The sequence below is a fragment of the Drosophila ficusphila genome, unplaced genomic scaffold, assembly GCF_018152265.1.
Source record: "Drosophila ficusphila isolate 14025-0441.05 unplaced genomic scaffold, ASM1815226v1 contig_220, whole genome shotgun sequence".
Taxonomy (NCBI): Eukaryota; Metazoa; Arthropoda; class Insecta; order Diptera; family Drosophilidae; genus Drosophila; species Drosophila ficusphila.
In genome coordinates, this window is record NW_025064118.1 from 872,720 (window position 1) to 987,864 (window position 115,145).

Sequence of the window (115,145 nt, forward strand, 5' to 3'; positions counted from 1 at the left end):
ATTCCCCTGCAGTCATCAAAAATGTCGAACAAAGCACACAAAGGCACAACCACATCGAAGCTCTTATTGATTTTTATATTAATTTTCCATATTTTGAACAAATGCTGATGACAGCAATGTGAAATAGTTGTCCGATTTTTATGAAATTTAATTCGAAATTTAAGAGTCATTAGAACACTCAATATTCCAAAAGTCATGCATGTCTGATGAAAAACCACTATGGTATTATTATGCCCTTGCAGAAGGTATTATAATTTCAGACAAAAGTTTGCAACGCAGTGAAGAAGACACCTCAGACCCCATAAAGTATATATATTCTTGATCAGCATCGCGTCTGTACGTCTGTCCGTTTCTACGCAAACTAGTCTCTCAGTTTTAAAGCCATCTTGCTGAAACTTTTCCAATAGTGGTGTAGTTATTGCACGCAGTATATAAGTCGGAACAGGCCGGATCGGACGACTATATCGGATAGAAATAAATAGAAAATTATCACTCCTTTGTTTTAAATCATATCGATTCCTTCCAGATGTGTTTTTTACCTACTATCCCATTTCGAATTCAATTTTATCAAAATCTGATAACTATTTCATAAAGCTGCCATAGAAAAGATCGATAAATATATATATATAAATAATGAAAAAAAGTATAACGTCGTTGTTTTTTATCCCACGACCATAATAATAATAATTTTAAATACCCTCGAATCGAGAAAAACATTTCATAAAAGTCGGACAACTATATCATATAGTTGTCATGGGAAAAATCGAAAAATCTATATAGATCTAAAGGAAATTAACGAAAAAAATGATAACATTGTTGCTTTTCATCAGACAAGCATAAGTTTTATAAATATCGAACGATTATGTCATATAGCTGTCATATGAGCAATCGTCGATAATATAGAAACTTCATAGAAAAATCGGCAGAGCTTACATGTATATGAGCTTCGGCTTGCCTTCCTTTGTTTGGATATAAAGTTTTCTAACGACTCTTGAATATCAAAGGTTAATTTAGAAAAATTTATGAATGGAACAATCGGCAAAGCTTCGATGTTGTTGGGAATTCACGCAGTTTGCTCGACACTTAGCAATTCGTTATAATATTAGATATTTAAAGTTATTTCTATTAATCTGTGGCTTATTTAATTACAGAAATAACCTTTTTATCCCAACAAATTTCTAAATGTGTATAGATCTCTAGATCTAGTCAGATCGTGGTGATGATAAGGAAAATATTGGGTCGGTGGGTTCTTCTCAGTGAAGACTGACATAATATCCTCTGCAAGGGAATAAAATCCGTTTGGTTTACCCACTACTTATTCGAGTGGAGTTGGAAGTTTGTCTCGAAGGTTCGGTTCCTAACCTGGAGTGGATGCAAATGTGGAATATGTAAATGATCAACGTCCAAGGGATGCTCAGCGATGGGCAAATCAGTGTCCGAACATCAACCCTTTAACACTTTCTGGTTTTCGATTTCGATTTCCTGACCCATCTACCTACATATGTCAGAGTGATTACCTTTCCTTTTGTCCTCGGCGGTCTGTCTGACCCTTTTGCAGCTTTGTCCGCTTTATGCATAAATTAGTGAGCAGCAACTCTAGGGTCGCTGCAAACGGGACACCACTGACACTGATCGGTGATACCGGTACCCGGTACCGTCACCGGTACCGTTACGCACTGGAGCCGCGTTTGCACCGGCGCCGCAGCGGTGCCATCTGGTCGGTCCTCTCCCTTCTAAATTTGAACAAGTCGTCCGTCGTCCGTCGAATTTTGCGTTGCGCAGTAACGGATTGGAGGGGACTGGACCTGGACCTGGACCGGGTTGGGGCTGGGTGACCTAACCCTTCAGGGGTTGCTGCTGCTGTAGCCTATTGCCTGCGCGTGCGCCTGCGTGGCCCTGAACATATATATGTTTACTTGTGCGTTCGTACACAGTGAAAAATCCAGATTACTTTAGGGAGTCAGCTGTGATTTTGGGTTCCAGATTCCAGTTCGGTGGAACTTTTCCCCCCTGATCACAGATAAATAAATATTTTCCCACTAAAAAGAGACGCCTTGTTTTCGCCCAGTGCATGCATTGCTATTATTTGCGGTGCTTTCCGGCTTACATCTGGCGCTCTCCTGTCAGGGCTCGGTTAGCGGTAAATTATAACAGCGAATTAAATATACATACAAACATTCTACAATCAGTGTAGAGTAGTATCAGTGTATCAGTAACTTAGCGTTTTAGTTCAGTTGTAAAGAACGCGGCTGAGTACTACTGATTCGATCAATAAAGACAATATATATATATATATATATATATATATATATATACATATATTTATATGCAAAACAAACGGAACATATTTTGTTAAGAAGCATAACTCTAATTTCTTTTCATATTTTACTTGCATACTTTTTTTTCAGAGTGAGTCGCGAAAGCAGATGTGTACAAGCACACACGCATATTTAACAGGTTACTCTGCCCCTAGTAAAATTATGTTTTACGCTTATTTTTTACCTTTCGGTGGATCAGCATTGCACCATCTGCTTCTGACCGCAAATCGAGATCGCGATCCCAAGCTGCCAGGCCGCCACTTAGTTTATTTGTATTTATGCATGAATATGTTTAAACCAATACGCTGAACGCATTCCCAATCGCAGAACGATAAAAACTATTAATTTGCCCTGGGGATGGTTTCATCTATATTCTATACATATTTAATTCATTTATTTGTATTTGGTATTTGTAATTGTTAACACCAGAAAGAGGCCTGTCAGTTAGTATCTACAAATAAGTACAATGTATGTAAATACATATTTACCTGATATGTATACTTTTAAAGTGTTCTATTCATTTATTATTAAAGTACATACACACATACTACTTGTAAATTAGCATAACAAATACATTAACATATGTACACTTGTTTCTATTTAAGAAAACTATTCGTAAACAATTTAAACTCATCAAGCCACGCATTTTTTATATAAATACATTTGTATATATTAACATGAATGTGTAATTATTACCTTAGCCATTTGCCTAAATTATATACACAAGGCATGGAGAAATATAAACACATAAATAAATGTGTACATGCGTTCATACATATATGTACATATACGAACATTACAGCTTTCCAATAATAAGTATATATACATACATAAAACAAAGTTTTTGATAGACCATTTTGTGTTTTACTTTAAACATTTTTGATAAAGTCATAATTAATATGTAGATTTTTTTTTTTGACAACGCAGCAGAGGAGACATCTAAGATACAGTACAGTATATACCATACAGTCTACATGTATGTATGTATGTATATAAGTCGGACCCTGCCGGAGCGGACTGAGGTACACGTCTAGTCCGATTCAGATCGTGATGCTGATCAAGAATATATATACATACATGACTGAAAATATAACACCCTCTGCAAGGGAATAATGAGAAAATTAATGAAAAATTCGACATAATTTAGGCATTAGTATTCTGTACATCGTATTACTGACGTCGTAGGATAAACAAAATGAAAAACTGAGGTTCATATCAGCACACAAGCTTCGGCTCGTTGGAGTTTTGTCTTAGAAATTACATATTATATTAAAACATACCATACCAATACTTATTGCTTGGGATTACTTCAAATTTAATCCATGGATAATGTACATTTGTTTAATATGTTTAACTAGTTTGGGTGTTTGAACACCTCCATTAAATGCAGGTTTATATATATGTACATGTGTATTTACAAATAAAACTACATAGTACATAGGCGAGCGAGATAGGAGAAAGATGCGCGCATTGTGTTTATTAATTTATAAGTATTAATTCGTGCAGGCTCGCCGCAAAGCACCGTTATGACATACAAACACCGCACCATCCGAGCTACATAACGGTTATTTTCACATATGAACTTATGTGGACGCATACAACTGCTTTGGGTCTGGGTCTTTGACAATTTGGGGGTTTGTCCTTTTCTATAAAATTAGAGTTGAAAGTAAGTTCAAATCTGGTTCCGTTTTTTTTAAGCTATGTTAGTCATTTTCTTAAAATGAGATGAAATTTACTTGTTTAAGAAAATTTTTTTGTTTTAAGGTGAATTGTTTTTGTATGGGATTCACTTTGTGAATGAACTCTGGCGATCGTTAGTTTACAAAATTGAATCTTTGAAAAACAAAAGAAACATGGAAACTTCCTTACGGAAGTCCTGGGAGCGACCTCTTTGCCTGAGATGCTATTAATCAGTACATGGTTACCTTCTAGACTACATTTCTACATTTTTCGATCGAATTTCTAGGCCTAAGATAACGCTAATACTTTAATACTGATTTAAAATAGTAACTTTGGAATTATCCTACGTATTACTTTAGATATCCACTTCCATCGTAATTATTCGTAGAAATGTATCTTAAGATCTAAGGAACTAAATGAGCTATAGTACTCCCATTAATTATGTAGACTCGTGTTATTCGTACGCAGCGCAGGTTTATTAAATTGTTGGCCACGCCCGCAAGAATGGTGACGCCCAAATACGGTATTTTTTTTTTTTGTTTGGTTTCATGAAGTCAAAGGCGCATGCCACACACCTTGGCGAAGAACAAATTTGGTGAGCAGCTTTTTTGTCGAAATTTCCCTGTGAGTTCGCCGCCAAGGTCATCCGATTTAACGCCTCTTATTTATTTCTTGTGGGGTAATATAAGGTCAGTAAATAGTATATGTGAAAAAGCCGAATTTCACTTTACAGGATAACATATGCTTAAAAAATTGACGAAAAATTGTAAACTTCGAATGGTCCATTTGAAACCGGGGACAAAATTTACGTATTTTACACGTTAATGTCAAATATGATGTTAACAAAAAAACTACGCTTAAAAAATCGTTCCTTGGTATCTTAACACATGAGCTTCGCTTCAGGCTTGGGAATAATATTTAAGAAAATCGATAGAAGTCGATATGCTTTGGTCAAAGCACTTGCTAAAATCGATTAAACAGCAGCGGTTTCAACTTACTTTATAAACAAGTATGTGTGTGTATGTATGTATGTGTTTTAAACATGCTGCAAATACATAAAGGCCCGCCTATGTACATACAAACTTACATTCATTTAAATCTGTTATGTTTTGACAGTGTGTTTGCCGGCTGTTTATGTGCTTTGGGAGTTGCTTACGTGTATGTGTTTGTATATAGGAAATGCACATAAGCATTAAAATGCACACTGCTGCACCGTGACGACGACCAGAATGCAGCCAGATTGCAAGCTCACAGTGGCCAGTGCAGCCCATAGCAGAAGCTAGACAGAAACAGTCTGGAAAAGTGTGGGGGAGCACACTCGGGCGGGTGCGAGGGAGATAGCAGGATGGCAGGACAGGGGTGCCAAAGAGGAGGCCTTGAAGCAGACATTAAATCATGCACGAATTTGCATACCACCGACCAGGTCCCGTCCCGGCTCTGGTGCGGTTGCAGCAGACAGCAACAACAACAACAACAGCGAGCAGCGAGTAGGGTGGTTGCAGTGGTCATCACGGCTGCATCGCCACCTAGCTGCACATGTATATGTATAAGGGATGTTACTATGGAAAGTGCAACGATGACCGGGCCCACAGCGGACGAACTGCGCCGAGTGCAACCAAAATAGCACTGGCCGCCCCTTCGCGTATACGTGTGAGCGTAATCAGTTGGCGGGGGTGGCGTAAGGGATGATGATGCAACGAAAACGCATCTGAGCTGCGGCATGGGTCAGACATACATGTTTGGCTCACACACACACACACACACGCACACGCACACTCACATTTTAACCATGAACGAATCGTCTGTGGGCAACGACAGCATGCAGTCCCATGCACTTGAAAAAACTACAGTCGAGTCCCGATAATTCGTACTCCGCTAAATCGAAAATCGCGATAATTCGTAAAAAAAATTCTGTTCCCTTGAAAAAAAAAAATCCCTTGAAAAAAATCTCGATAAATCGAATTCCCGTCTAATTCGTAAAAAAAGTGATCCCCTTGCCATTTCGAATTATCGGGATTAGACTATGGCTGCTAATGCGAATACTTATTCTAATTCTCCGTATTGTCAAATGATTCGATTAAATTTGAGGCTACCCCTATTGACCCAACCAGGGTCACCAACTACTTCGATCCTTGCAACCACAGCGATAAAGTTTACCATATAGGTTTCTCTGGTTTCGTCGAATTTTCCATTAATGTGCTCCTTTCTATAGCAGCCATTTGATATCGTTGTTCGATCCTCAAATAAATAACTTGTTAATATCTATTGTCGGAACGAATTGCTTAATGTAAAGTACTTTTCTAGGTATGACATTTTGTAAATCTTCCGAATTTACTGAAGTTTAATTAGTATTTCAAGAGCCGTTGTGGGATACAATTATATTTTAAGGTTTTATTTGCTAATGTTCGGCTCGGTGTACATATACAGGTTTCTTACTAGGACACGTAAAACTTTTCAAAACGTATTTATTGCCCAGAAGTCCCTTCAGTTATGGGAAAAAATAGTACACACTTGAATTCGAAATTCAAATTCAAAAACGCTTTCTCGGACGATCGCTTTTTATACCCGTTACTCTTAAATTAAAACGATAAACTATATTTCTCAAAAAGTATGGTACAGTTCTTAGAATCAGAATCGCATTATCAAAAACAGATTTGTATTTGTTGTTGTAATTTGTATTTGATTTGCCAAGCCCATTTTTACGCCCATCAGCCTTACCCGACACCGGCATCTAAGTCAGCGTTCTCCCTTGTTTAATTTAAGATAGGGAGAATAGGCCATAGGCACCTTGTCCTATTAGGCACCATAGGCACCTTAGCACTATTCATTTGTAAAACGGGATAGAAAATAATGTTTGAGGATAATTGTCAGTGTGTCTTAAATGTTTGACTAAAAAGTTTTAAAACATAATCCAAATTATTAAAGATGTGTGATCTATTTTTGGATTTTTTTAAATCTCTATAACTAAGCCATATAAAACAGCAAAGTTTTTCCGAATTGTCCAGCCTTTAAAAGAAGGTAGTAATAGTAGTGAGGATATGTTTGAGTACATCACGAGCATCTCTCGAATTATTTTTGAATGTAATAGGAATTTTATTTCAGTGTGAAACTGCAACTGCAGTTGCCGAGAGCGCCGGCGCTGGCTTCCTGTCCGAGTGCAAGGACCTGAATCTACATCCGCTGCATTCGCTGCTGCCGCTTCTGTCACTTTTTGTTTAACACACACAATTTTTATCTTATAATAAGCATACCGCTGACTCCCAGTCATTCCCCTTCGGCACTCCGATTGTCCCTTCTCCAGATACAGCTCTCCAAACCACGTATTACCGGGGCAATGATTTTTATTCTCAATTATTTTGGATGCGGCACTCTCAAACGCAATATTCCATGGAGTAGAACAGCCGACTGCGGATCGACTTGACCTCGCGGAGCATTTTTATTTTGTCAAATGTGCATTAAAAGTTATTTTAAAAAACTGTGGATTGTGATCAAATTGAAAAGAAAAAGAAAAATAAAAAATTTGTTATGATAGATAAAAAAAAGCATCGCACAATTGAACTGCTCAGAAAATGATATAAGAAATTATTGGGCAAATTAATATGTGTGCTTGCTTCAACCATATTTGAAATCTGACAAACCCTTTTTCCTTTATATAATTTCAGATCATCATAATTTTAACAAAAACAATAGACCAAAAAACGTTTTTTGTAAAGAAAACTTCAATAAAAAACTCCGTAACAAGCGATACATCATACATCTTTACCCAACTAATCCATCATTCAGTTTTAAACGCAATAGAACAGACGCAATTAATTCCCTAATTTCTCTAAACACATTATTGAAACGGAACAACAACAACAACTTAAACCTTATCACAAAACCAAGAAAATTAAAACAACTAAATATATATAACCCAACATTTAAGTCGACCAACGAGAAAAAGCCACTAAAAATCAAATTTGAAACGAGAAAATAATCTACAACAACCGAATGTGTTGCTAAATTGAAATCAAAAGTACAAATTCGCATAAATTACAAATACAAACTCCAACTCAAATCGAAATCACAAACAATTTTACGCAGAAAATACCAATTTTTAAATGATTTAAGTAAGGGATTGCGTGTAGTTTTAAATAAAATTGAAGCAGGCCACGAACCAACAAACTATTAATATCTTTGTGTGTATATATTTGAATAGATTTTTTATTGTATAGCTAGCTAACATTGTATACTAAGAAATTTGTGCTTTTAGTCTAACATAAGGTTACCATTAAGGATAATCTTCCACAGCTACAAAATACGTTCCCCGAATGCTTACCCAATAAACACTGACACCGGAACATACAGTTTTCAATACCACATACCATACAGCTAGCATTTGAAAAAAAAAACAGGATATACATACGAAGTTCTGAAATCTTGGACAGATATAAAACTAATATAGAGAGCAATACGTACAGTCAAATTTATCTCGTATTCACTTAATGCTACAAAATAAGCCATAAGCCACTACAATATCATATTTCAGTAAAATAAACTAGACTTTGAAGTTGTATTGTACAAAATTATATATTTTTATAAGCCATAAGCTTGATAATTAATATTATTCGGCAATATAAATAAGAGAGGTATTGGGTAACAAATTGTGATGTTTAAATCTACAAAAATGTAATGCTTATAACGAACGAAATGCGAATAAAATCGAAACCTATTTAACTCCATGTTTGGAGAGACGCTAATGGAAATTTGAGAGTTACACCGAAAATAGGAAATATTAATGAACTTTTATAACCAATATACCGCGACACCGTAACGTGTGCCTTAGTCCGGCCTTATGTTTAAATATGTTTCAACAAGACGTCAAAAATAATTGATATTAAAACTAACCATAAACCATAAACCATATTAACCATAAGAAAAATAAAGCAGAATTAAGATATTCGATGCACTGTTCTCGTTCGGTCAACTTTCATCGATTGCATGGCACAGACACCACACAATGATCACAAGAGGAGCATTACAAATTTAAAGGTAATTCTTTTTCTCAAAAATGTATTTCCCAAATAAGAGTTAAGCCTCAAAGAGGAAATCTAAGCAATTACAGTCGAATCCCGATAATTCGAAATGGCAAGGGGATCACTTTTTTTACGAATTAGACGGGAATTCGATTTATCGAGATTTTTTTCAAGGGAACAGAATTTTTTACGAATTATCGCGATTTTCGATTTAGCGGGGAACGAATTATCGGGATTCGACTGTACAAACTTGGCGATCAATCGAAGCTCCTAAACCTCATGTAACGGTATAGGCATTTACCGTTTGACCCTTGGTCGTTTTGTCCGAGTTGCTAAATAAGAGCAGATGAAAAGAGAGCTTTGAAATCCGTGCAAAACAGGCGCTGCTGAGCAAAGATGCCGTTAGATGGTGTTAGTGGACACGAAGACGACACGAAGACGTTTTGCCGAAGCTCTTTCAGCTGAGTCCAGAAACGAAGATGTTTGGCTTACTTTGCGCCGCCAACGAGGACGCTGGCGATGACTCGACTTCAAGCCGACTCCACTTTTGTGTGTGCAAGTTCTATTTCTAAACGAGACGTGTCTGAACCCCAGCAACAGTCATATTTATACTTGGACGAGGCGAGGGCCAAATTAGTTTTTCTATGACTCGCGCGCCGCCAGGTTATCGGTTATCTGTATTTGTTTACTGCAAGAAAATTCCAAGTCTCAGCTCTCACCGTCACCGTTACCGTAATACCGTAATCGCGGCCGTGAATAAAACGTTACCGTTATTTTATTCGCCCACTCATATAGCCTCTTGAAGAGGTAAAAGCGGACGAGAAACGAATTAGTTGAAAAACTTAAGAGAACTCACTTATTTATTTATATACACATTAAGCATTTAGCAGCAAATATGTGCATTTTTTGTTGCTTTTAATTTGTTGCTCGCTAGTTCGCTAGTTTTTTAACAAAAGCCACACACCTTCAAAATTTGTACCGAGTTAAAATAAGGGGCTTTCTTGGCATATTAATGTTCTATAACTCTATTGAAACGGACTCGATGCTTCCCCTTCTATTTACAGTCTGCGTCGTGGTTGTAACTATTTCATTGGTGGTACGTAGCGAAAAGTACATATCAATAAAGAAAATATCCTTATGCAGACTTAAAAAAAGTTGAACATTTAAAAAATGTTAAAAGTTAAAGGATAACCCATTACACAGTTTACCGCTCGGGTATTCAATTTGACGATCATGAATAACTGTTTTAATGACAGAACTTTCAAATGCAGTGGCTTCACATTTTCTCAAACTTGTTCAACAATTTGTTTGCCTTTCGCAAAATAAACATCTATAAACATTTGTAAACATAATAATAAAGGTTGCAATTAAAAGGATACCCTTGCAATTAAAACTTTTGTGTGTAAAACGACTAAATTCATCACAAATTTATCATAACAAGATTCTTCGTACTCTTAGTTCGATCCTTAACAAGTCAGAGATAAAGAAGTACTATAATTTAATTTGGTTTATTTCTATGACCGCCATATGAAATTCTAGTCAGATCTCTATTAAAATAACTTTATAACGACGATATTATAATATTGTTCATTAGTTTTGAAGAGTTTGGATCATTGATTCAGTCATATGGATTTTTATTAAATTTATAATGAGTTTTAAAAGTGTACAAAAACAATATCTGTCAAAAATAATGACCGTATGATGGAAATCAACGGCGTTACAATTTGTGCCCTTTATTTTTTTGCCCTTGAAGAGCAAAGGGTATTATTTTTTTACCTTTTTGGAAGCTTTATGATATAGTCATCTGATCCGGGCCGTTTCGACTTTTATACTTCCTGCTATGTTTGGGTAAAACTTCAGCGAGGTAACTTCAATACTAAGAGACATTAAAACAGACAGATAGAATGACGAACTTGCTAGATCAATTAAATTGAAGAATATACAAATACTCGATTACCTTATTGGATGTGAAGAGTCTCCTCAGGATTAGGTGCGGATTAGCTGTCCGATTTTTGAAATCAGAAATACAGTAAATAAATTTCTTCTATATATGTTGTCTCTGCAAGACGTTTGATCCCGGTTGGCTTAATATAGAATAAATGCTTTCTGAAATAGCAACAAGTTTCTTAGTGAAGTTTTGGTGAGATCGCTTTGAAGCCGAGATCCTAGTCTCATAGAAACAGACTGGCAGAAAAAAACGAAGAGACCGACATGACGATATTGATTTGTATGGACAAGCTGATTAGAATATATTATATATTTGTATACACAATATGGTCGGACATGATACAGTAATAAGCTCTGCAAAGTTTTAAAAATATGAACTAAATTTTCAAAATCACGTTCCACTAAATGATGTCACCAGGATGGATTGGTATACGTATTTTTAAATTTTATTTTTTTTAGTTAGGCAATAGCCAAAACGTTATTTCTTATATACATACCCTTGCAGAGGATGATATAATTTCAGTCAGAACGCAGCAACGCAGAGAAGAGAAAACACCCCAGACCCCATAAAGAATATTCTTGATCAGCATCACCAACTTTTCCAATAGGTGTGTAGTTATTACACGCAGCTAGTAAGTCGGAACGGCCGGATAGGTCCAATAGGAAGGATATAAAAAAAGGAAAAAAAAAGCCGCAGACACGCAAATTCTCGTGATGAACACGCAGCATACTAACTTTTATGAAAAGTGCCACGCTCATAAATATAGTTTTGCCGGTACACCATTGTGGCCTAATCCGCAGCAATGGGGCTTTTTAAATTTGCCACACCTTCTCTTACGCATACCAGTTTATGCCCTTATAGACGTCGAGATCTTCAAAAGTTGTCACGCCTTTCGAAAATGTTTACCGTTAAATTAGACTCTAACAGTTAAGTTGTCTCTTTTTTATTTTATTTAGCTTTGCGGTATATACGCCGATATTTTTGGGATTAAATTTGCAGATGATTATAGTGATGAACATCCAGCGTTTTTGAAAACACTGAAACTTTATATAATTTTCAGTTATGGTTTCTAAATGAATTTTAAATCCAAAATCGAATATCAAATTACTAAAAATAAAGTTAGTTTCTTCTGATTTACGATATGGCAATTTTATTCGATTTTAGTTACCAAAAATTATTTTGTTAAGATCGGGCTGCTACTTCATATAAGTAGCTGCCATAGAAAAAAAAACAAAGATATGATTCTTTTTGTTACTTAACAACTAATGAAATAATATTTTTTAATAGTCCTTAACCCTTACAATAAAGTCGTTCTTAACGGTATAATTATATATATTTTTGGTTTTATTACGCTTTTTAAACCTTTATCCAACTTGATCAAGTTGTTATGTATGTATATTCTTTACTTATCTTTTTGTGTTACAGGAAGTGACATGATATGAAAGCAAGATGCTTTAGCCAAGCCCAAACCACTCACAATTGGCTTCCCACGTCCAAGTTAGGGGTCGAAAGAAAAATCCTTGTCGTTCGGGGCGATTGGCCACATCCAGTAATCTGGGATCACATTGGTCTCCTCCCGGCTTACTTGCTCCTAATAATTCAGATGGACGCCGCCGACTTCTGGCAGCAGGCACGAGGCCCGTTCGGCCTGCAAACGGCGCTTCATCAATACAATTCGGCGCCGAATCAACAGCAAACTGCCAACCACACACACTCCCTCCACCAGCAGGCCATTCCCCAGGAGCACGAGCTGGTGTCCGAAGTGCACATAGACGGCCCACCCTCCTCCGGGGGGGTCCAAGTGAACAGCAGCCCCCATCCGCCTGCCAGCACCAAGGTCGAGCCCAGCCATGTCCTGCATTCGCAGCAGCACTCGGAGCAGCAGGCCTACGGGGGGAGCGACTCCTTCCGGGGTTCGCGGTCGCCGCAGCTTAGCACCCATCACCTGCTGTTCAACGCGGCTGCAGCCGCCGCTGCGGCAGCCCACCTCAAGTCCACGGCCCTGCAGAACAACCTCCCGTCGATGGGGGACCAGGCACAGTCCGCCCTCCGGACCTACGGCAACAGCTCGCTGAACGCCTTGTGTGGGATCAAGCCCAAGCCGGAGACGGACGCCAAGCTGCCGCCGAGCCAGTCCCTCGAGGAGTGCCACCAGCCGCTGATCCCCGCGCAGGCACAGCTCTCCTTCGCCGGCGACTTCTACGACGTGGGCGAGGCGACGGCCAGGGAAGCCGCCGAGGCGGAAAGGAAGGTACTGACGATGGGATCCATCGACGAGTCGCACTCCAACCAGAATCAGCAGAATCAGCACTCAGTCCTGCACACTCCGCAATGCAAGCTGACGTCCCCAGAAACGGGAGGCGGCTCGAATTCTGGAACAGGACCCAGACCCGGGGCAACCATGATCGACAAGAGCTTGTCGCAGGGCCAGCAATCTCCACAACCCTCCAGCACACCATCCGGCGGCAGCACGACCCCCGACATTAAATATAGCAACGATAAAATGGCCAGTGAAATCCAGGTAATGTATATATAATAATGTATTTATAATAAAACAAGAAAGGAAGCTACATGAAGGCTAAATAACATCATAGCTATGTCGATTTTGCTACCACATTTCTATTTATTTTTATTTATTTATTTATTAAAGATGATGGTAAAGTTTACAAAACTAAAACTAACATAAGGGGTTGTAGTGCATCGACTACGTGTTTTTAATAGGTGAACTTAATTTAACAATATTTTCAATTTTGATTTTACTACATTTCTATATTTTAAACGGTTGTTCTATTTTAATGAAATATAATTAAATAAAAACGATAAACTTAGTGGCGAAAAACAACGATGTTATCATTTTCTTCCCGTTAATTTCCGTTAACTCTATATAGATCTTTCGATCTTTCCTATGGCCGCTATATGATATAGTTGTCCGATTTTTATGAAATTTATGATTTTTATTTTGCATTTTTTCCATTTAAGGGTACTTAAAAAACCTTGTGTTCTAAAAATCATACACGTGGGATAAAAAACAACGACGGTGTCATTTTTTTGCCATTATTTATATACTCTATGCATATATTTTTCGATCTTTCCTATGGCAGCTATATGATAAGTATATTTATATTATTTAATAATTTTTCGGACTTATGAAATTCAACATTTGCAGTGTCGAAATAGATATTGTCGTCTGATCCTAATAAATTTATTGTTGTGAACTATATTGAAATCTTTTTTTTTTAATTGTTCTACAAATTTTTTTCATATTTTTTTTTTAGATTTTTTATTTTTATATATTGATCTAAAGGAACTGTTAAAGCACAGGGAAATATGCATACGAACACATAAAACAAGCGTAAAGATAACATTTAGAACGCTTTTGCGGTTGGGTGGCTTAGTTGTTTAGAACTCGTTTAACAAGTAAGATTGATTTTTATACTCTTGCAAAGGATTCCTGGGAGGTATATATATTCTTGATCAGCATCACCCATATATTTTCTAATATAGTAAATAATAAAGCTGCCATAGGATAAAATGTAAGAAATATATAAATTAAAATTCAGGCTTTTGCCTTGATATATGTATATCCATTTGCATTGGACTTGGGGTACTAAAAAATCTTGGATTAGAATTTGGTCAAGTCCAGTTTATAAGCTAAGCTATCGTTGAAGCTATCTTAATTTCTCGTTTTATACATTATTACAATAAACAAATGTACAAGACTTATTCAACCTTAAAGAAACAATTGATGAACTTTAAGTTTGTTCTTGGAAACAGGACGATCAGTGAGAAATTTTAAATTGATAGGTTTACTCGAGCATGGAAACGGAATAAAAACAGCCGGAGTATCTATATCTATAGAGTACATTTATATTTCTTTTCTAAATAAAATAAAATTTTTTGGACTAGGTATACCATTTATGTGACCTGTATAGGGCATGCTTATTGCCAACGGCCTTGAAAGTTTTAGTGTTCCCACTTTTACATGAAAGTTTTAAAGTGTGCCCCTTTCAAGCACTGATATTTTTTCATTTTAGAGTTGGCCTTTTCAGTGAGTTTTTCTAATTTGTACTCTCTTTGCATTATATTTTCAGAAATTCTCTCTTAATCTCTCAGTTTTTAAGAGCAGTCCTAAACAACCCCTTTCACTCGAGGGAAATTTAAAAAGCTTGCTTCGTTCCAGCCCAAAAGGGGTTATATACTTCCATTAGATGGTTGGTCAAGTATCAAGTATCGACTTTGGAATTTTATAATTCTGGTTTTCTCTACCAATCTACCAATCTGGCCGCTTAATGAGCTTACGCGAAAGAAGTCCCTCTTAGTAAAATTGGGTTCTTCGTGCACCTAACATTTTTGCACCTTGACAAACCGCTTGAGGTGGGGAAACCGTTGGAAATTCGTAAGGGGTAAATGAAATATGGGGGAGGATTCGTTGAATTACTATACTAAGGCAATGAGAGCGCAGAAGGATGGAAAGAGGAAAGAGAAAAATGTGGTCTTATCCTTGCTTAGATTTTGCTATACTTTTTCTTGAAGTAACCACCATTGGGAGCGAGGCCACGTGTGTGAGAATCTTCGGCTCGGTTTCATTTTATAATAAGTGGCGGGTACGGGGCAGCAAATGGGGTTGCAAGTTCAGGTTCAGTTTTATTGCACACATAAAAATATAAAAGTCAGTTTACCGTTCAGTTCACTGTTCACTGTTCCTAGTAAGCTCTAAAACTGCCATAATTTTTGGTTTCCTTGTACTTCTTCTTCTTCGTCTTCGCTTCTCCTTCTCTTTTCCTTCTAGCGAAAGAGCAAAGAGAACGCAAGATGTCATTCCTTTGAGAGCTTTTCCTTTCCTTTGTTGAGTTGTACAACTTATTCGGTCTTGTTTCCTCAAGAAAACAATAATAACGCATAGAGAAAGAGACGCCGCATTTGAAGCTCAAGTGCGACAGAGGCATAGACGACGTCAGCGATGACGACGACGACGCAAAAACAGGATAGTTTAAGAAATACCCCCTGGCACTCACGCAGTGTCCCGTTTGCTGATATTAATTCGCCGAGCCGGCAGAAGTTCAAAGGACATCAGACCGTAAGGTTGTGTGCTCCGGTCTGCCTCGCGTAACTATATATCCTGCGAAACTAAAATCAGTTCGTTCGTGTGCCAGCTATTTGCTATTTGTTTTCGCGAGCCAAAGTCATTTCGGTGCACAATTACACCAATGAACAATCGCGAAATGTCTGCCCATCTTTAAATTAAAACAACTCAGATGAAAAGCTGTTTTTAGTGCTGATGTAAATATTCGGTCTGCGGCGTTTTGAGCAACATGAGCCACCAATGAAGCAGTGCAGCATAGCTCGCGATTCGATTGATCGGAAGAATGAACCGTTATAACTCCCAAAGCAAAGAAAATTTATAAAAAATACCGCAAGGGAACTGTACTGTATTTGTTCCCTTCCGTTTCGTTTCGTTTCACGATCGGCTATCTCAAGATCATAACGCATACAATGACACTTGACTGTGAAAAGGAGCACGATGTAATTTTTCATTTTCTTCCCATTCACCACTTTTAAGTTGTACTCATATAACTCTATTGGAAAGGCTTTTGAATGTGATAATTTTCGTTTAATTACAGTCAGGGAAAAGAACCGAAATTGTTTTTAAGTTACACCATGTTTACCTAAATCGTTTTGAATTAAACACATACATAGACGGGTTTTTTCAAATTGTATATAACGAAAAACACAAATTTTTCTTTATAATGTGATCATCGTGGGAAAGGCTGTTGGAAACAGGGTTCATATGTACATATATGGATATATAATGACCAGTTTCCCGCCATCCAGTAGAGAATATAAGTTTGAAAAGAAAAAGTTTTTATGCCCAGCAAATATGGCATGAAAAACAAACGGTACATAATAGAACAGAATAGAACAGCTTAAAAACACACAAATGTATAATACATAAGAGTGTCTTGTGTAAAAAAATGGATTTTACTTCGTTAAAAACTTCTGAGCAAAGTGGAATGACAGTGCGTTAGACAAAGAAATAAAATGAGTTGCGGATTGAAACGATTTTCTTATTTTTTAAACACAGTGTTTTAATATTTAATTATACTCTAATGAGCTTTTGAGAAATAGGAGAACTTGTAAGCTAGCTCTTTGAATAAATGCTAGCTCGCCTTGTTATAGTTTTCCCCCATAATCGCAGAATAAGTGACACTAATAATGTACTCCTATTTCTTTCAGCTTCAGCTTTCCCGGTCGAGCAGCGCAGCCGCGATCAGTGAACGCACCCTTGAAGAATGTTGGTCAACCCTGCAACGAGTGAGTTGGCATCTGTTCCGTTGTGTATAGTACTCTTCCTCGTCAAAGACACATGTACACGGCTGTAGCACAGCACAGCACACCACATCACCGAACACGAACAAAAACAGTCAATTTTCGAAGATACCCACAAGTCCGAAGAAGCGCGTTCTGCGGTCAAATATGTTAATGGGAGGAAGCACTTTGTTTCTAGGGAAGAGTCTTTAAGTTGAAGTTTGATTTTAGTTTAGTTTAAACTCTAACACAATAATTAAATAAAAATTTACTCATAATCAAATAGTTCTAAATATTATTAAAGGTATTTCCATTTAATGAGTAGTAAGTCACATTTACTATTTAAAACCTTTTCAAAGGAAAGTCAGGCGTCAGCATTCTTTTTATTCTTCCTGGTAATTTTTATTTCTAAAATTACGTTTACAATATAGAATTAAAGTACGTTTTCACATGAAGGAAATTTTTCTGTTTTTATTTTTGAACCAATAAAATACTTTATAAATTAATTATATATGAAAGCAAAATTATGCACTCCCTTATTTTATTTATTCTTTCATTGTAAGTCTAATTTAGATATTACTATTAAATCTTAACATTATGCATTTTGTTCTTTGCGTGAGTAGCATGTTTTTAGCTATAAGTACGTCTTCTTCTTCTTCTTATGAAAAAAGGTTTCGGGAACTGTAAATATGCTTTCTAATAAGAACTTCATACATATGTATGTGTGTAAGAAAGCTGTCCATTTCTTATTCGGCTTCGCATATATTATACAAAGCAGACGTATTTAAATGTTTTAAGTGAAACGTATGACAGTCAAGTTTGTATAACGCTTGACAAAAAAAAAAAAAAAAAAAAAAAAAAACGTCTATTAAATAAATGATATTGTGAGTTAAAAAAAACACTATTTTGTTCTTTTTATTTTATTTCATAATTAATAAATTATTATTTCATTCTCTTAAATTTTCACACACTTAAGATAAAACTAAGATCATCCGAATCTGCAACAAAGAGACTATGGAAGAAGCTTAAATATTATTTTTAGCGTTGAATGGAAGCGAATCTTTAGGGATTTTCGATCTATATGAAATCATAACTTTTTTGGTAAAATGTAACACCTAGGTATGTTATGCTGCTAATTACGAGCAGTCAAATATAATCTTTTTTATGGTCATTATTATAGGGTACGATAATGGAAAAAAAATTATATAATTAATTCCAAGAGCATGATTTTCAAAACATGGAGTTTTTTAATAACCCTTGATTTGAGAAAAAAATTTCATTAAAATCCGACAACGTTATTATATAGCTGCCATAGGAGCGATCGAAAAATCTATATAGAAATACGGGAAATAAAATTATAACATCGTTGTTTTTCATCAGACAAGCATGATTTTTGGAATATAGAGTTCTATATTCAATCTTGAATTACATATTAAATTTCATCAAAATGGCACAAATATATCATATAGCTGCCATACGAACAATGGTCGAAAATATGGAAAATGAATAGAAAAATAGTAATAGTTTCGGCTTGCCGAAGCTAGCTTCCTTTCTTGTTTTTAACTTCTAGTAAACTCTTTTAAACCTTTAGGGAACCTTAATATATTTAAAAAAAAAGAGCTTAAAAAACTGTACAGCACGCAACAGAGCCAAGAAAAAAAGAATGTTCCATATAATAAGCGCAACGTTCGACCTTCCCCCGATTTTTGTCCTTTACTACTAAGGCGCAGATATAAGCACGCTCGTTGTCTTTGCTTACGTGTCTGTGTGTGTGTGTGTGTGTGTGTGTGTGTCGGTACGAAATCGCACTCAGCCGTACAAAATCATTTGTCCACCCCTCACGTTTTTTGCAACCATTTTTATTTCACTCATCACGACCGCACGCCGAGCGAAACGAAAAGAAGCAGAAGCGATGGTTACCGCCTCCTGCTACCCCTAAGATAGAGCGAAAGGAGCGAAAGGTCCGGTGGACCTATGTAAGTCCATCCCTCTTTCGGTTTGAGTTCCTCCTAGCACTAGGGTCGAACGGTGGCAGTGGCGGTGGCGGTGGGAAAAGAATGCGAGGCGAAAGAAAACAAAAACAGAAATAAAAACGAAAACGAATGAAGAGGGTAGGTGGGTTTTTAAAGGGGAACTAGTACATACATACACACATACATAAGTATTCAAAATGCATGTATGGGTGCTTGGCGGGGCTTCCTAAATGCTCTCTCTAGTCTGCCTTTCCCTCTTTCTTTGATGCTTCTTCTTACTTGAAGTTTTTTATTAAATTGAATTTGTGTTGTCTTCTATATTATTTATGTATTTTTGTTTCAAGAAAGTGTATTTGTAATCTTTAATATTACATAATAAATATGCATATTTTTATATTTACAAATGTTGAATGGGCCGGACAACTACATACATATATGTACTATGTATATATGTATATAGCTAGCAAAGGAAACTTACAAAAAACATACATATGTACATATGTATGTGTGTTTAAATTTAAGAAAAAATATTTGGGCGTAGTTGTTTTTTTTTAGCATGTGGTAGATTTTAAATTTTTACATGAAATTTATTTAATTTGCTAATTTTTAATACACAATAAAATTTAAAAAATTAACTTTGAGATAAAAAACAACGATGTTATAATTTTGATTAGTTATATTTTTATGAAATTTGTTTCTCCATTTCATAGTACATAGTTAGAAAACTAAATATTCCAAAAATAATTTCATTTTTTTATATATTTTTTTTTGTACTTCTTCTTCTTTTTGTAGTTCCATGAAATATAATTCGAAATTAAAGAGACCTAAGAAAATACCAATTGGAACAAGAAAGGAAGCTTATAACCCTTACATCGTGCAACTATATGATACATCTGCCATAGGAGAGATCAAAAAATATATAAAAATAATGGAAATAAATTGATAACGTCGTTATATATCAACTTTTTTAACTAGCCTTGAATTGTGAAAAAAATATCATAAAAATCTGACTACTATTATCATATGGCTGTGGTCAAAATTCTCTTTAGAATTAATGGCAAAAATAATAAAATCGTTGTTTTTCATCAGACAAGCATAATTTATTCCAATAGTTTCCTAATGTCTCTCGAATTTCGAATTTCGGCTGACCGAAGCTAGCTTTCTTTCCTGTCTCTGCAGTAAATTTCCACCACTCCTCCAGAATCACATCTTTGAGCATTTTTCCCCTCAAGAAGATCTCACAAATGCTCAATTGGGTTAAGATCAGGACTCTGGGGAGGTGTTCGCAGCTAATTTTTAACATTGTACAGCTGCCAAAGCTTGGCGTTCTATGCCGAGTGCTTCGGGTCGTTGACTCGCTAAAACCAACTAGTTTTTCAACAATTTCTTTTAAGGTGTTTTTACGATGTCGATATAGATTTTTTAATCCATGATTGACTCGATAAATGTTAATTTTCTAACGCCTCCTGCTGCCGTACACCCCCATACCATTATTCCGCTTCATCTGTGTTTTACCGTGTCAACTAAGTTTTTTTTTATTGAAGACTTCTCCACTTTTTCTCCATACCAAAATCTTCCCTTCATTCAAAGTACGCGAAATTTAGTTTAATGTTTGAAAATTCACTCGTTAGCCATTTTGTCTTTTGACTACCGAAATAATGTTTTTTTTTGGCTTTTTTATGGCTCGGCGTACAATATCATCGGAAACTGTTTTAGAAAACAATTCTCGATCTGGAGCTTCTTATTCTTATTATTCGGATTCGGGAACACTCCTTTAATTAAAACAAAACCTTGGAGTAAAATATCGTGAAGATCGCACACCTTCAACTCATAAAATAATTTTAAGTTCCGTACTCCTCAGGCTATTTAAAGGTTATATCCAGTTGCAATTTTGAAAAAATAGTTTTTTTTGCCTATGTTGAATGTATATACATATATTGAAGAATATTGTCTGAAAATTTCAAAGTAATCCGGTAAATAGTTTCGGAGAAATGGGCGTATTTGTAAAGGCTTCTCCGACGTTGTTCAAATAAAAAAATTTCTCCGAGACGACTTGACCGATTGATAGATATTTTTGTCAGATAATCACAAGAGGAATTAAGGTTCTGATGAAAATTCGATTTTTTAGTCACTTTGAAGTTTGAATTTTCGTGCCAAAAAATAAGGTTTCGGTTGGGAAGCCGCCATTTTGTCTAAAATCAAAATTTTGACTATTCGTCGTGTCAATATGATTTGTATTTATCTTTCCTTTAAGTAATCCTTTTGGTTTTTTGTATTTCTGATTAGAAGTGGGCGCGGGCCGGGCTTTTTTTCGTGGCCCCCGGGCTTACACAGGCCCGGAGCGGGCCCGGGCCTTGAAATTAAGATTCGTGCGGGCTTCGTGCGGGCCCGGGCCTTATCAAAAAGGCCCGGCCCGTAAAAGCCCGAAAAGAAAGTTGAGAAAAACGCTATGGACATAGAGCTTGACAAATATTTGGCCTATCCAGCAGCTCCTGGCACACATATTTTAGAGTTCTAGAAAAAATGCAAGGGACTTAAAATACCTTTCTAAATTAGCTCGGACTATTCTGGCTATTCCCGCCAGTTCGTCTACGAGCGAAAAGCTTTTTTCAACATCGGGCCATGTTTTAAATGAAAAAAGCACAAATTTAGAAAAAATTTAATTTTTAAATAAAAATATGACATGATTTGCTTTTATTAAATATATAACATTATTCATGTATCTATACCTTAACAAATTTGTACTTATATATACCTATAAATTGCATGTCTTTTAAATTTCCTTATATGGGCCGGGCCGGGCCCGGGCCTTGGTGAAAAAGTTTCATGTTCGTGCGGGCCGGGCCTCTTAAAAAAGAATTCGTTTTCGTGCGGGCCCGGGACTCAAAATACAGGCCCGCGCCCACCTCTATTTCTGATAATTTCGATCAGAGACATCTTCCTCACCGCCAGACACCGTTTTCAAAAGGACCTCCGGGAGATCCCCTACAGGGTCGACGGAACCCAATATTTTTATACCCTTGCAGAGCAAAGGGTATTATAATTTCAGTCAGAAGTTTGCAACGCAGTGAAGGAGGCACCCCATAAAGAAAATATATTTACCATATAAATCAAAATACCTTTGTACGTCTGTTCGTCTGCCCGTCTGTTCTATCTGTCTGTTTCTATGTATCAATGTTTACGAAAAGTTGTTTTAGTTGGAACGGGCCGGATCGGGCGACTATATTGGATAGCTCCCATACGACAGATTGAAAAATTATAAATTTACCTTCTTCACTCGACCTGGGAGCTTAGGGGCTCTACAACTTGTAGAGCGTTCATTAATCTTTGGTGTTTTCGATCGAACTGAGGATTAGCCAGAAGCGACTTATCTTAGTGGTGGTGGAGTTACCACCTAGCGCCATCTAGGAGTGGCGAATTTTTTTGTTATGTGCGGGTCCGGGGAACCGAATTTAACGTCGTTGTTTTTTATCCCACAAGCCTGATTTTTAGAATATCGAGTTTTTTAACAACCCCTGAATTGAAAAAAAAAAAATTTCTTAAAAATCGGACAACTATATCATATAGCTGCCATAGGAAAGATCGAAAAATCTATATAGAATTAATAGAAATAAATTGATAACGTTGTTGCGCTGGTCTCCGAACCAGAAGGACTGGGTTCGATTCCCATGCTCCCCCAAAAAAGAAAGGGTATCTTTTTCCATAATCTCCATAATTTCTATGCTCTATCGTTCACTTAACAAAAGTAACAAATTTCGGCTCCCCGGACCCTCACTCCCCCTCGTCCACGTTACTATGGACCCAACAACAGAACTTTTCGTCACTCCTAGATGGCGCCAGGTGGCAATTCCACCGCTATTCGCTACTGGCTAACCACCAGTACGATCGAAAACCAATGACTGTTGAATCCTCTACAAAAAAAATTGTAGAGCCTCTACGCTAAGTAAATTTTTTTTGTTTTTTATCACACTACCATCATTTTTTGAGTATCAGGTTTTTCAATTATAAAAAATTATAAAAAAGAAAGATGACTCTCGAATTTCGAATAAAATTTCATAAAAATCTGACGACTATATCATATAGCTGTCATATGAACAATCGTCGAAAATATAGACGAGTAGAAAAATCGCTATAGCTTCGATGTGGTTTAGCCTTTATGTATTAGTGATATGCTCGATGCAAGGGTATATAGTTTGCAGAAGTTGGTTTTCATACCCTTGCAGAGGGTATTATAATTTTATTCGTAAGATAGCGTCGCAGTGGAAAGGATTCTCTAGATACCAAAAAGTGTATATTCTTTATATTCGTCACTAAACAAGTTTACTAAGACCTGCTAGTCGGTCCGGCAATCGAGTCTTAATTTTCTAAAACGATATCGGTGAAACATCAAAGAAAACATGTAATGTGTAATTCAAATAAGTGAGATGTCGTACAAGCATGCATTTTGAGGCAGAGCATTTCATAGTATTTTTTTAGATTTCAGAAATTTAAATTATATTTAAAACCACCCAGGCAAAAGATCGACGCCTCATGCTACCCCCAAAGTGTCTTTGGTACCCTGTTATTTCGTCGCAATCTCATTTGCCAAGAGTTCGCAACTGCTGCTGGCCGAGTCCGCTTGGTCTGTGGTGTTTGCTGACCATTTTTTCGCGATTGCAGTCTAAGGGTAAAGGACAAAGACAGACAGTAGTCGTGCTGCTACCCACATACCTACCAGAACGAAGTAAATAAAAAGTGAACTGTGTCTCGGACAAACCCGAGTGGCAATGCAGATACGATGGAAGGTTGCTAAAGCCGTGTTACCATTGGAAACAAACCATCGCCTGCCCGGCAACCAACCAGAGAGCTGCACGAAATCAGCCTCTCCGCTTCCCTTGCCTCTACAAATTGACAAATTGACTAAATGTTTTGCCCTTTATAAATTAAAAAAAAAAACAGCGACTACAAAATATTTTATAAATTAGAAATCAGTCATTCATTTAATTTTGTATATGGTTAAGCCATACATAGAAAAAAGATGTTCTTCAAATTTATATAGGATGTAATCAAGACCGATTTTTAATAAAATATTTCAAAATCTTAAGAATTTCTTTATAATAAATCACATGTTTGTATGACTAAAATCAGTCTCTAGTTTAGCCTTATTATATACCCGTTACTTGAATATTAAAAAGCAATACTATAATTGTTGAAAAATATAAAAGAAAGAATAAATCTGTGGCGCCCACAGTTTTTCTGTTGCAACATTTAGCGTTTTCAGAAATCTGACACACCCACTTATAAGACCAGCCTTGGAGGCGTGACCGCCTTTCTGTTTAAGTGTCGACATCTTAAAGACTATTAGAGCTAAAAAGTGGGGGTGACTACTCATACTCATACAATACGCCGCGAGAAGTTTATTTTATTTTATTTTCCATATTTTCGAAGACTTTAATACGACAGCTATATCATATAGTCGACCGATTTTTATGAAATTTAATATGTAATTCAAGAGTCTTTAAAAAAGTATAAATCCCAAAAATAATGATTGTCTGATGAAAAACCACGATGTTATTATTTTATTTCAGTTAATTCTACTTAGATTTTTCGATCTTTCCTATGGCAGCTATATGATATAGTTCTCGGATTTTAATGAAATATTTTTCTCGATTCAAGGGGCCGTTCAAATATTACGTAAGCAGATTTATTTCAATTTTACCCCCCATCCCGCTTGTCAGCAAAAGTAAGCAAAGCCCTTACCCCCTGCTCCTATGCATACGTAAATATTTTTCTATGAATGTATTGTTTTTAAATATTATAAAAAATATTAAAAGATTTAAAAAAAGAAAAAAGATTTAGTATGGAAATTAGATTTTACTTTCAACCCAGAGTAAGTTACAAAAATATTATAGTCTTACGAACATAATAAACTTATTTTAAATTTTTGGTACACATATTAAATATATACTTGAACGGCCTCCGAGGGAAAAATTATGCTCGTGGAATAAAAAGCAACGACGTTATAATTTTTTTTCCATTATTTATATATATATTTTTCGATCTTTCCTATGGCAGCTATATGATAGAGTTATCCGATTTTGAGCCAATTTAATCCGAAATTCGATAATAATTAAAAACCACCATCTGGCTTATATACTGCGTGCAATAACTACACAACTTTTGGGAAAGTTTCAGCAAGATAGCTTTAAAACTGAGAGACTAGTTTGCGCGGAAACGGACAGACGGACAGACGTATTTCGATTCAGATCGTGATGATGATTCAGAATATATTATATATACTTTATGGGGTCTTTTTTTGCGGCGAAATGAGTAATTTAATTTTATTAAGTTAAATGACACATTATTGTTCAACTTTTGAAAAGTATTAGGAAAGCACTTTAATGAAAAATATTTAGAAGTTAGCCTGTGAATCCTCAGAAACGCCGAGAAACAAAGGTGTTTGGCGGTGAACATCATGACTCGTTAACGGACCATCTTAACAAAAAAAGTGATATGCGTTTTAAAGGAAATATATTTCTCAAGGTAATCAGCAATTTTTTTGTCTTTTTAGCTCAAAAAATCGCTGTCAAATTACTTTTTAAAATAGAAAAAAAATTTAGATTAAAAAAAGCTCTTCCTGATTACCTGTTTATTTATGTGGAGAATTTGTGTTAAAAATTTAAAAAGGAAAATTTGAGTTCTGGTGTTCACCGACTTTTAAAATAACGTTTTCGGGAAAATCGGTTTAAAGTATTTTTACTCGTCAAAATGCGTCCAAATTCGGTCGTATAAAACCTTGTATCTCCGAAAGTTTGACTCTAATTGACTCAAAATGCTTAAAACCTTATCCCCCTTAAAATATAATACCCTCTGCAAGGGTATAACGGGTATAACGGTATAACGGTATAACGGTATGCAACGGTATAAGTGAAAGGGTGCTAGCTTCGACAAGCCGGAGAGATGAAATAAAAGAGGTTTTTATAAATGTCAATTTGCCGTGTTAAAACCTGATTGGTATCATGGTTTTGGCCCCAATGATAATTTACCAAAAATCAGCAAAACGAATTCTGACCTCACAATTACACTTCATAGTTTAAACTTTTTATTTATTTTATTTTTCATAAAAAGTAAGCAATTCTGCTGACGCGGATTTCACTTGTACGACATGCACCGGTACACATTTTTATATAAAGCGCACAAAAAATGGAGAAGTGCGACAATTACCGCAGCAGGTAGATAATAAAATTCTTTAAATATAACTAGCGATGACAGACGCACAAACAGAGCTTCCCAAAGTTTTTAAATCAATGAATCTTGAGGGTAAGGTGTACACTGCTTACAGCGAAGAGTTTATTGCGTAATTGTAAAAATGAAATGGAACCTTCTTAAACGTGATTGTAATTGTAATTGCAGCTTTTTATGCACAAAAGCGCGATGCAGCAAATACAGCAGCAGATCCCCCGCGTCGGACTAGGAACCCACGGAGTTGCCGGCACGGCTAACTTGAGTGGCGGCATCACCTCCGGATCGGACACCAAGCCGCACCAGTGCCAGCAGTGCATGAAGAGCTTCTCCAGCAACCACCAGCTCGTGCAGCACATCCGTGTCCACACTGGGGAGAAGCCTTACAAGTGCTCTTACTGTGATCGTAGATTTAAGCAGCTGTCGCACGTCCAGCAGCACACGCGCCTGCACACAGGTGAGTCATAGGCAGTATTGCCAACTCTGAATGGTCATTTATAGCAGTTGGAGCAAAAAAAAATAGCCAAAAATAGCTAAATTTCTTCAAAAATAGTAAATTAAAATAGACGTTTGATGGTCGACGGTTTTTTAGTCGACTATAAATAAATAAATAATATCAAATATTACAAATTATTTAAAATAGCACATTTTTTTATGAAATAGCCAACATAACAGGCTCCTGCAAAATTGAGTGGTTTCTAGTTTTAGGTCATGGAAAATAGCCAAATCTTTCCAGAAAATAGCCAAGTTGGCAACACTGGTCATAGGACGCACACTAGCATTCTTTCACCTGATGGCTATTTTCAAGTATTCGAATTATGTACAGTAAGCATTAATATACTAAAAGAAAACTAGTTTAGTGATACAATCAGGGTCTTTTCTCTTCAGTGGTCGCAGCAAAAGTGATCTTTATTTCATCATCTCTGTCAATGCTTAGCCTATTTCACACTCTCGTATGTGCAAGAGAGAGACGTACATACATAGAGATGGGTTAACATGGTGTTTCTTAAAGGAGTAAGGGAGACATAAAGGATGACAGTGTTATGGGACTTAACTTAAGGAATGTACAATAACATTAACTGCTTATCAAGTAGTGCTTAAAGATAGGTATATGTACATAGGGCTGCTTGCTACAACTGGGATATCAATATTTAACCAAACTTGAAGAAATAATGTTATTTTCGGTCGCCGAGCTCAACAATTTGCAAGCTATTTCTAATTATTTTAATTGTAATTACCGAAATGATGCAAAGTCTTCTTTAATAATTAAAACGGGAAATGGTCCCGTGTTGCTGACCTTGGCCTGCGTCTTTTTCTTAAAAATGTCCATTTCGTCTCCGTAACACATCTCTGCAGCCTGCATAACCAGGGGTCGGCTTTTCAAATGACAAAGATAATTAAATCAAGTTGGAGAGCTTTTTGAGTCAGTAGCCGACACCCTACCATCCTACAACCCTACCACCCTCGCAATCCAGTTTGGATTCAGGAAGTTTGTTGACTCAGGACCAGGACAGCTGTAGGGGATGAATGGAGGAACGAATCTGGAAATAGAGAAAATATTCAACGTCATTAGCCGCTTTCAATGACATTTTCGTTTTTATATAAGCGAAAAAGTATTCAATCCGGTTCCGCCGTTTACCACTCCTTATTCACACCTGATTGCAATTTTACAATTGCTATTTATGATTTTTATTATTTCGCATTTATTCTTTTTTTGAAACAGAAATTACATGCGCTTTAATTGAAAACTTGTTTACTTAAGCCCAGTAATAGGAGAGGCATAGGCAGCAAAGTAATTCTACCTTTTTGGATTGGGTAATTACACCATACAGGGTCTCAGACCGACCGGTTTCTTAAACGCCGGCGGATCGGTGGGTGGGGTGGGGTGACCTGGGATAATGGATAGCGAAGGCCATTAAGCTGGGAAAGGCCCCAATGTCGCTGGAGCTGAAGCTGCAACCAAGTCCAAACAGTCTTTAAGGCTCTTAAAGTGACGGGTGAAATGAAGTGCCCTTTGGGCAATGGCTACGTGACTGCAAGGTGTGAAACTGTAGATATCCGAGCCCCTTTCTCGGTGAAGGCTTCTGCCTGGACTCAAAGGATGGGGCTCGACCGCAGTTCATCTACACGACTGCACTTTGTAGCTATTTATTTGTACTTAATATAACTTGAAGCAAAGTGACACTAAGTAGCTTAAACGTTTTTAGTCGGGACATTCTTCAGAACCCTTAGTTCTTCTCGCCGACCTTCCACTTTTCATTTAATTGCGCGATTAAATGAAATTAATTCTGCTTCTAACCTAAAGGATGCCTCGTTATTTCGTAGTTTTCTCAGCTCTTTTGCTCTTTTGCATCAATAAAATAAAAATGGGTATAACCGTCTGGACTATTTCTGAGAGATGGTTTTTAATCTTGTTAAATGAAGTCAATCAGTCAATTAAGCGCCTAAAGCTATTTTACCACCGTGAGCTTATATTTATATTGTACATTGTATAGAATTGGTGGGATAGTAAAAGTCTGATTTCTCTGTTCAGTTTTAACTTACTTTTTTTGTGTTTAGCATAAAGTGAAATTCACATTTGAGATTGGTGAATCATGCATTAATTAATATCCTGTTATGCGCACAATAAAAATTTTTGCAACGCTGTTTTTTGTGTCACATTAAAATTAAAACTCTATTCTTTTTTTTTACCATGCAAGCAAGTGTTACTTCTTTAAATTAGACAATTTTGTTACTACTGAAAGTAATTTAGAATTGAACGACTTTGTTATACCAATTGGTAAAAATGAAATAAAATTTATAGAAAAATAATAAAATAATAGTAAAACACCAACAAGAGCCACCGCAGAGAGATTTATTGTACATAGGTAGATGTCTTGAGTCCAGGGGCGGATTAAGACAATTTGCCGCCCTAGGCAGTTTTGATTTTGCCGCCCTAGACTGCAGCCTAATTTTCACCTTTATATCATTGTTTTATTGACCTTGTGTTACACGGTTGCATGAATTTCCACATTGAAATTTGGCTTTTTTCAGCAAAGGTCGAACTACTCGAACTACTCGATGGCTGCCGCTAACGCGCGGGAAATTCAAACGCACGTAATTTTCGGTTATAATGATTGTGCGTTTGAATTTCCGCGTGTTCGCGTCAGCGAAAAGAAGTATATTGAACAATATGTTAAAGTTGAAGACCTTAGAGTAAAAATTTTTTGTGTCTATTAAAAAGTAGTATTTTATGTAGTGTTAACACGCGAAATTTGCCGCCCCTAAAAATTTGCCGCCCGAGGCAGCTGCCTTGGTTGCCTATATGGTAAATCCGCCACTGCTTGAGTCTATTAATTTTTGTTTTCCCAATAAGCTACAAAGCGACTTTTTTTCAATTTTTATACCCTTGCAGAGCAAAGCGTATTATAATTTTGGCCAGAAGTTTGCAACGCAGTGAAGGAGACACCTTAGACCCCATAAAGTATATATATTTTTGATCAGCATCACCATCTGAATCGAAATACGTCTGTACGTCTGTCCGTCTGTCTGTCTGTCCGTCTGTCCTCCTGTCCGTTTCTGCCCAAACTAGTCTCTCAGTTTTAAAGCTATCTTGATGAAACTTTCGCAAAAGGTGTGTAGCTATTGCACGCAGTATATAAGTCGGAACGGGCCGGATCGGGCGACTATATAGGATAGCTCCCATACAAGGGATTGAAATACAAAATTCTAACGCCGTTGTTTTTGATCAGATCGACTTGATTTCTTCCACATGGCGTTTTCTAGTTACTATTGAGTTTCTGGTTAAATTTTATCGAAATCGAATAACTCTATCATATAGCTGCCATAGGAGAGATCAAAAAATATATATAGAATTAATGGAAATTAATTGATAACGTCATTGTTTTTCATCACACGACTATGATTTTTTGAGTAGCAAGTTTTTTAACTAGCCTTGATTTATAAAAAAAATTTCATAAAAATCGGACAACTATATCATATAGCTGCCATAGGAAAGATCGAAAAATCTATATAGAATTAACGGAAATAAAATGATAACATCGTTATTTCTCATCAGAAAATCATGATTTTTGGAATATAGAGTTTTCTAACGACTCTTGAATAACAAATAAAATTTCATCAAAATCGGACGACTATATCATATAGCTGTCATATGAACAATAGTCAAAAATATGAAAAATTAATAGAAAAGTCGTCGTTGCTTCGATGTTGTTTAGCCTTTGTGTATTCTGTTCGAAATATTTGATGACTGCAAGGGTATATAAGCTTCAGCTTGCCGAAGCTAGCTTCCTTTCTTGTTTTTTTTTTAATTTAAATTGTTTTTTTTAATTTTTCCAAGTTTTTTTTACAAACAACATTTTTAAAAATTCCCTCTGATTCCAGAATAGTGAAAGAGTCAGTGGAGCCACCTCACAAAAAGGCAACTTAAGGGGGGCTTCTCATGTAACATAACATGTCAAAAATTAGTTTTTTTTTTTTGGGAATTTTTTTCACTTGGAAAATTAAAACTTACACGAATAATTTTTTGCATATATTTGAAGACATGTTTAAAGTATGAGAAAAACATTTTTTGAAAATTCTAAAAAACAAAATGGCGGACTTATTCAAGGTCGCGTGTGGCGCGACGCGGCTGAGGGATTTATTGCGGTACAGTGTGGAGCCCAAAGATTTCATCAGAAATAAACAAAAAAAATTTTTTATTATTCAGCAGGGATCCACCGAGTGCATGAGTGTCTGCAACTTAAAAAAATTCGATTTTAAAATATTGAAATCACGTCTTGAAAAAAAGTGCCATTTTTTCGTCTTTTTTTTTTGCTTAATTGGGCTAAAAAGTGTATAAAATAAGTTTTTTTTTTCACAATTTCAGATATTCATGCACTCGTTCAATGTATAATCTGCAAAACACTTTTTAGAAATCAAAAATCGGTTCGGTAGTTTTTTCGTAATCGTGTACCGCGTTTTTAAAATCATAGTTTTGAGAAAAAACGATTTAAAGTTTTGAGTTAGTGTGGGTCTTGAACTTGAGCGCGTTCGTTCAATCACTCATATTATCCATTATATTGAGAGTTGAGTCATAAAACTTCGGGAATATACTCTCAAGACGTTATTCTATCGATCCATGAAAAAAAATCGATTTTTTTTAAATTTTACACGAGAAACCCCCTTAAAACTGACCATTAGGTAAACAATCGTACCCTAAGTCCAGTCCAGTAAGCTTTAAGGTCTGACCTTGCGATATATTAATCGTTAAAGCAAAATAAACTTTTAAAGGGTATTGAAGTCTTTTAAACTGAAACGGTAGATTTGATTGTAAAAACAATTTTGCCTTTACCGCAAACAGTAAAAACCACTGGTTTTATTACAATTATTTTACTTGCAATATTGCACCGTTGCATTTTTTGGAGGCCTTCAATTTCAAAATAATAGGAAACATCTTGTGGATTCTACTGGTTAAAAATTCAACCGATACTGTGATAGAATCAATCACTTCATCACTTTCTAATGATTTTAAAATTATACTTTTTATTGGCACAGATCGGTTTTTTCTAACAGTAAATAATGTATCAGTGAATAAATTCAAGTGAATAGAGTAAAAGTCTAAGAAATAACTAAATTTAACACCTTCTTTTTATACCCTTGCAGAGTTAAGGGTATTATAATTTCAACCACTCTATCATATGATATTGCTGCCATAGGAAAGATCGAAAAATATATTTTACTAATGGGAAAAAAATTATTACGACGTAGTTTTTAATCCTACGAGCATGATTTTAAAAAGTTTAGAGTTTCTTAATACAACTTAAGTCGAGAAAAAAATCCATTAAAAATTATCATATATCTGCCAAAGGAAATATCGATAATCTATGTAAAAATAAGGGAAACAAAATTATAATATCGTTGTTTTTCATAAGACAAGCATAATTTTTGGAATATGGAGTTTTTTTAACGATTCTTGAATAACGAATTCAATTTCATAGAAATCGGACAACGATATCATATAGCTGTCATATGAACAATAGTCGAAAAAATGGAAAAATAGTTAAAAAATCGTCATAGCTTCGATGTTGTTCAGCCTTTATGTATTTTGTTCGACATATTTGATGACTGCAAGGGTATATAAGCTTTCTTTTAGATTAAAAACTATTAAAAACATAAATAAAAAATGTTTTAAACATTTTACAAACTTACTTACTTACTTTTCAGGAGAGCGGCCCTACAAATGTCACCTGCCAGACTGTGGTAGAGCCTTCATCCAGCTTTCGAATCTGCAGCAACATTTAAGAAACCACGACGCGCAGGTAGAACGTGCAAAGAATCGCCCCTTCCACTGCAACATTTGTGGCAAGGGATTCGCCACCGAGTCCAGCCTGCGCACCCACACCTCCAAAGTAAGAAACGTTGTCATCATGACCAACTGCCATATTCCATTTTTACATTTTACATTTTACATTTCATTTACCATTAACCTCGAACCTGATCTTCTTGTCGAACCCTTCTCTGCCTATCAAAAACGCCGCACATTTAAATCAGGAGCTACAGCTGCATCTTGGTGTCTTGCAGCAGCACGCCGCCCTAATAGGTGGCCCCAACGCCACCTCCTGTCCAGTATGCCACAAACTCTTCCTTGGCACCGAAGCTCTTGTGGATCACATGAAGCACGTTCATAAGGACAAAAGTCCCCCACCTAGTGGATCAGGTAGGAAAATTAAAACTTTTATTAAATTAATTTATGAAGTAGATAGATAATGTCATACTTTCAAATACACCACGCAACAATGAATAAAAAGCTATGGGAAGGCTTTTTGAATAATTCAAATTGTCCAACTAAGCTTTAAGACTATTATTTACCTACATGTATTAAAATATCGAACGATCACGTAAAACAACATTTTACTCGTTTTACTTGTTTTTTACATAATACAGTCGAGTCCCGATAATTCGAAATGGCAAGGGGATCACTTTTTTTACGATTTGACGGGAGTTCGATTTATCTAGATTTCTATTTAACGGGGCTTAAGAATGAAAGAGTCGAATAAACGGGGTTTTTAAATTTCACATCATGTTTACATATGTATTTAACTTTATTAAAATTATACAAACATTATAAGTATGTACATTCTTTTGTAAAAAATACTACGAATTAACGAGGGGACCAAAATGTATGGAATTTTTACGAATTAACGAGTTTTTTTCAAGGGGACAGAATTTTTTACGAATTAGATTTATTGCAGATGGTGTTTTTAAACTACTATCGAATTTCGAATTAAATTTTATCAAAATCGGATAACTCTATTATATAGCTGCCATAGGAAATTAACGGAAAAAAATGATAAAATCGTTGTTTTTAAACAGAAAACCAAATTTTTTGAAATATAGAGTTTTCTAATGACTCTTGAATTTCGAATTCAATTTCATAAAAATCGGACAACTATATCACATAGCTTTCATATGCAAAATCGTCGAAAATACAGAAGCTAGCTTCCTTACTTGTTGGTTATTGCTTGTGAAACATAAATAAAAACCTTACAAAAAAAGTCCTTTTAAAGTTGTATATAAATTTGATTTTCTTCTGTTTAGCCTTATCTCAATTTAACGAACCTAACAATAGTTCTGCGGGAAGTGGAAGCGGAATTGGAACTGGTCACGGAGTCGAGCAAGTCTCAACCACACAATGCCTGCCTGAGTCCAACTGCGCACAAAACTCCGCCGGTGGATCGAACCTGATCGACAGCTACTTGAGCAAACGAAGGACAGCCAACCATCCATGCCCAGTCTGTGGAAAGCATTATGTCAACGAGGGATCTCTGCGAAAACACTTGTCTTGCCATGCCGAGACCTCCCAGTTAACGAACAGCCTTCGAATGTGGCCCTGTAGCGTCTGCCAGGCGGTCTTTACACATGAAAATGGTACCTCTATCGTGTTAAATGAAACATTAAATAAATAATTGTTATTTATTTTTATAGGGCTTCTTACACACATGGAGTCCATGCGCATGGATCCAAAACATCAGTTTGCGGCCCAGTACGTTCTGGTATGTCAATAAAGCGTTTACTTAGGAAGTACATACGTATGTATGTATAAACCATAGCTCGCAAATAACTGTTAACCGTTTTTTTCCTTACGTTCTGCTCGAGAGAACAACCGAAAAAAGCATGCAGTCTCGTTCTCTCTCTGAGCAGGAGACTGTGTTCCTTTTTGTTTTGGTTTTCGGTTGAGCGTATAACGATGAGCTAATCGGTTAACAGTTATTTGCGAGCTATGGTATAAACACTTGTCCCGAAAATCTAGTTTTAGTCAACGCCTAAGCAGCCCAAACGCTGGCCGGTAGAAACTTGCGTGTTTAAAACTTACTACTGTAGTGATACAATCAGGGTGTTTTCTCTTCCGTGGTCGCAGCAAAAGTGATCTTTATTTCATCATCTCTGTCAATGCTTAGCCTATTTCACACTCTCGTATGTGCAAGAGAGAGACGTACATACTTAGAGATGGGTTTACATGGTGTTTCTTAAAGGAGTAAGGGGGACATAAAGGATGACTTAACTTAAGGAATATACAATAACGTTAACTGCTTATCAAGCAGTGCTTAATAATAGGTATATGTACATAGGGCTGCTTGCTACACTACGAACTTGATTATTTCGTTGCATGCGATATGCCTGCTTAGGAATAAGTACCCCCTATTTAAAATAACGGGTGATTTGATTTGATACTATTGATACTTAGTAAATGACGCATTTTCTTTCTAACCCGATTTTCAATTTTAGTCTCGAGCGGCAGCAGAACAGCGAGAGCGGGAATCCCTCCTGGCGGTGACTTTAGCTGCCAGTAGTGGTACTGGCGGCAGAATTGGAATCGCAGACGCCGGAAACGTACTGCCTCTGGGCATTCAAAACTCGGAGGGATCCAACTCAAAGTGCCCTTCCCCTTTGGCAAACTCCGAGTGCTCCTCCAACGGCCGCTTAACGTCCTCAACAACATCCGACCAAGAACCAGACGATCATGGCTTGAGCGAGAATGAAAATAGCAACCAGAACAACATAAGCAGCGGCACGAACAACAACAACAACTGCCCAAACAACAACAACTCAAGCTCTAACAAAGTGACCGATCTACGTCTTCCGAGTTCAGGCCAGTACACGATGGACACGGATCTGCACGTCGCCAACCGAATGTCGCTGATGGCAGCAGCTGCGGCGGCCGTTGCGGCATCACGACCCCAGGAGCGGGTTGACTCCTCAACAGTGCCGAGTGCGGCGGTCCAAGCAGCTGTTGTGAATCTGGCCGCTGCCATGAGAATGAACAATTCTAGCAACGGCCCCACCGCCTACCAACAGCATGTAAGAATCATATGATGTTTTTTTTTTAATTTTTTTTTTTTCAAAATCTGTGCGCATTAGCAATAATTAAAACCATGTCAGATTTTCGCGTTATCCCATAAAAATATGTACAGTAGAATCCTGTTGTAACGACTCCGCTTATAGTGTCCGTCCGGGTCCAGTACAATAGTGCCATATTTAAGCATCAAAACCGCTGTTAGAAATATATGTATTTGTCAGTGATCGGCACCCTTCCTTGCTTGTGTGCGTAGCAGCGACACGAAGGATCTTGCACTAACACAACTCTCTGTTAGTTTTAGCTGTCGCCTTAACAACGCTGCTGCGAGAGAGAGAGAGAGAGTCGAAGTGCAATGCCGACGTCACCCTGCGTGTGCAGACCTCATAGCCTATTCCATGAGATGTCCCGCTATAATTCTAGTTTTTTCTGCTTTTTTCCGAGTAAAACTGAATGCGTCCCAAACTTAACGGACTTAACTCGAACTTTACGTATAACCGGTAAAAATAGAATCCTAAGTATATAAACTGTTACTCGCCGAAGCTAGCTATCCAGATTTTTTGTAGATTCTTTTTTTTTTCTTTCCTATAGCAGCATATCTTTTATTTGGCGTCTTTAAAAAACACTTTCAAGAGTGGTATCATGTTTTATTTGAGCTTCAAGGTTAAACAAGTTTGTCAAAGCTTGTTTTGTCCATCTATATGTCTGTTTAATTCGTATATCTAATATTCTCTTAGTACAAATAATTTTTCTGATTCGGGGATGCTAACGATTTCGATTATCTTGTCCACTTTACAGCATGGTGACCACACACAGTCCCACCAACCACATCCGCACCCACATGGACATCCGCACCATCACCACCACCAGCAACAGCAGATCCCGCAACACCAGCAGCAGCAGTTGTCCAACTTGCTAGCGCATGGTCACCCAAGCAACACCTCACAACGTTCTCCAAATTTAAATGTGACCAGTTTACAGAGCGAACCATCTACGGCCGCGTCGATCGCAATGAACATGAACGTGCATATGATGCGTGGTGCCCTCGAGCCGGACTCGGGCTTGGGAGGAATGCATCCAATAGAAGTTATCCACCAGCAACAGCAGCAGCACCACCATCAACAAACGTCCACCTATCCTCCGCCAACCACCCAGCAAGCCCACATTCCACATTCCCAGGCACATCACACATCGCATCACCATCCAGATCCGGAGACAACGTTACGCCTGCATCAAGCTGAAGCAATCCTGCGCTCCCACACTGAAGCAGCTTTCCGACTGGCCACTGGGACTGGTCCCGGCCCTGGAGTAAAAAAGGAGACGGATCAGCAGCAACTTAGCAGTAACGGCAATGCCAGTAATAGTGCTACCACCAGCAATGATCAGCAGCATCGATTTCTTTTGCATCAGCAAGAGCACCAACTGCCGTCGAGCTCTTGAAGTTAGTCGATTGAATCCGCTGAGATGGGTGTCGATATAGGATAGAGATACAGAATCAAGTACAACGATTTTTCTATTGCGTCGATTACAATTAAATCAATAGGATTCAATAAATAAGCCTATATTTAATGTATTTATAATTTATGGACAAGGTAATCATGTATGTAAATGAGATTATGTTTGTTTGTAAGTTTAAGTAGGCAACAACGCCAACTAAGTTAGAAAACGACAACATTCATTGTGCAATATATAAACTAACATCAATGTCGACAAAAACTATATGTAAAAACTTCCGTGTTATGTTAACGTTTATTATAAGAGTAAAGATAAATACACGAAATCATTTTAAGACAATTTTATTTGGTAAATGCCAACTTCCAGATCCGCTGATATAAAGTGTGTGTCCACATATTTTACCTCTTTTCTATGGCAGCTATTATGATATAGTTGTCCGATTTTTATCAAAATTTTTCTCTATTGAAGGGTAGTAAAAAAACCCGTTGTTCTAAATATCGTGCTCGTGGGATAAAAACAACGACGTTATAATTTTTTGACATTATTTCTATATATTGTTACGAAAGTTGGTTTCAAATTACTTGACCAGGTGGCAGCCCAGTACCAAAGCTGACGTCTGGCAACCCTAGGACAAAAAGTTTAGGCGAATATCGATCAGACTGATCAATGTTGCAAGCTTGTGTAATTAAGCGGGTAATTTTATTAAATTCTTTAACTCCACCCGGGAGCATAGAGCCTCTACAGTTTTTTGAAGAGGATTCATTTACATTTGGTTTTCGATCGTACTGGTGATAAGCCAGTAGCGACTTATCCCAGCAGTGGGGCTGCCACCTGGCGCCATCTAGGAGTGACGAAAAGGGGGAGATTTTCGAGGAAATTTCGATTTTCCAAGGTAAAAAACTTTTAGCCCCTCCTAAGGGGGTTATTATCTTATGAAAAAACCCTTGATTTGGTGCCCAAATTTTTTTGGGGCTTAAATATACCTGGAGTCAAAATTCCGAAGTATTACCCTATATGGTAAAGCTGCCATAAAAGCTGGCATAGAGATTATTTATATAGTACCTATACTTTATTGGTGACATTGTACTGTTGACGCTGTATCAATGGGAAAAAATCTTGTTACTACAGATTTTGAAGTCTAGTCTCTAGTTTCTACATCAAAGTTCTAACTGCTAGCCGCCTTTCTTGATTTTTGTTTTTCCAAGATCTCGACGTTCGAACAGGAGGACCAAACAAAAGGACAGTAATAGAACGACTCGTTTGATCCTTCATTATTTGTAATATATGGGTGATTCCATATCAGATTTACAGTCGATATTGAGAAATTCGATGAGATATTTTTTTCTTGCTCTTTATCGAAAATAAATCGACACGTATTTTTTATATGGCTCAGAAAATTTTTTTGACAAAGTTATGATTTTTTGAACTTTTGATGAACTGCCCTTTTTTTGATGACAGTCGCGTTTTCCAGCCCGAATAACTCGAAAACCGTACGTCGCAGGAAAAAAATATATAGGAAGTAAAAATTTCATCCTTCCTTCTTCTTTGCAAAACTTTCGTGAAAAATTTTTTTAAACAATTTTTCACCACAAAAAGTTCAAATGTTTATAACAAATTAATTTTTCTCCAACTTGGACCATTTTGATTTTTTTTTTTTTTACAGTAAATCCTTCACATTCTTCTGATGAACATACTAAAGTTTCAGAATGGTATCAAAATTAGTTTTTGAGTTACAGAATTAAATAGAATTAAAAATTCATTTTATTGACCCTTACTATGCGCGCGCGAAGCGAATTGACGCTCGTTAGAGTCGTTGGTCGGCGCACGCCCTGAGACCGAGCGCGCGGACCGTGCATGATAATCTTTAAAATTCTGTAACTCAAAAACTAATTTTGATACCATTCTGAAACTTTAGTATGTTCATCAGAAGAATGTGAAGGATTTACTGTGAAAAAAAAAAAAAAATCAAAATGGTCCAAGTTGGAGAAAAAATAATTTGTTATTAACATTTGAACTTTTTGTGGTGAAAAATTGTTTAAAAAAAATTTTTTCACGAAAGTTTTGCAAAGAAGAAGGAAGGATGAAATTTTTACTTCCTATATATTTTTTCCTGCGACGTACGGTTTTCGAGTTATTCGGGCTGGAAAACGCGACTGTCATCAAAAAAAGGGAAGTTCATCAAAAGTTCAAAAATCATAACTTTGTCAAAAAAATTTTCTGAGCCATATAAAAAATACGTGTCGATTTATTTTCGATAAAGAGCAAGAAAAAAATATCTCATCGAATTTCTCAATATCGACTGTAAATCTGATATGGAATCACCCATATGTTTCTACTTTACGTATAAGCAATCTGTTACATTCTTTTTCAAAAATTACAATCTGAAATTTTTACTTATTTACCTACACTTCTTCCAGATCATTAGCCAGGTAAAAACATCAGTTTTAACATCGTGTATATAAGGTTCACGTATGATGGTTTTTTAGTTCAAAAAATACTTTATTCAACTGTTATATTTAAAATTTTTTTTTAAGCTTTAGGGAAAGTAGTATTTTTTGTAACGCCTTACGACTTAAATCCTAAAAATATTTCTTCTTCATGCCGTCTTGCCTAATTCCACAGGATACGGGAAGAATCCGTTAGTAGGTCACAACACTCATTTTAAATTAAACAGTTTCAACTAAAAATGCTCGCTTACAATTGTCAATAAATAAATTACAGTTCAATTTTTTTTTTGTTTTAAAACGTTTAGAGTACCTAAACTGCTCTAATATACATGCATAAAATCTATCCAGCCCTTAAAATAAATTCAGCGTAAAGCAAAACATCTTATTTTGTAGTAGAGGGGGAAGCTGTAATAATATCAACATTATTACTGAGTTTTAATTCCTCGCACGATCGTTATGCCCATATAAAGTCAATATGCTATTTTATCGATCAGTTAGTTAATCCTGCAATCCGCTGCGTCCCCGCTTGTGCGGCGAACAGAAAGAGCTGGCCACACTGCCGGTTTCAGTATTCGTTTTTTCCTGCGCACGCTTTAAATTTGGCGTATTAGTGGGAGTTTGAAGTTTTGTGGTTGAGGGATCTGAGAGAAAGGTAAGTTTTAAAAAGCACAGACAAGTTATCAAAAAAAAATATTTTATGTAAATAAATATTCTTACCCTGTAGCCATCTAACTTGTGTTGCTGGTCCATACCCCTTTTGGTTGCGAGCAGCAATCCGAAATATTATTGCTGGCTTATTTGAACAATCCACATGAGCGTTTGAAAGGGAAGCGTTGGGTACAGTGCATTGATTGGCCGCACCGACATACACTCGCACAAAAGCCAATTGAGGAGTGGCCAGGGCCTTATCCTTGGCAGTGGGTTTCACTGCCAGATATACTGAATATTCAATTATTTCCTTGGTTTTTTGCGCTGGCGGTGGTTCCCAGGTTAAATGAGCGCCCTCTTTGACATCCTTTGAAATCTTTATGGCCGACGGTGCCCCAGGAAACCCCGGTAAACAGGTTTTAAAGCTTGAAATCTAAAGCAATTAAGATCACATATAAATTATATATCCAAACATCACATATATATATATATTATACGCAAAATTACATATCATAAAACTGTCATATGACAGAAAATTGTCATATGATTAAAAAAATTATAATAATAGAAAAATTGTCATAGCTTCGATTCTGTTTAGCCCTTATGTATTTTGTTAGACATTATTGATGGAAATTAAAAAGTGGACCCTCAGAAGATCCTCTACAGGATCGACGGAAACCAATATGTTTTTTTTTTGAAAATGTATTCTGAAACTACAAGAAATTATCTAACTTTTCATATACAACACGTATACATACAATAAAAAGCCTCTCCAGAAATAATCTACAAAAAAGCTCATTTTTTCGGCCTCGCAACTGGATATAACCCCTTAAGAGCCAACTCTTTCATAAACGCTGATGAAATGCTGATATTAATAGAGACTAAGAAAACCCCCTTTCGAAAAATTACATATCTGAGACACGTTAGCAATAAAATTGAAGATTTACAAACCTCTCCCCACTCCCCACGGCCACATGTGTTGATAGCACTCAGTCGAAAACGATAGGCCGTCCCTGGATCCAAATTGATGCGCGGAAATTTGCTGAAATCTGGTAGATTATCCACATCGATTTCGTCAAGTAGGGAATCACTGATGCAACTGGAATCAAAATAGCCGGTAACTGTGTGCGAGAGTTCCTTAAACACGCCTACGGTGTGCCATTTTTGGCTCTCGAAGTGACACGTTTTTTGGGCAGCGACGCCAAGTGAGTTGCCCTGAATCTGCAAAATAAAAAAGGTGAAATGGTACTTTAGGCAACAACTTTTTATATAATACAAAAAACAAAAAAAAAGACAAAATCATGATAATTCATATAAATTGTTATACCCTTGCAAAAGATATTATAATTTCAATCAAAAGTTTGCAAAAAGGAAACCATCTGAATCGATTTATACCTATTCTCTGTCCAAAATTTGTGTAGTCATTGCAGGCAGCATAGCCCGTATCATAACACTCTCTGCAAGGGTATACAAATTGAGAAAAAAAAATAAAAATTCAGCATAAATAACGAAAAGTTATTGCAGACGAACGAACTAAAGTTCTGCAAGTTTTCATTTCGGTTTGCCAAAGCTAGCTTCCTTTCTTTGTTTTCATTTTTAATTAATTCGATTTTTATTATCGTCGCCGGAATCGTTCAGGACCATCTGAGCATAAATAGTTATATAGTTAATATGTAGTAGTAATAGTTATACGTATTTCAAGAGTCAGAAACGAATTATATTTTATAAATGTTTTTTAAACTCTCCTATAGAAACTATCAATTTAAAAGTTGCATAATAATTATCAATTTAATTTTTGTGCTTAGGAAGTTATTTGTATAGTATGTTATGCTGTGACTTACATTGTTTTGTCGAATTTCAGCGACATTGTTACTTCTGGAGTGCGTTTCACTTTCCGTCCGTGGTAACAATTCCTTGACAGCCAGGTCGGAGGTTGCCAATTTTGTGGTTGTTAGGCCAGAATTCGCCAATGTTATTGCGTCTGCCGTGGCAGCTTGCAGAACTGCAGCTGAAGCCAAAGCGTCCAAGTGCGAACCATCGACTAATTAGTAATTAAAATAATGATATAATTAACTGCTTTTAATTGTAGTTTTCGGCTAGAAACCAACCGTTTTGAAAGTCGTGCGTATTCTGCAAGGATTCTTGTTCATGTTCGAGCTTCTTATCTTCATTTTGTCGTACATCTGCATTAGAGCTACCTGTCGTACAACTGAAAGGTTGCTTGTTAATTTCCATACTCTTTAAAACTAATACCTCAGCAGACTTAATTGTGGTCAGTATGGCGGCAGCTTCAGTCTCAGAAGTAGTCGGCTGATTGTAGGCATCGGTTGCTGATGTTGGCTTTACCTTTAAAAGCCCAAGCAAAAGTAGGGGTATACGAACATTAGTATGTTTATTAAGCTTTACTATTATTAGTATTTATATTTTGATTTTATTAGTTAAACTATCAGGTAAAAAAAGTTACTCGATATCACCATAATTTTAATTAATAAACATAATATAACAAATAAATAATATAAATTAATAATATACAGTATACGTTAAGATCTGAATTCTTATTGTAAGTCTCTTCAAGAGAAGATTCAATAAATAAATTTAAAGCTCACAAAAAAAAAAAAACAACTATAATTTTCTAAATTTTTTTCAAATGAAAACTACCAAGATAACATTAAATAAAAACATTATTCATATAATATTATCGCATCACTGTTATTCATATGAGTAACTTTTTACACTACACTGGGAAACTATCGATGGTCGCGCCATTCGATATTTTCGATGTTTTCATAGCGAAAATTCGATAGTATCGATAGCATTTTGCATATTTATTTAATTTCTTTCTTATTAAGGTTTTTAGTGCTGTATCAATTACTACAAACAGAAATAAAAAGGTCAAAACTATTCTATCATATCATCAACATAAAACATAAGCTGTTTCAACAAAAATCAACAAAATTAAAGTCATTTTTATATGAATTAAAAAAAATGTTGTATGCATGCATTTTAAGGGGTTATATACCTTCTTTGTCGAAAAAAAGAGGAAAGTTCGGTTTTTTTTTAGGTATGTAGCAATTATTTAATTACACGGGTGTTTTAATTTTTTGATAGTACACTTTATTAACTATGTTTGTGCAAAATTTCGTGGAAAAATATCAATTAGTTTTTAAGGGGTGGCTGTTTCCCTTAGAGGCCTTTTTGTTTTAGAGCCTTGCGGTGATAACGCTCCTGGTCGAACCGGTCAATTGAAACCATAAAAGTAAAAAAATTTCATTAGTTTACAGTAATATCTTGTGCTTGAACGAACGATTTAAAAATTTTTTATTTTTTTATGCATACGGGAACGTTTTATGCTAAAAATGAGCTTTTTGGTCTCTAGAAATTTCACTAAAAAATTAATTTCGGCGAAAAAAATTTTTGCGTGAAAAGTCGATCGTTCAAGCACAAGACAATTTCATTACGAACATTTAAAAAAAAATTTTAAGTAAATCGGCTTAGTAGTTTTCCGCCAATCGTTATCACCGCAAAGTCATTTTTCAAGAAACACCATTTCGAGATATTCGCGTTTAAAGTTTCAAGTTCCGGTTCTAGCCGCTACGAGGCGCGCGGTTAGGAGCGCTGTAACTTTTATTCTACTGCTCGAATCTCTATGAAAATTTGGGAAAATATTCTCAAAGAGTTGTTCTTTAAGATAAAACAATAAAAAAAATTTCGATTTTTTGAAAATAAAAAAAGGTATATAACCCCTTAAGCGAAACCCCGGTTACTTATAATGAATCGAACTTTGCTGAACATACGCTCTTTCTCGGTTGCGGGAACACAGAAATTTTGGAACGAAATTTTTAAATTAGAGTCATTAATTTTTTTCATTTCTCTTACCCAAAATCTTGTAACCAAACCTCATATTTTGTGCTAATGTCAGTAATGAAAGAAATGCCTAAGCACCATCGATAGTGTCAAAAAACTATCGATGGTGGCTCAGAAAGGCAAAAATTCGATACCTCGATAGTGCCATCGATTGTTTCCCAGGCGTAACTTATAGAGTATAATCATAGCATTGCAACCCACACTTACCAAATTTGTTTGCATTGCGGAAGACTTGGAAGTTTCAGTTGCAACAGCGGTAACATTTTCCGAATTCCTTATACCTGTTGTGCTGCTTACGCCAGAAACATCTTCAACAATTTCAGCAGATTGATCCATTATGCTATCCGGAACACTAGACGGTGCTGTTGTATCACGCCCAGTAGAAATAGCCGATGATACCGACGACGACGGAGCGTTTTCAATATTACTTTCTTCGCCATTCGATCTGCTGGGCTGAGCATTATTTTCGGAAAGTTTCATCAGATCACCGGCTCCATCTAGCTGTTCGATAATCTCGTCCGTAGGATCGTTGCCCTTCTTATCCGGTATTGGGGCAGGAGTTTCCGGTATACCCTCCTTTTGTAATTGCGCTGGCTGTATGATCTTTGCATGTACGCTCTTAGTTGCTAGGGTTACGGCACGAGGGCCACCTCCGGCATTAATAACAAAACTCTTTCTGGAGCTGAGAGTCGCATTAGACGCAGGAGAATTGATCGAGCTTGTTCCTGGTAACACCATTACTTTGTTCGAGATGTTTCCAGAGGCAGCCATATTGGCATTACTGCTCATAACCGTAACAGCTTTTCCTCCAATATATAATGCTGTTTTCTGATGGATTGGAGCCCCGCTTGCCTTCTGTCCAAGAGCTACTGATGTCGATGCTTGTACCGATGATATATTTCGTAGCATTTTGATTCCACTTTGGCTGGACACTACGGTTCTTTGTCCACCTATTGGCTGCAGCGGACTGGCTGTTGTTGACGTTGAGCTAACTAGACTTACAATATTTGAGCCTGCTGTAGTGCCACTGCCACTAGCAGTTGTCATCACTGTGCTGGCTGGAACGGTTCGCACACTGCTGCCAGTGGTGACAATGATGATCTGCTGATTTCCCAATGGCGCACCCTGTTTGTTTGTTATGACAAAAGCAGGCTTTCCTCCCATCATGTTTGGCGTTACCTTGCCCATTTGTAAAATATTTGAGTTCTTCATAATCAATTTGCCACTGGACATAGCATGAGGAGACACCAGCTTCAGAACGTTTCCGGAAACAATCGGTTTTTGAAGTTGATTGCCGGTGAATGTAGATCCCTAGAAACAAAAAAAGCAGGGTTTAAAAAAGGTATTCTTTAATGATTAAAAAATATCTACGAGTAAATACATATTCTTATATAAAAGGATATGCATAATATAAGGTCAAGTAAAAAGTAATCCATTATTTGAAAAATAGATGGCTTTAGTGATCTGTATCTCGCGTTGTATAAGTCCGATCTTGGTATGTGATGGAATATTTTAGGGCGTCTAAAAAAAACGTATGCAACCACGTATTTAAAAACTGCTTACCTGAGCTTGGGAAGTGCCAGAAGCCAACTGCGAGTTGGTCATAGAAATAGCATGAGAAGTATTTCCCTTTGATACGTTAAAGTTAACCTTAGGCAGAGTTTGAACAGTCATGCCACCGCTGCTGGTCTTGACAAACTGAAGCTGAACATTCGGTGCCAATGTCAGCGGCTTTTGAATAAAGTATTGTTTGCCTCCGATAGATGCTGTGGCTGGTGCAGAAGCATGAGATTGCGCAGCAGCCGTTGGAAGGGCTGTTGTTTTCAATATATTCACTGCAGAGCTGTTGCTGCTACTGCTGCCGACCGATTGAGCGGAAGCTAAACGCACTGTGTGCGAAGCGGTCGCACTGGGTACAATACGCAACGCATTACTCGAGGCTACAGAGTTGAAAACGACGTTAGCCGATATTGCACTGGGTGCTCGCATAGCCTCAGATTCAACGATACTGCCAGCACCCGTTACTGTAGTGGTTGTGGATGTCCTTAGAGCTGTTACAGCTGGCCGAAACTTTTGCAATATGCTGCTCACAGAACTGCTAGTGGACGCAACGGCAGTACTGATTTGAGGCTGTACAGAAGCGGATGATGACGTGGCCGTGGCTAAGGTACTCAAACCAGCTGAAGCCAAAGGTTTCCTTTGGACATGTAATGCTGGGGATGGCGGCGAAGAAATAGACGGCAATAGCTCGTTCGCAGATGGTTGAACGATTGTTTCCACTGGACTGCCGATCCTCTGCAAATTCTTTTCCAATTTCAAGTCTGAAGAAGCTTCTACTCCAATCAATAAACTTTCAGAACAATTTTCTTGCACGCTTGTCCCAGAAGTTTCAGCAGCTGTATTTACGCCTTGCGGCATAATGTTGTGGCTTAAAGGCTTCGAGCTTGTATTTGTTGTTGTCTGCTCGATTTTCTGGATCTGCAAAACGTAGGCGCCAGCAAATGTGGTTGCAGACCACGAGAGTTCCAAGGCGTGGGTGGATGCGCGAACCAATGCAACTTTAACCGCGTAAAGTGGCTTCGAAACTTCCAGATACCAGAGGTCCTTACAGCAAACCTGACATTAAAAATGTATAACTTTATAAACGCATAAATAAATGATGTTTTTAAGTCTTCCTTGAAAAATTTAATGAAAACAAGAAAGGAAGGAAGAAAAGGGCAAACACACCCCCAAGGTTAAGTTCGTAAGAGTAATGTTTGGATTATGAATCATCCGAATTGCTTTAACATAAAAAATTTTAAACATAAATACGGGTATAAAAAGAAAAATGTAGCTTCGGTAAGTATAAGTATTCACATTCTGAATGATCTGTACATGTACGTCTGCCTGTTTCTATGTAAACTACTCTCTCATTATGCTATATCGGACATCATTATGCTATATCGGCAATCGGACGACCATATCATATAGCTGTCATATGAACAATATGGAAAATGAATAGAAGAATCTTCATAGCTTCGATGTTGTTTAGCCTTTATGTATTTTGTTCGACATATTTAATGACTGCAAGGGTATATAAGCTTCAGCTTGCCGAAGCTAGCTTCCTTTCTTGTTTAAAATTATTTTTCCAGTCTTTCCTGAGGGCGCTTGATGTTAAGATCCAGATCTTTTCTACTTTTATACTACTACAGAAAGAAGACAACCCTCAATTATTATATTCAAGCTTTGCTTTTTGTAAATGAGAAGTTTTTTCAGCAACAAAATATCTCACCCTAACCTGGTTGTTCCATGCTTTGCGATAACCATCCCGTCCTGACCACACGTAAAGGCGACTTTGAATACCAACTGCACAGTGGCCAGCACGAGCACGCGGCACATTTTCCTCAATAGTGTCTAACGTGACATTGTCCCACGTCATGGTTTCTGAAAATACATAATTTTTTTAAATTTATTAATTAAGCTAAAACATACAACATTTTCAAAAATAACATTCAGATCCGATTAATTCTAAATCAATGTTATTTTTCTATTTAATATATAATTTATTTATTTGTAATGATTCTCTATATTTCAAATATGTTATTTGAAAATTTTTTGGTTAAAAAATCGTTTAAATATTTTTTTCCAATATACAGTAGAATCCGGTTATAACGACTTTCAAGGGACCGACCATTTTTCGTCGTTATAACCGGAAGACGCACTAAGCAAAAGGAGGAAAAAAAATATTTTTTTTGATTATTTTATGGTTGCTGTGTTTATAATAGGTTTTTAAAGTAAATCAAATTAATTTTTTAATTAAAATGAAAAATTTAATAAATTAAATTTAAAAACATAGGTTTTTCTAAATACTGAAAACTGAATGAGCTTATTATTGCACATATTGCATTTGGCAAATTAAAACATTCAGTTTTACTCGGAAAAAAACAGAAAAAACTAAAAATATAACGGCACATCTCATGGAATAGACTATGAGGTCTGCACACACAGTGTGACGTCGGCATTGCACTTCGACTCTCCCTCTCTCGCAGCAGCGTTGTTAAGGCGACAGCTAAAACTAACAGAGTTGTGCCAGTGCAAGATCCTTCGTGTCGCTGCTACGCACATAAGCAAGGGTGCCGATCACTGGCAAATACATACATTTCTAACAGCGTGTTTTGATGCTTAAATTTGGAACTATGGCACTGTATTTTTTCCGGCACGACGCAATATCCGGTTAAATTTTTCAATTTTCTTGAAAAATTTCATTCTTATAAGCGGTTTGTCGCTAAAAGCGGAAACGCTCTAAGCGGAGGCCCTTTCATATAACTTTGTATGGGGACCAACCAAACCATCGAGTTTTCGACGCACAACCCGGACGGACACTATAAGCGGAGTCTTTAAAACAGGATTCTACTGTATGTACATCGTGATTATAGTCTGCAAAAATAATTACAGTTGGGAGAAAAAAATTGTAATTTCATGATATAAAATCCTTCGTCTATTCTTCAAATAGTGGATTAGCTTTAAAAAAACTTAACTTAAAAAAAAAAACAAAAAAAGAGAAGGAGAGACCTCAGACATCAAATATTCTTGATCAGCGTCACCTTCTGAATCGACCTAGACGTGTGTGTATTCCATATGTTTGCAGTATAAACCACCATAAACAGAAGGAGTGCGTCACTAAAGTGTAGTTTTTAATTTAACGAACAGACTTACCCAAATCAAGAACTGCAAGTGTGTTTGTACACTTCCATTCCCGTTCTGTCGTTGATTTGGAATCATTTATTACCAGTGGAACCCAGCCCCCGAAAACATACATTTTATTTGCAATCATTGTGGAACTGTGTAAGGAGCGAGGTAATGGCGTTTGGCCCAGAGTTATTGGCTTCGACCACGTCATTGAGTCTAAGGAAAAGGTGGATTCGCATTAAAGAAATGAATACAACGAAAGGCATCTACTATATAGCAACCTGTATCCAATAACCACAAATCTCCCAAACGGCACCCACTCATTCCTCCGTAAATTAAAAGGTTTAAGCTTCCAGTTCTTTTACTCGCAAACGAAATGCCTGTGTGAGACTCCCGAGGCGGAGGACTGTCTCCATAGGTTTTTGGCACTATCCATTTCCCATTATGACTGTGGACTCCGCGAGTATCCAGTATATACAAATCATTTAAGTACCTTTAAGAAAGTTTTGCTAAATAATTCAAGTCCATTGGTTATTAAAACAAAAGGATAAGACTTACTTTGGAATATTGTTTTTTGGGTCATCAGATTCATTTGCTAATCCGCCAAACAGAAATATCTTTTCACCAACCATTGTAAAACTGTGACCCAAGCGAGGGCATGGCGATAGCCCACTGTCCGGTGATTCTGGGTACATTTTTCTCCACTCCCATTTAGTTGCCTGTAGTTCATATAGTTCATTTGAATATTTTCCGTATTCTATCATGCCCCCGAAGACAAACATGCGGGTTCCCTCTACAACGAATCCATAAGCAGCGCATCCATTGGGTACATCGCCTTTTAGCACGGGAACATACCATTGATTTGTTACTGAAAAAAGAAAAAGCTGCGATACATTTCTGAACAAATTGCTTTAATCATCGATTGAATATGAAGATTAAAGTAGATATAACGTGTTTGTATACCCTTGCAGAGCAAAAGGGTATTATAATTTCAGTCAGAAGTTTACAACGTAGTGAAGGAGACACCTCAGACCCCAGAAAGTATATATATTCCTGATCAGCATCACGAGCAGAATCGGAATACGACTGTACGTCTGTCCGTCATTGAGTTTTTGGAGAAATAAATTTGAAACCGATGAAAGTAGTATAAATAGGTTCGAACTTGATGGAAAAACCATTAATAGTCGCTCTAAAGTCCAATTCTTGAACCACAGATGAACTACCAAAAACCATTAAACATGCAGAAGAATAAATTATGGTTTGGGATGCATTTTCCTGACCTGACCAATGGCTTAATGGGTCGATTAACCCTTTGAGGGGCAGTGGGAAGTATACTTCCCACCTGTTTCTTTGCCGTTTTTAATTAATCTCTTTCGCACTGCACTCGTTTTAGTAAAAATATATTATCATTTAGACTCTCAAATACTTATAAAAAGTTATGAAAAAAAAATTTTCGTGAAATTGTTATTAATTAATTAGTTATAAAAATTCAAACTTGAAAAAACGGTCGTGTTTTTTAATAAATTCAGCTGTGTGCAAACTACAGGTGCAAAAATTATGAAAATTTTTTTCTGATGAGCATATACATTGAACAAAAACATATGTTTTTTTCAGAATTTTCGGCAGGCTAGTTTTCATGAAAAAATTTTTTGAATAAGTTGAAAATAGTGTTATTTGACGAATCTTTCCGTTTGATTTCATTATTTGTTACGCGGCGAAATTCAAATATCAATGGTTGTACATAGGTTTTTGGGGTTGCTGATAACGATTTTGATATCAGTAGATTAATATCCAAAATTTCACAATTCCGATATCAGAATCGTAACCAGCGACCCCGAAAACCTATATACAACCATTAATACTGAAATTTCGCCAAAGAGAAAAATGTGCCCCTCAAAGGGTTAAAGAACTTGGATATCCTGTAGAAGGAAATGGAGCCATTTGTTTATAAAATAATGCCGTTTAAAGGGACTTTTATGCAATTTAACGACTCAAAGGACTCTTCTGGAGTCCATAACAAACCTCTGCAATAGAGAAAAATTTTGAATTACTATAAGAAATTTTAAAATTTGGATGATTTGTGTGCAGGAGTTCAAGAAGTTTGTAAATCTATCTGCAAGGACTCTTGTCGAAAGGACTCTTGTGTGAAGCGGTGGAGCTTAACGAAGGATTCCGTACCAAATAGAGACGAATAAGACCACCGGCTTAAAAAAAAAAAACATTTTTGAAAACTTTGCGCTATTTTTGTGTCCATGTTACAGAGTTTACTTAACTTAATTTACTTATCCCTTATCCTGCTAGGCTGCGTTTTAGATAACAAATTGCACATTAAAAATTCAAAAAATAAAAAATAAAAAGAAATAAAATAAAATAAAAAAAAAAATTATAAAAAAAATATTTTGCAAACATATGACTAAAATTATAATACCCTATGTAAGGGTATAACGAATGCAAGTCTGATTTTAAGAATATTGTTATATAGTTTTTTGATCAAAATCGGAAGGTCGTAACATATAACAGAACAGAAAAATCAGAAATTATTGAAAATGATTAAGAAAATCTTCATAATATAAGTGTTGTTAGGTGTTCGAGCATTTGCTAAAATATTTTGCAATTGGCTACGAAAATATATATAATATATATAAAACTTCTATTAAAATCGTGATTGTGTGATGTTAGAATTTTTTTCCATTAGTTTTATAAGTATTTTTCAAGAAACCTATTTGCAATAGTATCTCTCAAACTGAAATAACAAATTTCGTAAAAAACTTTTTTAAAAAAAGACACAAAAAAGGCACAAAGACGCAAACGTCCTACAGTCGAGTCCCGAATTATCGTACCCCGCTAAATCGAAAATCGCGATAATTCGTAAAAAATTCTGTTCTCTTGAAAAAAATATCGATAAATCAAATTCCCGTCTAATTCGTAAAAAAAAGTGATCCCCTTGCCACTTCGAATTATCGGGACTCGACTGTAATTTCTATTTACATTTTCCTGTGGATATCAAATTTTCATTTTTCAATTTTAATTACCAGTGTTATAGACGTGTAATTCATCAACGATTCCTTCATTGCCACCGCCAAAGACAACCATTAGCTCCTTAATGTTTATGGCGCGATGCCCATGTCTAGGACGTGGCTGCGGTCCTGTTGGGTTAAGGACCCGTTTCCATCGGAATCCAGATAAATTGCTGCCCAAGTGGGCTTCATCATTTTCCTCCACATCCATAGACATTTTCTTAGAACAGTTGGCTTGGAGAATCTGTTCTTTATTTTGATCATCAGGTGTGGATACCCGGACTCCTGAAGAAATGGCTGAACCCAATAATTCCGAACATTCCATTTTATAACCATAAAATTTGATAGAAAATGTTGAAAAATGTTTTACTGTTCACCGCAACGCATCATTTGCATTAACTCAAATTAACCTGAAATTAAAAATTTAGATAAGAATTTAAAAATAGGAAGAGTATCTATATAGATAGATTTTTCAATCTATCTTATATGATTAAATAGGTCGATTATTTTAAAATTATTTTCTTCATTTTCTTTATTTTATTGCAGAATTTAAACTTGTATGTTAGAAAGCAAAGTTTAATTTTTTCATTCATTTCGAATACATTTTTCGATCTTTCCTACGGCAGTTGTATGATATAGTCATCGGATTTTTATAAAATCTAAGTCGAAATTCAAGAGTCCTAAAATAAATGCCAACTGGAACAAATCATGATCATGATGATCGATCTCTCCTACGGAAGCTATCCAATATAGTTATCTGATCCGGACTTGTAAAATAATACGCAACTAAGCAAGCTTTGACAAGCCGGTGCTGATATACCATTTAAAAGTATAAAAATACCAACTGTTTATGTATACCATTCTGACAATACCCCCTTAAAATACTAAACTACTTGAGGTGCACAATAACTCTCCAAAAAAATTTTCGACTGGCAATGCCGTGTATAGACGCTGCGCTATTAGTGCACTAGATCCTATATTTAAAATCTTAATAACTTTCGTTACTATAATTTCTCGAAATCTCGAAAAGCTTTAATATCCAATAAGCTTTTGTGCATTACCGAACGATTATTATAACTTAATGACCACAATTCTTTGCATAAATTTTACGAAACCAAAAGCCGAATAAAACAGCACAACGCACGCACTTATTAAATAGAGGTGGGAATACTACAACACGGTAGTACAGATTAGAAATCGATAAAAATATCGATAAAATTAGTGGCTCGCATTGACCGAAAACATTATTGTTTCCACTTAATGCGCTTATCTCACAAACACGTTCCAGCATAAAATTTTCGGAAACGAAACGGAATGAAAATGATAACATCATTGTATATAATCCGACAAGCATATTTTTTGAAATATAGAGTTTTCTAATTACTGACGAATTTCGAATAAAATTTCATAAAAATCAGGCGACTATATCCTATAGATGTAATATAAACAATCGTCGAAAATATGGAAAATTAATAGAAAAATCGACATACATAACTTCGGCGTTGTTTGGCTTTTATGTATTTTGTTCGACATATTTGATTGCTAAAAATCAGCTTCCTTTCTTTTTATTATTTACAACAGCTATGGTACTTTATTGAAAAGGCTTTTTTTTTCAGTATATATCTTTTGAACGGTACCACTATCACCATATTTTTTTGTTTATGTTTTAAACTTAAGCTTTTATATATTTATAGGCACGACATATTTTTGTAAATTGGCCAAAAAAAAAATTCTTTTGAAAATGTTATATAATTTTTTGAATCTTGCACCGTTTACAAGATATCGAGCCTTAAATGCCGGATTATAGTGCAGTATAATAACAAATATATGTCCTCAAATCTTGTCGCCCCAATAACTAAAATCTCCCCTGTTAATATGTCTAATGTATATAATATAATATAATATAATTTATTATATATATTTATCCATAATATATATACATACATATATTTTTTTTTGTGTATGTTTCGTTTAAATGAGTACTATCGTGAAAAGCGGCGTCAACGAAATGTGTTCCAGTTTTCGGTCGTAGCGTAAGCCCGTCTTTTTTTTCTATCAATTATGGAAAGAGTAGCTCCACTAAGCACATCTCAGCCAAATTTTTTTTGAAGATTTTAATTTTTTGTTTCCAAAGAACTTCACGGTTTAAAAAGATTTAAAAAATAAACAAGTTGTCGCTCAAGAGTCAACAGTGCTTAGTTATTTATGAAGTTATTTCTACTGTTATATAACAGATAATCATTTGATTTAACGGAATCCATTAACTTTCTCTTCCCATAAGTCAAAAAGCGTGTATATGGCAGCGTACTACGACACCAATTGGTAATATAAAGCAAAAATAATCTTTAAAATATTTTTTTAAGTTTTAAAATGCGGAATTAACCTGTAAACTACATAGCTTCACCATAGTGTAAACAGGTCTTAACTTTCCTATATTATTAGTGTGCTTCTTTCTTACACCACTATTTTTGCTATTATATTATAGTAGTATATAATTCCGTATAATTTTTAAATGTGAAGTAATAAGTTTTTAAAAAATGTTATAATATGATTTGTATTTAGTGTTGATTTAATTTCATAGTATTTTATTTATATCAAGCAAAAGCAATCAATTCCAGTGTACATATACAAATGTGTATGCTACTTATCGCTCAGGTAGATTGGATGCCGCAGTGCTAACGTAATAAAGTCAAACAATGATAAGTTGATAACGGCGATCATCAAGACAAACAGCTGAACTGCTATCTGTCAGATACTTTTTATCCGTACACAAAATCTACAAATAGCGCTGCCGTTTAGCTAAATGAAGCACTAAGTTTTATTCAGTCAACTGTTGCAGAAAAATCAAGGTGAAGTCAAAAAAACCAAGTGTCGGTGTTTTTCATATTCACCGAACAAGCGAAAAAATATATTGCTAGTGCAGTGTTTAAATATCGAATAAGTTTGCTAAAAACAGTTTTTTCGATAGTGCAAGGTATCGATATTTCCTACAGTCAAGTATAAATATTGCTGACAAATAAGGCGTCGCAATATTATAACTTTAAACTAAATATTTAGCTACGTTTCGCGGTGTTTTTACTTGATTCGTGTAAAGACTACCAGTACCAATTGTGTATGTATGACATAAAAACCTTAAGTTGACAAGAAAAAAGGTAGAATATGTATAGGAATTTGGGTAATTAACCTAGTCCGCAAAACATTGTGGTGGCACATACTTGTAAGCTTATTCAAACATATAAAATAAGCTCTCGAGTTGTCGGTTTGTGATGCTAAAAATTGGCTGATATCGAAGGTAGAAATCAGAATCAATAATATAGTGTGTATAATGTGCTGTTGCTGAAGGTTCCCCGTATGTATGTAATGACGTATATCTATATATCTTGTTCTGTTGCCAATGTGGCCAATACCAGTCCAGTGTGTATGTAGCCTATTTTGTGACGTATGACGTAAGACTGCTGATTGCGGGGCGTTGGTATAAATTAAAAGGTGCATCATTATTGCAAACAATTAAAAAACTGTTACAGTTTTACTCTTTTGGCAAAAAGTTTCATAAATACTGTTAATTCAAGATGTGGCGGTTCAAAACAGTAATTTTCATGAGAAGGCGTGGTATTATAGTCCATACATATGCCATTATGTACATATATATACATACTTATTTGTATTTGTATTAGAACCTATATATGTAGATTCCTAATGTGCAAAAGACTGATTAATGTACCTCATTTACACATTGCATATGCAAGAATCAGGCCCAATGGTCCAAATATATACATTAAATTTAAACTTTTTTGCAGAGGTTGTAAATCTATTAATGGATAATGTCCATAAGTAAAGTTTTATCACAGCTTTGTTAACGAAAATAGTGCAGCCAATAAAATTAGAAGAAGAACAAGAACTGTATTCAAATGTTTTGGTCTTTACTGTTATTTTGTCACAAATTTTTTCGGCCTTAATCAAAGTTTTTTGTATCAACAAAACACTTTTTAGCAGACTGAAAAAAGTACTGAATTTAAAAATTATTAAAAGGGTTTATTTTTATGAGCCTTACTGTATGCATACCCAGGGTTTGAAAAATTTCGGTAAGATTTAGATTTTACTGGTATATTGTACTTTGACGTCACGTTTTATCAGATTGACAGCTTATCAGTGTGCCACAGAAAATGTATTTATTGTCTCGTTTTTATACCCTTGCAAAGCAAAGCGTATTAAAATTTCAGTCAGTAGTTATAATAATAATAATAATAATACAAAAAATTATAACGTCGTTGCTTTTTATTCCACGAGCATAATTTTTACAACATCGACTTTTTAAACTACCCTTGACCGAGAAAAAATTTCATAGGGCGTTAAAGGATCATCTTACAAAATAAAGGTGATATTCGTTATAAAGATAATGAATTTCCCGAGTTAATCAGGAAGAGTTTTTTAACAAATTTTTTTTGTCTATTTTTGGGAGCACTTGAAAGTGAAAAGTGCGATTTTAGCTTAAAAAATCGTTGTTAATTTATTTTTTGAAAATAGAAAAAAATTGAAAATAAAAAAAAAAAACTCTTCCTGATTACTTGCGTATTTATGTGGGGAATTTGTGTTAAAAATTTGAAAAGGATCGGTTAAGTAGATTTTGAGTTCTGATGTTCACCGACTTTCAAAATAAAAAAAATAAAAAATCGATTTAAAGTATTTTTATACGTTAAAATACGGCCAAATTTAAAACGTTGTAACTTTGTTAGTTTGATTCTAATTGGCTTAAAATTTTTTCGCATTGTTCTCGACATATTGCTCTCTTAGAAAAAAAATAAAAAAAATCGAAAAAAAAATTGTTAAAACCTTTTTGAAAAAAAATCATAACGACTTAATTTCTTTCAGAAATTGTTTTTAGCTACTATCGAATTAAGTTTTATCAAAATCGGATAACTATATCATACAGCTGTCATAGGGAAGATCATAAAATGTATTTAGAAATAACGGAAATAAAATAATATCATCGTTGTTTTTCGCCAGAAAAGCATAATTTTTTAAATATAGAGTTTTCTAACGATTCTTGAATTTTATTTTATAAAAATCTGACTACTATACTGTATTGAAAATTGATGACAAAATCTTTGATGTTGTTTTGCCTTCATTTATTTATTTACTTTCTTCCTATAGCAGCCCTTCAATATATGGTAGTCTGTAGATTGAAACATATAGTGTTTTTTTTCCAGAATTGTTGGAATTTGTATTTATTTTATTTTATTATTTGTATTCATAATAAAAACCTTCCTCGGGTATAAATTTGCAGATGGTATTCATATTTTGTTCGAATTTAAGCAATCTGATTCGACAAGCGATTATAAAAAGTTATTTCTGCTTCCATGGCCCTTTATCCATCGTTTATATCTTCGCTGCCATATAAATTATCAAATTAATGAAAAATTCGACAAAACGTTAGCGTATATAAACTACAAACTATTTGACTTTGACAATACTATTTTATATTATTTTATTTTTATATTTATTTCAGATTAGTCCATAACAAATGGCAACTATAGATGGAAGACCGACGCAATATGGTATTTCACTCAAACAACTGCGCGAGCTCATGGAGCACCGTGGTCGTGAAGGTGTAATAAAGATTGCGGAATTTGGCGGTATTCATGAATTATGTAAAAAGCTGTACACATCTCCAAATGAAGGAAAGTTTCTATTTTTAAAATGTATTAAATTTTAATTAAGTACAAGCTACTAAGTAAAAATATTTTTTTAATTGATATTTAATGGTATTTGTATGTCATATTCACTGTAGAAAAATCGACATATTTGTACTAAATTAAAACAAATTTGAATGACTTAAGGGGTTATCCTACCCCTGACCGTTTAAAAAATTCAGTTTTTTCAAAATTTTTTATATAATAGTAAAAAGTGTAAGGAATGTTGTCCGAAAATTTCAAGTCGATCGGAGGAAAACTGTAGAAATGGGGGAAATTTAAAGCGCCGTTTTTCCAGAATGTTTCAAAGGGTTTGAAACTTTGAACGCGTTGTTCTCGAATCGACTTTTTCAAAGTCGGTAGTCAAATTTTCTCGAAAACTATTGCACCGATCGACTTCTCCTTTTGCACACTTCTTTTAGACATGTTTTTCTCGTATTTGAACGAAGGGTTTTTTTTTTGGTCAAATAGAACTTATTTTATAGGACGAAATATGGTCAAAATGTATGCAAAAAACGTCATTTTTTATAAAAAACGTTGTAAAAAATTCAATTTTTAATTTTAAAAAAATCCTTCGTTCAAACACGAGTCGGACACATACACTTAAAGAAAAATTTTGGATTTTTGATTTCAGATGAACATTGGCGGAGAAAATTTGACTACCGCCAGGGCACTATTTTTGATGGGGTCAACTTTCAGGCATTCTCACTCGCTCATTTTTTAATATTTTCTTTTCAAAATTTTACAGATTATAGTTGAAGCATTATATATTCATATTCAATAAACAAAAATTGTAAGAATATCCCAGGAGCTTTGAAAAAAATTCACGAAAATAGGCCTTTTTTTGGGCCTCCAGGGTAGGATAACCCCTTAAAACAAACTTGATACGAAGGCCAAGGCCAAATTTTTATAAAGTCAAAAAGAAATTATAAACACTGGTAAAAATACCAAATGTATAAATACCAAATGTATTTAATACTGAATTATTTTTTTAACTGTTGCGTAGATTATTTTATACCAGTGTTTATAATTTCTTTTTGACTTTATAAAAATTTGGCCTTTACCAACATTATACAACCAGTTTATGGCTAAAGATGTATGAATTATATCGTAACGTAGAAATGTATTACTTACAAGAGCTACGTTGTTTAATTTACAAAATTTAAATGCGGTATCCAATTTTTCTATCCTTTTTTGACCCCATAAAAAAACAATACAAAAGGAAAACGCAAATATGAAGTTAAAACTTAACTACGGTTGATTGTATTTTGATTTTTATAACATATTTTTTGTAACTTTAGGTCTTAGTGGCTCAAAAGCGGACGAAGAACACAGGCGCGAAACATTCGGCTCAAATGTAATACCACCGAAGCCACCGAAAACCTTTTTAACACTCGTTTGGGAGGCTCTTCAAGATGTAACCCTTATTATCTTAGAGGTAGCTGCATTAGTGTCGCTCGGCCTTTCATTTTATAAACCCGCCGACGAGGATGCGCGTAAGTTTAAATTTAAATGTGACTACACTAACTAACTAATTGACAATGTTTAATTTTTTTAGCCGTTTTGCAAGAGGAGGAGGAGCACCATGGTTGGATTGAAGGATTGGCCATTCTTATTTCTGTTATTGTAGTAGTTATAGTAACTGCTTTCAACGATTACTCAAAAGAAAGACAATTCAGAGGTCTGCAGAACCGCATTGAGGGTGAACATAAGTTTTCAGTTATCCGAGGAGGAGAAGTGTGCCAAATTTCTGTTGGAGATATTCTTGTTGGCGATATTGCACAGATCAAATATGGAGATTTATTGCCAGCAGATGGGTGCCTCATTCAAAGTAACGACTTAAAGGTACGATTAATAAAGAAGAAGAAATAGTTGTAATATATACGGATATATAATATATATTATACAACAACGCTGTTATGATTAACTCGATCTTAATAACACATCCAACTAAATAATTGATAACTTGAACTACAGATTCGAATTGTTCTGTCTTGAAAGTCATGTCTATATGATAAAAGTAACTACCCAACTTTTGGTTTCATCAAGATAGCTTTAAAAAGCTTTTTTTCTCGTTAGAAATATGTTGTACTAACATGTTTCTTTATAAATCAATTATATATTATATTTTAGTAAGGGCACACACATGTGATGTTACCTTAGCAGCCAAACTTGAACTGGCGCTCTCTCTTCTCTCGTGAGAGTGAGCACAGTGTTGTATAATACTTAAAGCTAATATTGCACAGTGTTGCTTAGGACTAACTTACTACTACAATATTATAGTTGTAAAGCCAAATAATATTTTAGGCTAAATTCCTAATAGTAGTGTTTTATTTACAAGCCTTGTTATATAATTTCTAGGTGGACGAATCTTCTCTGACTGGTGAATCAGATCATGTCAAAAAGGGAGCCGACGTTGATCCTATGGTTTTATCTGGCACGCATGTTATGGAGGGAAGCGGCAAAATGGTTGTGACCGCTGTTGGTGTTAACTCTCAAGCTGGCATCATTTTTACGCTTCTTGGTGCAGCAGTTGACGAACAGGAAGCTGAAATTAAAAAGATGAAAAAGGGTTAGTACTTCAAACAAGACATAGCCTAAATAAATGGCTGGAATGCAATTGAAACCTATTAAAAGCCAAATGACGGTACTCTGATCGTTTTTTACAAAATGGTGTCTATAAAATGTATTACATTTTTATTATTTATTTTCCTTTTATTGTTTTTTTTCCATATTCCAATTGTCATATGTGAACTGCATGATGTGAAATGATCGACCCATCATCCTTCACCTACCCAATCAACCAATCAACCAACCTACCAAACAAAACCTGCGACCAACACCTACCAAACAACCAAACAACCAACAAATATCTACAAATAATAAAACCAAAACATAAATGAAATGGAAACATTTAACGATTTAATATCATTCTTGATATTCAGAAGCTAAAAGGGCCAACAAGCAAAAGAGTCTGACAGGTGAATTCTTCATAAATATTTTAAACTATTATTTTTGTGTAATATAAAGATTCCTGCAAATATTTTAGGGACTGAAAACAGTAATTGATTTTAACTAAAAATTATGGTTAAGAACCGAAGTACAATTACAAAAAGTCGATCTTAAATATATAAACTACGATTTTTATACCCTTGTGAAGGAGAAACCTCAGTCCTCATAAAGTACATATATTCTTAATATGCATCATTATCTGAATCGATCTATACGTGTGTACCTCTGTCCGTCTGTCTAGTTTTAGAGCCCACTATCTATATATAAAGTATTGTATCAGGATCTTCTTTATTCTGTTCTCCTACAACTTTCAATACGAACTGACTCGCTGTTCGCAGGCAGCTAACTTTCAACCCCCGTTTATGTTCAGCTTCTTACTCTCTCGAGAGAGCACATCCTCTCTCGAGAGATCAGAAGTGTGACCAGCGTTTACAAAATAGTCGGAACGCGCCGAATCGGACGACTATATCGGAAAGCTTCCATAGAAGAGATCGGAAAAATAACAGCAAACAAATTATAACGCCTTGTTTTTTTTATAGACATGGTTTCTTCCAGATGGTGATTTTTTAGGACTCTTGAATTTCGAATTAAATATGAATACCAGATGACTTTATAATATATATCGAGCAATATGGTCGACATTTGTGATGACGGCACTGGTATTCGGCGAGCCTGAGCTACCTTTCTTTCATGTTGTTATAAAATGTAAAAATAATTATTACGCTGTTGTATTTTATGGTATTGGCATCCAGATGGTATTGAGTTTCGAATTATATTTCATGACAATCGGACGACGATATTATATTCCTACCATGGAAACAATTACAAAAATCATAATAAATTAATACAAAACCCCATAACTTAGTTGTTGTTAAACCTCAAAGCAGTTATCTCGAATTTTTTAAATATCGTGCGACTAGCAAACATGACGCTTGCATGGAATGTTTAAGAAGTCTTTATAAAATATTATAAGTGAAACAAAAATTATACCATCATAGATTTTTACCATTGTAGAAAAAACCTTGTTATAACCGATTTCTAAAGATTCTTGTCTACATTTATGTTTTAACTGCAAGGGTATAAGCTTCGGCTCGCCAAAGATATTTTCTTTGTTCAAAATTAAAAAAAAAAAATTGTACGGAACTTTGCAGGTGAAGGCGAAGGACGAACACAGATTAAACAAGCGCAAACCCAACGCCAAACAGTGACTAGTGAGGGAACCAAATCAGAATCTGAGGGAAATCATGTGCCGCAGTCGACATCCACGGCTGCCGAGACAGGACATAAAAAGGAAAAATCTGTGCTGCAGGCAAAACTGACGAAATTAGCTATACAGATTGGATATGCTGGATCTACTATTGCCGTGCTCACTGTTATAATTCTTATTATTCAGTTTTGTATTAAAACGTTTGTGATTGACGAGAAGCCGTGGAAGAACACCTATGCTAATAACTTGGTAAAGCATTTGATAATCGGTGTTACAGTATTAGTAGTGGCTGTACCAGAGGGTCTTCCCCTGGCCGTAACCCTATCACTGGCTTACTCGGTCAAGGTAAGCTCAAATTTTATAAGCAAACCATAATTATTATTAATTTATTATTATTTTCTTTAAAGAAAATGATGAAGGACAATAACCTGGTCCGACATTTGGATGCTTGTGAGACAATGGGTAATGCCACTGCCATTTGCTCTGATAAGACTGGAACTCTAACAACCAACCGTATGACTGTCGTACAGTCCTACATCTGTGAGAAGTTGTGTAAGGTCTTGCCTACCCTAGCTGATATACCCCAACATGTGGGCAACTTGATTACAATGGGAATATCCGTTAACTCCGCGTACACTTCAAACATAATGGTACGACTTTAATGTTTAATTTGTAAACAGATCTTGGCATTAATATGTTTCAATTTCTTTATAAAAAAAGGCTGGGCACAACCCGGGTGATTTACCAATTCAGGTTGGCAACAAAACAGAATGTGCTCTTCTGGGCTTTGTCCAGGGGCTTGGCGTCAAGTACCAATCGATTAGGGACGAAATCACAGAGGATAAATTCACCCGCGTGTATACCTTCAATTCTGTTCGCAAAAGCATGGGTACTGTGATACCCCGTCCAAATGGAGGATATAGATTGTATACTAAAGGTGCTTCCGAAATCATCATGAAAAAGTTAGTTCTACTTTTAGGAAGAAAAACAAAAGTCTAATTTGTTTTTTTTTTTTTGTTATCAATATAGGTGTGCTTTCATCTATGGCCACGAAGGAACCTTGGAGAAGTTTACAAGAGATATGCAAGAGCGATTGATTCGTGAAGTTATTGAACCAATGGCTTGTGATGGACTGCGCACCATATCTGTGGCATATCGTGACTTTGTGCCTGGAAAGGCCGCCATTAATGAAGTGCATATTGATGGCGAACCCAACTGGGATGACGAGGAAAATATTATGACGAATCTAACATGCCTCTGTGTGGTTGGCATAGAAGATCCGGTGCGTCCCGAAGTACCAGACGCCATTCGAAAATGCCAACGTGCTGGAATCACAGTGCGCATGGTCACTGGAGATAACATAAACACGGCGCGTTCAATTGCCAGCAAATGCGGTATTCTGCGAGCCAATGATGATTTCCTTATTTTGGAAGGCAAAGAGTTTAATAGGCGCATTCGAGATAACAACGGAGACGTATGTATTAAGTTTACTAGTTTTATTTTTAGCACAGGTTTCAGTAATGATATTTTTATTCACAGATTCAACAACATCTTATTGACAAAGTATGGCCGAAGTTGCGTGTTCTTGCACGTTCATCTCCAACAGACAAGTACACGTTGGTCAAAGGTTGGTTCTGTTTTTTTTGTTTTTACATTTTTTTCATCAACATTTTTTATAATTTTTTTTTTTTTGGGAAATTTTTGTGAATTTTTTTTTCTTTTTGAAATTTTTTGGGAAATTTTTGTGATTTTTTTTTGAAATTTTTTTTTATAATTTTAAAGGGTAATTAGTGAAAGTTGTAGGTTGGGATGAGACTGAGTGTAGGCATTGCTAATTTTTAAATTTATTTGATTGCTACTACAAAAGAAATCAAAAAAATGTAAACGCAGTAATTCAAATAAACTTTTTCTTAAATAATATGACAAAGAAAAATTAACTAATCTACAAAAACAAAACAACTTTTCATATAAAACTAAAAAAACAAGACAGTTTTAAATACAACAAACCTAAAAAGGGGACTTTCAAATCCGTTTCTTTCTGTATACTAACGCGAAAATTGTAATTCTTTTTCAAAAGCTAATAACGTTTGCAATTTAAATTTTTTTTTTTTTCCTGACCGTAGTTCATTTTATGCCTAATACTGTACACTTTAAGAATTTTTCGGTTTTTGTGATTTAGATTACACATTTTGGCTGAATCACTTCCGGTAGCGGGACACCTCCTCACCGACATGCCGCCACTGAGGAACGTCCCCTCCCGCCCCTTTTTTGATTTTTTCAATTTAAAGTTTTTTTTTCTCATAATAAATGTGAGGTCATATCCAGAAAAAATATCAGCTTTTTATCTTTAAACGTTTTCTTAAAAAAAAATTCTAAAAAAAAAACTTTTTTGGGTCCACAAGCTGAGAATTTGCCTTAAGTCGTTTTAATGAATTTACCTTTAACTTACTTACTTCTATCGTTTTAAATCCAGTATTTTACTATTATACGGTTTTTTTAAAATAACTTTCTGGTTGACTTAGCTTGGTAATTTAGGAAACGTCCCAAAAAGGTAAAATTTGAGAAAACTGAAGTTGCCCTTTTAATTACACAGTCAAAAGGATAGAATATCCTTCGTTGAAAAACACTAGAAGATAATCGAATGAGTAATTTTTGTGGCTCAAACACAGGTGTTCACGAAAGCAAAGAAAATGTTTGGGCCAAATATTTTAGTCTTAGTGTTTGGTTTTAGACATAATATATAAAACTGTTGTGCTTTTTAATATATTTAAACATATTTAAAGGTTTATTTATTTATTTATTTATATATTTAAAGGTATTATTGACAGTACTGTCAGCGAAAACCGTGAGGTTGTTGCAGTAACTGGCGATGGCACTAACGATGGACCAGCTTTAAAAAAAGCCGATGTAGGCTTTGCCATGGGAATTGCTGGAACCGATGTGGCCAAGGAAGCTTCTGATATCATACTGACTGATGACAATTTTAGCAGCATTGTTAAGGCTGTAATGTGGGGTCGAAATGTTTATGACTCCATCGCGAAGTTCTTGCAGTTTCAACTGACTGTCAATGTGGTCGCTGTAATTGTTGCATTTATTGGTGCGTGTGCTGTGCAAGACTCTCCGCTTAAAGTAAGTTATTAAAAATATATATATTTATATATATTTGTCATATTTATATTTATTTATATATATTAGGCAGTCCAGATGTTGTGGGTTAACCTAATAATGGACACCTTGGCGTCACTAGCATTAGCAACTGAGTTTCCGACACCAGATCTTTTGCTTCGTAAACCTTATGGCCGCACAAAACCATTGATTTCCCGCACAATGATGAAAAACATTTTGGGTCAGGCGCTTTATCAGTTGGTTATCATTTTCGGTTTACTCTTCGTCGGTAAGTTTTATTCAACATTGTTTTATTATTTTGAACCTTTGTATAAAGTTTCATAACTTAAGTCAGTCCGTCACTGTTTTCCCGATTGTACTTTATTTTTAACGTGTTAAATTTTTAAAATTTCCAATACTTCAATTAAAAAACAGTTACCGCATGAGCAATCGGGAATAAAAGACATAACAACATAATTTTTTTACTAATCATATACAATAATTATGGCATATTTGGCTTGTTCAACTTTGGGGCTCAGTTTCTCCCCTTAATATGGGGATATTTAAATTAAACAAAATTTATTTATATAATATAATTAATTAACAATACAACCAAGTCTGAGCTTCGAATTACAGATAATTGTTTAAACTGCAAAGGTACATAAGCTTCGGCCTTCCGAAGCTAGTTTAATAACTTTTCATTATATGTAATTTACTTTTAGGCGATTTAATTCTTGACATTGAATCTGGACGCGGACAAGAGCTTAATGCTGGCCCAACACAGCACTTCACCATTATCTTCAATACATTTGTCATGATGACACTGTTTAATGAAATAAACGCCAGAAAAATCCATGGACAGCGTAACGTTATTGAAGGACTTCTCACAAATCCTATTTTCTACACAATATGGATATTTACAATGATATCACAGGTACTTGGCTTACCATACATTTATAAGACTTTATATATTAATAAATATTTATCACTACATTTAAGGTTTTAATCATTCAATATGGAAAAATGGCCTTCTCCACAAAGGCCTTGTCACTAGACCAATGGCTATGGTGTATATTCTTTGGAATCGGTACCCTTGTCTGGGGGCAATTAATAACTTCAGTGCCTACAAGAAAACTACCCAAGATATTATCGTGAGTAAATGTTTAACGTTTATACGCTTCAGAAACCCGCTTATGAATGGACTTTGACCAAAGCTCAAACTAGTTGAAGAAGTATTCTAAGTATTATTATTCTAAGGATAGATCCTTGTATGGTTAGTCTTACATTATATTTGTTGATCACTTTGGACGGCTAAACACTTTAAACTTTATAATTATTTTATGAAAATGCATGTATTAAAATATAATTTAAACAAATATTTTTAGTAGTTATTTATTAAAATAATTAATACCGGAAAGATGTTTGTTAGTCATTCTCGTTCATGTGTCACAAAGAGGTAGAGGAGGATGTAGAATGTAGAATTCAAATATTTAAGCTATTGTATAATTTTAAGTATGTTTAAGTATTTTACATTTAAACACATTACATTGTTGAATTTGAATACCCTCGCAGAGGGTATTGTATCGGAAGTTTGCAATGGAACTAAAGAAAAAAAGTAAATATATTCTGCGTCACCAAAACCTTTTGAGTCGATTTAAAAAACGTACGTCTGCTTGTCTGTCTGACATAACCTCATTGTTCTTATATATTTATGAATCTACTTCAAAATGTAACAATTCGTCCAAAAAGTTGTTTCTATCAAAATTGCGTTATTGTATCATAGAAAAAATGAAAACAAATTTAATGCAAAAATAAGTACTATACAGTAAACCTTATTGCTAATGTTGCTATTGAAATATGAGCCTATTGCTAGCGTATATAACTTTCAACACACTGCGGCCAGCTTCCTTTCTTTTTTATTTTAGTTTATTTACCAATACATATTTATAAAAGCTTAAGTGGTTTTAAATATTTATAAAATCAGGTCGCCATGTCAAGTAAAAAGTAAGTACTTTAGTAAGCGCACACACACGTGATGTTTCCTTTGCAGCCAAACTTGAACTGCCGCTTTATTCAAGATCCTCTTCCTTCGTGCTCTCTCGTGAGAGTGAGCATAGTGTTGTACAATACTTAAGTCTAATATTGCACAGTGTTGCTAAGGACTAACTTACTACTACAGTACTGAGTAAGTCGTCCGGAAGTATGAACCGAAAAGCGTAGATATTGTTCATATTCTTTCTTAATCCGTATCATGATCGAGTTGTCATTTATTAAATTTTGCAATATTTAACGAATTAGTTTGCTGTAGATTGCTGTACCCCATACTACCCATAGATACTGATTAGGTTTAAAGATATATACGACCGTCAGATTCGACCGATTTAAAGGTTTGTGTATGTCTAAAAATCTGCAGCCCATTGACTTTCAAGTGATGTCTTTAGATTTGTGTATAAACCGCATACCGTTAATACTGTTAATGCTTAGCCTATTTCACACTCTCGTATGTGCAAGAGAGAGACGTACATACTTAGAGATGGCTTTACATGGTGATTCTTAAAGGAGTAAGGGGGACATAAAGGATGACTTAACTTAAGGAACATACAATAACGTTAACTGCTTATCAAGCAGTGCTTAATAATAGGTATATGTACAAAGGGCTGCTTGCCACACCTTAAACATGCTTTCACTAGGGTTTTGGCCTACCGTTTCCGACCCGTTACCCTACAGGCATAATGCATAATTTTGGCATCGATCCGAGACAATGGGATAAACCAACTTGTCATTTATAATATTATATCGTTATTTATATATTACATTAAATTTTATCTCTCAGAAAAATCAACTTCCATCCATAATTTCGACGACTTTTACACCATCGTATTATCAGAATCATCATCGCAAATTTTTACAACTGATACAATTGGTTTATGATAACTGAAGTAAGAAACAAACAGTTTTGATTCGAACCTATTGGGCACTTCAATGAGTGCGAGTGAGAGGGTGTTTTCCCGTAAGTGCGAAAGAAAAAGAAGAAGATGATGTCGTTTTACCCTTATGCTGTGCACGGGGTTTAAAAAGGACTGTTATATGACCATGAGTATTAATTTTTAAAATTTTTGGTTTTTACACAAAGCTGCCCTTCAGGACTCGCTCCCATATTGTTCACATTTCACAATATTTTTTTGCAATATTACATGTTACGCCTTGTATGTGCTTGCTGCAATAATTGCAACAAGTATTTTTCACAAGCACACAAGGGTTAACGTTTTGTTCGTTCGCGGACAACCTCTCACTTCGAAATCCCGAGCGCACTGAACCATAGGGAGAAAAAACCCGAGCGATTTTGCAGCCGACGAGACTACCTTGTATAATTCTACCATGACTCAGGCACGGTAGAAAGAGTGGGAGATACTAGTTCCTCTCCCTTCCCCTCGATATTACGCTTTTTCGATCAGCATAACGGGACCCTGACGCGAGTTTGAATGTTTTTACCCTGCTCAGCGCCGCTAAAGAAATTTTCACTTCAAAATCCTTTTTGCAATAATTGCAGCAAGCAGATACGAGGCGTAACATAGATTATTGTACAAAAATGTATAAAAGGGCGGACAACATGGGAGCGAGTCCTAAAGGGCAGCTTTGATTGAAAACCAAAAATTACAAAACAATTAATTCTTATTGTCATATAAAAGTCCTCCTTAAACCCCATGCACAGCATAAGGGTTAAACCACTCGCTCTTTTTATACCCTTGCAGAGCAAAAGGGTATTATAATTTCAGTCAGAAGTTTGCAACGCAGTGAAGGAGACACCTCGGACCCCATAAAGTATATATATTCTTGATCAGCATCACGAGCAGAATCGGAATACGTCTGTACGTCTGTCCGTCTGTCCATCTGTCCGTCTGTCCGTTTCCGCGCAAACTAGTCTCTCAGTTTTAAAGCTATCTTGCTGAAACTTTCCCAAAAGGTGTGTAGTTATTGCACGCAGTATATAAGTCGAAACGAGCCGGATCGGCCGACTATATCGGATAGCTCCCATACGAGGGAATGAAATGAAAAATTCTTATGCCGTTGTTTTTGATCAGATCGACTTGATTTCTTCAAGATGGCGTTTTCTAACCACTATTGAATTTCGGATAAAATTTGATGAAAATCGGAAAACTCTATCATATAGCTGCCATACAAAAGATCGAAAAATATATATATAAATAATGAAAAAAAATTATAGCGTTGTTGTTTTTTATCCCACGAGCATGATTTTCAAAACATTGAGTTTTTTAATAACCCTTGAATCGAGAAAAAAATTTCATTAAAATCCGACAACGTTATCAACAGGAAAGATCGAAAAATTTATCGAAATACGGGAAATAAAATTATAACATCGTTGTTTTTTATCAGAAAAGCATAGTTTTTGGAATATAGAGTTTTCTAACTACTATTGACCTACGTATTAAATTTCATCAAAATCTGACAACTATATCATATAGCTGCCATATGAACAATAGTCGAAAATATGGAAAATGAATAGAAAAATTGTCATAGTTTCGATGTTGTTTAGCCCTTATGCATTTGATGAGCATTCATCAAATATGACTGCAAGGGTATATAAGCTTCGGCTTGCCGAAGCTAGCTTCCTTTCTTGTTCTGTTTCTTACTTACAGAAAAACACTCTTTCACTCGCACTCATTGTAGTGCGCAATAGGGGACTGACGCCGGCGTCGGGACTACCATGTAGTTATTATACCATGACTCAGGCACGGTCATGGTACAACTATACAAGGTAGCAGGGGCGCACAGAGGGGGGAAGGGGACAATTTGCCCCGGGCCCCGGCTTATGGGGGCCCCGCGCGATATGATATATGATATATATGATGATATGTAAGGATTGACAATCTCCCAAAATTGAATTTTTAGCCCGGGCCCCAGACTACCTCTGTGTGCCCCTGCAAGGCGGTCTCGACGGCTACAGAATTGTTCGGGTTTACTCCCCTATCGACCCGAACGCTCGGGTTTTCGTAGGAAAACACTCTTTCTCTCGCTCTAATTGTAGTGTTGATAGGGGACTGACGAGCCGACGAGACTACCTTGTATAATTGTACCATGACTCAGGCGCGGTAGAAAGAGTGGGAGATACTAGTTCCTCTCCCTTTCCCACGATCTTACGCTTTTTCGATCAGCATAACGGGAATCTGACGCGAGTTTGAAAGTTTTTACCCATACAAAAAAGTGCTCAGCGCCACTAAAGAAGTTTTCACTTCAAAAACCTTAAAAACTTATAAACAAACAAAAACCTAGGAGAAACTATAAATTGTTTTATAAAAGGTGTGCAGCTCTAACAGTGCTTATTTTTTTTTTTTTGTATCGACGCGCGTGCCCACGGCCACACCTCCCGCCCAACCGACCGAGGGGCGCTGCCGTGTATCGTACGGCTCGGTTATAATGGAACAGGTGTTTTATATAAAATAAAGTGAAATGGGTACTACATTTTATATTGGCAGAAAATCATTTACGATCTTTCTGGATGTATTTGTTTATAAACATAGAACGGAGCCCTGTTTCTGTGAAAGCGGAATGATGTCCACTTTGTTATGCCTTTGCAGGGTGCATTAAAAATTCAGTCAGAAGTTTTCAACGCAGTGAAGGACACATCTAAGACCCCGAAAGGTGTATATGTTTTCGAAGAGACTTTCTTTCTTTAAAACTCTACCAAAAGTTGTGTAGTTATTGCAGTATATAAATCGGAACGGACCGAGGTCATACAGAAAATATTTAATTATTACGCCGTTGATTTTAATCATGATTTAATCATGTATATCGAAAAGACCGAAAAATCTATTAAACTATTATTGGATATCGTTGTTGATAAATTTGTGGTTGTGTTGACGTTGAGGTTGGTGGGAGAGTAGAGAGCGGGGGCAGCGGTGAGGTGCATTGCTCGCTCCAAGGTAATTGATCCATAGGGAGAGCGGCTGGTGTGTTTGGCGTTGCTTGTAAAAGCGCGGGAGAGCAAGAGCGTGCTCTCTGAGGCTGCACTGAGAGAGTGCTATGTGCACTGTTGTTGTCGGCGCTTGACTTTATTGTACAGTAAGCGTTGTTGATGCTTGAGCGAGGGCGCGCGCTCTGAGTTTGAGCGCAACGCTCACTCATTTTTGTTTGGAGCTTGCTTATTTGTTTATAATAGGTTTAATAGGGTAAACACAGGGTTTTTTTTGTGTGGGAAAGCGTCTTTTCGCTGGGGTTTGTTGGGTTCACTAGTGGGCCTATATTTTCGCAGTTGGATGCTGGTAAAATAGGAGTTTTCACTGAGCGATTGAAAAACACGTCCATACGCGGCGGCGTTCGAACTCGAATTTATCTCCTAAGACAGCAATAATCTGTCTGCGAGATTCCGCAGCAGTTTTTCCCTGTGCGAAATAAAATTTCATAATTGCCCGAATTTCTGCGTTTGTGAACTCCATTTCAATCGATTGAAATTTTTTAAAGCGTAAAGCGTGGAAGCTCATGTAAACAAACTATATGTCATTTGAAAGGCGATGCCAATACCTTTCAAACGATCTACAGCATTGCCAGATACGATTATATTTGACTTACCCGGCTTCGCTTTAACATTCTTGAGTTTTTCTCTAAGACAAATTCTTTTCATGTTAAATGTTGAATAAAAACTAACCAATCGCCCTTAGTTAAACCCGTAGATTTTGTTATGTATACCACTTCTCCCAATCGGACCATAATAGCTGATATTGAGATTCATATGTTTATTTCAAACTCTTTATTATTTCAGCTGGGGTCGCGGCCATCCAGAGGAGTACACAGATGCCATGAACTTGGGTGAGGAGCGTTTCGATTCAATTGATTCTGATAAGAAGCCAAGGGCTGGGCAAATTCTCTGGATTCGGGGACTGACCCGGTTACAAACCCAAGTAAGTGTCAAACTTAATTTATTTTTGACAAGAAATTTCAAGTAAAACTATTTGATTATCAAAAAGAGGATCAAAATATTATTTCTATGATTTTTCAAATTGGACTTTTTAAGATTTATTTGTTTGTTTTTATCTTTTTAATCACAGATTATACATAACATAAGATTTTTTATGATATCTGGTTCATAATTGACACAGCAAACTCACTATAATTTCATTTTTGTTCTGTAGACGCCGACAAACTATAGGCACACTTTTCGAAATTGGGCTCCATGTTAACTTAATTAATTGGTTGACTTTAAATTAAAAAATCAAATATGTGCATTGCACTTTTGGACAAGTAGAAGAAAATGTGAACTGATTGTTTATGAGTCTTCATTTTTACTTTAAATATTTGGTTATCTACATTTACATTTTACATTACATTTTTTTTTAATTTCAATCTGGTTTTACTTAAATTGTGTTTTCTGTCGGTAGGAAGGCTTCACCTAGTAAGAGTATGAAAAATTACTTCTATATTTTTTCTCATGTTTTTCTTTTCTTATATATTCAATTATGTTATTAACTATGTTTTTTAAATAAAGACAAAAGGCATGGAAGCTTTACCTATTAATATATAACATTTATTCGGCAAGCCGAAGCTAACTTCTACGATTTAAACAACGATTATGTGATGTAAATATGTTGTAAAGGGACAGTTAGTTAGTTAGGTAGTTACTCTATGTTGCGTTTGTCTGTTCTTTTAGTTTTCACTACTTTTGTAGATTGATTCATATGAGAACTAAAGGATTTTACATTTACATTACATTTTCAATGTAAAGCTACAGCTTAGATATATATTTCATACTCTCTATCTTTAGTCCTTCGATTCTTCTTCCTCTGTCTGACTTTTTATCTCTGCCTACTTCTTGTCCATAACAAAATTGGCCAGCATTTCTTCTGTAATGTTGTTTTAGTTTCCTCTGATTTGAACATGTACATATATTAAAATTGATAACTGAAATTCTTCCGATAAATACAAAATTGAGACTGTTCTCTTGTGTTGTGGTGGTATTTTATCTACACATTTTCTATTTCATGGCCCTAGCACTTACGTATCCTAACTTCTGCTACTAATACAGCTTAAAAAAAAAAAAAAAAAAAAATAGATATAAGAAGTCAATCTCGGCTCGGTACCACACAATTTGGATAAGTTTTATAACCTCGTCTTCTTATTTTAATTCAAAACATATTTATTTACATCTATTGTGGTATTTTCCTTATTTATTTTTTCTTTTATTACTGCCAATATTAATAAAAATTTAAATAGCTTTGTAAACAAGATGCATGTCATGTAGCCAAAGTTTTAGTTTAGGTTTACCTCTATTTTTAATCCTCTGTATGCCTCAAAGTTTATGGTTTCATGTTCATTTTATTATTATTAAGAAATAAAATTAAATACAACAATTTTACCTTTTGTTACCTAGCTACTAGATACTACCAATCGAAGAAAGGACAAAACATTAGTGTTCTATAGGCTTTTAAGTTTCTATATTTCTATATTTTATTATCGATACTAAATTGCAATAAAAGTATAAAAGTAAAAATATGGGAAATTTGACAGAGATATTCTAATCTTTTATCCTCGGAATAAAAGTTTCCTGGGTTTTTTGCTGTGTTCCTGCATAGAATTTTTACCGAGTGGTGTTTATATACTTTTTTTTTTTGTTCATAGACTTTTGTTCGATTCCTCCAGATGTTTGTTAAACATCATCTTTAATGAGTAGTTATTAATAAGCAAGTTTTTATTACAGGTTAACTAATAAATTCGTTTAAATAAATTCAGTCGGAGGTTCATAACGCAGTGAAGAAGGCACATCCGAGGTTATAAATATATTTCTGATAAGCTCCATCATCCGAGTCCATATCCATATAGCCAGAAATGGTCTGTCCGTCTGTTTTAAATCTATTTCGTTGAATCCTCCTCGAGAGGTTTGCATCTTCCTTTGTTGTTGTATATTCAAACAAAAAATAAAAGGAATCAATTTTAAATCTATATATATATTAATTTAAAGAAGTAGAATTTTGATAATGACATTACTTAAAAAAAGCCTTATATTGTAAAAAAGTTTTCCGGCCAAACAAATAGACATTTTATCAGAATAGATTTTTATATATAACTTGAAGCATTAAAAATCAATCAATTTGAGAAATTGAAAAACAATTGTTTATCTATATCAAAAAAGCCAAACATTTTTTTTATTCCATAATATAGTAGGAGTAATGTTTGGGGTCCCACATAACTTATTTTTTCCAACCTTTTCAAAAAAGTTGGAAATTTTATTTAATGAATTAACACAATTGGTTTTTAGACGAAAAATATTCACAATTTCAAAAACCCCTCCTAGTGCACTATTTCTGGAACAATTGGTAAAGAATTTACGACTAGATCAAAAAATGCGTCTGTGAAATGAATGCGTTTTTAGTAAGCGCTCACACACGTGTATTCCTTTGCAGCCAAACTTGAACTGCCGCTTTATGCTTTATTGAAGATCCTCTTGCTTCATGCTCTCTCGTGAGAGTGAGCTTGCTTCATGCTCTCTCGTGAGAGTGAGCATAGTGTTGTATAATACTTAAATCTAATATTGCACAGTGTTGCTTAGGACTAACTTATAACTACACGTTTAACATTTTTGATCCGTAAAAAGTATTATGTTCCTACTTATTTTTGTTTCAGAACTGGTTTGAACTGCTTTTTGATCCAATAACACTGTCCTACACAGATTTTGCAACGGAGTTGGGGTGTATTTTTTTTGTGTTGGCGGTGACGAAATACTACAAAAAACATAAAAAAAGGGTTAGTTAGCCGTAGAAATTTCGCAGTAGTGGCAATTTTGTTTTTTCACAAAATAAAATTACTCCTACTTTCTCAAATTCAAACTGAAGTGTTAGCTATTTATATATATATTGATAGAGTTTATCAATACTTTGTTTCAAAGGTATGACTATCACGCAAATTAAGCGTTCAGATGGCGTTTTCAAACTATTATTAAATTTCGGATTAAATTTGATCAAAATCGGATAACTCTATCGTATAGCTGCCATAGGAGAGATCAAAACATATATATAGAATTAATGGAAATAAATTGATAACATCGTTGTTTTTTATCCCACGAGCGTGATTTTTTGAATATCAAGTTTTTTAACAACTTATATTGAGAAAAAAAAGTTTCATAAAAATCAGACAACTATATCTTATAGCTGCGATAGGAAAGATCAAAAAATCTATATAGAAATAACGGAAAAAAATTATAACATCGTTGTTTTTCATTAGATAAGCATGATTTTGGGAATATAGCGTTTTCTAACGATTCTTGAATTACGAATTAAATTTGATCAAAATCGGACAACTATATCATATAGCTCCCATATGATCTATAGTCGAAAATATGGAGAATGAATAGAAAAATTGTCATAGCTTCGATGTTGTTAGGCTTTATGCATTTTGTTCGACATATTAGAGAGGGTATATAAGCTTCGGTTTACCGAAGCTAGCTTCCTTTCTTGTTTGACATAATAAAGGAAATTGAAATAAAAAATTAAATAATAACAGTTTATTCAGAAACCAAAAATCAAAATAAAAAACTTCATTTATTTATCTCAGTATTCAAATTAATTCAAAATGAAATACTTATGTTATTCAGACTTTCAGTGTTCAAACTAGTAGTAGTATGGTAAATAGTAAATAAATTGTTGTTGAGGAAACAATAGTTTCAATTCAATTTTACCGCTCTGCAAATGCAAACAATAACAAATTTGGTCGAGAGCCGTAGCCCTTGAAGAAAATCATTTGCTCAGCTTTCACCTCGCTATAACTTTTCTACTTTACTACTAGGTTTTTAAACGCTGGTCGGAAGGTCTGCTGTGTAGATTATATACATTATTATATGGTCCAAGCACGCTTCCTTGAGGTACTCCAGCTTCAATGGGATGGTATTCAGAGAGAAAATCTTTACGTCGTACTGCGAAACTTCTTTACACAAGATATGACTCCAGTATTTTGCGGGTGTTCTGTGGTAGCAAGTTTGTAATTTTATAAATCAAGCCGTCCAACCAAACGCGGTCGAAGGCCTGGGCGACATCCAGAAAGACTGCGGAACAGTACGCACGACTGTCAAATGTATTTCGTATCTCTGAGGTTATTCGGTTTACTTGTTCAATGGTTCCGTGTTTCTCACGGAAACCAATTTGGTGGCTTGGGATGGCATTGTGGGACTTTAGGTATTCCATTCTACTTTTGCTTTTCAAATATCTTTGATACGTACGGCAGAAGACTGATTGACCTATATGATGAAGGCTGGGACTTGTCCTTTCCGGCTTTATGGATCATACCGAGGACAGACTTTTTCCATTGTTGTGGATAATAGCCCCATTTCATCATACTATTGAGTATCGTGCACAGTTCGGCAATTCCATAAATCCAATGATGACCAAAAAATATTGGTGTATTTTAAAAAAATATATATATATTAGTTTTTTTGTATCATTATTTTCAATTGTGGTGGGAAGATTTACTGCACAGTTCGGCAATTCTGTAGATATTTTAGGAAAGATTAGATCGTATCCGTGTCCTGGCGTCTCTTTTTTCTTAAGCCTCTATCATACTTATCACTTCCTTTGATTGGAATATGATAGGCAGGGTTGCCTCTGGAAAGATGTTTGTTCGGAGCACAAAGCTATTTGTTGATGGAAGTGGTTTGAAAACGTTTTTTAGATTTGCGGCAAATACATTTGCCCTCTCTTCGTTGATGTGAGCCCATTCTCCTGTTTGTGTGTGCAAAAGCGACTCACTTTCGATTGGCACATATACCTGATTTAGCTTTCCACAATGGGTATCGCCTGCTGTTTGGGGAAAGATGCCGCAAATATAATTGGGATCAATTTGTTTCATCTTCTAGGCCTGTGCGTAAAAGATAGTTGGCTGTTTTAAGCCGCTCCTTCGAGGCAGGCGAGTCACAGTCTTGTGACCGAGTAGAAGCGTGTCTCCCATTAGCGAATTTCGCCCTGAAAAACGCTGGAAAAGAAGCTTGTAAGGAAAACGACCGTGTTGTCCGGAGTACAAAATAAAAGTGAATCTTTATTACAAAGTGATTAGAGAAAATATATGTCTGTTCGTCAGAGTTCTGGCATGTTGGCGGTTTGTTGTTGTCCGTCAGCACTAGGGTTGCCGGGTCTGCTGTTATTCTGTCGCCAGTGACAGGGGTATGTTAACTATGGCATGTTAACTCCGGGTCCGCTGTTATTCTGTGGCCAGTGAGAGGGGTATGTTAACTAGGGGTATGTTAACTAGGGGTATGTTAACTAGGGGTATGTTAACTAGGGGTATGTTAACTAGGGGTATGTTAACTGGCGTTCTATGTCAGGATAAATTGGTAATTGCAGTTGGTGCGAGCGTTTGTATACCCTTCCAAAGACTGAAATTATAATGCCCTCGGGCCATTTCTTTTAATAAATTGACCCAAAATCTACACAACTTTTGGTAGATTTTAAAGAGATTAGATCGATTTAGATAGTGATGCTGATCAAGAATACATATATATAACGGGTGTTCTTTTTTTTTTAGAGGTATAGAACTTTAAATTGCAATAAAACAACGATGGATTATTTGATTGACAATTTTTTATTTACCCAAAAGATAATCTTCTGGTGGCACTACAATTTATATATATAACGGCTGGCTCGGATGCGGTCTAATCATTTTCAATGAGGCCTTATATCCGATATCCGCAAAAACAGGGCAAATGTTGTCTTTCAAATGGTCAATGATTTTACATAGCCCACAGAAAGTAGTTTAGCGCGGTTAAATCATGTTGCAGAAAGGCCACCCAGGTAATCCACAAATTAATAAAGACGATTTGTGTGCTTCTTTTATATTATTATATCTTCTTTAATATCACTTGTGAAATCAACTTGTCCATTCTATGGTTAAACTCAAAAGGAAAGAAGTTACGAAAAAAGAGAGATCAGAACACTTTTAGTGTTACCAGCTTGTGTTTGATCAAGTATCTTTTGCTACTGGAATTAGTAGTATTTTTCCATAAATCACAAGGTCTTGGAGGTCAGTTCCCGGGCCAAAAACTTGAAATTAGGCGCTCACCAAATAAATCGATAATAAGTCGATTCAATAAATCGATTGTTGCACGAGCTGTGTGACAAGTGTTGACGTGGTGGTTAACTTGTCTGGTGGACGATTCTGTCTACGATAAATTATTTATTTCGCTTATTTTCGAAATAAAATTGCACTATTTGCAAGCGTTATTCAGGCGTGAATTCATTCATGACAATGTTTCTAAATAAAACTGAAAATAAATCTCTTAACAGCTGTTTCTTCACTGCGTTACAAACTTTCTACTAAAATGATAATATTATATATACATATACACAAATAACAAATAAAAAAAAAAGTATCAAAAGTACTTTTTTCCTGGTGCGTTACCTTAATATCCGTATTTGGTCGAGCAAAAAATTTGTATTCGAAATGTTCACTGAGCAACCGTAGTTTGAGTGTAATTTTTTATTTTTTATATAAAAAACAGAACCAACCTTTTGAATTCCTCCATATTATTAAATTTAATTTTTTTTTTTTTTTTTAAATATGATATTTAATAAAAACTTTTGAATATTAAACCACATCTTGTAATTATTTGAACGAATTTATAAAAGTTAACGATAGACAAATAAATTATAGTCCATATATGTTTTACGAATTTAATTATCCCCTCACAGAAAGTTTCGACAACTCATAAATGCTTTACAAACTCTTGGTTTTTATGACGAACTTGAAATGGTGTTCAATAATATATATTTATTGTGCATTATATATTTTTAAATGTAGTTTAATTGAATACGAACTCAAGTTCCTTAAGAGTTTACCGCGTTACCGATTGCTTTTACATTATTTTTGATTTATTTGCTCTCTATGTCGCAATACCAAAATGTAAGGAATTTTTATTATTAATTTTCTAGGGTGGCGATCATTGATTTTTTTACACCCGAATACTAAAACCCAATAGCGTTTATTATTGTAAATATTTTTTACCTACAGTGAGAATATAAAAGAGCCACGAACCTTTTAAGTACTTATTAGAACACCATGCTAGAAATAATGTCAAATTTTCTAATATTTATTTAATATTTTTCGTCTTTTATGCTAATTGCCAATCCATTCCCGATTGAACAACATATAATAAAAATGGCTATAATAACCGAACCTAAATGTATAACAAACAAATAAAACCCTAAAAAATTACCCAATGAAAAATACCAATTAAACAATAATCATTTTACGTATGACCTATGTCACTAACCTCATAAATTGCAATTGAAAACGAAAACTCACGCGCAAACTCAACTATCGAGCAGATTTCAGTACCGGTAAGAATTGTCTATGATTTTATGTATTGGCAGCTAGACAGTGTTTTATGATTCCATTTACAGTTCAGTTTTCTAAATTTTCAATAACACTCGCAAGCGACATCGTCGAGACCAATCTTGTGTTCCTTAATTTAATATTTACTAACTGACACCAATTATGAAGTGGTTTCTGCAATCAATTCGTATAGTACATAGTATATATGAACAAAATAAATACCTTGTTAAGAGATCATACATTTCTTTTTTTTCCCCCTTTTTTTTTGCAATTGTATATAAATTTAAATATATATTGGAGTTTTAAATATTTTCACATATTTTTTGCTTTATTGTATAACTTACGCACTTCATATGTATGTAATAAAATGTAGGAGAAGATCTGTGTGCTCTATTATTAATAAGCAACATTTTAATTCTGGCAAGGACACTGAGATGTTCGATAAATATTTATTTGTTTTTTTATAATACAAAAAAAATCTATTAAAATTTGAAGGGTTGTAAAAAACCTTGGAAAAGGTCTACAGCAGTTACAGATTTTGAAAAGCTTATGTTGGGTTATAACTCTGAATTATGGAAGGTCACCTCAAACATAATCTTAGAGGAAGTTTTGTCGAACATATTTGATAATTTTAATAAAAATGAAAAAGTTGACTCTAAAAACTATAAGATAGTTCCACCTTCATGTTCGGTTTCTAAAAAACTTAGCAACCGACTTTGCATGCTTAAAGAAGCTTTTTTGTATTAAACGTGAATTTGTCCTTAAACTTATACATTGATAAAACTAGTAAAGAAATAATAAAGAAACCATATATATTGTGTTATAGCAAATATAAATGTTATGTATTCGCATGCGTTAGTGAAGCTGCTTTTCTGGAAACCACTTATTTATCCAATGGTTTTTATATTTGCTTGCACTTATGGAAACTGATTATATCTTGTTTGTCTATTTGTTTGCCTACTAAGACCAACAAGTCGACGATTTCCGATTGAATTCTTTATGGTTGAGCAGATCAGCTACAGCAGCCAAAAAAACTAATATAATATTTTTTAAAAACTAGAAAGGAAGTTAGCTTTGGTGAGCCGAATCTTAAATACCTTTGAAGGCATTAAATTTGTCGAACAAAATACATAAAGGCTAAACAACATCGAAGCTATTGATAATCGATAATTTGTATATAAATTTCTATATTTTCGATAAAGTGGTCCGATCTTTTTTTAAAATAAAATTCAATAATCGGTAGAAAACTCTATATTCCAAAAGTCATGCTCTTCAGATGAAAAAATACGATTTTATAATATCTGTAACTCTGTTAATTCCATATAAATATTTCGATACTGGATAGCTCTCATATCAACTTCATTATGGAGATTTTTGACTATATGGTATACCATTGAATTTCGAAATAATTATTTTTGAAATCGAATGAATATATCACATAGCTGACATATTAAAGATCGAAATTTTGATATGGAATTAATGAAAAGAAATTGACAATTTCGATGTTTTTGAGTATCAAGCTTTACTTAGCCTTGAATCATGAAAAATAATTTCATATAATTTGGAAAACTATATAACTATAAAACTGCCATAGCAAAGATAATAAAATCCATATAAAATGTATGATAAAAATTATACTATCGATGACAGTTTTCTTAAACTCTTTAATTTTGAATTCAATTTTATGAAAAACGGACGATAATATCTCATACTATATGAGTTAGTAGAAAAATCGACTTAGTTTCGATATATATTCGATAATTTCGATTAATATAAGCTCCGTTTCGTCCAAGATAGCTTCCTTTCTTGCTTTTAAACGATTTTTTTTAACTAAGAACATATTTTGCACCGCGAAAAAACAATCTTAACAAGGTGGGCGAATAAGTAATAAATAATTAGGTAATATTAATTTTATATAGTCATATTTAATATTTTCTATTTATGAAATAACATTCCTATTACCTGGGTATTATAATTGGCACAATAATGGTACTTTTCTAACCTTAAACTCTACATTATCTTGATTTATTTTGGCAGTCTAGACAGTCCATTTGGTCCATTTGCATGTAAAAAGCACTCAAAATGGTAAAAAGCAACGAAACCATTCGATTATTCTTAACTTTTTACCGAGTAATAATATTGTTATTAGATTATACCTTAAATAATATTTGGAGTCTTTTCCATCTAACGGTCAATAAGTTTTGTTAAAATAAATAAATAAATACATTTCAGTTTATACACTACGGTTTTTATACCCTTGCAGAGCAGAGGGTATTATAATTTCAGTCAGAAGTTTGCAACGCAGTGAAGGAGACGCCTCAGACCCCATAAAGTAGGAAAATTAATAGAAAAATCGGCATAGATTCTATGTTGTTCAGCCTATATGGATTTTGTTTGACATATGTATTTGATGTCTGCAAAGGTATATGAGTTTCGGCTTGCCGAAGTTAGCTTTCTTTCTGGTTAAAAATAGTATATATGAAAAATAGAGGTTCTAAGTTTAAACAAAATGGCGGTTTAATGTATTTATTATGTTTGACCGTGTCTATATCGATGCGCATGGTAGTGCCGCAATGGTCTTTAGGGTATTGGTTCACCATTTCCACCATTCCAAGTGTCACGAAAATTGGAGGGAATGTCAATGAAATGTGTATCATGTGTAGGTAGCGCCACCAGAAAATGGTGAAATGAAATGTGTATCATGTGTAGGTAGCGCCACTAGAAAATGGTGAAATGAAATGTGCATAATGTGTAGGTAGCGCCACCAGAAAACGATGGCACCACCAGAAAATGCCCTGCGCCAAATGTTTGGGAACTTTTGGGAGAAACACCTTGAGTTAAGAAATCCACACGAGTTGGCATGCTTACCGTCGTGTACTATACAGTTTTTATACCCTTGCAGAGCAAAGGGTATAATAATTTCAGTCAGAAGTTTGCAACACAGTGAAGGACACACCTTAGATCCCATAAAGTATATATACCTATTCTTGATCAGCATCACGATCAGAATCCAATCCGTCTGTCCGTCTGTCGGTTTCTATGTAAACTAGTCATCATTTTTTATTTTTTTTTTTTCTCGTAACGGGCCGGATCGGGCGATATAGGATAGCTCCCATACGAGAGAATGAATTGTTTTTGATCAGATTGACTCGAATCCTTCCAAATTCATAAAACACGGAGTACTATATCATATAGCTGTTATAGGAAAGATCGAAAAATCTATATAGCAAATAACGGAAATAAAATGATTACCTCGTTGTTTTTCATCAGACAATCATGATTTTTGGAATATAGAATTTTCCAATGAGTCTTAGGTTACAAATTGAATTTCATCAAAATCGGACGACTATATCATATAGCTGTCATATGAACAATATGGAAATCGTCATAGATTCGATGGATTTTCTTCGACATATTTAATGACTGCAAGGGTATATAAGCTTCGGCTTGCCGAGGCTAGCTTCCTTTCTTGTTTGACATTTGCATTGGCTATGTTTATTATTAGGCTTAGTACTACAATGATTGTTAAAAGCACGAACTATTAGAGGTTCGAAGGTTAATCTTCGAGAAAAATAAGGCTACGTAAGAAATAAGCGAAACCATTGTAAGGTAGCAAGGATCAAGTTAATTTTTTATTTAAACTTACCTACAAATCACAAAATTTTTTCGCCTACAATACCGTAAAACTATTATCGCAATAAATCAATAAATTTTGCTGCCGCAATTTATTTTTTTAAAAATAGAGGATTCTTTTAAACTGTCAGGAACTATTACAACAAAAATATACTTCCCAAAACATTTATGCTTGAAAAAATATAAGATTTTGTTAATATTCTAAATACCGTTATCCGCAGAAATTAACGCTAATAGTAAAGTAAATATATTGTGTTTTTAAAAGTAAAAATTTTAAACATTTTTATAAATAAAAGTAAAAAACAACTTTCTACTAGACCTAGTATTGTTTACTGCTAGCAATTTTAAATAAATAATTCTTTTAAAGTTGAACATTTTTGAAAAATGGATAGAAATTTAAAATAAGAAAGAAAAAAAAAGAAAATAGAACAGAAAATAGAACAGAAACAAAAATAAAAGAAAGTCAAAACTCTAACGGAAATTGCAGTTACAAGCAGGGGCTTGCTTTTAAAATTTTTTTTTTTTATTTTTAAGAAGGTTTTTAAGAAGCCTTGGAACTTTTAATTGGTTGGCCAGTTTAGTTTTGTGTTTATCATAACATACCCACACACCAATACATAAACTGTTATTTCAATTTGATTATGATTATTTTTTGTATTATAATTATTGATTGATCCGATATAAGTATTATTTTTGACAAAAGAAATTATAAGAATTTGTTATTAATTTTTGTAATTTTAAAGCCGGCGGAACCTATACGGGAGACAGAGGTGTAATTGACAGTTGCAATAAAATGATCATCAAGTTCGACATAATGTAATATTGAAACTAACCTGAAGTTATCCTCGTAAACTCGACAATTAATCTAAGCGATACAATAAACTATATGTATATCATGACATCTTACAAAGTGCTTATTTATCCATATTTCTTATGTATACATTACATTAGTTCAATTTGCAGTGCATAAACAAAAAGAAATATAAGTAAAGGTACACAAATCTGTTTATATAGTACGATTTAACAACTTTTCTGAGTGGTTTTTGCGATTGTGTGTAAGTAATTTTTTTTTCAAAGACATATACGATTTTTTGAAAGTTAAAGCGTTGAGATAATATATTATGTTACTACGTGTGGGGTATTTTAGATAGATAAATAGATTGATACATCCTCTTTGCCTAAACACACATTATGGTTCACCATTAAGATCTACTACAGTTACTACTTTGAACAACAATAAACAACAACAGGAACATCGTCATTATAATGTCTTCTGCTACGCTTCAAGTTCTGTATGTTTAGTAATCTTTTCTCTGATATATACTAAACTATCTTCTACGACATCCAACTACTCTACACTTGTGAAAAGCATTTAAACGTACGTAACTAAAATGTTTTTAATTTTGTCTTTAGCGCAAAAAAAGTTAAAGATCCATTTTGCACGTTAAATCAAGTTAAAACTTTAGCAAAACATATAAAGTCATACAATAAATTATTACATCTGCGAATAAGTGTAAAGACCTCCTCGCATCCTCCTTCCCATGTCAGCACAAATCACACTAAAAAGGCTTACTATCCTTAAGGTTAACTTTTTTGTGTCTGATTAGATGTACCTTTTAAGAAAACTTGCCATTTTTTATACCCTTGCAGAGGGTATTATAACTTCAGTCAAAAGATTAAGTATGTATATATTCTTAATCAAATTCACCATCATCTTAGTCACTCATGACATGTAGGTTTAGTCCGTCTTTTTTTTTTTTTACAAACAAGTCTCAGTTCTAAAGCTACTTGGCTGAAATTTTACCAATAGAACATAAGTTGGAGCTATTTATAGCGGACTGATTCACAAAATTCTTTCTTTCATTTAATATGATAAAAACTAAATAAATGAAAAAATAAATAATAATAAATAATGAATAAAATAAAAAACCTTTTTTTCTATACTCCTAAAAAGTACATATTTTGTTACAGGCCCCACTATTTTACCCTTGCAGAGGGTAATATAAAATAATTTCAGTCAAAAGTTCCCATCGCATTGCTGTAGACCCCTCAGACCCATAAAGTATATATTTTCTTGATCAGCATAACTATATGAATCGACCTAGACTAAGGCATCTACCTCTCAGTTTCGATGCTTTCGCGGGAAAACTTTACCAAAAGTTCTTTAGTTATATATCATATTGACATAATTGGTGGTGGTCTTTTATGATTTTTAAATTTCGAATTTAATTTCACTGAAATTGGATGGCTGTACTGGTATCATAGGTGCCTTACGACTGACTGATGATCTGACTGTTATAACATATGGCAATACGAGGAATGGAAATATTTATTTAAGATTTTAAAGGCAAAAAAAAGGATATATTTGGGTTTTTTTGCGGCGATATGAGCAATATAACTTTATTAAATTTAATGACATAATATTCTAAACTTTTGAAGTATATTAGAAAAAAATTTCAATGAAAAGTATTAATAAATAAAGTAGTTTAGGTTAAAACATTATAATTCGTTAGCGGATCATCCGAGACAAAAAAATTGATATACGTTTTAAATGTTATGTATTTCTCCAGATAATCAGGAAGAGTTTTTTTTTTTTTGTGTAGTTTTTGCAGCACTTTGAAGTAAAAATTGTGATTTTAGCTAAAAAATAGAACAAAAAAATGTAAAAAACTCTTCCTGATTACCTGTTGATTTATGTGAAGAAGTAATGTTGAAATTTTCAAAAGGATCGGATTTTGAGTTCTTATGTTTATAAAATTTTCGCGAAAATCGATTTGAAGTTAAGGGGTTATATACCTTTTTCACCAGAGAAATACAGGGTTTTTATTTTTTTTTTTTTAGCATGTTACCATTGTTTTATTTAAATTCAATAAAAATTTTATCAAAGTACGTGTCCTTAACTTAATTCGTATAAAATTTCGAGTGAAAATTTTGAGAATTGTGGAAGTTATAGTCCTTGCCGCAGAAGTCCTTTTTTAAGTAGTGGCTAACGGTGAGCATGAAAACAAGAAAACGGCTCAACGAAAAAAAAAAAAAAAAAAACTACGTTAGTATATAGTGTTACCTAGTTCGTGAACGAAGGATTTTACGAAAAAAATTTTTTTACAGTTACAGTGATTATTTTTTCAAAAAACCCGATTTTTCGAGGTCTAATAATTTACCGAGATATCGTGCTCACCGCAACGACCGTTTCTCAAAAATGCGATTCCGAGATAATCGCGTTTAAAGTTTTAGGTGGACATTAGGTAGTCATGCACACCGTGCGCTATGAACGGCTGTATCTTAGGTTCTAGTGCCCCGATCTCTAAAAAATTTTGCAGAAAAATTGTTGAAAGTATGTACATCAAAATAAAATCATAAAATTTTTTTCGATTTTTTGATTCTGAAAAAGGTATATAACCCCTTAATTTGTACGTCAAAATTCGGTTGTTTAAAATGCTGTAACTCCGATAGTTTGGCTAAAATTAAAAATTTGTACACAATATTCTCAACATATTGGTCGTTTAAAAAATAAATAAAAAAAATAAACTTGAACTTAAAACATAAAATTTCAATTAAATTTCATAAAAACTAGACGAGTACATCATATAGCTGTCATCGGAACAATCGGTGTAAATATGGAGAATTTAATAGAAAATTCATCGATTACATCGATGAGGTTTAGCCTTTATGCATTTTTCTCGACATTTCTGATGACTGCAAGGGTATATAAGCTTCGGTTTGGTAAAGCTAGTTTCCTTCTTGTTTTAAAATAAATTTTTACAAATATTTTGTTTAGGGACTAGATTAAACGATTACAACAATTTAACAAGTTTTTATACCCTTGCAGAGGGTATATAATTATTTAGACATATTTGCTGACTGCAAGGGTATTTAGCTTCGGCTTGCCGAAGCTAGCTTCCTTCTTGTTTTCTTTAATTTTTGGTTTCCCTTAAATATCTTTTTGGACTCCAATACATTATGTAGTAGTGCTTAATTTCCTGTTTTTGGTACAGGATATCACAAGTCTTATTCCACTGTATTGAAGAGCATGTTAGTATCGCAAAAAGATTTGTTTGGGGTGAAATGGTGCTTGAGACCACCGATTTTGCTTGCTTTGAAATGTGTATAATTATTCATTATAATTATTAAACCCAATCAGTTTTACTATACTAGTATCTATTGATTTCCGCTTTTTAGTTGTCTGTTAATTTTTTGGACTTTTTCTATTTCATGCGAAACTTTCCCAATCGATCTAGATTGCATCTGCGTTTATCTATGTAAACTAGTCTCATAGTTAGCTTTAAATCTCGATCAACGTTTATTGAAAGTTGCGTAGCTCTTGCACACAGTATATAAGTCGGAACAGATCGGGGGACTATATTGGATAGCTCCCATACTAAAGACAGAAAATATTATCACGCCGTTGTTTTTGATCATATCGACTTGATTTCTTCCAGATGGTTTTTTTTTAACTACTGTCGACTTTCAAATTAAATTAGCTACCATAGGAAAGATCGAAAAATGTATCTAGAAATACCGTAGAATCCGGTTATAGCGACTTTCAAGGGACCGACGATTTTTCGTCGTTAGCAAAAGGAACAAAAAAACATTTTTTTTTTTGTTTATTTATGGTTGCCGTCTTCGTAATAGGTTTTTTAAAATAAATCAAATTAGTTTTCTAATTAAAACGAAAAATTTAATAGTGAGTGAGCTTATTATTGCATATTTAGCATTCGCCGAATTTACGCTTTTAGTTTTACTCGGAAAAAAGCAGAAAAAACTAGAAATTTAACGGGACATCTCATGGAATAGGCTATGAGGTCTGCACACGCAGTGTGACGTCGGCATTGCATTTCGACTCTCTCTCTCTCTCTCTCTCTCTCTCTCTCTCTGTCGCAGCAGCGTTGTTAAGGCGACAGCTAAAACTAACAGAGAGTAGTGACAGTGTAAGATCCTTCGCGTCGCTGCTACGCACACAAGCAAAGGTGCCGATCACTAATAAATACATATATTTCTAACAGTGTGTTTTGATGTTTAAATTTGGCACTATTGCAATGTATTTTTTTTTCTGCACGACGCAATATCCGGTTAAATTTTTAAATTTTCTTGAAAAATTTCGTTCGTATAAGCGGTTTGTCGCTAAAAGCGGAAACGCTCTAAGCGGAGGCCCTGTCATATAAGTTTGTATGGAGACCAACCAAGCCATCGAGTTTCGTCGCACAACCCGGACGGACACTATAGGCGGAGTCGTTATAACAGGATTCTACTGTAGTGGAAAAAATATGATAACGTTTCTGTTTTTAACGGAAATAAAATGATAACATTGTAGTTTTTCATCAGGAAATCATAATTTTTGGAATTTGGACTTTGAATTTCTAATTAAATTTCATCAAAATTGATATAGTTATCCGATTTTGATAGCTGTCAAAGAACAAAAGTCGAAAATATGGAAAATAATAGAAAAATCGTCATAGCTTCGATGTTGTTTAGCCTTTATGTATTTTTGTCGAAATATTTGATGTCTGCAAGGGTATATAAGCTTCGGCTTGCCGAAGTAAGCTTCCATTCTTGTTTTTTCTTAAGAAAAGGGTATTTCCTATTCGGTTTTTACCACAACAATGGTCATCCACCCTAACAAATACGAGTACACATGTATTATCTGTAATGTTTTTTACTTCTTTTGTTACGTTTAGGTTTCTGCTAAAATTCATATAAATTTGATATTATATCATAAAGCTGTCATAAAAAATTGAAAAAACTACGTTTTTTAGAGGAACCTGGCCTTAATTTAAAATAAGCTTGTTACTATAGATTAGGAAGGAGTGTAGTTGGTTTCTACACTTAGTTATAACCTCAAATTATGCTTGGGCAACCATTTTTTTTATTTATATCTGCAAGGGTATACCAATATTGGCTTTTAGAACCCAAATTGTGGACTCGAATTTATTTTCAAATCGTTCTTTATACTAAAACAAGTAAAAATCCATATATTATACATAATGAACAATGAGTTTTAAAGTATACTAAACAAATTAGTTAATAAAATTTAATTTCGCTAGATTACTTATTACGTAATGCATGTTATGTGTATATACATAAAAAAATAGGAAACGATTTATTTGAAAAATGTTCGTCTGTACTTTAGTGTTAGAGACTGAATTAAATAAATATCCGCTGCCAGATTAAATAAATATCCGCTACGCATGAATAAAATTTTAATTTGTTGACCTCACGTATGCATGTAAAACACTATTTTCTACTTGTTAAAATTTGTTTTTTTGTTAACATACTGTCAAAACTATTTTCCTCTGGTTATTTTTATTATTTATTATGGTTTTTTTATTACCAAAGAGTCGATCTGTCGGGCTTGAGTAATCGTTAAAGATGGCAAAGCTTTAACTTTCTTGCAGTTGAAAATTACACAAATAAATTAAACTTTCTTGTGCTTTTTGTGTATAAAAATAGTAATTGTTGTTAACTATTTACATCGTTAAGAAATTATTATATTTCTACTGTGATATATAATAATGTAAAATATTCTTAGCATTTGTCAAAAAAAAAATAAGAATTTTAAAATGTATTTTCATTTATTCCGTTAGATTTGCACTTCCGAAAAATAGAAAATAATCAAAATGGGTCTCAGTAAAATATTGAAAAAGTTATGGCACTAAATGCCGGGTTTTATTTACATATGTAGTCACATTTTTTACAGTGTTGATTTCACTTCTCAATTTACATTATAAACTAACTTAATCTCCAATCACTTCTGTCCTTGATTTTAATACACTAATATCTGAAACAACATCGGTAGGCACTTATATTTTTATATCCATTATCAAACGCTTAAAAAATTTATTTATAGGATCTCTGCGTAAATAAATAAATTATTCATTTTGTGAAATGTGACAATATATGCCAATGGAAACCGACATAGCACAGACAACACTAACTCTGCTTCACAGTTTACATTATTTAGCATTTTTTAATGTCTTGGCTGTCTACTTTATTCTCTTAAGATCTACTTTATTCTCTTAAGATCAGAGCATGGTATAATAACTACAAGGTAGTCCCGTCGCCGGCGGCAGTCCCCTATTGCGCACTACAATGAGTGCGAGTGAAAGAGTGTTTTTCTGTAAGTGCGAAAGAAACAGAAAAATAGTGTGTGGTTTATCCCTTATGCTGTGCATAGGGTTTAAATAGGACTGTTATACGACAATGAGTATTAATTGTTCCGTAATTTTTGGTTTTTACCCAAAGCTGCCCTTTAGGACCCGCCCCCATATTGTAACCCTTTCAAAATATTTTTGTGCAATATTACATGTTACGCATTGTATGTGCTTGCTGCATTAATTGCAACAAGTATTTTTCATAAGCACACAAGGGTTAACGTTTTGAGAAAAAATCGTCCGCGGACAACCTCTCACTGCAAACGACCCGAGCGTACTGAGGCGATAGGGGACTAAACCCGAACAATTCTGCCGGCGACGGACCTACCTTGTAGTTATTATACCATGAATCAGAGTATCTTATATTCTGTCAAATGAAAACAAATTTTCATGAATTGATTTAAAAAAAAAAAAAAATTCCTAGTAGATATGAACTTTTTAAGAACGCTTTATTCCAACAAAGATCAAGCAACCCTAACAAATACACATGTATGGTGTTAACTGTAATGTTCTTTTTATTGTTTTTTATTACGTTTACGTTTCTGTTTCTGTTTCTGTTCGTTTTTTGTCTAATTTTATTTGTTTCAGTTGCGTGTCATTCGTGCTTTCCGCTCGACATTGGAAGATCTAAACGAACGCCGTTCGATGCACAGCTTACACAGCTTACGCAGTCCTCGGACGGGTGTGCCAGCAGTTCCAGTGGGCGGTGGCAACCCGTTGTACAATTTTAATCTGCTGAGCCCCAATTACATCAACCAGCAACAGCAAAAGCAAACAAAGCAAACAGCACAGCAGCCTCAACAACAGAACCAGAACGTGTCAAACGCCATGCTGCCGCCGGATATATCTTTCATTGACGAAGACCCGCAACAGCATCAGCGTTCTTTGCACAACGGACTAACTTCCCAACTACACCTGTCAAAATCCACAAACGAATCTGCCCCTGCTTCAAGCCAAAGCTTATCACAAATTGCACACAACTTACAGCAACAAATCCGTGGTAACAAAACCGCAACAAAGCATTCCAACGGACAGAGCGAGACTAAAATTTAAAAGTTTAAGTTCTTATCAGAAAAAAAAAGTCTCATTCGAATTTTACTTTATAAAGATGTCGAGACAGCAAATCATGGTGAGGCACAAGAAGAAGAAGAATTTTAAGATCAACAACGGACTGACCATGATTTATTTAACGTATTTGTGAGCCTCTAACCAATGAGGTTTGAAGTTAACTGATCGCGCTTGTTTTTTTAATATTTATCAAATATGAGCCTCTAACCAATGAGGTTGAAGTTAACTGATCGCGCTTGTTTTTTTAATATTTATCAAATAAACACATTAACGTTTATTGAACTCAATTGTACATTTAAGGGAACTCTAACATAACAAAAGTGAATTTATTTATGTATATATATGTGCATGTTAGAGGCTTTATGCCGGAGATGTTGCAATTAATTTTGTATTTTAACTAGCTTGTTATTCCCAACTGCATAATCACACGTAATGCTCATTTTATAAAAAGATTTTTTGAGTACCCCGAAACTAATGTTTTAAAATAGTACCAATAATATTATAGAAAATAAAAGCATGCATTTTTTAAAATGAACTTTTTAACTCTAAAACACAAATCTAACGTCTATTATTTTCGTTTACGCGATAATATTTATACCTTTTTTTCATTTTTATCTGGAGGAACTACATTTTTTTTAAATGATAAAGAAACTGAAAACGCAAACATGAATCCCAGATAATATTTATGTAATAAAATATATAAATCAGCCAAATCTGATAAAGTTAGAATATTCAAACGAGAAAAAAATTAGGTATTCGCATGAACCAAATGGTGGGCTTGTTCAAATTAACGCTATTTAACTATGCAAAAACTTGAAATATTTCTTTAAAAAACGAAATTGTCCTTTCCAGAATTATTAGAAGCTGATTGCCCTAACGTTGACATGTCCAGCACTTGCATTAATACACTTACAAAAATATGTTATTTTCAATTGTATTTGCCAAGACTTTATCATAGTACACACATATATTCCCCTTACTTTTTTACCAAAATGACTTTTAAGTTTACATTTATTCGCTCTAAAAAAAAAAAAAACAACAAAAATATATGTACATATAATTATTATATTAAAATTATTGTCAAAATGTTTGTAGTGACTTATTTTTATAGCAGCAAAAAAAAACATCTAAATTTCAGCCATCTTAAATCTATTTTTCTCTTTCCCCATTTATTGTTTTCTATTTTACTTTCTATCTCTCTCCCTCTCTTTCTCTTTAATCTTAAAGGTAATAGGCGGCGAATTGCAAGAACGCTTAATTCCGGTCCCATACAGCAAGAGCAACACTGACCAAGCTGTAAGCCTCCACATTTTTACTCGTATTTTATGTTAACAAATTTAAATACCAAATACTAAGATTGATCTTGGTTAAGAAATTACATTAAGATTAAGCTGCATTGCTATCATTTGAATATCCTGTAACATATACAATTTTGAAATGTCTGTTTGTCTGCAATAACCCGATGCTAACGCCAGAATTTAAGAATTTAAGATTTTCTGTTCCTCTTATTTAACCGACTAAAAGGACTTAATATAATACGGCTTTATAGTAACATAAACATAATTGAGCTCGGAAAACCGAAAACTCAGACATATCTCAGATTGGTTTCATCTTTTTAATTATATTTTCAGTTAGATTTCTAGGCATTGCCTTTTTTTTCCAATCTTCTACCCCTCAAAATTTTTCTTTAATTCAAAAGGGTTTTCGTTGCTACTTAAAACTATATACAAAAACTTGCTAATTTTTTTTTTATTTTTTTGCATGCTGAGAAACAATTTGTCAGTAGATTGTTGATAGAATTATTCACTAATAAAACTGTTGTCGTCCGAGTTATCCATAAGTCAAAGGATAAGCGAAATATATGGATTGTTACAATTGGTTTAGCCTGTGTTTTGTCCTTTAGATACTTTGGAGATAAGACTATCTGAATATTCGCTTTAGTTCCCAAAGTAGTTTTCTCCTTGTGTACACAACTGTTTGTAGTGAACTAGTAATTGTTACCTTAAGTTTTAATTTATTTTAGTTATGCGCTTAAACATACAGATTAAGAATGTATATTTATGTGTGCATTCCCGGCTTGAGTGATTAAAGCTGTTCTTTACTGTTGTTGTTTCTGTCTCTTTTTGTCACTGTTCTTGGTGTTGTTCTTTTCTTCTTACCTAATGTACGCTTAGATTCGTGTGGTGAATGCCTTCCGGCAAGGTCTCGACGCCCGTTACGGTGATCACACCAATACGTCCCTGGCAGAGGTGCTGCGCAAGCAGACTTCGTTGAGCAAACGGCTTTCGGAGACATCGTCCATTGAGTATGCCGACAATATACCAGATGAGCTGACCGTACCGGAAATCGACGTCGAACGTTTGTCATCGCACAGTCACACTGAAACCGCAGTTTAAACTGATTGGCATTTGTATGCTAATAAAAATACCAACAAAACATTTCTTAAAGGAGATATTCAAATTTAACTTGACCACACAGCTCGACTATGAGTGCACAAACTTATATGAAATTGTTAATTTTTAGTTACCAGTCCTGCTTTGATTTACCTGTAACTCAAACTACATAAACAAATGTAAAAAATCCTTTAAGAGCCAAATTCATTCAAAATCTTATTGTTTAAAATAAATCTAACGCAGATCTATCGCAGATTAACAATAAACATTTTGCTGCAAGTATGTGTGTTATCGGAAAATACATAAAATATTAATCGTATACACAGGCGCCATTGTTATCGTTGTTTCCCAATACAAATTGAAATGCAAACGAACAAAAATTATACCTTACACCCAAACCATTACATATTATTATATTTAATAAATGAATCGATAAATAGAAATACTGTTTTGTGCTTATTGGAATGATTTATTGGTTTATCCGGCTCGAAGGACCAAAAAATGAAGTGCTGGGGCGTCCGACTTGAAGGCAGCAAACTCCTGGTGGGCAGCGACGGCTGGCGGTGGAGGCTGTGGGGGCAAGAAAAACACTCGGCGATCGCGGAAAAGAAAAGTCTTTAGATTTCAATCGTGGCGCGGACCGGCCGGGCGTTTATTCACTGCGTTGATGTATTTGGTACTAACTTAAGCTATTCTAAGCTAGGCGTTTGAAGGCGCAGCGGAGACTTCTTGCGCTCGGGGAGTGGAGAGCCTGGACCATGCAACAATTATACAAGGTAGTCCCTTCGGCTGCAGAATTGTTCGGGTTCACTCCCCTATCGACCCGAACGCTCGGGTTTTCGTAGGAAAACACTCTTTCTCTCGCTCTAATTGTAGTGTCGATAGGGGAGTAACGAGCCGACGGGACTAACTTGTGTAGTTGTACCATGGACGCACTTAAATATGTAAGCGCAGGCATGATACAATTATACAAGGTAGTCCACTCGGCTTGCCGAAGTCGTTCGGGTTTGGTCCCTTATTTTCCTTGTGCGTGCCTGCTTGTATGTAGCCGTTTCACTCACACTTGCTTGTCAAAGCTAAAAATAGGGGACTATGGATTTTGCCGAGTGGACTACCTTGTATAATTGAATCATGAGCGCAGGTCGCGATCGTACGAGCAGAGGACGGCGGCAGAGAAGCGAAAGAAGTGCAAGAACTTTGGCTGGCGATTAGTTTTGCGCGTCAGAGAAGATCAATTATCTCCGAGGCCCAGCTCCGTAAGCACGTATTTTTCCGGCACCCGTTCATCGCGGCTCTGCGCTACGCATCTATAACTATAACTCTTTATAGGAAGTGTTTAATTTTACGGTGATTAACGCCCAATGGTATAAAAACTATTTGACTCTTTTTAGGGTAAAGTTTTCACACAACTTGGCTTACAGAAAGCGTACATCCGTTTTTGAGCTGAATAGCTAACGCAATTGACTTTTTTTAAACGCCGACGAAATTCCAGACTGTGTAATTAGGTACTACCCGTCGCCCTGTGTAGACTTCACCAGTTATTTACCTTATCCACATCAAACTTCCACTACCCCCACTTGCAACATAGTTGTTAATTAGTTACATCTCTATGACAACATGGACATGCCCCTGGCGCTGTAATAATGTAAATAATAGTTATACGGATTATTTTAAAATAATTTTTATTTTTACAACAAGCAAATAAAAAAATGTATTTACAACAAGAAACGAGCTATCTTCGGTGAGCTGAATCTTAGATATCCCTGCAGTCGACACAAATGTTGAGCGAAAAAAAATATCGAAGTTATAATGATTTTTCTATTTCCATTTCGCCACGGCGAACCGGAGCAGTTAGAACTTAAATGCAGAAAAAAAAAACTAAGCTCATAAAAATCTATATTTTTTTTTTCGAAATTTAAGAGATGTAAGAAAAGTCTATTTACAAAAATGTATGCTTATATTATAAAAATCAACGATGTTACAATTTTGTTGCATTAATTTAATATAGATTTTTTATTTTTTCTTATAATACAATAGCCCTTTTTTTTTTTTTTTTTTTTAAATTTGTTTCTTGATTAGATTGTAATTTAACTTGATATATGATCATGTATTACATCCCTCTGTTTTAAAGGAAAGGCATTCCCATAGGAAATGCATTCCCATAGGAAAGGCATTCCCATAGGAAAGGCATTCCCATAGGAAAGGCATTCCCATAAGAAAGGCATTTGTGATGACTGCAATGGTATATTAGCTCTAGCTTGCCGAAGCCAGCTTTCATTCATGTTTATACCCGAATTTTAGCTCCTATACAATAGTTCCCAAAATTGCGACGTTTATGCGGACAAAATGACAGACTTACACCGGCCTGATCAAGAATATATAAAAACTTTATGGAGTCGAAGGTCGAAAGAGCTACGACCTGTTACACGTTTATTCAATGACTTATTTGTTAATATTAATTAAATGATTATTAACTGGAAAAATCTAAATGTTTCTATATATACACGAATCCTTTCTTTAGTTTCTCAAGTTATGCATGGTGATAAAATAAATTAAATATAATAATACGCTTTAAAAATAAAAAAAACTTTGAAACCGAAGAACCACTCAGTAACATATTTTGTGTGATACATAAATTTTTTAAATGTAGGTTCTCAAACGCTATGTCGATTCATAACTTGTCAACAAGGCAGCATCCACGGGCTCTAAGCAACTGGGACACGTAAGACTTCTCAATAGCCAATCGTCTATACAGTTGACGTGATAAATATGCATACAAGGTAGATAGCGCACAGCTTCGTCGACGCAAAACTCAGCCATGCAAATCACACACTCTCGTGCTTTCTTCGAGTTTCCATCATATGTTCCTATAGGCAAATGTTGCATCAATCCAATACGCTTGGCAATCTTAACTTGGTTCTCATCAGAAAGTTGACGATTGGCAGATAATGGTGGGCGAATATCGGAAGCTGAAGTCGTGGGATAAAGCCTTTGCTGAAATTGTTCGTCCTGCTGAAATATATTATAAAGAACTTAAAGATTAAAGAATAAAGAACTTAAAAATTTATACTTACATGGTATATTGGTTGCGACCCGCTTTCTTGCCCAGTCGTACTATCACTGCCTCGCAATAGCGAAATGTCATCTGATGTTCCCACTTTTAAGCAGTTACCCATTTTATCCGTTTAATTGAGATCCAAACTGAAATTAAAAAATATTAAATTACCCATTTTATATTTTGTTCTACAATTTTGAAGCACGAATAAAACCATGGAAATAAATTAAAATATTAATATAAATAAAAAATACATACTATAAAAAAAAAAAAAAAAAAATTTATTAAGCAAGAGTTTATATTACATTAGCAGCAGAAGGTCGAACAATCAATCATAACACAGCCACAAAAAAAAAAATATTTTTTCGGGCCTGGTGGTCAGACCATGTTTACTATATGTTTTCGGGGTCGCTGAATTCGAATCCGAGGTCCAAAAAACCCCAGTACGTCAGGGTTCTGACATAATCTCAAAAAACCTCATACAAAATTATATTCGAGTCCGTGGGCCAGACCATGTTTATTATATGTTTTCAGGGTCGCTGAATCCGAATCCGAATCCGAGGTCTAAAAAACTCCAGAATGTCAGGGTTAAAAAAAAAGTTTCTACTTATCGAGACCGAGACTTCGAATTCCGTAAATTTTTTGAGGTTATGTCGTAACCCTGACTTTCTGGAGTTTTTTAGACCTCGGATTCGGATTCAGCGACCCTGAATACATATAATCAGGGCTAACAGAGTTATGTTCTTAAAAACGTAAAAATATGTATGGATTTATGGACGAAAAAATAGAGATATATGGACGAAATATGGACGAAAAAGTTGACAAATATGGAATAAAATGGAAAAACATGGATAAATATTTGTATTATAGACGCAAAAAGGGATAAATATAGGTATAAAAATGGATAACCGTAGACGATTATATCGATCATATTAACTTTTTATGACAATTAACAATTAGAAATCGCGAGATTTGTCTCAAAGATCATTGCAGAACAATATGACATGTTGTGTCAGATTAGTAAAAACAAAACTGTAGTATGCTCACATATGGGGTACACACTGTACCACTTATGTATATCACTGCAACATTGTGGCGTTTGGTTATGGCCAAATATTCCCAGCACTTCAAGTGCAGAGTAATTCGACCCACACAACAATGTTATGAGCATCCTAAATGCTGAGCCGGCATGTCTGCATGCGCGGCCGATCATTCGTTTACAGTGTGAGCATAACACTCTCCCTCTCATGCGCGCCCGCTGCTTGCGCCGCTCATATACACTTATGCATAAGCGTTGGCCGCTGCTCTGCAGCGGCACACGTACATTAATATACATGTTTATATACATAAACGTTTGGCCGCGGCGCTGCTCGCGCAGCTATATGAATTGTGAGCCAAGGCCAATATATCTTAAGCAGAGAGCCACATTATGAAGTGGAGCTCCAATCTATAAGGTTTATACGAAAATGTTTTAATAAATATATAATGCAAAAATGAACTAACCGCAGTGTTTTACAAATTTAATCAAAAACTATTACATGGCGACCGTGACATGGTCACAACTTCGGATGTGTGAAAAAAGAGCGCCAAGCGCGCGGTATCTGAAACCGAGTTCTTTGTGTATTTAAAATATTCATATACAACAAATGCGAATAGAAACAACGCCGGTAGAAATATAAATATTTTACTTCAAAATATGGGAATTACTAAGAATCCAAAGCTAAGTGGAATTTATGGAAAAACACAACAATTGAAGTGCTAATCACAAACGCAGATATACAACCTAAAAATATCAGGATTAACCAAATAAAGAAAATTTGTACGAGCCTGTGCGATGACCAGCACCGGCGCCGCCTGAGTCAAAAAGGCCAATAATAATAATAAAAAAAAAAAAAAAAAACGTATACAATCATCAACCATAAACCTGTGCGATGACCGGCACCGGTACCGATATATATATATATATATAAAAATAAAAACAAGAAGAAGAGCGCGGGAGGCATAGGACCGCCCCCTGTGCCGCCGTTGGAAGCTGTATCAAAGTGCGGGAGGCATTGGACCGCCCCCTGTGCCGCCGTTGGAAGCTATATCAAAAGCGCGGGAGGCATTGGACCGCCCCCTGTGCCGCCGTAGGAGAAGTTATATCAAAGCGCGGGAGGCATTGGACCGCCCCCTGTGCCGCCGCTGGAAGCTGAGAAGAACAGAAGTTATACCAAAGCGCGGGAGGCATTGGACCGCCCCCTGAGCCGCCGCTGGAAGCTGAGAAGAAAGAAGAAGGCGCAATAACAACAACAAATTTTTTTTTATAAATAAAAAATTGAAATGATATATATAATGTACATATTTTATAAGTAAATCCCAATTTGGCACAAGGCGTTTACGCAAGCCTTATTGGTAATATTAAGAACTAACAAAATACCCCAATCCCAACCATAAACTCATCACTAACAATATGAGATGGTATAAATTTAAACTAAGAAATTAACGTAGCTTGAAATGTAAACCAGTTTGAAAATTTGTTCATGTAAGCCATCTCATATACACTAACAACTCATACCACCAGCTAGGAATCAGGATAAATTTTTTTTTCTCTTCCATTTTCTTTTTTTTTCCTCTCTTATTTTTTTTGTTAGTGAGATTTTATTTTTTTGTTTTGAATAGAACCCTGTTAAAATGGGTAGCTGGTTTAGCTCCGAAGAGAGCCAGGCAAAAGACAATACAGCCAATGTCATTAATGACATAAAAATTGTTGATCACACAGATGACATTAAGTCTCTGTGGATATTGCTTTTAGTGATTGCCATTACAAACGTAATCAATTTAATTCTCAAGATTTATGCTCAGCATAATAAGAAACTAAAGAAAAGATATCAGAGCAGGGCCAATGATTTAGATAAAATATAAAAGAAAATATATAAAAAAAAAAAAAAAAATATATATATACATATATTATATATAAATAAACATAATGAGTCAGTTCCTTCGACATAATGTCAAAAACTCTCCAGGAAGCAATTAAAGAGAACCCTTTAGCGGGCCCAAAACCGCTCACAATTAAAGAATATAAAGAAAGAACTGGGGAATTAAGAAAAATTCGAGAAAGGGAAGAAAAACTGACAGAAATCCCTAAGGTAAAAATTCCCAAAAGAGGGGGAGGCGTTAGAGTTGCTGCAATCAGAAAAAGAGCAGGACTAAAGGACGCGTTAACTAGGTGCACAGACCCTAAACGACGTGCAGAAATATCTGCAGAGATTACAAAAATAAATAGGGAAACCAAAAGAAAAGCATCTAAGAAAATAACTGCCTCCACTAATGGCAACCTGGAAGGAGGTAAAAAACAAGCAGGACCTAGCTGCTCAAACAAATAATAACTAAAACGATTAAGACTATAAATCATTAAAATATATATTCAAAAAACCTAATAAAAACCTATCTATTACATTTGGAAAAAATAAAATATTGCAGATACAAACTATATGATCAAAAGACATGAATACCCAAGAGGTAATTGCAAAAGTTTATGAAAGGGATAGTCTCTTCGCTGAACGTATTCAGCAATTGGTCTCAACGACCCCAACAAAAATTAGTGAGCTAGAATATAATTATTTGGATATTTTTAATCTTGACACATCGCCATTAATTCATTGCTCTGCGACGCAGAAGGCAATTATATTGAGTACAATACCAGGTATTCATGTAAGATCGGTTATAGATGATCATGACATACTGGGTAGAACTCTTATAATGGTAGTTTACAGGAAATAATTCATATCCATACGATAATGGAATGGAATGAGTTATACAAGGAATTACAAAATTTAAAAAGTGATTTCGACAAATCTTATAAGTCGTTAACACAAAATAGAACGATTCAGCAAGTAACAATAAATAAACATGCTGAAATATTAGTGGCTCGCTTTAATACAGCGCGTACGCTTATACATGACCAGAGAGACCGTTTAGACAAAACTCATTGGTCCCAAGTATCAAAATTCCTGATAAAACTTCGTTCAAACCTAATAACAATAAAACGAAGGTACAACTTAACTATCTCGGTACCAACGATACTGAACACCCCGTTAACAGTAGAAACCGATCAGGAATACTCAGACACACCTGAGGTCGACCCTTTAGAGGCCGAAGACTCCGATCAACATTCTCCCGAAATTGAGGAGACGGATTTAAACAATCTGACTATACCGGCTATTCTTATCCAATCTGAATTTTCAGATCAGGAACAAACCGATTCTGACACCGGTGCTAGTGTAATTGAGCAAAAGCCTTACATCATGGTGGACGAATCGGCAGCCCAACGGGCATATATCAAAGACATTTCTCACGCTGTGCCGGAATTTGATGGAAAGAAAATCCATCTGCAAAGATTCATTACGGCAATTAAGTTAGTTGATCTAACAAAAGGCAATTATGAATCAATTGCAATAGAGGTCATAAAGTCAAAAATAATTGGCTCAACCCTCTATAAAGTACAAAATGAAACTACAATAAAAGAAATAATCAAAAAATTGCAAGACACAATTGTAGGCGAAACTTCTGACGTTGTAAAGGCAAAAATGTCAAACGTATATCAGAAGGGAAAAACAGCCACACAATTCACAACCGAAATGGACAATCTAAGGAAGCTTCTGGAATCATCGTATATTGACGAAGGATTACAACCCGAGCTCGCTGAAAAATTCAGCACTAAAGAAGCTATCAACGCAATGACTAGAAACTGCGAAAACGGGAAACTGAAGACCATCCTGGAAGCTGGCACATTCCCAACAATGAATGATGCCGTAAGCAAATATATAAATTGCAGCACACAAATGACTGGCAATGCCAGCACAGTATTCTACACTCAGAGAGGACATGCATATCGTGGTAATTACAGAGGTAATTATCGCGGCAGAGGCTATGGCCGTGGATATGGTAACAACTATAACCGCAATAATGGCCAGCCGAACTACTACAATTCGAACTCCAGAGGAAACAACAGTTACAGAGGTAACAGTCGCTCAAATGGAGGAAACAACACGAACAATTCAAATAACAATAACGTGAGGGTAGCCCAGAATACTTCGGGAAACTCCCAGCAACCCTTAGATACTCAACAACAATAAACCATAAGATTCACACCATCAATCTCAGTCAAAACATATTCGTATGTTTTAATAATGTTGTAACAGGCAAGGAACTTGTATTTCTAGTAGACACAGGTGCAGAAATATCACTTATTAAAGAAAATTCTGACGTCTTTCACGACATAAAATCAGACAACCTTATAAACATTCAAGGCATTAGCCAGGTAGTTACTAAATCAGTGGGTCAAATTTCCATTGAGATCCAAACTGATAAATATATAATTCCACACAATTTTCATATTGTAAGTTTACATTTCGCTATTCCCTGTGATGGAATACTAGGAATCGATTTTATCAAAAAATATAACTGTCAATTAGACTTCAAGCCATCAGAAGATTGGCTTATAATTAGACCTAATAACCTTAAATTTCCGATTTATGTTCCAATAACATACAGTTCTGGCAATAACTCCATGATTCTGCCAGCAAGATCCGAAGTTGTCCGAAAAATTAAAATAGACTCCACGGAAGACAGTATATTGATTCCAAACCAAGAAATTCAGCATGGTATATACATAGCAAATACCATAGCAACACCTCAAAGCGCATTCATAAGACTACTTAATACAACCAACGATGATCAAGTAGTCAGCGTGAATAAATTAAAATATGAACCACTTTCAAACTACGATGTAGTAGATTCCAATGAAATAAATAGAGAAAAGTCTGTACTATCTATACTTTCAAAAAACTTCCCACAACAATTTAAAACCCAACTTTTAAGCCTATGTACACATTATAGCGATGTATTCGGACTAGAAACCGAATCGATAAGCACTAATAATTTTTATAAACAAAAACTGAGATTGAAGGATGATGAACCGGTATACATTAAAAATTACAGAAACCCCCATAGCCAAAAAGACGAAATTCAAGCACAAGTTCAAAAATTAATTCAAAATAAAATTGTGGAACCATCTGTATCTGCGTATAACAGCCCACTCTTGTTAGTTCCGAAAAAGTCTCTTCCAGGCTCAGACAAGAAGAAATGGCGATTAGTTATTGACTACCGTCAAATTAATAAAAAACTGTTGTCCGATAAATTTCCGCTCCCAAGAATTGATGACATTCTAGATCAACTAGGTAGAGCAAAATATTTTTCATGTCTCGACTTAATGTCAGGTTTTCATCAAATTGAACTTGAAAAAAGTTCAAGGGATATAACTTCTTTTTCAACAAGTAATGGTTCGTATCGCTTCACGCGATTACCATTCGGTTTAAAGATAGCGCCAAACTCTTTTCAGAGAATGATGACTATAGCATTCTCTGGACTAGATACTTCCCAAGCATTCCTTTATATGGATGATCTTATTGTCATTGGTTGTTCTGAAAAGCACATGCTTAAAAATTTAACAGATGTTTTCGAAAATTGCAGAAAGTACAACCTGAAATTACATCCTGAAAAATGCTCATTTTTCATGCACGAAGTCACTTTTCTGGGACATAAATGCACTGATAAAGGAATCTTGCCTGACGACAAAAAATACGACGTCATAAAAAATTATCCAGTCCCACATGATGCGGACAGCGCTAGAAGATTCATTGCATTTTGCAATTATTACAGACGTTTTATTAAAAACTTTGCCGATTATGCACGTCACATAACTAGGTTATGCAAAAAGGACGTAAAATTTGAATGGACAGCTGACTGCCAGTATGCATTCGAACACCTTAAATCGGCTTTAATAGAACCAACTTTGTTACAATACCCAGACTTCAGCAAAGAATTTTGCATAATAACAGATGCTAGTAAGCAAGCGTGTGGAGCAGTCTTAACTCAAAACAAAAATGGACTCCAACTTCCAGTTGCATACGCATCAAGATCATTTACCAAAGGAGAAAGTAACAAAAGTACAACAGAACAAGAGCTTGCAGCAATTCATTGGGCAATAACGCACTTCAGACCATATGTTTATGGTAGACACTTCACTGTCAAGACAGATCACAGACCACTTACATACTTATTTTCCATGGTAAATCCCAGTTCAAAATTAACGCGAATAAGACTTGAATTAGAAGAATATAATTTCACAGTAGAGTATCTAAAGGGTAAAGACAATCATGTAGCCGATGCGTTATCAAGAATAACCATCGAGGAACTACAAAATATCACCAAGAATGTAAAAAAAGTCACTACAAGATTACAAAGTAGACAGAAATCCTGCGCAGGAGATAAAGAAATAGAGTTGCCTAGGCAACCTATAGAAAAAGCTTCAAAGCCCAACGTATTCGAAGTCATTCATAATGACGAGGTACGAAAAGTAGTGACCTTGCACGTAAAAAATACGATATGTCTTTTTAAACATGGAAAAAAAATTACTGCAAGATATGATGTTAGCGATTTATATACCAATGGAGTCCTTGACTTAGGTCAGTTTTTCCAAAGGCTTGAAACGCAAGCCGGTATACATAAAATCAGCCAACTCAAAGTGGCACCGTGGGAAAATATTTTTGAACACGTTTCATTAGATAATTTCAAGATAATGGGCAATAAAACATTAAAATCATTAAGAGTAGCGCTACTCAACCCGGTGACCCAAATAAATTCTGAAAAAGAAAAAGAAGCTATACTGTCTACATACCATAACGAACCCATTCAAGGAGGTCACACTGGCATTACCAAAACTTTGGCCAAAGTCAAAAGACATTACTTTTGGAAAGGTATGACTCGATATATTAAAGAGTACATACGGAAATGTCTAGAATGTCAAAAAGCGAAAATAACCACGCATACAAAGACCCCATTAACTATTACGGAAACACCACTAGCAGCTTTTGACAGGGTAATCGTGGATACGATCGGTCCACTGCCTAAGTCTGAACAAGGGAATGAATACGCAGTTACTTTAATCTGCGATTTAACAAAATATCTAATTGCCATTCCAATTGCTAATAAAAGTGCAAATACTGTTGCAAAAGCAATATTTGAAAATTTTATTCTAAAGTACGGTCCAATGAAGACGTTCATTTCGGACATGGGAACAGAATACAAAAATTCAATTATACAAGACCTATGCAAATACCTGAAAATAAAAAATATTACATCAACTGCACACCACCACCAGACAGTTGGAACAATAGAAAGAAGTCATAGAACCTTTAATGAATACATACGTTCATATATATCGGTGGATAAAACTGATTGGGACGTATGGCTTCAATATTTTGTATATTGTTTCAACACGACCCCATCTATGGTACATAACTATTGTCCATATGAATTAGTCTTTGGAAAAACTAACAATTTACCAAAGCATTTCAATACCATTAATAATATAGAAGTAATCTACAATATAGAAGATTACGCTAAAGAAAGTAAGTACAGGTTAGAAGTAGCATACAAAAGAGCAAGGATAATGATAGAAGAATATAAGAAAAAGAATAAGGAGCTATATGATAAAAATGTTAGAAATATAGAAATTTCGGTAGGAGATAAAGTACTATTAAAAAATGAAGTAGGGCATAAGCTAGAATATAAATATACAGGTCCGTACACGGTAACGGAATTAGGGGAAAACGAAAACGTTTTAATTTCAAATAATAAAAACAAAAAACAAACAGTTCATAAGGATAGACTAAAACTTTTTGTAGAATAAAGTTTCTAATATAGAATTTCCGTAGAAAGTTAACACAAAAAAAAAGAGAGAAAAAAACGGATCCAAAAAAAAAAAAAAAGGAAAAATTTTTTCATTTAAATTCATAAATTCATTTCTATAATTTCATCAATCATAAGTAATACCACAAGTTTAATTTTTACTACTAATTAAAACATTTCTAAATAACGTAAAAACTAACAAAATAACTACATTTTATTACGTTATTTTTCTAAAGGGGGGAGATGTAGTATGCTCACATATCGGGTACACACTGTACCACTTATGTATATCACTGCAACATTGTGGCGTTTGGTTATGGCCAAATATTCCCAGCACTTCAAGTGCAGAGTAATTCGACCCACACAACAATGTTATGAGCATCCTAAATGCTGAGCCGGCATGTCTGCATGCGCGGCCGATCATTCGTTTACAGTGTGAGCATAACACTCTCCCTCTCATGCGCGCCCGCTGCTTGCGCCGCTCATATACACTTATGCATAAGCGTTGGCCGCTGCTCTGCAGCGGCACACGTACATTAATATACATGTTTATATACATAAACGTTTGGCCGCGGCGCTGCTCGCGCAGCTATATGAATTGTGAGCCAAGGCCAATATATCTTAAGCAGAGAGCCACATTATGAAGTGGAGCTCCAATCTATAAGGTTTATACGAAAATGTTTTAATAAATATATAATGCAAAAATGAACTAACCGCAGTGTTTTACAAATTTAATCAAAAACTATTACAAAACTACGGCGTTTGTCACTCAATATGTGTTTATATGATGAAAATGAACGCTCAACATCGCAAGATGTAACAGGAGCATTTGCATATGCATTCAGGATAAGATCGTCACCTTCTGTAGAACTATCAACTGAATCTTAAAATATAAACTGCATCATAATTGTTACATTCGATGATACATATTTTGATTGATGTTTTGTTTACATTATTTATTATCGAGTAAAAGGCAAACGACAGAAATTTCATAATTTGAGCCAAACATATCTTTCTAAAGGTTTTCAGACACTTTAATGCTCAAAATATGGATTTATTCAAGTGATTGTGTAAAATATGGATTTATAGGAAAAAAGGCGAAAATATGGAAATAAATATTTTTTCATTTAAAAACATAACTCTGCATATACGGACCCACGGACTTGAATATAATTTTGTATGAGGTTTTTTGAGGTTATGTCAGAACCCTGACGTGCTGGGGTTTTTTGGACCTCGGATTCGGATTCAGCGACCCCGAAAACATATAGTTAACATGGTCTGACCTCCAGGCCCGAAAAAATATTTTTTTTTGTGTGGCTGTGTAATTAATTACCTCAAAATTAAATATAATAAAATTTCAATTTTAAACAGAATAATTAAAATCACAATTATTCAATTATTCAGTTGGCAAGACTATCTGACGGGAGTTAAGAAATGTTGTAAATTTATACTGTTATATAAACTTTTTCTTTATAAAAAATATTTCCTTGTTTTTTTATTTTTTTTTTTTTTAAGCTGTTGTTTATTTTTTAATTTTAAGTACATTTATTAATTATTTCTTTGGGGACGTAAGGTATTGAAATGTTTCTAACGAATCGATTCTTAGTCAATCATTTCATTTGAACAAAAATAACATTATGACATATTTGTTTTTCATCAGACAAGCATAATTTTTGGAATATAGTTTTGTAACGACTCTTGAAATACGAATTAAATTTCATTAAAATCGGGCGACTATATCATATAGTTGTCAAATATGGAAAATAAATAGAAAAATCGTCATAGCTTCGAAGTTGTTTAAACTCAGCTTGCTCAGCATGTGATAATTCCGCAATTACATTTGGATTAGATCGTGAGATCAAACTGTTCCAATAAGATTAAGGGGTTATATACCTTTTTTATTTTCAAAAAATCGAAAATTTTTTTATTGTTTTATATTAAAGAACAACTCTTTGAGAATATTTTCCCAAATTTTCATAGAGATTCGAGCAGTAGAAAAAAGTTACAGCGCTCCTAACCGCGCGCCTCGTAGCGGCTAGAACCGGAACTTGAAACTTTAAACGCGAATATCTCGAAATGGTGTTTCTTGAAAAATGACTTTGCGGTGATAACGATTGGCGGAAAACTACTAAGCCGATTTACTTCAAATTTTTTTTAAATGTTCGTAATGATATTGTCTTGTGCTTGAACGATCGACTTTTCACGCAAGACTTTTTTTTTCGCCGAAATGAATTTTTTAGTGAAATTTCTAGAGACCAAAAAGCTCATTTTTAGCATAAAACGTTCCCGTATGCATAAAAAAATATAAAAATTTTAAATCGTTCGTTCAAGCACAAGATATTACTCTAAACTAATGAAATTTTTTTACTTTTATGGTTTCAGTTGACCGGTTCGACCAGGAGCGTTATCACCGCAAGGCTCTAAAAAAAAAAGGCCTCTAAGGGAAACAGCCACCCCTTAAAAACTAATTGATATTTTTCCACGAAATTTTGCACAAACATAGTTAATAACGTGTACTATCAAAAAATTAAAACACCCGTGTAATTAAATAATTGCTACATACCTAAAAAAAAATTCGAACTTTCCTCTTTTTTTTCGACAAAGAAGGTATATAACCCCTTAAGACGGTGCAACACGTGCAATCACGCAATTTCTTTGTCTTAAGGGGGGAAATACAATTAGAAGGCCTGAAATGAGGGCTATCTTTGGGAGTGGATTGCAAGTAGGGTGTTAAATGAATCTTAGCGATTCTTTTTGCATGTTATTAGGTAATTATTGAGCAATAAAAATCAGTCAAGTTTTTTGAAAAATATTGTAATTAAGCCCATTTATGATCAATAATGTGGAGTCGTGTTTTTAGGGAAGGACTTTGCGCCGTGCAGTCTCCAGGTCCAGGATCACGACTTAAACAAAAAACAGCAACTGGGCTTTAAACTTAAAGGTACAGCGCACACCATGAATTATTCCATATTTGAAAAAAATTATTTTTCCATTAAAAAATTTGAAGTTAAAAAAAATTTTCAAAAATAACGTTTTTTTTTCGACTTTGTTTGTAAAAAAACATGTTATAACAAACAAGTATGAAAAACTGTTATATTCATGGTGTGGAGAATTTAATTTCAAACATAATGCAAAAAACCGCATTCGATTAAAATAAAATCTCTGACCTGTACATTGCACGGCGACTTTGAAAACACGACTTTTCAGGAGAAGCGTTTAAAGTTTACTTTTGTGCATGTCCGCCATATGACACACCCTCACTAAATTGTGTATAACTTTGAAAATAAGGACCGGACGGCTTTATGCTTTTAAAGGCTTATTCTCAGACATATTTAGAGTACATTACACCAAAAAAAAATTTTTCGAAAAAAAAAAATTTCTAATTGTATTTCCCCCCTTAATTCGTTAGGAAATTATGGTGCCGATTTGGTGTTTATAATCCACTTAGAGATCTGGTTTTGATATTTGAATCTATTTAATCTTCTCCGCTCAGCGCTTGGTTGCCGCATTTGCTGCGAACGAGCTGCTCTGTCAACTTCTGACTGTAAGGCTCGAAATTCACCGTTATGTTGCAGCATGTACTGTAATCGAATTCCTCTGTTTTCTTCTGATGGTGAGGCTCTATACTGTTCCATATATAGTCGCCTTTAATTTTCTCGACCTTTTCGTCAGTCGATAATCCTGAAAGTTTTTTTTTTTTAGTTTTTCCCTTGTATTGCATTTTATAGATGGGACTAATAAGAGCAGCGTAAGAGCAGAGGATCAAAATCGCAATATCAAAACGCTTAACCATTAACATGAGTTAAAGATGCGCCGTACAGGGTAAAACTTTGCTGACCTTTATAGATATAAATTGTATATATCTGGTCGAAATGAAAAAAACTCTACATAAAATAAATTTTGGCACATCCTTCGATATGCCGTTATTATTCTCCAACCGCGTGATCGGGTGCAATTTACACCGATGTCCCGTTGGCCGTTCGTCCAAACCATGGTACAACTATACAAGGTAGTCCCGTCGGCTTTTTCTTCCCCCTACCGACACTACAATTAGAGCGAGAGAAAGAGTGTTTTCCCACGAAAACCCGAGCGTTCGGGTCGATAGGGGGAAAGAACCCGAACGATTTTGCAGCCGACGGGACTACCTTGTATAATTGTACCATGGTCCAAACTCCGCAGTGTACCGTTTTACACCTTCGTCCCAGCCGTCTGAAGTCCAAGGTCCCAAGCGGCACCGTTATTTTCAGGCTTCTCCGCCCTGCGCCAGTCGAAGGTCCGATATTTCACGCTCGACCTGGATGGTTTCGGCCGTCCAACCTCCTCCGGTGTTGCCATAGGCTGTTTCCCCTACACCTTATTATCTTGTATTTTAACCATTTGTTGAGAATTAGAGTGGAGTATCAACATATAGAGGATGATTTGGCACCTCACGTTCTAGCAGATAATGAAGCTTGTTTGTTCTGAGCTATTTCTTTTGAACGAGAAAGAAAATTTTGAAGATTCTGGCGCTCCCTATAAATTAAATTTTCATCCGAGTAATCATTTTAACAATCAATCAAAAATAATACTGGCAGGTTTTGCAAACTCTTAAAATAACCATTCAACTGCTGAAGTCATCCGATTTAAACTACGTTATAATTTTTGTTTATTTTTTTTATATAGTTTTTTTTCCGATCTTTCAGCTATATGATGTAGTCATTCAATTTTGATGAAAATAAATGCGAAATTTAAGAGTCCTAAGAAAACACCGTTTTAAAAAAATCGTGTCTCTATGATAATCAACTGGACTTTATGCGATCTGAGTTGTGCCCTTCAATGCGTTGCAAACTTCCGACTAAAAATATAAAATATAAATATAAAAATGAGTTTTTCCCAATCATTTGATAAGCTAGTATTGTTTGTGCAGTAGCGTATACTTTTGGACTAATTGTACACAACAACAATTACATATGTTTTCATTGCTGTTAATTTGACACATTTATATAAGTCTTTTTGCAAAAAAAATATACAGAAACGTATTCCTCTCAAACTCTTGACATAATATGATACCAATTTACGTACCTTTTTAAGTATTTGCCTATTTTAAAACAAATACTCCTTGGTCAACAATGTTGTCTTTGTCAGTGTGGCCGTACAGCACAAAAAACCTATGTTTGTCCCGAAACAGTTACATTTGACTTTTCCCACTACGAAGATAACCACATTAGGACCGGTTCACGCTGGACATGCTCATTGCGTTTTTCAGTTGTGTTGAAGTAATACATTTCGGTTTTTCTGCTAGAAAACTAGGAAAATTCATCTTAAGCAAGCGATGATGATGATAACGCAAAAGTTAGTTTTACTTACCCGCTTTTCCTTAAAGTCTCTACTTGCTTGTATATGTACCATGTCCACAAAATTGTATACCACCTAGATTTGATGAAACGCACCGGACCTACTTATACAAAATGTGATATTATGTGACACCGTATTTTTTGATGGCTGTTTAGTTCTTTTTAATTTGTTCGCCAAATTAAGTTTTTTGTCTGTGTTCTTTTTCGATTTATTGATAATTTTTTGGATGCTCTTTTCATGTTGATTTGTTTACTGGCCCATCTCAAGCTAAAAGTCCAGGAAAAAAAGATTTAGTCTAAAAATGATCTCACTTAGGTGCAATTGAAGGAATAATCGAATGTAAACAAACTAAGGTGACAAACATTTGTGGAGTCAATGCAAAAACGCTAGGAAGCCATATTTAGAGCCAAAAAAAAATATTTTCAAGGAAAAAAAACAATGATCACGTAGTTAAGAACTTAATGTTAATGTTCGGATCTGAGTGACCGTATTTGCATGTGATGTGCCGATTATTGTAGTCGTCTGGTGGCGGATTATTGCATTTATTGCAATTTGTACACATCGTTTCAATATTTTACTTTATTTTTTGAAGCTGTATTTACCGTGCACCGCACTTGTAAACATTTACCAAAAAATCAAATGGCTATGGCTAATTTAGAAGTGATACCAGTGTGATTAGGCTATAAGTTTAAAATGGGATTTTGCATTGTGCCGATATATTTGGAAAGTGAGAAAAACACCAGAAACTTACCATCGCTAATAAAAAGTTTGAGTTGGCTTAAACATGTAAACGTTGATAATATTATGCGTTTGTGTACGTGGTTGGGTTAAGCAGTCATGGCTGAGGAGACAATTGTTCTTATTTTATTAGTTTTCGTAATGCTTGTTGGGTCATATGCGGCTGGCAGCATTCCGATGTTGATGAAATTAAGCGAGGTTCGTACTAATTTAGAGATAACAATTGCAATCGTAAGGTACATGAAGCTTAAGAAACATGTACGAATTAATTTTTTCACGATATTATATCCATTTAAGGAGAAATTGAAGTGTGTCACAGTGCTGGGTGCCGGCCTACTAGTGGGAACTGCACTAGCCGTTATAATACCAGAAGGTATTCGGTCGTTGTACATGGGTAGTGGGCAACCACAACTGATATCTGACCCTGAACATCAGGATTACTCAAAGACTATTGGACTTTCCCTTGTTCTCGGTTTTGTCTTTATGATGTTGGTGGACATATCACAACGTAAGAGCAATATCGGAAGTGATAAAAAAAGTAATGCCACTCTTACTCTAGGGTTGGTGGTACACGCCGCAGGTACATATATATATATATGAATATAATTTAGTAGAGATGAAACGGATATCCGGTAACTATCCGGTATCCGGCCGCAATGATACTATCCGGCCGAATATCGGATAGCTACGATTTGGCCGGATAGATATCCGGCCGATTTAAAAAAAAAAAACTATAAAATAAACATATTTTTGTTAATTATTTGCTTTATTTAGTTAATCTTAAGTATTAAATTACACAATAGAAAGTAAATGTGATACAAGGAAAAGGAATTAGTACATTTAGTACTCATACTGCACTAAGGGCATATTATGTAGTAGTCTCGTCGGCTGCAGAATTGATCGGGTTACTCCCCTATCGACCCGAGCGTAGTGTTCTCGTAGGAAAACACTCTTTCTCTCGCTCTCATTGTAGTGTCGATAGGGGAGTGACGCAGCCGACGAGACGACCTTGTATAATTGTACCATGGGTACAACTGTTAACTTCACTTCACTCATCAACAAAAAAACCCAAATCAAACCGAGTCCACCCGATCGTTGGCGCGACGTCTACGCAAACGGCTAAGTTTTGCAAAACATTCGGCGGCCGGATATCCGGCTAAAAGGTCGGCCGAATATCCGGTATCCGGCCAAACTGCTATCCGTTTCATCTCTATAATTTAGTCGATGATCGATGATCTTTTAAAATGAATGTTATTAACATTTTGGTTCTTCTGCAGCTGATGGCGTTGCTTTGGGAGCAGCAGCCACCACAAGCCACCAGGATGTTGAGATAATTGTGTTTTTGGCAATTATGCTTCACAAGGCACCGGCAGCATTTGGCTTGGTAACTTTTCTGTTGCATGAAAAACTTGACAGGAAAAAAATTCGACGACACCTTGCAGTGTTTTCACTATCAGCACCGCTCTTAACTATTTTAACATATTTTGGAATTGGCCAGGAGCAAAAAGAGACATTAAATTCAGTTAATGCCACTGGGATAGCTATGCTATTTTCAGCCGGAACGTTCTTGTACGTTGCCACCGTTCATGTTTTGCCAGAGCTTACGCAGAATGGATTTTCACAAACTGATCAGCACGATTATCGTTTGCTAGAAGAATCGCGCGATGAGATAAACGGAAGCCACAGTATACAGGCGTTAAAATACAGTGAATTGCTAATCATGATCTGTGGTGCGCTTCTGCCTCTAATCATAACATTCGGACATAAGCACTAGTAGTAAAAGGGTAATGTTTAATCTAATTTGTGTTTAAGCTCTTAAGAAAATAGTTTAATAAAAATTTACTAGAGGGATGCTTACTATATGTATTCAATCATCATTTAAACAAAATTTCTTTTGATTCTTTATTTTAGTAAAAATTGTATTTTATTTATTTGATTTCATCTCATATAGGTTTAAATGTCTTATCACTTTCACATCTATCAAACATGTTTGTATCCTTAAGATATTTTACCATCTCTAATATACAATTAGTTTATTTGTTGTTCCTTCGAAGCCGGGTGCCTGCCGTCTTCCTGCTGCGAGGTGTGGGGGTTCCACTCGCTAGTCCCCGAAGGTCCTGGGAGGACTAGTACTGTAGAGTACCAGTATATTGACAATTAATTTTTACGGCGAGAGGGTGATTGTGAGCGGTATCTACGCTCAGAAGCAGTGCTGCCAGGTTCATGGTTCAAGAAATACGTACGGAGGGAGAAAAGTAGTGGGGAGAGCGTTCTGAAAATACGTACCCAAGATGACCGCTAATACTCAATGTGTAAGACAAGGGCAGACACGCTGTCAGTATATATATAGGTACATCAGAGAGGTTTAAATACTCTCTCTTATGGTATAATAAGTACAAGGTAGTCTCGTCGGCTTTTTTTTCCCCTATTGGTCACTACAATGAGTGCGAGTAAAAGAGTGTTTTCCTACGGGTTCGGGTCGATAGGGGGAAAAAACCCGAACGACTACCTTGTAGTTATTATACCATGGTTCATATTGTTTGTTTCCTCAATTACGCGCGCATATTCTGAGAGGTCCGCTGTGTGTGACGAATGCGAACTCCTCTCATACTAGAATTTCACCATCAACGATGGGGTTGCACTTAGCCTGCGAATAATCAGTAATGAGGGCCGACGCCAAGGCTAGGAGTAGACAAATTACACTGTGCGACAAAATTTAACGAAATGTTGGTTTAAGTTACTTTTTTGATTGTTTTCGGTTAAGATGCATAAATTATGCACAAAAATATCTATGCCACCTTCTAAGTGATAGGATTTCTTTTTTTATGATAAATTTTATGAAATTATTATTATGAAAATAATTAACACAAAATATTATTTTTTTTTACTTCCAATAAACTATTATTTTTTTTTAAAGTGAATTTTTTTTCCAGATTTTTTTTGGCTTTTTCAGAGGTATCCTCGCGTAACAAGTTCCATACGTAGTCGTCCAGAGTATAAAGCTTGGAGAAAAAAATTTTAAAGCATTGTTATAAAAGCATAACGGTATATTTGCTTAATACATTTTAATTAATAGATATTGAACTTGCATAAAACGCTTATAACGGTGAAAAAATATTTTCCCAATATGTGATTATAAGGCTGTGAAATATGCAAAAACACGCGTTTTTGGGACATTTGAGTGTGCGTAAAAGCTGATTGGCTATTGATATTAACAAATCCAAAAACTTATATTCTTATTTTGACTAGTAGAAGTGAAAAATAAGAAAAAATCAACTTAAACATTTTTTTGTCGCACAGTGTTATGGGTCCGAACCTGTGGAATTAAACCTTCTGGAGAGGTTCCCACCACTAATGAAATAAACTTAAAACAAATACTTTGTTGTGGCAATAAAAAAATTGAATGAATTAAAAACATAAAAGACAACGTTTGATTGTATCATTTAAGACTGTCCTTGTGGACCATCCTCCCCTTAATGAGAACCGTGGTCCCCAGGTGTGAGTTTAGTTCCTGGCCTCCTGTAGGATTTTACTAATACCTTTTCACCAACCTCGAAGACCCTATTCTGGCGAGACGCATTTTCTCTGTCTCTTAGCCTTAAAAACCGTAAGAAACAGGCCGTCACATGGAATGACCCCCTGGGGCAAATAATGCAATCATCACCATCACCAAAATTGGGATTGTGCCCGACAATGCATACATTTTTGAAGATGTTGCAGTTATGAAGACTATTCTATTGATGTTGCCAAATTTCTTCAATTTTTTCTATGGCAGTTAAATTATTTATTAATGTTTAATTCGCACTC

General features: G+C 35.0%; 6 protein-coding genes across 23 annotated transcripts; 4 read left to right on the top strand and 2 right to left on the bottom strand.

The window, feature by feature from the left end:
* Positions 1-7,261: 7,261 nt before the first annotated feature.
* LOC108095063 (zinc finger protein 592) lies at positions 7,262-37,585 on the top strand. Of its 3 annotated transcripts, XM_017195981.2 has the most exons (11): positions 7,262-7,318; positions 7,661-9,029; positions 12,387-13,482; positions 17,196-17,273; positions 26,633-26,918; positions 32,666-32,850; positions 32,993-33,158; positions 34,040-34,369; positions 34,427-34,494; positions 35,228-35,800; positions 36,594-37,585. In XM_017195981.2, exons 3-11 carry the CDS (start codon positions 12,400-12,402, stop codon positions 37,233-37,235), a joined length of 3,411 nt encoding a protein of 1,136 aa, XP_017051470.1. In that variant the 5' UTR covers positions 7,262-7,318; positions 7,661-9,029; positions 12,387-12,399; the 3' UTR covers positions 37,236-37,585. The 3 variants fall into 3 exon arrangements, with proteins under 3 accessions (XP_017051470.1, XP_017051473.1, XP_017051471.1); XM_017195984.2 differs by lacking the exons at positions 7,262-7,318; positions 7,661-9,029; positions 12,387-13,482 and adding an exon at positions 15,848-16,241; XM_017195982.2 differs by lacking the exons at positions 7,262-7,318; positions 7,661-9,029; positions 12,387-13,482 and adding an exon at positions 15,851-16,484.
* Positions 37,586-39,728: 2,143 nt separating this feature from the next.
* On the bottom strand, positions 39,729-53,056 carry LOC108095061 (host cell factor). Of its 3 annotated transcripts, XM_017195980.2 has the most exons (14): positions 52,956-53,056; positions 51,910-52,304; positions 49,436-49,745; positions 49,159-49,370; positions 48,905-49,093; positions 47,481-47,632; positions 45,773-46,825; positions 44,417-45,520; positions 42,609-42,691; positions 42,454-42,554; positions 42,187-42,386; positions 41,297-41,566; positions 40,415-40,778; positions 39,729-40,338 (listed from the first exon to the last, which is right to left on the bottom strand). In XM_017195980.2, exons 2-14 carry the CDS (start codon positions 52,217-52,219, stop codon positions 40,196-40,198), a joined length of 4,491 nt encoding a protein of 1,496 aa, XP_017051469.1. In that variant the 5' UTR covers positions 52,220-52,304; positions 52,956-53,056; the 3' UTR covers positions 39,729-40,195. The 3 variants fall into 3 exon arrangements, with proteins under 3 accessions (XP_017051469.1, XP_017051468.1, XP_017051467.1); XM_017195979.2 differs by having other exon boundaries at positions 42,454-42,691; positions 47,487-47,632; XM_017195978.2 differs by having other exon boundaries at positions 42,454-42,691.
* Positions 53,057-54,630: 1,574 nt separating this feature from the next.
* On the top strand, positions 54,631-93,918 carry LOC108095060 (plasma membrane calcium-transporting ATPase 1). 13 transcript variants are annotated; one of them, XM_017195971.2, is made up of 19 exons: positions 54,870-55,006; positions 57,401-57,572; positions 58,886-59,080; positions 59,143-59,429; positions 59,946-60,156; positions 60,530-60,565; positions 61,748-62,148; positions 62,211-62,453; positions 62,524-62,765; positions 62,833-63,277; positions 63,343-63,430; positions 64,619-64,932; positions 64,999-65,197; positions 65,631-65,842; positions 65,908-66,059; positions 71,687-71,825; positions 79,227-79,238; positions 92,310-92,378; positions 93,257-93,918. In XM_017195971.2, the coding sequence occupies exons 2-19, from the start codon at positions 57,416-57,418 to the stop codon at positions 93,476-93,478; spliced, it is 3,624 nt and encodes a 1,207-aa protein (XP_017051460.1). In that variant the 5' UTR covers positions 54,870-55,006; positions 57,401-57,415; the 3' UTR covers positions 93,479-93,918. The 13 variants fall into 13 exon arrangements, with proteins under 13 accessions (XP_017051455.1, XP_017051460.1, XP_017051463.1 ...); XM_017195974.2 differs by lacking the exon at positions 92,310-92,378; XM_017195972.2 differs by lacking the exon at positions 79,227-79,238 and having other exon boundaries at positions 54,871-55,006.
* Positions 93,919-95,862: 1,944 nt separating this feature from the next.
* Positions 95,863-110,732, bottom strand: LOC108095064 (RING finger protein 11). 2 transcript variants are annotated; one of them, XM_043207605.1, is made up of 4 exons: positions 110,613-110,732; positions 110,328-110,551; positions 96,550-96,676; positions 95,863-96,484 (listed from the first exon to the last, which is right to left on the bottom strand). In XM_043207605.1, exons 3-4 carry the CDS (start codon positions 96,649-96,651, stop codon positions 96,137-96,139), a joined length of 450 nt encoding a protein of 149 aa, XP_043063540.1. In that variant the 5' UTR covers positions 96,652-96,676; positions 110,328-110,551; positions 110,613-110,732; the 3' UTR covers positions 95,863-96,136. The 2 variants fall into 2 exon arrangements, with proteins under 2 accessions (XP_043063540.1, XP_043063539.1); XM_043207604.1 differs by having other exon boundaries at positions 95,863-96,487; positions 110,613-110,725.
* On the top strand, positions 101,153-101,650 carry LOC122319820 (putative uncharacterized protein DDB_G0283051). Its single transcript, XM_043207627.1, has one exon. It carries the CDS (start codon positions 101,153-101,155, stop codon positions 101,648-101,650), a length of 498 nt encoding a protein of 165 aa, XP_043063562.1.
* Positions 110,733-111,352: 620 nt separating the features above from the next.
* Positions 111,353-113,226, top strand: LOC108098408 (zinc transporter ZIP9-B). Its single transcript, XM_017201302.1, has 3 exons — positions 111,353-111,536; positions 111,636-111,918; positions 112,616-113,226. Exons 1-3 carry the CDS (start codon positions 111,438-111,440, stop codon positions 113,110-113,112), a joined length of 879 nt encoding a protein of 292 aa, XP_017056791.1. The 5' UTR covers positions 111,353-111,437; the 3' UTR covers positions 113,113-113,226.
* Positions 113,227-115,145: the final 1,919 nt, after the last annotated feature.

Excerpts from the sequence above, each read along its gene's own strand:
- LOC108098408 (XM_017201302.1), top strand. The coding sequence starts at position 111,438 with ATGGCTGAGGAGACAATTGTTCTTATTTTATTAGTTTTCGTAATGCTT. Across the intron at positions 111,537-111,635 it reads TGTTGATGAAATTAAGCGAG|GAGAAATTGAAGTGTGTCAC; the intron begins GTTCGTACTAAT and ends TATCCATTTAAG. Across the intron at positions 111,919-112,615 it reads GTTGGTGGTACACGCCGCAG|CTGATGGCGTTGCTTTGGGA; the intron begins GTACATATATAT and ends GTTCTTCTGCAG.
- LOC108095061 (XM_017195978.2), bottom strand. The coding sequence starts at position 52,219 with ATGGAATGTTCGGAATTATTGGGTTCAGCCATTTCTTCAGGAGTCCGG. Across the intron at positions 49,371-49,435 it reads CCAAAAAACAATATTCCAAA|GTACTTAAATGATTTGTATA; the intron begins GTAAGTCTTATC and ends ACTTTCTTAAAG. Across the intron at positions 42,387-42,453 it reads TACGCACGACTTTCAAAACG|TCGATGGTTCGCACTTGGAC; the intron begins GTTGGTTTCTAG and ends ATTACTAATTAG.
- LOC122319820 (XM_043207627.1), top strand. The coding sequence starts at position 101,153 with ATGGACAATCTAAGGAAGCTTCTGGAATCATCGTATATTGACGAAGGA.
- LOC108095060 (XM_017195966.2), top strand. The coding sequence starts at position 57,416 with ATGGCAACTATAGATGGAAGACCGACGCAATATGGTATTTCACTCAAA. Across the intron at positions 60,157-60,529 it reads AATTAAAAAGATGAAAAAGG|AAGCTAAAAGGGCCAACAAG; the intron begins GTTAGTACTTCA and ends CTTGATATTCAG. Across the intron at positions 60,566-61,747 it reads CAAGCAAAAGAGTCTGACAG|GTGAAGGCGAAGGACGAACA; the intron begins GTGAATTCTTCA and ends GGAACTTTGCAG.
- LOC108095063 (XM_017195981.2), top strand. The coding sequence starts at position 12,400 with ATGAAAGCAAGATGCTTTAGCCAAGCCCAAACCACTCACAATTGGCTT. Across the intron at positions 17,274-26,632 it reads GTTGGTCAACCCTGCAACGA|CTTTTTATGCACAAAAGCGC; the intron begins GTGAGTTGGCAT and ends TTGTAATTGCAG. Across the intron at positions 33,159-34,039 it reads TCCCCCACCTAGTGGATCAG|CCTTATCTCAATTTAACGAA; the intron begins GTAGGAAAATTA and ends TCTTCTGTTTAG.
- LOC108095064 (XM_043207604.1), bottom strand. The coding sequence starts at position 96,651 with ATGGGTAACTGCTTAAAAGTGGGAACATCAGATGACATTTCGCTATTG. Across the intron at positions 96,488-96,549 it reads GGTCGCAACCAATATACCAT|CAGGACGAACAATTTCAGCA; the intron begins GTAAGTATAAAT and ends AATATATTTCAG.